At 37.6% G+C, this 144,179-nt stretch overlaps 4 protein-coding genes and 1 pseudogene across 10 annotated transcripts; all 5 read left to right on the top strand.

Annotated features, from left to right (window-relative positions):
- Positions 1 to 14,192: 14,192 nt before the first annotated feature.
- On the top strand, positions 14,193 to 18,471 carry LOC149827405 (protein NEN4-like). The gene is made up of 5 exons (XM_090018506.1): positions 14,193 to 14,484; positions 15,678 to 15,835; positions 17,141 to 17,187; positions 17,278 to 17,341; positions 18,274 to 18,471. Exons 1-5 carry the CDS (start codon positions 14,193 to 14,195, stop codon positions 18,469 to 18,471), a joined length of 759 nt encoding a protein of 252 aa, XP_089874632.1.
- A 3,879-nt stretch (positions 18,472 to 22,350) lies between these two features.
- LOC149827404 (putative wall-associated receptor kinase-like 16) lies at positions 22,351 to 25,219 on the top strand. Its single transcript, XM_090020308.1, has 3 exons — positions 22,351 to 23,228; positions 23,663 to 23,821; positions 23,907 to 25,219. Exons 1-3 carry the CDS (start codon positions 22,370 to 22,372, stop codon positions 25,076 to 25,078), a joined length of 2,190 nt encoding a protein of 729 aa, XP_089876434.1. The 5' UTR covers positions 22,351 to 22,369; the 3' UTR covers positions 25,079 to 25,219.
- A 9,121-nt stretch (positions 25,220 to 34,340) lies between these two features.
- LOC149827403 (uncharacterized) lies at positions 34,341 to 109,923 on the top strand. 7 transcript variants are annotated; one of them, XM_090019339.1, is made up of 10 exons: positions 34,341 to 34,631; positions 45,697 to 45,792; positions 85,910 to 85,994; positions 101,618 to 101,739; positions 101,884 to 101,908; positions 102,014 to 102,097; positions 102,200 to 102,229; positions 102,352 to 102,457; positions 102,576 to 102,640; positions 109,637 to 109,923. In XM_090019339.1, exons 1-9 carry the CDS (start codon positions 34,542 to 34,544, stop codon positions 102,637 to 102,639), a joined length of 702 nt encoding a protein of 233 aa, XP_089875465.1. In that variant the 5' UTR covers positions 34,341 to 34,541; the 3' UTR covers position 102,640; positions 109,637 to 109,923. The 7 variants fall into 7 exon arrangements, with proteins under 7 accessions (XP_089875465.1, XP_089875470.1, XP_089875467.1 ...); XM_090019344.1 differs by lacking the exon at positions 109,637 to 109,923 and adding an exon at positions 109,047 to 109,294; XM_090019341.1 differs by lacking the exon at positions 109,637 to 109,923 and adding an exon at positions 108,735 to 108,810.
- Positions 109,924 to 112,264: 2,341 nt separating this feature from the next.
- On the top strand, positions 112,265 to 114,889 carry LOC149827402 (uncharacterized). The gene is made up of 4 exons (XM_090018505.1): positions 112,265 to 112,395; positions 113,286 to 113,436; positions 113,608 to 114,487; positions 114,732 to 114,889. The coding sequence occupies exons 1-4, from the start codon at positions 112,265 to 112,267 to the stop codon at positions 114,887 to 114,889; spliced, it is 1,320 nt and encodes a 439-aa protein (XP_089874631.1).
- Positions 114,890 to 129,950: 15,061 nt separating this feature from the next.
- Positions 129,951 to 131,317, top strand: LOC149827401 (transcription factor MYB53-like; annotated as a pseudogene).
- The last annotated feature ends 12,862 nt before the right edge of the window (positions 131,318 to 144,179 follow it).

Raw genomic sequence — 144,179 nt, 5'->3', positions numbered from 1 at the left:
TGGTAATTCGTGGTCTCTTGCTCCTTCTAGGTTCAACCACTTCCTCAAACTCAATGAGTCTAGGATGGGAACAAGATGGTTTTACCCGCACATCTGCCATCATTTTCACATGTTCGGGAATGGAACCAGAAGTTGAAGGTATATCTAAAGAAGAAAGATTCTGAGGTACACCAACTTTTATGAGAAATACATCATCAAAGAATGTAGCTTCTCGAAGCTCAACAATAGAGTTTACATCTATGTCAGATATCTCAGACTTAATTACTAAGAACTTGTAGGCATAGTTGTTCTATACATAACCCCAAAAAACAGCATCTATGGTTTTAGGACCCAGCTTCTTCCTGTTGTGCTATGGGACAAGTACCTTTGCAAGGCACCCCCCACACTTTAAGGTATTTCAAGCTCGATTTTCTATTTCTCTAGAGTTCAAAAAAGGCTACTGTTGTAACACCCCAACTTTTTATAGTAAAAATTTTGGAGTAAATATTTTTTTTGAAATAGCAGAAGTGACAAGTCCAAGCGTCGGGCGAGTTACAGGTAAGCCAGAGAGGTACTGAAATCATTTCATTCATTTATTAAAGCATTTAGTACATCTCATAAATGGAAATACAAATCTAACTATTCAAAGTTTAAACATGAAACACTGAAAAACTGAGATCTCTTGACTACTTCCAAATACGACGCCATGATGCTCCAATTATGCGTTACCTAAAAAATTTTAATGCAGAAGGGTCAGACTCCCCTGTCTGCGTAAGAAGTATTATATTTATATGTTGTGCTCAGTGTCCTGTGTACAATTATGTGCAACATTTGCAGATATCATAATTGTAAAGTTCTAGGCAATATAACTTGCTAAGAAGGAAAAATTCCACTGAAATAGGCATGCTTTATACTTTGCTATGAAACAAGAAAAATACCAGGTGTGTGTTCATTCTTACACGCATTATATGATTTTAGCATTTATAAGATCCACTACAAGGATTACAACATAAAATACTCACAAACATCTACGAGAACAATGTAAACTTTTTATATTTATCTTTTTATTTCCCTATGGGTACGCACAGGCATTCGACATCGTATCCGACCCTCTCAAGGTAGACCATGGGTTCGGTAACATACATAGTTTGTCAGGTGTACCCAAAGCTCGAAGAATCCAGTAACATACACCTTCTTCCAGGTGTACCCAGAACCTCGAAACTTTATGATGTTGCATATATTTTTTTATTTTTGTTTATTTTTCTGTGCGAGCCATCACACCACTGGGATTTCCAAAATCCTAAACCCGACTCGGGTTCACATACTTGTATGCATTTTAAGATTTGGGTGCCATAAACACCATTAACATAGCATTTCTCGAAACATGGCTTGACTTGGAGCCCATAATTTCATATTTGTTTACGAGCTATGGCGTACACGTTTGTACCCATAAACTAAGCCCCATTTGCGGCAAGCTTTATTTATCTTATATATGCACATTTCTTTATTTATGTACACACAGATTGAAGTCACATGGACTTCATGCCACATCGAGCTGCCCTAAGCACGCTCGAGTCGTGGTCGTGTAGCCGCCACCTCAAGGTAATGCCAAACAACAAGGGATACTAATTGTTGCTTGTGCTCGAGGAGAAACCCATCCTCCACTTATGCGTGCAAGGCCCAACGAGCACTCGAATGGGGTTACCCACTCACTGTTGTTTATACATCAATAGTGCAGCACAACTGTCTAATCCAGCAGGTCATGACGGACCCCTATGGCTGACCTTCCATTATGAGCAATGGCCAGTGCCATTGCCACAACATTCCTGAACCCTAAGGCTAGAGAGAGACTAAACCCCTCGATCCAGCCAACTAGGTTTGCACGAAGGCAACCCCTGCTATTGTCTGACAAGAGGGAGCCTACTGGCCTCAACCGGTTCCCAGTAGATCCATGGAGTACTGCCCGGGACCACGGCTTTGAAGCTGCAGTCACACGACACCAGCAAGGCCTGTAGCCCACGCCAGACTCGTGGTGGCCCTGCTGGATCAACGAAATGCTGGTCTGGCCAACATACATCGAGCCATACTAGGTGCAGGTCCAGCGTGCTCAACACGCTTGCTAACGTTAGTGAAATTTCCAGCCCATCGATGGATTGCTGCCAGAAGTGGCAGGGTAGTCTAGCTAGGGGTCAGTGAGGCACCCACTTCCATTGACGTGGTTCAGCCCACTGAGTGTGTCATACTGAGTAAAACTCTTTTATATATATATATATATATATATATATATATATATATATATATATATATATATATATATATATATATATATATATTGGCCTAACAAGAATTACATGAGTATGTTCGGTCCATTTTCTAGACTCATACTTGGTTTAGATGACGCCCAAACGAACTAATACAACATTTAAATTGTATAAACAATGAAACTGAACCCATAATATTCTTGTGCTATATATAGAAAAATCATATTAAACGGAACAAGCCTCACGTCCAATATTATATGAATCTGATTTGGATGTGGTTTAGCATTGGCAAAGACTAAGTTAGATTAGAATCATGTTTAACAACTACCAGCTGATTACACCCGTCTATGTAGAGGCCTTGTGAAAATGGTTGGGGTCATTACTAAGTTTGATCCAGTATATACCATTGAATCGTTAATGAATTCATTGATCTTGACGCTACAATGAAACAATCACCTTATTGAACTAGGTCCAACCGATAGTGAGAATACATATTTCTATAACTACTTATTCGTTTTGATATGCATATACAAATCCGTGAATAAAATGGTATTACTTCTCATGAAATGACTGAATCCACTTAAAAGGAAGACTCCATCATGCCTACCTAGGTATGTTAAAATTTCAAGACCTCAACCAACGTAAAATGACTGCTTTCACAATACCCAATTTAATAATGGGTTTCCATTTTATTTATTTATTTTCAATCTGATAATGTCCAACATGGGTTGGACGTTTAGTGAAGAGAATACCCAGCGTCTTTGCTGGTGGAGCAGACCCTAGTTAGTGCATCCCCACTCATACCTACCTTACTATTATATTATGTTTATTTTTTGTTTTTTTTCCTTGAACTACTATGGTATAGGTAGGTACAGATGGTTTGTGTACTCAGCAAGCTCTCCACACATGATCCTGGAATCGTGGGTTAATGTTTCAAGTATCAATCAACTTACCTATGTACAGGTTTTAAAAGAAAAAAAATAAAACTGAAAAGAAGACAATGAGCATGACGTTACAGGACCATATTACAAAGAAATTTTGTTTCAGCTACAACATGGTTATGCAGGTAACGTATATGCATATTTTTATCAACCAACCGAACATTTAGAATGCATTGGGCTGATGCATTTGCATATAATATAACTAGATAATACTACAGCTATGTAAAAAGTATTTGTAAAACATAAACTATGTTGTCAAGTTCTCATTTTTAAGCAAGTTATGTAGGTCTGATATACCCAGCCGATGGTTTCAAATTCATGTATGATAAATAAACTAACTAACATGAGTTGTACATGGTCCTTCTCTCAGATTTTTTTAAGCATTCAATACATGTGTAATCTGGTAACCTCCATGAATTCGTCTAATACATTAATTGAGTAATAAGAAAGAATAAACCATTATTGACCATTCACAAGTAAACCACCATCAACGTCAACCATGCATGCCATGTAGTTGTCTTTGGAAATGGTTCATCTTCCTATATTTTTCCTTGTTTGTGCTAAAAAAAATATGACGCACATACTAGTACCACTAAGCATTGATCACGTACATATGAAAATAATGCCCCTTACATTTTTTTTGAAGCTTTTATCGGCGTTAATGGTGTCTCTTGTGTTTCTTCTTCTCACGTTGCAGCACACTTTGTCACGAAGAAGAGAACTTTCACCTTCCAACAATGGTGGTTGTGCACAAGAGAGAGAGAGATACACGGTTTCCCTTGAGCCCTTCATTTAACTCCTCTTAATTAGGGGAGTTATAAACTTTAAAACTTCAAAGCTCCATCCCCATCCCACGTTTTTGGTGGGTGCACCGATTTTCCAGAATTGCCCCCCTTCTCCTTTGGCAAGATTTTCTCTAACCTCCCATTTGATTGCTTTATGGGTACCCTTTTCCCTTTTTGGTGGGATTCCCCACCAATGTTGGTAAAGTGAGCTGAAAAGGCCTAAGAAGTGGGCTTGGCCAAGATCCCACGTTTTTACCATCTTCTTCTTTATTTTATTATTATTATTTTATTTTATTTTATTTACTAAAGTAAAAATTGTAACCTTTGTGTGTAAAAAGAAAAATTTGTGCACATGGGGTTTTGAATTAGGGTTTTCAACATAAGGGGTAACGAGCCCCACCAATTGTGCTACATTGCTTTTTGTTGCAAAGTGTGTGGATTAAATTGTATTTAACCCTATTCATCTTGTTCTGGATTTCATGAAAAAAAATTAATGTTTTTCAATTCTACATGGGCGAACCATGAGTTTTGAACTTGGGTTATGGCTCCACACAACTATGTGCCCTACCACTACACCACACCACTGCTTGTTGTTTATTTTTGCAAAGAAATTTTCTTTATGTCTTATTGAGACGTTTACCCCCGTTGGTAGATCTCACTCGTTACTACATGGATTTTTCTCTCGTTTGTTTCAACCTTGCACCCTCTCACCTTAAATGTGCTTCGGATCTCACGCTATTATCCTGAAACCATCGGGTTTTCCATTGGTCCCTGTGAACCAGGTTGAATCATCGGATCTTACTAAAGTCCGGATCCAAGTACCCTTTCTAGTATTCGTTACCGGGTTCGCTCTACTGGCCCGCAAGCCTCAAAATCGTATTGAATATTTCATAAACCATATTATTTCACATAAACACACATTTTTATTTCATTGAAAATTTCTTAAAATTCATGGGTTTTACAATTGTCCTTATGCTTCTGAGGAACTCTATTCGGAATATGGCAAGTCGTATTCAAAGCATCCCCCCACATATAGGTAGATAATCCAGAACTCCCAAGTAGAGCATTTATCATGTCAGTTAGGGTTTTATTCTTCTTTTCTACAATCTCATTAGATTGAGGAGAATATGGAGCAGTAAACTCATGAACTATGCCAATAGATTTGCAATATTCATCGAGTTTATTAGAGGTATATTTTCTCCCTCTATCAAACCTCAATCTTTTAAGTTTTATACAAGTTTGTGTTTCTGCTTTATTCTTAAAAATAATGAATTTATCAAAAGCTTCATCTTTTGATTTTAGCAAATACACATAACAATATTTAGTGCCATCATCTATAAAAGTGATAAAGTACTTTTTATGATTACTAGTTAACACTCCATTAAACTCACAGATATTTGTGTGCACCAGATCCAATATTTCAGAATCTCTAACAATCGTATGTAATAGTTTCATATATTGTTTTGCTTGCACACAAATTTCACATTTGTTTGTTTTATCTATGGAATGCTCAGAAATCATCTTCAAGTTCATCATGCATTTCACAGAATTGAAACTCACATGACCTAATCTATTATGCCACAAATCAGATGATTCTATGTTATATGCAACATTAGACAATGAATCAAAGGAAACATCATTCTCTAATTTATTACTGCAAACATATTCAACACGAAGTTAAAATAAACCATCATCTAAATACCCCTTGTCAATAAAGGTTCCAAAATGTAAGATAACAACTTTATTACATTTAAAGTTAAATTCATAACCCTCTCTAACAAGACATGAACCACTTAAAATGTTCCTTCTAACTACAGGCACATGGTGCACTCTGTGTAAAGATAGAACTCGTCCTGAAGGAAACTTCAGATCCACGCGTCCAATCCCTAACACCTTTGCAGCCATTGAATTGCTCATAGTCACGGATCTGCCTGCAGCAGCCTGGTATGAGACAAAGACAGACTTATCAGCACAAATGTGCACATTAGCCCCAATGTCAATCAGCCACTCAATTGGCTCATAAACGTGATAGATTTGTGGGTTAAGAAAGACATACCTAGTACTGGTCCCAAAGACCTCAGTCACCATATTGACTTAAGGCATTCTATCTGTGGTCCCATGAGCCTTGGACTTCTTGGAAGGACATTCGTTAGCCCAGTTCCCAACTTGTCCACAGTTCCAGCAAGGTTTGTTCTTTGCCTTTTTCTGGATTTTGGCCTTGGGTTTAAACTAATTTTTCATTGCAGGTTTTGGTTTTTGTCCATTACCCTTAAAAGATCTGGTCATCATGTTCACTTTAGGTTGTTCAGTTGGCATCATAACCTGTTTCTGGCTCTTATGCTCTTCTTCAATGGCTATGGCTACCATAAGATCATTCAGGGAGATTTTTCCTCTACGGTGCTTGAGAGACACACTAAAGTCTACCTAAGACTTAGGAAATTTCTCCATGATGGTCATTACTTGAAACTTCTTAGGAAGTTTCATATCAGCCTCAGCCAAACTGTGGAGCAACAGCAGAAACTCGTGTGCCTACTCAGTGACCAACTTGCCCTCTACCATCTGATATTTAAGAAACTTGGCAACCGAGTACTTCTCAAGACTTTGGTCTTCGGTATTGTACTTTTTGTCAAGTTGATCTCATAGAGCTTTAGCAGTGGTAGACGAGAAACAATATACATTAAACAACGTGTTGGACAGAGCCAACAGTATGCAACCACGGCATATACTGTTCTTCTATTTCCGCTCTACCGCAGCACTAACCGCAGCAGGATCAGGGTCAGTTTCAGAAACTTAAGGGCAATCGAGTTCCAGAACAGATAACAACTCTATCGTAGTGTACTAGATTTTCATGCATTGCTGCCAACGCTTGAAATTCTGACCAGCAAATTTCTCTGGCATACCGAGCATGTCCACTTTTGGTACAAAAGCAGAAGTCGACATGCTTAGAATCTTCTCTAAGACTGTTGGATCATATTTTAGATCACACAGTTTCACAATCAACATCATAACATAAATCAAGATATACAACAACATGAAAATCATGATTAACAGTCGATCGAAACAGGAACAAGGAGCAAGCATTTCGATTTCCGCATAATACCAAAATTCAGACAACAGCACATGAACAAATAGATGCAGAGAACACAATAAAAACAATGAAAACATGTTAATATTGTAAAACAGACTAAGGCATACGAAAGTACTTCCTTTAGAGAAGATTCGCCCCCACATACAGTACAAACAGGGTCTGGCGTCCTTCTTCCAGAATACAATAGCCTCGACGATCAGGATCGGTGCACTCTGACGGATCGTTCTTCGAAGACAACCTTTCTGAATCGTTGTTGCAGAAAGCCCCTTCAGGGAAAACGCAAAGAGAGAAAGAGCGAGAGTAGCAGGGAGAGAGAAAACGCAGAGCCTTTCTTCCTCAGAAAGGTACTTTGGTCTTGATTGGATATGGCCCTAAAGGGCCAATTACCCTAACCCGAACTCGGCTCGGCACGGTGGGCGGGCGGGTGCGTGCATGCGTGCGTGTGTGTGGTAGTTATCCCATCCTCTTGTTCTTAAGAACAAGTGTAAGAGTTTACATGTAGGTTATAAAGCCCACAACAAACTCAAACCTCTTCAATATGGGACTATTCCACATCATCAAGTCCAAACCTTTTTTTTCCAAAAAATGAAAACAGCCCATGTTTTCTTCATTTGAATTCTCTCACCTTTCCTTCCTGCATCCAACAGCGGGTTCAAATCTTGAGGGTTGTCAATTTTTTAAAAATAATAGATGGTTAGGACCAACCCTAATATGGCCCTCACCAGAATCCCAAATATAAAACCAGATTGAGTGTGACCCTTTCTTTTGATGTTTAATGAGGGAAAGCCCTAGTTCAGGTGACCTCAACATTAAATAGAGTTGGATTTGTTAGAGATATCAGAGCCAAGCTGGATCCAACCAATGTCTCGGATAACTCAGAATCCAGCTACAAGAGACTAGAAATAGTCTTTGGTAACTCGAGGGTTTACTGCAGCAAAATACCTACGAGTTGTTAGGGATCATGTTTGATAAAGTGATCCTAAATACCTAAGGGGGTGTTTGATTTGCAGAGAGGGAAGGACACGGGCACAGTCTCTTATCCTGTCCTGCATTCAGACATCCGTGGACAAAAATATTTTTTGTTTTTTTTCAAAGGTGTCCACATTGTCCTATCCTCCCTTGTTCCACAGACAAGGGTGGAACAACATGGTGTTCGTAGGACACACTGTCTCACTCATCTGCATGTCTCCCGTTTGTGTTGATGCACAAGACCCATACAGCGGGCATCCCTCGGAATCAAACGCCCCTTAAAGTTATGTTTGATGGTTTGTTTAGGATTGGTTGAAATGAACAAAAAGTATGAAATAGAACACAGGTTTTGTTTGTTTTGTAACAATTGTACCAAGTCCAACATTGGTTTTGTCTATTGTACGTGCGATCAACTTGGATAGTGAATAATGGGTCAGATTACTTTAATTTGGATCATATGACCAGATCCAGCCTACCATACGAGTGTGTTAACATGTTTATTATGAATTTTAACTTCGAATATAACTATTGGATTGAATCTAAAAACTAAAAAAATGTTTAAATTGTGGGCAATTTGAAAAAAATAAGAAATAACATTTTTTATATATAAATGCTTTAATCAGTGTCATATTAGATCTAATTATGAAAGTTTATCAAAAATTTATAGATTGTAACTCCCAATATAGATCTCAAATTGGATCCAAGTATGAAAAAATGTTTAAATTTTTGCTAATTTGAGAAAAAAAATAAGAATTCATATTTTTATATACAAATACAAAAACCATAAATAAATCATAAAACCCTAAAATGCAAGAAAATAAATCATAAATAAACCAAAAAACCCTTAACTACAAGAATAAATCATAAATAAAATAAATCATAAATAAACTATAAAATTAAATATAAAAAATCGTATTCAAAGATATTTGATTCAAAATCCTAATCAATGAAAATCAAAGAACAAAACCCTAATCAATAAAAATCAAAGAAAAATCCCAAAATCAATAAAAATCAAAGAAAAAAAACACTAATCAATGAAAAACAGAGAAAAAACCCTAATTATTTTGAAGATCTAACCTAATCAACAAAAAAAAGTCTTAATCAATGAAAATCAAAGAAAAAAGCCTTAATCAATAAAAATCAAAGTAAAACCCCCTAATCAATGAAAATCAAAGAAAAAGACCCTAACCAATAAAAATCAAAGAAAAAAAACACTAATCAATGAAAAACAGAGAAAAAACCCTAATTATTTTGAAGATCTAACCTAATCAACAAAAAAAAAAGTCTTAATCAATGAAAATCAAAGAAAAAAGCCTTAATCAATAAAAATCAAAGTAAAACCCCCTAATCAATGAAAATCAAAGAAAAAGACCCTAACCAATAAAAATCAAAGAAAAAACTCTAATTATATTGAAGATCTAACCAAATAAAAAAAAATCAAAGAAAAAAACCCTAATCCCTAATCAAGAAGTAGAAGAATAACGAAGGAGGAGAGACGGAGAGAGGGGAAGAAGAAGGCGAAGAAAGAAGAAAAGGGGTGAGAAAGAGAGAGAGAGAGAATTCACCACCGCCCTCCTGTTCGTCGGCCTGACCTCCACCCTACACCGGTTATCCCTCTGGCCGCTGCACAGGAGAGAGAGAGAGGGTAGCCTCCCTCCTCCCCGCCTTCTTTCTTCTTTCTTTTAATTTGTCTGTCGTCCCTGTTCTCTTCGTAACAGGGGGTGGAACAAAATTTTCAGGTTATAATGGACGCAGCGGTCAGTATTCCACGCATCCGGTGTTTGTTGCAATTTATGTTCTTTTTGTATTTTATCTTGCGCGATGCAAGGGATGCGCCATCAAACGTGCTCTAAGAGTACATTTGAAACCCTCAAATCTCAAGTCCGAGGACCTGAGCTGGTGTGGGGTTGGTCGATGTGGCGGAGGCACCATGCTAAGATCTGAACTATTTCAAATGGCTGATCTGAAATCAAGGATTTGAGATCCTTGAAAGAAAGAAAAAGGAGAAAAATATTGGAGGAACTCTCGAATCAACACAAGATCAACACATGAGTTCAAAATTCTTTTGCAAAATAAAACATGGACCAAATCAGCATGGCCTATGTGATACATATGCCCAAAGTGTAGGTAGTCAAGTGGGGTTAGGATGCTCGGCTCAGTTTATCATGCATGCTCACTTTGTTCCTTTTACTTTTTTGTAGGCTAAAATGCTGGATAAAAGACGTAAAACTCATAGTGTTCGTTGATGTAAATGTTGGTGCTCTCACTTGATGTGATCAGGCAATGAGATGCATTCAAGTTGGCCTCTTATGCTGCCAAAGCAAAGTGGCAGATAGGCCAAGCAAGTCTGCTGTTGTTTTGATGATGCTCTTAAACGAATCGGTTACTGTTCCTGAAAATCAAATGCACAACAGTGAAGCAGGCCACCAATCTTCAGTAAATTCTATTACAATAACTGTCTTGAGTGGCAGATAATCACAAGCTTGATGGTTTAAATTCTTGTGTAGTATGTGCAATTTCTTGCGCAGCATGTGCGATTTTCCGGTGTGGTTATTTATGTATCATTATGTGAAAGGGCCACTAGAATATGAGAACTGGAAATATGAGAAATAGAGTATGAACAAGGTATTTCCAATCCCAATAGATCCACTACAAGTTGGGGTCGAGCCATAACCAACCTGGTGGCACCCTCGGTGAAACCTTTTAGGCATATCAACGGGTCAGATGTAACCGATATCCAACCTGAATCCAAATTCAATTAGTTGAATCCGGTATCCAAATTTGGATCCTATTAATAATTGGATTCAGATTTGATATTGAGTTTTGTATTCAAACCTGAACCCAAATCCAAACCGACTAAAACCCTCATGAATCCAATTATGTGTAAATACCGGGGGGTTTGGTAGTCGGGCCTGGATTCAGTTTTTTATGATTTCATCAAACTCCAAATAAGATTAGGTGCAACTGGGTAATGCCTAGATCTGACCCGTTTACATCTCTAATTGACAAGCCCTGCTTTAATTGGGCACTCATGGCATGAGTAAAGGCAATGTCTATAATTAATCACATGATACGACACCAAGCCTAAAGGTCAACATGGACCAAATGAGCACGGCCTCTGCAATTCATTTGATATGGGCTCGGTCAGACAAACATATGCCCAAAGTGCAGGTATTCAAGAAAGTCAGGGTGTTTGGCTCAGTTTTATCATGCTGATTTTCTTCTTGCTTTTGTAGGCTAGAAAGCTGGGTAAAAGAAGAAAACTCACGGAGTTGGTGGATGTGAATGTTGGTAATGTTAAATTGTTGTGTCTTTGTAAAAAAATAATTATGCCTTTTTGTTTTGTTTAAAGCATTTTGGTCAATTTGTCTTGTGTAGAGATTTGAAAGGGTAAAATTGGTATTTATAAAATTATGTGTGTGTGTGTGGGGGGGGGGGGGGGGGGTAGCATGAGCATGTTAATTTATTTAATGTATATAAAAATGTTATCGTGCATGTGAAAGGTCCATATAAAAGTGCATAGGAATGTGAAAAGTCATAACTCATAAACATTAGTCAGTAATTAAAAATGATTTTTAATATTTGGAGCCAATGAGGCCAATTGCTTTGCTTGGATACGCCTCCATCACATCAATCTTGTATACAAGTTTCACAAGATTCAAGAAAAAAACAATCCCAGCACGGTCATAGGAATAACAGGCTGACCTTGATTTGGTATGGCTCGCGCTGGCTCAACCTGTCATTCTTACTATCGTCATACCGGCGGTGTAGAAGTCTGAGGTTAGGACGCAGAATGGTGACCTCATGAGAATCAAATATTGACGGACCGTCTATTGGGGCCCAAATCAACTAACCTAATTAAGCATTTCTGCTATGGTGGGGTCAAGGGGTAGGTAGCTTCTATATAGCATCACAATCAATCACTTGGAAGATGTCTAGTAGACTAATGTTCTATGGCTATTAGTCTACTAGACATCTTCTAAGTGATTGTGATGCTATATAGAAGCCACCTACCCCTTGACCCCACCATAGGAGAAATGCTTAATTTTCACACATCGGCTCTGGGTAGATTAATCTCTTATTGGGTACTTTGCCACACAGGTTTTAGATCCATTTTTTCCTTAAGTTTTTATCATATATTTATAATACATTGCAGGGAAAGTATGACTGATCTGAAATTATCAAGGATTTGAGATCCTTGAAAGAAAGAAAAAGAGAGAAAAATTGGAAAAACTCTCGAATCAACAAAAGATCAACACATAAGTTCAAAATTCTTTTGCAAAATATGATGAGTGCACATAAATTTTTTTGTTTCTAATTAATAAAATTATTCTTTTATATTTTGATATCTAAAAATTCACTTTTATTGAAATACTATTAAAAAGTTAAAAATATATTTAAAATATTAAAATACTAATTCATAATTATGTGAAAGGGCCACTAGAATGAGAACTGAAAATATGAGAACTAGATTATGAACTAGGTATTTTCGATACTTTTTTTTTTTACAAATCCAACCTTGTTGATGTGCTCAGCATGGTCATATTGCTAAGAATCAACTGTTGGATCTAGAGCTGCTAAATGAGCCGAGTGAGACGAGCTTGAAGTGTTCAAGCTTGGCTCATTCTTGTAGCGAGCCAAGCTGAATTGGAACTCGTAATGAGCCAGCTGGCTTGTTTAGAGAAAAAATATATTGTTTTAGAGCTGGAAGAAATGGGATTACAATGATATTGTTTGAGAGCTGAAAGTAATAAGATTTTTTCGAAACCTGTTTTTTGCAAACCAAAGAGATCAATAATATGATATAAAATATATCTAAAATATTATTTTTACTATATAACGAGCTCGTACTAGTCAAGCCGAGCCGAGTGCCTATTGTTCATGTTAAGGTTGCCGAGCTCATTTTATGAGTTTGAACAAGCTCTTTACGAGCCAAACTTGAGCCGAGCCACCAACAGCTTGACTTGTTTCCCAAGCCCTAGTTGGATCATGCGTTTTGACAAAAAAAAATATGACTTTTGAATGCTTGAATATTTACAAAAATTTAAGCCATCACTTTTCAAGCCTTTAAAATTTCTGTTTATGCACCACAGTCGGATGATTCAAGAGTTAGTTTCTTTAAAATTAAATATGTAGATCACATTGATACGGTCAAATTTAAGAGAAAAAAAATGAAAAACCCATAAAAATCTCGGTTCACATTCTAGTTCTTATATTTTCAGTTTTCATAATCTAGTAACCCTTATATGAAGCAATATCTACCTCCAATACAAGATAATTGTAACTTTGCATGCGGATTACCAAAAACTTGCTTGGCGTTGCTTGTATTGAATTAAAGTACAACGAAAGGAAAGAATGACACCTTCAGTTAATTTCCTCCTTCCTTTCTTACTTGGATGCCCACTCTTTTGCACCCTTCTTGGTTTCATCTATTTTTTTATTTCTGTTCTTCGAACAACAATAAAGTAACAAAAAAGTGGAGACATAACTGAAACTGCAGCCAAAAGTTAGAATCTCTAACATTTCATTGAAGAAAAGAGAGCCTTTCTTCATGTGCAGACTTTGTCAAAATCCATTTGGCTTCTAAATCAGGGACACATAAATATTCATCCCATAAAATATTTTATAATGATTGCCAGCAGCCGTGGTCCAAGTGGATCCAGACCCACATTATCAAATGGACCTGATTTGGGTATAGAAAAAGATGGATTCAGCATGTTCAAATCAAGATTCAGGTCTGAAACTAACCAAATTGAGCCAGATGAACGCTTTTCAATATAGAAAATTGAGCCAGACATGAACCTGCCCAGCATTTGCTTGACCTGGATCAGGATTTGGGTTGGATCCTACTTTGTGTATCCAAATTCCTTCTCCAAGGTCCTTCTAAAGGAAAAGCATGATGGGGGCCCACAACGCATTCTACAACGAAATGCTTTCCCAGCTATGAGGATTGCTTTCCCAGCTAGGAGGATTGCTTCAAGGTCCTTATTGGAAGGCAAGGGATTTCTTTTTCTTCATCACTTCCTTGAATTCAAACACAAACTTTGAATCAATCTCAAACTCCATCACCTTATTAAAGCAAGACCCAATTGCTATCTTTAACTCCATGCCTCCATAGAGACTTTGGTCATCTTCATTTTTCATGAAGAACACAAGCCAACAACAGAATATGGCTACTGGCAATATCCAGAGGGAGTGGAGCTCAGATCTTGTGTTCCTGGATGTGGAGACCACAGTGCCTGTGAAGAAGGAGAAGAGGTTCAGGATGCTGGAATTCGGTGCAATCGTGGTGTGCCCCAGAAAGCTGGTTGAGAAGAGGAGCTACTCCACGCTCATAAGGCCAGATGACCTCTCCATTGTGCCTGAGAACTCTAGCAGATCGGAGGGCATTACCCGAGACGCGGTGGCAGATGCACCTAAATTTGAAGAAGTTGTAGACACCATCTACCGCATATTACATGGTACCACCTGTCTCTTTATGTCAAGTTCCATCTTGAACCATGATATTTGTGACCACCTTTATGGGATGTCCCCGTCGCGTGGCTGTGTGATCGGGCCAAACATGTATAACGTGTTCGGCCCTTTTGAATGGACGGCCCATAATGTGCAATATTCACCTTGCACACTTTAGAGATGGATCAGTACACTCAAAAGTGCAATGTGATTGCACCTGATCCACCCTCTTTTGAATTTTTATTTTGGGGAGCAGAGGGAAGTGCGGACCATTCTTAATTCTTAATGGAGGAGCCATATAATGTGTTGGGCCCCAATCACTAAATCCGCTCACCTATTTAGAAAACGCACGTTAAAACAAATGCATGAGGGAACTACGTACGATACCAAATTTTAATTAGCTTATTTTATTTTTCTGAACCACCGTAACTTAAAGGTGGTACACACTTGATTTGCATATATATATAGTCTCCAAAAGCAAAATCTAACGTTTGGATAGTGTTTAACATGTTTTATTTATTATTTTCATGTGTTTATACAATTCTTAAACCACCCACATCTTCATGAATTGTACTGTGAGCCATTGATTTTTCAATGTCTCAGAAATTAAATCATGTGGTATATTGAACGTGATAAAACTTCATAATATAGTAAACAAACCATGTTAAACATGTCTATACGGTTAGATCGAATCTATGGTGGCTAGATTCGTACAAAAAATGTTTACCACCATAAGGTATATAGAACCACCACATATTTTCAATAGTAGAAACCATGGCATCGTAATCAGACCTCATCGACACATTCAGAATAGTTTGTTTGATAAGAATGATGTCTAGGATCATGCTTTTGGACGTAAAAATAAAAAAATTTAAATCATAAAATTGTAGGGGCCCCGAGTACTCTCTCTCTCTCTCTCTCTCTCTCTCTCTCTCTCTCTCTCTCTCTCTCTCTCTCTCTCTCTCTCTCTCCATAAGATTATATGTCTTGACACAGAAATACTGAATTCTGAAGGTGGTAGGTTAATAGCTTTCATTTGGATAATCAATTGCCCTAGTAGACTAATAGCCATGGATGAATGTCCACACGATTTTCACACATCGACTCTGGGTAGATTAATCTCTGATTGGGCACTTTGCCACACAGGTTTTAGTTCCATTTTTCCCTTAAGTTTTTACCATATACTTATAATACGTTGCAGGGAAGGTATGGGTTGGCCATAACATTTTAAGATTTGATTCTGCGCGAATTCGAGAGGCGTTCGCAGAAATCGGCCGTCCAGCGCCCAAGCCTTGTGGAATGATTGACTCTTTGGACATCTTGATGCACAAGTTTGGACCAAGAGCAGGGAATATGAAGGTAATTAAAAATATAATCTGGTTGTCATTAATGTGATCATTTAGACTTTCTTTGCATTTAATTACAATGGAAAAAGGGTTATCTCTATGAATGATAAACAATGAAGAATTTTTTGCCTTATATCGAACACCCCTTAAAATTTACTTTGGTAGAAAAGTACCAAATAAATTTGACTAGGTGAAATTGTTCTTGTAAAAAAAAAATCTGTAAGGAGATATATAAGTATGCATTAGGAAACCCTATGGCCTTAATTATTAGAAAAGACTTTCATAATAAAAGTATTCATTAGGAAAAATGACCCTTTTACGCATCTATTTTTTCTAGACAGTTTTGCTGTTATATTTAAAAGTCGCATACTTATTTGGGCGTCCATAGTTTTTTTCTTTCCTTTTTTTTATAGGCGAGCTGGGTTAAGCAGAACCCCACCAGTTACACAATTGAGTTTTTTTTATAGTATGTTGTAACTAGGGGTGTCAATGGGTTTGGTTTGGACCCAGGTGAAACCAGACTTGACCAGATTTTTCGGTATGGTATCGAGTCCAGACCTGAGTCTAATCGAGTCCACTATAAGAAAAACCATACCCAGACCCGATAAAAACTACATGAACCAAACCCAGGCCATACCCGGTAAAACCATATCTTTTATCATTTTTATATTGAAAATTTGCTGGTCTTAATTGGAACTTGGGTCGGATCTGGGTCTGGTATAGAATTTCAGAAACTATACCCAGATTAATGGGAGCTTCAGGTCTGGACCTGGGTCTTCTTATTTATCACCAAACCCGGACCCTATAGGGTTTGGTTCGGGTCCGGTCCGGTCCGGGTAAACCAGACCCGTTGACACCCCTAGTTGTACTTGTAACTTTAATGGTCCTTGATGCTACATTTGTCAATCACCAAATCACATGCAAATTCTCAGCTATATAAGAAACGTAATACTGCATTTCTTTTCTATGCAAGTTGGTTTGTTTCATTCATTATTTCTATTTTTTTTTGTTTATGACATAAAGTTTCTTGAAAGAATTTTGTTTATAAAATAATTAAGGCTCCAAAATTTTAGAGGGATAGCCTTACTATTTTAAAATTAAAAAATATTGATAGTAGCGTACGTTGTGTGCCTTGGATGGTAAAGAAATAAAAAAGGACTTGACTTTAGAAGTTGGGCTAAGCATGTTTGAAGTTAGAAGTTCAGGATTTGCAACTTGCAATGTAAGGTGAGGCTTTGTACTTTATTGATAACTAAGTCCATGCTTTAGCAACTTTTACAAAATTGGATCATGGAAAAAGCTCACTTTTCTTGAACAGATGGCTTCCTTGGCAGCATACTTTGGGCTTGGGAAGCAAAAACACCGGTAATGAATCTCTCTCTCTCTCTCTCTCTCTCTCTCTCTCTCTCTCTCTCTCTCTCTCTCTCTCTCTCTCATGGTGCAAGTTCTGTGCAGAAGTTTGGACGATGCAAGGATGAATCTGCAAGTCATCAGATGTTGTGCAACAATTCTATTCTTGGTAATTTTTATTTATATGTACTCTTCATGTTCTTGAAATTCATTTAAAATTAATTAGTTTGGTATGCCTAAGATAAAGCATGCTACTGAATTAGGACTCCTAATAGGTAGGGCAACCCGACTGATCAGCGTTTAGCCTGCCCAAATAACAAACGGTCAGGTTCGGGTTTGGGTTCGGGTTCAGCTTATGTCTGGTGGAAAAAAACAAAAGCACAGACCTCGCCCACATAATTTAGAGAGCACTTAGTATTTTAGATAAAATTATATGAGAAAACTGTCATGATGTCTGAGTTAGGTCAGATATCCAGCAAAAGTCATAGCTCAAACGTAACCCACATGTTATTTGGATTGGGTCTTGGTCAACATTTTTTATGCCCATACCTGGATATGCATGTCCAAGTCGGGCTGGATATATAGACGTACCTGACCAACTGGAGAGCAGATTCAGTACTCACACAAAAATACAAAAAAACACTGCAACAGAGAAAATCTCTGCGTACTGACTGCATCCCTAATGTGCTGTGACTTTCTGTATTTTGTGTGAGCCGAGTACTTTGTTAAGTGCTGGATCTGGTAGTGCGGCTTGTGAATGTCACCAAGTTGATGGGACTTCACAAGTTCGAAATCCACGGGTCGGGCGTCCCTTGCCGTAAGGTTGAATCTGGGTGTACTCTCTAAGAAAGACCTCAAGGGTTTTACCAACCGGAGGCCAGCCAATGTGCCGTCGGTGATTGGGTTGAGGGTTTTCCCTTGGATTATCCAGAAAAATAAAAAATAATCTACATGTATATACCATATAATGCGCAAGTGTACTGTATGAAACCTTTCCAACATTGACTAATATGGATGACAAAACTATCAAGCAATTTTGCGGAATTTATGTTGGAATGGATGGTCATAACAACTAAGAGAAATGCATCTTTCCTTTTACAGGAGTCCAGCCTTCCAAGCATACTCACTGCAAGAGACACCGGCTCTCCAAGTGCTTCAACAAGAAGTCGAATGAGAGAGAAGCAATCCACTGATGAAACAAACAAGAAGCCTACAACCCCTTTTGTTAGTAAAAACATTGGAAACAACAAAAGCTTTTCTTCCTTGCGCCAGGAATTTGTTTCATGCCCTTTCTTATGAAGGAGACCCTCTTTCATAGGAAAGAGAATCTCTTTTCTAAGAGGGATGAAACATGTGCATGAGAAATACGTGGTGGGGTCCACATAATATACTGCACAAAGGCAACTTTGCTGTCAATATTGGTTCACACCTCCCCCTATGGGAAAGCACTTTCCCTCCTCCTGAAAGTTCTTTTCAAGGAAAAGTAGCTTCCCTTGGGTGGTGGGGATGTAACTTTCATTTCCAATCATACATCATCCTTATTTACAAGTATCTCTACTTGCACTTTATGATATCTGATATATTTCAATTATGTAAAACTCGAACTGATAGATTTCAATTATGTAAAACTAGATTACACAGAGGGTGAGGCAGTCATTTGCGTGCCCGTTAAATGCTAGGCCAACTATAAGACATCTCCTCAGACATTCATTGGTGAGATGAGAAAAGTTGCAGAACTCCAAGATTTGAATTAATCAAGTTCTTCTATGATCTCATGCTGATGTTGGATCAAAACTTCAGAAAGGGCAACCTTGGTGATGATTGTCGGTTGGCTCCAAAATGTTCTCAAAGAGTTCAAATGTACAAAATTCCATGTAGACACAAGAATTAATACAATGAAATATCAAATGACTCCATGTTATGTGAGCGTGCTTGGTAGCTTGTGAAATGATTGTAATGATTCAGAAATTCAAGGAAAAACAAGCCGACTCCTACTCTCGCCGATCTCAAGATGCGGTGAAGCTCGAATCTACCTGTTCGAACATCTATGACAGCTTTGGATGTCCTTCATGAGATGAGCGTTATTGCCATGGTTCAACCAAAATTTTTGGTTTTTTTTTTCCACAGAGAAAGCTGTCATAGATCTTTTGGGTTAAGCTTGGACCCTATGTCACAATGATTCGTGGACTCGAGGACGCTGGATTCGAAAATTCAATTCTTTTGTTAAAAATGGGACAATCGGACACGGATTTTTTTTAATTTTTAAATCAATAAAAAAATATTTTTAAATATTTTAACATTAAAAAATATCTTTATTTGAAATAAAATTAAAATATAATGATATATTACTTTAAAATATTAAAATAATGTTGTACGCGTCGGTGTCCGTGCTTATATTATGTTCAAGCATGTCTGCTTGTGTCACCAGAGCGTCCATATGACATAGCTTAGGCCCTATTTGTAGATCAATTGGGTTATTACTTTTGCACAATTTCAAATCTCTCTCTCTCTCTTGACGAGAGGTGTGATACCGAACACGGATTCCGTCATTTGAAATAGGAAGCGGATCAGGTCATGCTGAACATGAGCGTTTTTTCTCGTGCTGACACGGCCGTCCGATTTGCATTTTAAAAAGCTCAAAAGTCAACAAAACCACGTGGCATTCATCCAAAATGCAAACAGACGGCCACGATGTTACCAATCATATTTCAAATGATGGGATCCGTGTTAGGTGATACCTCGTCATTTGCTCTCCTTAATTATGCTTTTCTACTTTATGTCCATAGAGCTTTAGTAAATTTTGGGTATTTCCCTCAAAATATATGTATATATACTTGGTTCGTAATATGGTGGTACGGAATCATTGGCCGATCTTCTCTGATCCAACGGCTATTTCTAGTCTTTTTTTAATGAGGGTGTCCAGCATCGACATCATTTTATGATCTCTCTCTGTTTGGCTCCGACTCCACCACCATTATTGGGGAAGCACTAGGGCTATTAAAAGAGTTGAACGATTCAAGCTTGCTTATTCTTGCTGTGATCCAAGCCAAGTTTGAGCTCATAATGAGCCCCAGTTACACAAGCTGAGTTCCAGTTGGTTTGTTTATAGAAAAAATGCATGGGTTTAGAGCTGAAAGAAATAGGAGTAAAAAAAATACATGTAAAATATATTTAAAATTTATTTTATTAATACGTAAGGAGCTTAAACAAGTCCAGTCAAGCTCAGTACCTATTGTTCATATTTAGCTTGTCGAGCCTATTTTACAAGTTGGAATGAGCTCTTTATGAACCGCCACGAGGAGCTCAACTTGGTTACCAGCCCTAAGTAGGACATATCCATCGTTTTTATGTGTTGGAAAAAATAGAACGTAGCATCTGATGCATGAAAGATATGAAACTTGGTCCAAAATTAAGGTGCAATTAGGATATAATTAGGTATATGATTTGAGTCCGAAATGCCGATTGTTGTTTTCTTTTTCTTTTCTTTTCTTTTCTTTTCTTTTTGGGTTTACAGGTAATGCATTAAGTATACTCATTTTATATGTGATGTGTTGGCCAAAAAACCCACCCTAACTTTTTTTTTTCAAACGCTACATATGTATATATATAGAGAGAGAAATAGGTATGTGCCAAATTGATATGTGCTGAATGGGTTTTTCTGCCTTTCCGTATTTTTTTCGAAGTTCCAACCTTATAAATGGGTTGGGCATGGTCGATTTACGGGGAATCTACACTTGGATCATGTGTTTTGATAAAAAAAAAATTTATTTGGAGCCTCAAAAATTTATAAAGATTTTGGACAGTTGATTTTTCCAACCTTATAAAAAACCACCCAAGAATAGAACACTTCAAGAGCTGATCCTTATAAAATCAATTTCATAGATCGCATCTGTACGGTCATAATTTAAAAATAAAACTAAAAACTCTTAAACTCATTTAGCACCTGTCCATTACTTTATATATATATATATATACATGGCCAGCCCTCATATATAAATTTTCTGGTTCCGCCGCTGATAAATCTGATGAAGTTGATTGGAATCTGGATCTAAAATTCATATCAGATTCAAGAAAAAGAGGATATATGGAAGCATCATTTTACATCTAAAAACAAAAATGTGTCGTGCAAATCTGGAATGTCAGACCATAAAAGTCCCAATACTATTCGAAAACACATTTTGGTTTTTACTTCAAAATTTATGTTTAAAAATAAAATATTGTATTTGGATTGGAGGTCCGACCAAATCTTATCCTCTTGCGCCTCTAGAAGCAATCTTGATGTCAGTCAACTTCCCACAGGGCTAATAGCAGGTAGGTGTAAGATTCAATTTTAGTGTGTTTGATTAGCCCCAAGATCCGAAAACAGATCCAATTGGAAAACAGGCCTAAATTTGCTTTGAGCTTATGCAAAACCAGAACTGGATATGGACAAAGCATAGTAGAGTGAGGCCCTATCCAACCCAGCTCTAAGCCTCCAGCCAGATAGGGTTTCACAAGAAACTGACCTGAACATAGATTTGGTATGCAGATTTTTATCTGAATCCAGAATCTGATGGATAATCTAACCTGCTTACTAGGGGTGTGAACAGGTAAGATCTGGTTCGGACCTAGGTGGGTCTGAAACTGGATCTGACTTTCAGGTGGGGGTACCAGGTCCTGACCAGGGTCTGATTGGGTCCACCAGGTAGGATCGAGTTGGAAGCTTCCTTTTGCATAAATAAAGTCCTAAGCCCCCACCTCGTGGTTGAAAGCTTACCCAGTAAACGGAGAGATCTCTTGGAAAGGGAATCTACCGTGTGCTGTGTTTGTGTTGTCATAGTGGGCCACTAAGAGACTGATCCATTCTTTGTGCATTTCCGCTGAAAGCCCCGACTTTCCGTAACATGCAAACGTGTCGTTAGTGGCAGCACAGCCCTAAGTCGTCCCTATGGTTCTCCTTCATGGACCCTAACAGTAACTCATCGTCCAGTCGCTATGGGCCATAGGAATGACTTTAAGGGAAGAGTTGATCCGTATTAACATCAAGTGGACCCCTGTAGAGGACCGTGTGGTTCTCAATGGACATAAAGCAAAAAAACGACTTAGTCAGAACCGTCCTATTCCCGTGTGGGGAAGCCTGTGTCCACTGCCCAGAACCAGGAGCCGATATAACTCGAATCCACGGTGAAACAATGGGCTCAACTGCGAAGCTTCTGCCATGCAGACCACCGATTCCTCATCCTCTCTCTTATTCCCCCTCCTCCTCTTCTTGCTTTTCCTTGTATCACCGGATCGCAGCACCGCCGCGGCCGGGCCATGCTCGATGAAATGTGGGGACCTTGCAATCCCATACCCCTTCGGAATCGAGGATGGCTGCTTCTTCCCGGGCTTCCAACTCACATGCAACAACACAGCGTTCACGTACATATTCAACACCACCTTCAAAGTGGTGAGCATAGACGTCCCACTGGGCCAGCTCCGAGTGAACTCTACCTCGACCAAAGTTTATGGGTGCGGCATCTCTCCCAAGTACTGGCGATTCAACTGGACCTATCTGCCCGAGAAGGGACCGTATACCTTCTCGTCTACTTCAAACAAGTTTGTGGCCATCGGCTGCAATACCAACGGATTGGTCTACGATAAGAAACTGGTCTCTGGGAATGGGTGCATGTCTATCTGCTCAAAGGGAATCAACATTACGAGTGGGTCGTGCTCTGGTGTTGGTTGCTGTGAAACCCGACTACCCAAGGGCAAGAGATCCTTGGGGGAGGCGATCGGTACTGCCTTTGATCGAACAACCGGCTTTCAAAACTGTAGTGGTGCCTTCATCGTCGAAGACGGAGGATACGTCTTCAATGAATCGGATGTTGAAGTCTTTCCGGATCTCAATGACAGAGCAATAGCGATGGTGTTGGATTGGGGAATGGGTGAGTCCGGTTGCGCCAATTATTCGAGCTATGCACCCTGTGGGGAGAACGCGCTCTGCGTGAACTCGGCGAATAGCACGGGGTATTTGTGCAGATGCCGTGATGGGTATTATGGGAATCCGTACGTCAATGGTTCTCGAGGATGCCAAGGTAAGGCTGTTTATTCTTTTAAGTAACCCTAGACCCCAATTTCCGAAGGAAGCAAAAGGGGCCATTTGAGGCCATCGGATCTAAACCATGCTCGATTCATCAAACAAATTTCTTCAATTCTACGTATTGGCTTTTTAGTTCCACGGACAGAACACGCTATTGTCTGTTGATTTGTAGTTCTGGGCCTATTGGTGTGTTGCTCGTTAGCTTCCTGCGCTCTGGGTAAGAACTCGAATTTTTTAAGGGTAAGAGCTCGAATTGTTTTTCATGGTTTCAGGGGAGTCCTGTTCTCGTTTGCAGGCAACCGTCTCTCTCTCTCTGCTAAGATCCAACTTTCCTTTCCTAATATTTGGAATTGATTATAGAAGTAGATGACCAATTAATTTAGTACAAGATCAACCCTTTGCTTCCACTAACTGTTACATGTGCTACAGATGTAGATGAGTGTTCAAAAGAAAATACATGCGCTCCCACTGCTCGTTGTCGGAATACAGCCCCAGGATATGTATGTTCTTGCCCTTTTGGAAGTACTGGAGATGGTAACAAAACTGGATCTGGTTGTAGCAAGACTACCGCACTCATAGGCGGTGTGGGTAGGTCTCATCCCTCTCCGATAATAGGATTTTCGTTCATGTAGTTTTGCATTAATAATTTCATTTCATTTATTGGTTGGCGCAGTTTCAACAGCGAGTGTCTTATTTCTATTTGCATGTGGTACATGGGTTTATTGGATGATGGAGAAGAGAAAGTTCATCAAGATGAAAGAAGAATATTTCAGAAAAAATGGAGGCCAATTGCTACGTGAAATGATGTTCTCTTCCCATAAAGAGCATGAATCTTCAACAATTTTCACGGAAGAGGAGCTCCAAAAAGCAACCAATAACTACCATGAAAGCAAGATCCTTGGCAGCGGTGGTTATGGTACAGTTTACGAAGGAGTTGTACGAGGCACCAGAGTTGCCATAAAAAAATCCAAAGCAATGGATCAAAGCCAGGTCTCCCAGTTCGTCAATGAGGTAGTCATCCTCACCCAAATTAATCATAGAAATGTGGTAAAACTCTTAGGCTGTTGTCTGGAAACAGAGGTGCCCCTGTTAGTCTATGAATTCATATCCAATGGTACACTTTACGAGCATATACATGGAGACAATCCAACAGCAAAACTTTCATGGCAAGACCGTTTTAGAATAGCCACAGAAACTTCCGAGGCATTAGCTTATCTCCACTCTGCTGCTTCCATACCCATATTCCACCGTGACGTCAAGTCTGCAAACATACTCTTGGATCAGACCTTGACGGCTAAAGTTTCGGATTTCGGTGCTTCCCGTCTGGTTCCCTTTGAAGAAGAACAGGTGGCCACTGTAATACAGGGAACCTTCGGTTATTTGGACCCTGAGTATCTCCAGACAAGTGAATTAACAGAAAAGAGTGATGTTTACAGCTTTGGTGTTGTCCTGGTCGAGCTTTTAACAGGGCAAAAGCCAGTTTCTTCTTTGAGGCCTAGAGAGAGTAGCAACTTGGCCGCTTATTTTCTCTCGTCAATGAAGAAAAACGAGCTTACTAGAACTTTAGATCCAGATGTCTGCATAGAAGGCAGTATGGAAGTGATACATGCAACTGCGGAGTTGGCAGGGAGATGTCTGCATCCGAAGGGACAGAAAAGACCCACCATGAAGGAAGTTGCTCAAGAGCTTGCTTTTATTCATGGGAGAAGCGCGCATGCTTGGATGGAAAAAAGGGAGGAGCATGAGCATTTGCTTGAAGATCAAACACATAACTCCAGCTACGGATTTGATGGCGTGGACAGTATGCCTGCAAACATCTCAGTTACCCGTAACTTTGCAAGATGATGCTAAACCTTTTTCTTTCCTTCTGCTTTGCCTTTATCTGTTAAGTTATTGTTTGAGGGTTTGTGGCTTTCGTTCTCCACTATAGTTATAGTAAAATGAATTAGCTATGCTTGTTCATTCAAAAAAAAATCGGTTGCTTTCGACAGTAATTGTTTTTACAGTTTTATGCTTCCACATGAAACGCATATTCCAGAATCTTAGACCGAAAAAATTAAAAAGAAAAGAAAGACAATCTGTGTTCAGATGTCGTGGTTGCCTGCCGATACTCAAAAGAAAAGGAAAACCATTAGACAATATAAATATAGAGTAACTTCCCAATCTCTACAACAACATGGGCTTCCGTGTGTGTATGTTCACGCATGCAACCGAGTGAACTGTTTTGACTACAGTCTACAGTGCTGCCTGGGCAGAATCTGTGACCGCTTCTGCTGAGCCTTATTTTGTGACGAGCTTGACTAGTTCTTGCCTTTATCAAATCCTTTTGGATTGACCAGATTGACTTGCCTATCTTTAAATTGGAGTATGTGAATCCCTCTCGAATTTTTGAAAAATAAAAACAAAAGGTTTTCACAAAAAATATAGTATTTAAGAAAATAAACACAAAACCTGATTCCTTATCGTGCCTTTCCTTATCTGTTGAGCATGAATCAACCGGAATAGAGACCTCCGACCTTTGTTTTTTGGGCGTTGGTGTTACGATTGTACGTACCTCAGGCACAATACTAAAAAAGACACCAAAACTCAAAAAAAAAAAAAACATAAAGACAAATAATATATGAACATTCAGACTATTAAAACTTGAAAAAATACATAAAACAAATAAAATATAGATTAAAATAATTGAATCTCACCTCAGGCTTAGGAGTCCTTTCTACTGATTGATGAGCATGAGAACACAAGCGGCACTTCGACTAGGCATAGGCTTAAAGTGAATGTGAGATTGGGGATATGACCTTAGGCTAGGTTAGGTAGGCTCGATAAGATAGGTCGGCTAGGCTAGGCCGTGTAGAGATTGAAATTTTGACAGCATAGAGTTACTTGGATTCCAGAATATGAAATAGGAAGAGGACCCCCCTATTTATAGTTTTTCAACATATCTTAATATGTTTCTTATGTATTCGGGATCCAAAAAAGCCAAAGGTGTTTGAATAAAGGGTCAAGATTAGGTTTAGAGGAGAGTATTTAGGATTAGGATTTAAAATTTAATAAATGTAATTAAGAGAGGAGGATTCCTCGTTTCAATCCAAAAAGGCAAAACAACACAGAAGGACGGGATGCATCTTCTAAAAAAAATGGTTAGAATCCAATAATGACAAATGTGTTAACAACAAATGTTTTTATCGTTAACCCATCTATTGATAAGAGATCATGGGGGTGACATCTGATTGCAATAATTTACGCAAGTGATGGTTGTTAACAATAATTTAATGTGTCATTAAGGGATGTTGATGTCACGACCTAAAAGATGACTAACAAAGATGACACTTGAAAGGGATTGATGCCAATTTCAAGTGTGATGATGATTATGATTCAATATATGCTAATGACAATTCTTAAAAAAGAAGTATAGTTAACACCAAAAAAAAATTTCACCATAATTTTTTATTTTGGCATAAGTTTGACTTGATTTTTTGCTTGTTAGAAAGTTGAGAACCTCTTCTTTAACTTTTCTTTAAGTCAAAACCTTAAAGCGGTAGTTTTGAATGTCAAAAATCATATTAAAGTTAGTTATGGTGAAGAATATGGAGGATCTTGACATTAAAAATATCTTAGTCGAAAATGGGGTATCTACAAGACTCCATTTAGGAATCCACCTTAATGAACTCAACAAAGGACTTGTGCTTATGTTTTGGAATTGGAATGGATATGGATATAGATTTGGATGTGGTCTCGATCCAAATTGAATTTGAAATAAATAATTAATTAATTAATTTATGAAAAATTAAAGTAAGTTAATCACATAGGAAACCAATAGGGTGGGACATCCCCCTAGGTGAGCCCATCCTACTTGGTGAATCTTTCATTTTTAATTAGAACTTTCACGAATTTAATTAATTAATTATAATTATTATGTAGGTAATTAATATAATTAAGAACTTATAAATTAAATAGGACTCTTTATAGGGTGGGACCATCCTAACTTTCTAAGTTATTTAAAACACTTAAATTAATTAGAGTCCTAATGGATAAAAACAAAAAAATATATAATAGATAGTTTTTTTTAGTCTAATGAAAGAGTCCACATGGGATTGAGATATCCCATATGAAAATTATGAAGCGGGAGACCCCCACATGTTGCCCCCATTGGGAACTAGCCCTCTCTCTCTAAAACTCTCTCTCTTCTCTAATTTTTCTTTCTTTTTCTCTCATTTTTCTTCTTCTTCCTCCCTAGACCACGCCCCTTAGGAGGTCTGGTGCATGTCTGGTTCAGCCAACATTGAAGTTGCACACATTGATATACAGTGTGCATTGAAGAAAAGAAATCCACTACGGTGCTATAATCACATTTCGATTTTTAGTATCATATTTTCTACCTTTTGAGGTAGATACACATACTCTAGCATGTACATATTTGGGATGCATGTACATGCTGTGGATGATTCACATATACTCAATAACACATATATATCAGTCGATCACATGGATATGGTTGATATTATTGGTTTCTTAATATAACCAGTTCTCTAAAAATGATTTTGGAAAAAATTGGTTTTGGAGAGATTTATGTATATTTTTATAGAATTGATTTCGTGTTTGATATTCTAAATCGATGATGGATGTGTATTCAACATGAGAAAGCCTTATTTAAATTGATATTTATGTTTTAAATAAAAAAATCTAAAAAAGAATGGAAGAACCCAAATAGTGAAAATGGTTTTTATGGATTCAAGGTTTCTTTTTTAGAAATTTGGGTGTTAAGGCTTGATTATTGTGGGTTTAGACAATATAGACTTGAGGCAATCGGTCTACTTGGGAGCGACAATGTTAAACTCATGAAATTTTGATATTTTTACAAGAAAAATGATGAATTTAAGGCTAAAATATTATTTAAAATTAAAATGAAAATTAAAGTGTGATTCAAACATTAATTAGGATTCATAATAAATTTCAAGCTAAGAATTTATTTTGAATCGGGTTTTTTATTTTTAATCAGATTTAATCTGGATTTAAGTTGAACTTAAATAGAATTTAATTTGAATTTCAATATTAGTCTAGATTCGAATTGAGTGTGTATTTGAATTTGGAGTCTCATTAAATTTCAATTTCAATTTCGATTTTTAGAGTTTATTGAATTTGAATTTTGATTTGGGAATTTGAATTCGGATCGCATTTGGATTTGAATTTAGATTTAATAAATATATCTCAAATAATTAGATTTGAGTTTGATTCGAATCTACATCAAGACCTAATTGAATATTAATTCAAGTTTGAAATATACAATAATTTGTTTTTTTGTTGAAATTGAATTTAGAATTTTAAATAGAATTTAGAGGTAATACCCACAATTCTTCAGAGTATTTTTAATGAATAAAATAATATTAATGTTGAATTTTATGAGAAAAAAGTGTAAAAATGCAAACAAGTCCAAGATGAATTATAAGAAATATCTTATAAAAAATTAGAGTTGATTCAAGTTGATCTTAGTGAAATTCACATTTAGAATCAAATTTATGAAAAAGGTAGAATTTAATAAAATAACTGATAAATTTTATTGAAATAAAGTCAAATAGGATTTTAGATGAATTTATGATAATTTGTTATGCATGTAATGTAAATTCAATGAAATTGAATTTAGTTTCATGAGTATGAAATCTAATTTACAAAAAAATAGCAAATACACTCACACGTCCAAGGGTCCCATCGACCCTAGTGAAAATCCTTTTTTTTCAAAATTTATTTTTGAGAAATTAGAAATTTGTGTTTAGAAAATAAATAACTAAACTAGACAAAATTTTGGTTTAGAAACATGTACATACATTTGAAAATCATTTGAAGTTAATTTAGAGTCACTTCATTTAATTCTAAATTCTAGTTTTAAGAGAATTAAAATCCAAATTATAAATTTAATTAATTAGAAAATAAATTAAGTGGAATAGAAATTTTGATTCAACTAAAATTAATAAACTTGTAGGAGTCCATAGGTGGGCCTTCTCATCCTGTGTGGCACTCCTTTTCAATTTTAAAAATATAAAATAAAAATAAAACTTTAAAATCAAAGAATTATAAAACTTACCAAAAATCAAGGCATGAAAAAATTAGTCTAAACTTATCTTTTTCAAGTAGAAGCCTCCCAAGGGGGGGGAGGCGTCCCATCCAAGAGATTTCTGGGATGGGGATGGCGGGAATAATAAGAAGAAGGAAGGTGGTCATGGGGAAAGAAAAGAAAGAAAGAAAAAAAAAAGATAAAAAACTAGTCAAACTTGCTTGCTTGAAAAAAAATAGGAATATGGAAAAGTTGGACCCATGGGGGTCGACCAGCCCATATTCTATGTATTATATACTACATAATATGTAATACACATATACATGTGGCATACCTACACCCTAAGCCAAACAAAATATAATACAAAAAAAAAGAATTTAAAATAAAAAAAGGGAAAGTAGAAAATTTTAGAGAAAAGGAAAGAATGCCTTAATTCAGATCAAGGACTCAAATTAACTCAGCTATTGAACTCACCCCAACTCCTATAAAAGCATGGGAGGGACTTATGCCCCCCCCCCCCCCCTATTTTGCCTTAATGGTATTTTGCTCTATCTTTTCCCTCTTGCTCCTTAGATTCCCCTCCTTTCTCCTTTCTATTCTCTATGCTTTCCTTGTGCTTTCCCCCTTGGCCCAACAAAGATAACATTCATGTGTGTAGTTGGAGTGTAAGGAGTATGTTAGTGTGATCACCATACGTAGTGGGTGGCTGGTTCGTGTACGAAGTTCGATTATGCAACCTAAGGATACGTTTTCGCGAAAGTGGTAGGGGTTCTATTCTCTACACGTAAATTGAAACTCGTAGACACATGTTATTCTGATTTTTAATAAGAACAAACCTTGTACCAAACCCCCCATGTGTGGGATTGGTGTTGAGTTTGTTAAAAAATTTAATAGAGAGGGTTTTTGAAAGAAAGCCACTCTCAAAAGTTATTTTCTTCAAAATCAGTTTTTGAATTTGATTCAAGCTATTGTTAAAGAAAGAATTTGTGAAAAAATCCAAATTTGATTTGATTAAGGAGGGTTGATGCTGATTTTTCCTAGAAGAAATCGGTTCCAACTCCTAATGTTTGAATTACTAAAATTTAAAAACAAAAAGAAGACAAGGCCACGCATGATATGGACTTTTTCAGAAATAAAAATTATAATTTTTTGAAATACATGCAATGTTTATTTGCTTCTTGCAAAATTTTAGTTAAAAAATATAGTTAATGTTCATGTTCATGTACTGTGGTTCTTAGGATGCTTTTCATTGTTTTTGTCATGGAAAAATATGCGTCATGGTGTGTCTTATTGTAAAAGTACCAAAATTATTTTTTCGGAAATAAGGTTTGAAGAGACGAATCGGTTTTCTGGCCTAACAATTGTAAAAATGGGATTGGTCCATGGTAGATAGTTTAGAAATTAATGTGATGTTGGTTTTGAGGTTTTATTTAATATGATCATGTGAAATTTTTTCGAAAACATGAATTTGGGTAGCCTGTTTTGGCCCACCCGAATGCATATTTTTCGTTTCTACGTATTTTCAGCCTGACATCTTATCGGTAAATTATTTGTATCTCCCTCATCCTGAAGAGTTTTTATAAATGGTTTATTGTGTTGGGAAGCTAACAAAATTTCACAGCTTTGGTAAAATTTTGAGCTTTGTTCTTGAATTGAGCACTGAACATTGATAGTCAAAACAAAAAAGTGTAGGTGTGCACTAAATCGATCGTATCTGCCTTATCCAGAGGAATTTTTATGAACGGTTTGTGGCATTGAAAAGTTGACAAAATTATTTGTCATCTATAAAAAAATTCAGTTTTGTCCGACAAAGAATTTTTTTTTGCAACCTATGTAACAATAAGACATAATTGAGTTTTTACGAGTTTTAAACTGGTCCAAGACCCAATTAACATATACTTGTGAATTATATGTATTTTGTGTGCGCTTTTGCGAATGAACTTTGTATAGTGTATGAATTGTTATAAATCAATTTTCTACAGGGAACTAAGTGCCAATTATGTGGCATGAATTGAATAATGTGCTAATGCACTAGCTTGCCTTCGTGGCCTCTCGCTAATGAACGGGGTGAAAGAGTCCTCCTTGCGAATTAAATGTGAATGTTAATGGACCATGAATGCTTTTTTTATATGACTGTCATATACATGACGGTGATGTGAATGATTAGATGTATTTAAATGTAAAGAAACTTAAGTTTGAAATAAAAGAACAACATGCACAATTATACCAAATTTTATGTTTCAAAATGTGCATCCATGAGCCCTGAAGAGGCTGAATCTCTTAAGTGGATTCCTATATGAGTGTTGTATGGAAAAGAAATTAACTTAATTGAGAACAAAAGGTTGCTCTTCCTAAGCCACGAAGATAGGAGAACCCTCCACATTAGACTGTAGTGTGAGGGTACAAAATCTCATGAGTAAAGTCCAATGCATCGGGATGGTAGTGTGGGAGCTTCTCTCACTCTTGGTGTCCCTCACTCAACACTGATGAATGGTGTCTGGCCAGACAAAAATCACCCTGTTTGAAAATACTGCTTGCGCCATGACCCTGACCCAAGACTACTGCCTATGTTTCTATCCACAAATATAAGAATTGTAATATTAATTGATTATGCATTTAGATAGGCATAGCATGCATCATCTAAGAAAGAAAACTTGATTAAAGATAATAAATTACTCATGCATATAATCGATTTCTACAATGATAAGTGCAAGCATATTTAATTATTCGTAGTTAAGTGCATGATTGATTAAAAGAGATTTTATGAATGTATGCTTGAATGATATATTAGAGATTTGTGCTTGTAATTCTGATGTATTTAATTTTATTTGAATAGGTGAATGATCAAAGTAATTTATGTCTACTTATTTTAATTTATGTGTTTTAAATAGCTCTACCCTACTGCGACTTAATTGTTTGACCCAATGGAATTAAATGTTTTCAAATCGCGAATGAGTTCATAAGCGACGGCAGGAGGTTGCGATGGGGACTGAGCCAAGCCTTTCCCAACCCTTCGACTATTTTGGATTGCAAGCATTTTATAATGCTCAAGACTCTGATTAATATTTAAATTTAAAAGAACTGTTATTATTGAATTTCAAATATAATGGATATTAGTTTAATTTATGAATGTTAATCTTTAAATTCAATGTATATGTAGGAAAAAATGTAATCGTGAAGTAATACATCCAATTTTTATCTCGTTTGAATTTCTACTGCAAATTTATGAAACCCTTTAAAAAAAAATTATATGATTTTCGAGATAAAAAATTTGGGATGTTACAGACAAAATGGGCTAAAAATGGATAAATTGGCAGATCATTATTGAACCAGTCAAGACTAGACACTACACTTCTTTTGACCAAGGAATAGTTCAACAAATGAATAAAAGTTTCAAGAGGAACCTTGAAAATGAGGTAAAGTTGGTCTAGTCTGAGCCAAGGATGTTAACCAGTCAGATTCGGTTAGCATGTAAGCAAAAACGGATCTAGATTAATTTGATTCGTAGATTTATATTTGGATAAATGAAGTCCTTACTTTGAAATAGGGGTGGGCAACGAGCCGAGCGACCCGATGGGCCAAGCTGATTCGGCCCGCCATGGGCTGGGTTTGGATCAAGGTTTTAGGCTCGAGCTTGTTAGCTATAGGGACGAAACCTGACCCGTTATATGCGTGGGCCGGGTTCGGGCTAGCTCGTAGGTTATTGAGCTGACCTGAGTTATTTATTAATTTTTAATAATAATAAAAAAATAGTAATTAACTACATAGCAACTTGGTAACTATTATTATTCACCTAATTAGTTGCATTAATTTTATAAAAACTAAAAAGATAATTAGTTTGGTACATGAAAACTTGTTAATTATTTATTATTTACCTAGTTAGTTGCACTAATTAATTAGGTTTGAGTCGGGCCTGCTCGACCCAGCTCGACCCTTATTACATTGGGGCATTGGGCCAATGTGCCAGGTCATGGGCTGTGCTTCAAACCCGAGCCCATTAAGAACCGGTTTAAAGCCCGACCCTGTTAATAAATGGGCGGGCCTAGCTCTAAATGGGCTTGGGCCGGGCGTGGCCGGACTGATGCCCACCAGTACTTTGAAACCACATATGTGACCTAACTGGATATGCAGTTAATGTATTTGAATTCGAACGCCATTTAAAGTAGATCCAAAATTGTATGCTTACTTGATCAGATCGGATTCAAATTTGGTAGGATATGTGGCCCAAATCCATAACATTGACACCCTTAGTCGGTCTAATTTCTGAGGTAGGGGTGGCAATTTCTGACACGACCCGCCAACCCGACCCGCCAACCCGCCTCTTAGGCGGGTTCGGGTTGGGCAGCTCATCTATTCTGAGGAGCATGATTGGGGAAACTTCCTTTCGTCTAAGGGCATTTCTGTCAACTCTGGTGATTTGTATGGAATCTCTCGGATTACATCCATTCCTGACCGTCTATCTAAAAGATGAGCTGCGGTTATTTGCAGTTACTTGCAGTTATTAACCTTCAGGAGGAGTCCTGGGCTGCCACGGCTCGGGTTTGGACTTGATGCTATGGATCCAACAAACTAATCAGGTCGGACTCACGAGACCTGATTATAACTCCATATCTGCACTTCAAAACCCGCATGGAACTGAATCCAACTCCATCCATGCCTGATGGATATTAAAAACAAAGTGTACGTGAACCACGCTTGCTTATCGGATCTGGTTGGGCATGATCTGAACCTTTCACAACTCACAATTGCTCAGTGTCAACGGGTTGGGTACTAACGCATCCTGATACGTGCCGAATCTGATAGGATTTTGTGTTTGGTACTAAATAAGGAGGTCCAATTAAGAATTGGGTTATGAAATTTCATACCAGACCCAGGTCCAACCTGAGTTCCATGTAAGATCCTTAATTTTAAATATAAAAACATAAAATATATTATTTTTATTGGAAACTCAATGCCCGATCTGGATCACCGAGATGGTGAAGGTCCGACCCGTTAACGGCGCTACCCGTTCCTCACCTTTTTTTTTGACCTTTTCGAAAATTCGAACTCTCTCTCTTGAAGCGAAAGAGAGATAGGGAGAGACGTCCCCAACCGCAACTCTCTTCAGACAAGACATAGAGGGAGAATCTCTTTCTCTCTCTGTTTCTTGTTCTCTGTTTGGCTGAAGTGCTCGGCTTTCTCTGTTCCACAGCACGAGAAAATAAAAGACCCTCCCAGCCCAAAGGAACCCAAGGGATTTCATGATCTTTTGGAGCGGAGATGGTGAATTGGGAACTCAAGAACTGCTGCAAGCAAGAGCAGAAGGCGTTCTTGATCACGATCTCCGTCTACATGGTCGTCATACTCGCCGTACGCCTCCTACATTTCCTTTCATTTCTTTCTCTCTCTCTCTCTCCTTCGCTTGAATTTGGTGGCCACATTTTGTTCTAATTGGTTGGTTCTGTAGTTCTCTGTGTTTAATTGAGTTTTATTTGAGCATTCTTTCGGTAGTCTTACTGGGTTGCTTAATTTTGGTTAGTTATAACCAGAAATTCGGAAAGATTTAGGGTTTTAGACAAGAATTTGTATGTTGTATGTGTTAAAGCCAGCAGTAACTCCCACGGTAATTCAGGCACGTTATCCTCTCAACAGACAGAGTCTAACGAGATGGACTCTATCTCTTTTCAAGTCTCATCACCAGCCTGCCAAATATCACGAATCATGCCATCGATGCCTTCCAAATGTAGCCTTCAATATCATCAATTCTTGATATTCTCAAAATGTCTTTAGAATCATCAATACCGCCAATATTTAGAGAACCAGTAAAGAGAGCAGAACAAGAGCAATCTGACAAGAAATAACTATACTTATATATATATATATAATATATATTATGAAGAGAGGATGACCAAGCACACAAACATAAAATATGTACAAAATATATAATAAGTCAATTTAACATTTTTAAAATTATTTAAAGTAAGAATTGATTTTGAAAAATCATTAACTTCAAACATGATAGTCATTGACAAACTTGACCATAGTAGAATAATATTAAGAGAGATGCAAACAATGCTAAAGTTATTTTATGAAAATCATACACATATCTATCTATCACAAAAAGGACATGATTATTAAAGAAAACTTACAAAAAGTTAAAATCACAAGACAATTTTACACAATGGAAGACATAAAAGACAAGAGTATTAAAGAAACATTAATTTTTCAAAATATAATACCAAGTGTCAAATACACACAATAGCTACTATGGGCATATGCAAATAAGAGATTTCACTAATGAAATGCTTAAAAAAACATATAATAAAATATGCAGAATTACAAAAACAAAGTGCAAAAGCAGATACAAGTCCAAGCATGGACAACACAAACAAAAGTGCATAAGTATAAGTCCACTATGGGACAATACAAAGAGCCAACAAAGAGTAACACAAGCAAAAAAGAATATATATTTGTTTATTGAATATATGCTTGAAAAAACAAAACCTTATGCAAATTATGCAAGACAATTAATCATGGAATAACTCATGCAACTAAAGCATATACATTGCAAAATGCATGAAAATATTTTAACCATTTCTCATAAAAGAACAAATGAGTTTAGAAAAATTACGAAGAAGTTTTAAAAATTTAATACATCATAATGAATGAATTTTGCAAATTAAAACACTAGTTTGACCATCATAGATAATCACCTCACTAGATCCTCAAAAAGCAAGTGTATCAGTGACTAGAACAAGAGCACAAACATAATGCCACTTAAGGGTCCAAGACACACACAAAGGTGTATATAAGCATCTCTTGTCTACATATAATGACACTCAAAACAAGTGTATTAGCAACTAGAACAAGCGCATAATCACAAAGCCAACAATGGGCTAAAATCACACACGAAGGTGTGAATATATCTCTTGTCTACATATAATAACACTAAAAAATCAAGTTTATCAGCGACGAGATCAAGAGTATAATCTCAACACCAATAATGGGTTGAAAACACACACGAAGGTGTGAACAAACATCTCTTGTCTACATATAATAACACTTAGATAAGAGGCATAAAAAGAAGAAGACAATCGAGGTAAGAAAGCTTGTAATTGGAAACAAACTAATGCTATCAATAAGAATAAATATTTTAACAATCTTTTAAAACTCCATTGTTTCATAACTACCATCACAAGATATCAAGCATCAAATGGCCATATAAGCAAAATAATATTAACATGCATTCATAAAAACCGAGGTCAATCACCTGCTAGTTAGGCACATACCTATACTGACAAGATGACATGAGGTGCACACACAACTCACCCCAATGACTAACTCGGATTTTCAACAACAATGATTCAGAGGCTAATCATCTATGATCAAGACTCAAGGAAAATGACAACATATCACTCATAAACTTGATGATCTAGATTGATAGGATGATATGAGGTGCACACATAATTCACCTCAACGGCTAACCCTGACCCAATAACAACAAGGCCAAAAACAAATGATGCATTATATAAAATTTAGTGATGGACAATCCAAATGCCATAAAAAGGCAATACATACAAAAATCAATTTCCAAATAGGTGAGTTCATAAAAGAAACCAATTTGAAATGACAAAGTTTCAAATTAAAAATCCAATAAAGAAGATAAAATCTTAGAATCAATGTAATGCAATCATATGCCCAACAATATGTCTCATGACAATTTTTACAATCTTTAATAAGCAAACAAGAATCATGCTTAATATAAGCAATTCTTAAAAAATAAATTCATAAATCCACCAATCAAGGAATAAGTGCACTAAGGCACATCACATACAAAGGATCCAATAATTCTCAAATAGAAGACAAGAACAATATATATGATCTAAAAAAGAAGCCTTTTAGATTTAAATCATAAGTCTACTATGAGACAACAATGACATCTAACATTAAGGAAATAACACAGAGATTCTTGAGGAACTATTTATAAACCCAAAAGCATACATAATTATCACTAATCATGAATACTCAAAGCAATATGATAATCTAATAATTTATAGCTACATGGGCTATACAAAAGCTATGAATTTTAATACTACATATTAAATATCACTCACAATGCATTAAATATAAACCTTCTAAGGGGCACGAGCACAAGAATCTACTAGGGGCAAAATACAATCCATAATGAGAAAACAAGTTAATATTATGACATACAAAATGCATTCAAGTATATGTGAACAAAGCATCCAATGCAAGTCATTTGTAATATAAATGACAAAGAGAAATGAACATAAGCCATATATAAAAATATCCAAGATCATTCTTAAGCATAATCAATCAAGGATGTTTTTCAAAGAATTAATTTAGCACAATAAGAGCAATATCTTAGAGTCAAAGCCACATAAAAATATGCGACATGAGCATGTCGATACGAGAGCATACAAAATATTCACGGTATTACCAAAGAATTAAAATTACGATGACTCAAGATATACATTGTACAAGAATTTAAATTTCTTAAGGAACACATTTTTAACATAAAATTCACATAATATACCTAATAATCATGCTTTGACACATGCTTAAGGACACCAATGATCATTATGATAAAACAAAATACATACAACAAAAAATTAGTATTTTGCAAACAACATGAAAAACATATAAGCATAGTATTTAAGATTTTAAAGAAAACCACATACTCTTGTAAAATATAATTCTCATGATGACATTTTTCAACAAATATACATATTCATTATCAAAACATATATTGCATGTAAACATGCTTACACAAAAACATATATCAAAAGTCAATAAATTTTCATAGGTTCTAATTTTAATTAACTTGAAACCATATTTATTTTGAACATATTAATAAATATCTGCTATATTTCAAATACATTTTGTTTTAATATATACCATAAATATTTAAAGTAGAGAATCCAAAGAAAATATATATCGGAATACGAGAGTCTCGATTCCAAGCCGTTAATCAATTCATATCTTTCTTTTGAAGCACAAACACAAACAAGATACCAAGACCAAGATACCTTGCTTTGATACCATGTCACAAAATGACACAGAACTCAAGACATTCCAAATCGTAATCCAAATGCCAAATCGAAATACATTTGAATATCAACAAGATACAAACTAATAGAAGTTTTGTGAATAAATGATTTAATTCATAATGAACAATAAAATACATAAAAAACTCACTATAAAATGCACTCAAGAACACTAAAAACTATCTAAAACTACCCATCACTCTCTCAAAACTCACTCATGCACACACCCACTTATTTATAAAGAAGAAGGTAGAGAAGAGAGAAAAGGGGAATACCTTTTCTAGCTGTTGGAGAGGGTCCAACGGCTACAAATCTAGCTGTTGGACCCTAACAACTAGAAACAGTCAACCGCAGTTGACTTAGTCAACCTCAGTTGACTTAGTCAACCTCAGTTGACTATAGTATATATATTATATATATACAACTATACGTATATATATATGTATATAAATATATGAGTATATATAATATATATAAATATATATTATATTGAACAATATATATATACATACATATTTATATACACATACGTATAGATACATACAAAAATAAATCCATCTTAACACGTGGTACCAACATCTCAACAATTACTTAGTCTCCCATGGCTTCGATGTTTCTCAATCAGATGCCTCATTGTTTATCTTCAAGCATCGAAGTCTTATTATCTAATCTTAGTTTATGTAGATGACATCATAATCACATGAAACTCTCCTGGGAAGATCAAACGACTTTTTCTTAGTTGGGTCTCACCTTCTCCATCAAAGATCTCGGGCGGCTAAGCTACTTTCTTGGTCTTGAGATCTTGTACTTGGACACAGGGATTCTACTCTCTCAGTGCTTATACATTCTCAACCTCCTTCAACGCGCCTGCATGGCTGAGGCCAAACCGGTCTCTACTGCAATGAGCTCCTATTCTAAGCTCTCCAAGGATGGCTCAAGTCAATTTCATGACCCCACGCTATACCGCAACATCATTAGTGGCTTACAATATTTCTCTCTCACTCGTCCGAATATTGTCTTTGCTATCAAGGCATGTCAATATATGTACCAACCTATTGATGCCCACTAGTTTGCCATTAAGAGGATCCTGCGTTACCTAAAAGAATCTTTGGACTATGGCCTTTTGCTTCGTCGTTCTCACTCCCTTCAACTAAGTGTCTATTCGGATGCTGATTGGGCCGACTGCCCTGATCTGATGACCGTAAATCCACTGGAGGTTTCGTTGTGTTCCTTTGGCCCCAATGTCGTCTCATGGTCCTCTCACAAGCAAAAGACAATTGCTCGCTCGAATACTGAGGCCGAGTATAAGTCTCTTGCGTGTGCTGCCTTCGAGCTGCTTTGATTAAAATCTCTACTTCATGAACTTGACTTTCTCTCATGTGATCCTCCTATTTTGTGGTGCGACAACATCATGGCTCTCTACCTGGCTGCTAATCCGGTCTTCCACGCCCACACTAAACATGTTAAGATTGATTTTCATTTTGTTCGCAATCATGTGTGCAAGGGTCATTCATTTCGTCTCATGATCAGCTGACCGACAGTCTCACCAAGCCTCTTCCCTTCACACAGTTTGTTGCTATTTGTGACAAGCTCAACGTGTGGGCTCCCACGCTGAGCTTGCAGGGGCGTGTTAAAGCCAGCAGTAACTCCCACGGTAATTCAGGCACGTTATCCTCTCAACAGACAGAGTCTAACGAGGTGGACTCTATCTCTTTTCAAGGCTCATCACCAGCTTGCCAAATATCGCAAATCATGCCATCGATGCCTTCCAAATGCAGCTCAAAGCAATCCTGAGAAAGATCACAATGGTTTCTTATCTCTTATCCAATTTTGTTGTAACAAATTTATTTACCTTTGTAAAGTTTCTCGTTTGCCATGTATTGTAAAATGGTAACCATATATAGTTACCAAAATCTATCGTTAAAAAATTTGTAACAAGCAACAATTACTGTTTTCTGGTAATATATAGAATATTCTCAATCTCACGGTGGACAAGTGAGAAGTCTGTGCGTCTCTTTCTCTTTTCAATATGTGTTCAAAAAAGTAGGATAAGTTGGGATTTTGCATTATGGAAAGCCAACAAAATTTCCCAGTTTATCCAACTTTTCTGTGCAAATGGGCACTTCACGAGCCCCTTGAACTTCTTCAATTGTTATTATTATTATCGTCTATGTGAGGAATATGGATGATATTTTGCGATATCTTTAAAGGTTGTCACATTCGCGAAACAAACATGAGATTTTGAAAATATCACGTTTTTATCCTGATACTAATACAATGAAAGGATCTTTTATTTGTATACAACAACAACAACAACTACGCCTTCATCCCAAAACAATTGGGGTCGGCCATATGAACCAAAAAAGAAAATCATTCTGGGTCTTCCACATGAATCCTTCTCCTCCAATCATTTCTATCCAATGCCATGTCCTCGGTGAGGTTCAAAGCATTCATATCCTTTCCTATCACCTCCATGCATGTCTTTCTAGGCCTACCCCGACCTCTTTTAACTAATATATTTTCCCATTTCTCCATCCTTCTAACTGGAGCATCATTAGGCCTTCGCCGAATATGTCCAAACCACCGTAAACGATTCTCTCTCATCTTATTTTCAATGGGTGCAACACCTACCTTATTACGTATCTCCTCGTTCAGAATCTTATCTTTTATTGTATTTCCACACATCCATCTCAGCATACGCATCTCAGCTACACTTATTTTTTGAATATGATATCTCTTGGCAGCCCAACATTCCGTACCATATAGTAAAGCGGGCCTAATAGTCGTCCTATAAAACTTTCCCTTCAACCACAATGACATTCTACGATCACACAACACTCCAGTTGCACTTTTCCATTTCATCCACCCAACCTTTATCCTATGATTTACATCTCCATCAATTTCTCCATACTTTTGAATGATAGATCCCAAATATTTGAAACAATCATCCACTAGTATTTCTTGCTCACCAAGCTTCACTACACTCCCATCACTACTTCGTTGCTTACTAAACTGACATTCCATGTATTCTGTCTTACTCTTACTCAACTTAAAACCTCTTGCTTCCAATGTTTGTCTCCATAATTCTAACTTAGCATTAACCCCAGCTCTAGACTCATCAATCAAAGCAATATCATCAGCAAACAACATACACCACGACATATTTTGTTGAATTGATCTCGTAAGCTCATCCATCACTATAGCAAATAGGAAAGGGCTTAAAGCAGATCCTTGATGTAACCCAACCGTTATAGGAAAATTGGTTGTCACCCCTCCACAAGTGCGGACATTGGTTACTACTCCTTCATACATATCTTTAATTATACTAATGTACTTGATAGAAACACCTTTCTTCATCATTGTCCACCAGAGAACGTCCCTAGGTACTCTATCGTATGCCTTCTCCAAATCAATAAAAACCATATGCAAATCTTTGTTCCTCTCTCTATTTCTCTCAATAAGTTGTCTTAAAAGATGTATAGCTTCCATAGTTGATCTTCCAGGCATAAAACCAAATTGATTCTCCGATATCATGACAACCTTCCTCAACCTAGACTCAATCACCCTCTCCCAAAGTTTCATAGTATGACTCATGAGTTTTATACCACGATAGTTTGTGCAATCTTGTATATCACCCTTATTCTTATATAGAGGCACCAAAGTACTCTTCCTCCACTCATTAGGCATCTTATTTGTCCTCCAAATCTTGTTAAAAAGATTTGTCAACCATTCTAAACCTTTCTCTCCCAAGCATTTTCAAGCCTCGATAGGTATACCATCTGGGCCAACCGCCCTTCTTGATTTCATTTTCTTCAAAGCCTCTGCAATTTCTTTCTTTTGAATCTTGCGCATGAAGTCATGATTCATCTCATGAAAAGGAATTGAGAAGTCTCCAAGATCCTGAGCATGACTTTCATTATATAGCTTATCAAAATAATCTTTCCATCTCTCCTTAATCTCCTCGTCTTTGACTAAAACCCTTTGCGTTTCATCTTTGATACATCTAACCATACCCAAATCCCTCGATTTCCTATCTCTCATCTTTGCAAGCCTATAAATATCCTTCTTGCCCTCTTTGGTATCCAACTTGTCATAAACCTCCTTATATACCTTATCCCTCGCGTTTCGAACTACTTTTTTAGCTTCCTTCTTTGCTATCATATACTTCTCCAAATTCTCATTTATCACGACTCTTACTTAGATTTCTATAAACTCTCTTTTAACCTTAATAGCTAATTTGACATCCTCGTTCCACCACGATGTATCCTTACCTAGCGGTGCACCGCCTTTAGACTCACCCAATATCTCCTTAGCCACCTTTCTCATGCCACCCGCTATCTTATTCCACATTGATTCTGATTCCTCCTCGAGACACCAATCAGCTTCCTTAACTACCTGCTCTACAAACATTCCTTGTTTAGCTCCTTTCAGTGCCCACCACTTAATTCTAGGATCTATCCTATGTCTATCCTTTTTGCAACATTGTCTAATTGTAAGATCTAAAATTAAGACTCTATGTTGTGTAACTCCACTTTCTCCCGGTATAACCTTACAATCGATGCAACAACCCCTATCTCTCTTTCTAAGTAGGAAAAAATCTATCTGACTCGTATTAACCCCACTTTTAAATGTTACTAGGTGAGACTCCCTCTTCCTAAACCAAGTGTTTGCTAAGATCATATCATAGGACAAACAAAAATCTAAAATCCTTTCTCCACTTTGGTTTCTTTCTCCTATACCATAGCCTCCATGGATACTCTCAAATCCATCCCTACTAATGCCTACATGTCCATTAAGGTCACCGCCGATGAAAAGCTTTTCTCCATAAGATATCCCTTGTACTACTCCATCTAAATCTTCCCAAAATTGATGCTTAATGGAATCATCTAAACCTACTTGAGGTGCATAAACACTAATAATATTAATAATATCCGTACCTAATACTAATTTAATAAGTAAAATCCTATCACCCTTCCTACGGACCTCAACTACATTATCTATAAACTTACGACTCATAACAATCCCTACTCTATTCCTGTATACCAAATCTTATATTCCCAAGGTTCTATCACTTTTGCTTTCTCACCTACCCATTTGGTCTCTTGTAGACATAAAATATCAATCTTTCTCCTACACATAACGTCTACTAACTCTACCAACTTACCAGTTAAAGACCCTATGCTTCAAGTGGCTAACCTAATTTTATGGTCTTGGACTAACTTCTTTATCCCCACCCATCCAACAAAGTGAGGGAACCCTTGCCTATTTGACACCACACCCTGGCGCCGGTGTGACGCGTCGTTTCTGGGCGACGACCTAGCAACCCTTGCCCATTGATCTTTTATTTGTATATTTCTTTAAAATTATATGTTTAGTCTGATGTTTTTCTCAAAAATGAGACATTACTAATTGATTGTGAGATTTTGGTTGCATAAGAACCTTGATATTCATGAAGCTGATTTCATTAACTTGTCAGTAAAACAACTTGGTATTGCATTAACATATTAATTCTCCACAGAATTCTGGCTAAGGATGCCCGTCTTACATGCATCGGGCATGAATAGATTTCTTGACTTCTTTACCTGCACCAGAATGCATCGTATAGGACTTAACAATTTGTGAACAACCAGAATGGCAGTGCCACTCAGATCAGAAGTTCTGAATAGCATTATGTTTTTATCCCCCCAGGTACCAACCAGAATGGCACTGCCACTCAGATCAGAAGTTCTGAATAGCATTATGTTTTTATCCCCCTAGGTACCAAACCAAGTGTTAGTTATCGATATTCTGTGACTTGTAGTTCTGCCATTGTATCTTGCTAGGCAACCAAGCTCAACTGAAAGCCTGGGATGGAATTAGTATTTAGACCATTAGGTTATGGGTCAGAACATTGGGTTCAACTTCCTACAATTACATTTACATAGCTCAATTACTGAACCCTATTTGGGGCCTCTCTGTGTTCGGGGTAGCAATGCACCACTGTTAGATTCTTTAAATCTACTTCGAAATTGTTGAGAAAACTTTGGTCGATCAATGGACATGTTGTTTCTGAGAATTTAAACAACTAGAGATTGTAGACATAGATATAGGTGTATGCACATGACGAAAAGCTAAGTGTGCAAAAGTGTTAGTACATTTTCTATTAGAAATGAATTTTAACATACGTTGAGAAAAGTATGGTCCTGGTTCTATGCAGTTGGAATCTTTTTGTCTGTTTACTTCTTTAGACAATACTTGGTGCAACTTGACATGTTAAAATGCTATGTTTTTAAATTTTGTAAAATTTGATGCTTAATTAGCAATGAGATATGGTATTGAAGGTAAACTATAAAAATTCAAATTTCATGTCACATAAACATCAAAACTGCCAAACAAAAATATCAGATCAATAATGTGCATATTTTTATCTTATTTGTACAGAAGATAATGTTTCCATGAAAACATCTTTCAATGCATTCGTGGTCACACAGAAACAGTCTACCCTATCATTTTTTAGTTTGTTGAGTTTTTCACTTTTGATTTTTAGATGTGCTCAAGCCATACAAATTTCTGTGGAGCACCACTATTCTTGCTTAAAACCATCTTATCTCACAACCCTCAAGATGTATGGTCTTTTGAAGACTTGTGGTACATGGAATCTTAGGTTCTGAATCAAACCCTAGCCCTATTATGCTATTGAGGAAGAAACTTTTCTCAGAATCTATCTATTTTAGATAAATAAGAGCTTTATAATTTTTCCCTCATTAAGTTTGGAACTGTCCTGCATGTAGTAACTCTCAAATATTTACATGGGTGCCATCTCAAGCGGAACTGTGTCACGGTCTGTCAGCCATTGATCAATGCGACATTGGCCATAATTCTTGCAATATTGTTGTTGATAGACAGGAGAAAGTTCATCCTCTATTTTAAAAGTGCCTTGGTGGCAAATATTGGCCTCCTCAAACAACGTCACTCTTCCACCTCTCCTCTTTCATGTTGAGAGTGCCAGAAGATGATGGCTTTGTTTCAGTAAAGGACTTGATAAAGACTCCTACTTTGGGTTGGTTGGCCAGCTTTGTCATCCCTTCTTTTACTAGCCTGTGTAAGTTGCTGACAAGAATGTTCCTACTGGGATAAATAGTGATGGTATTGGCTGACCATGCCGAAGATTTCCTTTTTTTGCAGGAATCAATCACTTATCAGCCACTGATAAATCAAAATAGGCACTTAGTAGGGATGAACAAAAATAATGCTATTCCCAACAAGGAATCATATAGTTTTTATCACATATGATTCTTACAACACAATAATCATGAATTCGACATAGAAAGAGTATGCTGTTATGTATTTACTATTTAGTATCGTGTGTGACTTTTTCTTTGTTGCAGCTTTGGAGGACTGTTCTGTTGACTCCTTTCAAGCTTATTACCGTGTTTCTTCATGAAGCAAGCCATGCAATTGCTTGTAAACTCACTTGTGGTGAGGTAAGATCCCTACTTTTCTTCAATTTCTTTAGTGCCATTTTTCTTATTGTGAGTCCAAATATTTACAACATATTGTTTTCTTTTGGATTAGCAAGCTGGGATTAAGCAGAACCATAGTCACAAATATCTCTGAGATATTGAAAATCTCACGATATATTCAAGAAACTTATAATTCCTGATTATATCGCGAGATTTTCAAAATCTCAGGACTTATCAATGTAATATCACGTATTTTCATACTTAGTCATTTTCAGTTTTTTCGAAATTTTGGCTAAGTCTGGGATAAAGATCGTTTGGGCTTCGATATTAGACCGATGATTTTGAGTTCGGGCTTGGCCCAGGTCTCACCAACTAGGTCTAAACGAGCCACTTAAAACATGAGAAAAAGTTTAATTTTCGACTTTTAAATTCAAGCGAAATTCAGGTTATTTTCGGGCGAAACTCGAAATTTGATATTCGTGTAATATGTCGTTGGATGTGTCTCGAAATGCCGAGCGCAACAATATGTTACTTTTTCGAATTCGAGTTTCAATTGGCCCGAAAATCACATTTTTTTGAAAAAGGAGCAGTTTGTCGGTTCGGATCCGGATTTGGATCGGACTGGATCCGATAGATATAATTCAAACTAATATGGATTTGGACTCTATCCAATACCCACATTAATCTGGATTTGGTCCAGTCCAAAATCTATTTGAATTTTTTGGAGATGGATTTGGATCTTGGATTCGGATCCAGATTCAAATCCATGCCCAACGTTTTTCTAGCTTTAAATTTAATAAAAAGCTTTAATTTGAAGTTAAATAAGGTTAAGAAGCCTCCTAAGTTAATTTGGCTATTTTTGAAAGCTTTTAGATAATTATTAATTAATTAATATTTAACAATTAATTAATTTTTATTAATTCCGAATTTTAAATAGGGTTGAGAAGGACTTCTAAATGGAGTCCTTGTACATGCCTAAAGAGACTTATGTTAGTTTTGGAAGACTTTTGAAAAATTTGGAAACTTTGAAAAAAAGTCAAAACATGAGTTGGAAAATTTTTGGAAAGAGAGAGAGGGAATCCTCCAAGGAGGAAACTCTCCTTCTCCAGCCCATCTAGAGAGGGCTGGAGAAGGGGGAGGGCATCACCTCCCTCTTGGCTTACTTAAACAAAAAAAGAAGGGGAAAGAGAAAGAAAGAAAGAGGGAAAAAGGAGAGGGGAAAAGAAAGAGAAGGAGAGGAAAAGAGAGGAAGAAAGAGGAGGAGCCTTCTTCTCCAGCCATCCAACACTTTTCATAATTTATTTTTCGTGTTCTCTTCGATTTACGAAAAGGTACGGGTCTTCTCTCTTGAATCGAGTGAGGTATAGAATGTAGGTGGGATTTCCATGCAATATTTTGATGGAAATCCATATAATATGAGGAAATATGGATGTCTACCCTTAAATACATGGATGAGGATTCATGGATCCTCTTCCATGGGTGTGTTGTTGGTCCTTTTCACTTTTTTTTTTTTAAATTTCTGTATATGTCTATGTTCATAATAAAACAGAACGTTATTTATGATACAAGCTGCTTATTGGATGATTTCTTTATTATACAATTCGATTCCCAGGAATAGTCTAAACGATGGGTCCTTGGAGGCATGTAAGCATGCTAAGTTCTAAATATATATAATTTGCACATCATTCTTGTTGGAATTTATATATTCACATGAATGGCTCATGTAAAATGTATTTCTGTTTAGGTATGTTTTCTCTTGGCAAGAGTAGATACACACACACACACACACACACACACACACACACACATATATATATATATATATATATATATATATATATATTTTTTTTTTTTTTCTGCAGAGGTAGGAGGCAGTGGGCTGTTCGGCAGCCTAGCCAAGCTAGGCTCGGTTGGGCAGGCCTGACAGCCGGCTAAGCCAGGCCAACACCCTAGCTTTCTTTCCGTATTCATATCCAGAATAGTATGATAGTCTGTGCATCTATATCTAATCCAAACAAGGACTTAGATTTGAGTGGTTCCTGCGATAGAAGTCTCATTGTTATGTTTCTGTTAATGTCTCACGACATGGTTGTTCTAGGATTTTGCCAGCAAATGCTTGTCAACCTGATGCTGTTTAGCTAATTTTCTTGTTAAAATTTTTCTTTCATATTTCAAACAAGGGGACTTTTGCATCTGAGATATGCTACAAAGATATGGGCGGCTGTAACAGTACAAACATTTATAGCCAATGGTTTGCATATGGCAGAAGACTGTACTTTATTGTATCTGTTCTGATTTTTAATCAGATATTGAGGAGATAAATACTAAAAAATAGTGTTGAAACGAAAGTGTTCATCAAGATAACAAGCCTTTAACCAATGGGGGTGGGGTGGGGGGGCTCCGACCATCTGGTAGGAGCAGTTTGTGCAAGTCACCATGTATGGGACGTTGATGGGTGGTTGAATAACTGCTTGACTGTTTGGGTTGCCTAAAAAAAAACTGCTGTTCGTAAAAGGGTGGGGCTCTAATTCCCTCAGTCCTGTTATGAAAAAAAAGAGAACAAGCTTTTAAACAAGTGAATGCAATAGACATTCTGAATGTACCAAAAACCTTTCAACATGCAATAACCATGAATCTGTTTAGGAAGGGCTCTGTAATGCCTTAATAGATCCAAGGAGCAATTATATTCTTCTCATTGTGTGCATAGGATATCAGATGGATCATTTTAGTATTTGAGTAGAACATACAGATAGGAATGTGAAGCATGTATGATATGGGAAAAGATATGCATTATTCACCTGCATCAAAACAAAGTAGTTTGACTTTTATAATGAGCTTTGCTTCCTAACTATCAAGAGTTGGTTACTTAGTTATGACTTAGATGTACTGACCCATATAATGATGTGAGTTGTACTAAATAAGGCACAAAAGTATAAGTGTATAACAAATTGCTTTGATTTTGTTATATTTACTCAAGCAGCAACTCCCCAATCTAATATTTTCCTGTCAACAGTTCTCTTTCCTCCGCTGACTTCCTCAACCCCTACTGAGTGTTAAAATATGGAACAAATGGTAGAGTAAGCCTATTTTATGACACATTAAAACATTAACTAAATATGGAATAACTGAAGATCTAAAACATTAGAAATGAACACTTAATGTGGAAAAGATAAAAGCAGCATGTGGCCGCAAGTGCTACAACACTAAATTTTCCTGTTCTATTGTATGCTGCTGCCACTCCTTGCTGAATGCCCACAGGCCCGGTTGGGCCTGTGTAATGGCTGCCAGGAAGTCGTCTGGGCTGGAGCAAAACCCCTGCCAGTCGGCTGGGTGCAGTTTATAAAAAATAAAAAAAATTGTTGCTGCTGGTCTGGCCAGACCTGGACAGCACCCAGACAGATGCTGATAGGCCCAGTTACCAGGCCTGTCGGGCCATATAAGTCTAGCCAAGTGGATTCGGCGGGATAAGTGGGTTCACAATATATATATATATATATATATATATATATATATATATATATATATATATATATATATATATATATATATATATATATATATGTGTGTGTGTGTGTGTGTGTGTGTGTGTGTGTGTGCTAAAAGAGTTTCAAAGTAGAGGCTGCTGTCATGACTTGAATTAATTAAGATACAGATCTGCCACATATTCAAATAGGTTAGTTCACGTTTATGGTTGTTATCCTGAAGTTTGGTTTGAGATCAGTTATGCATGTAAATTTTCAGACTTGCTCATGAGAGGAGCTATGAGGAGATCACATGACTACTTGACAGATTCTATGGACAGCGTGGCTCTTTCTTTTTATTTCCTTTTATTCACTCTGATGTTCTTATTTAATTGTCTTATGACTTTATCATTTCTTAATTAATAAAGTTGATTCAGTTTGGGTTTAGTTTGAAAGATGGAGTGTAAGATCCCTTGTGATGTGTCGAGTTTCCTAGTTGTGATGGAACTGTAAAGGCCCCGGGTCTCTGAGAAGATTTCCGTAATTGATTTAAAAAAAAATAAATTTTGCACTTTTTCTTGGGTATGAGTTGGGGTTGTTACAATCAATATCTTGCGATATCACGATGTGATAGTGATATTATCGTGATTATTATTTAAAATCAATGAACAAAAAAATATAAATGGGCAGTTTTGTACCTTTGTCTCTCCTTGAAATCCCTTCATTCCGTAATGAAATATAAAAAGGTGCCTACATGGACACCCATCTTGAATAACAATTTTATGTTTCCAATGCATAAAGAGACAAAAATGTTAAAAAAGTTAAGGAAAGCTGACTACGTGGCAATCAATGCAAATGCATCCTTTGTCCCTTCACAATGACAATTTGAAAAGGAGGGAGGCCTCTCTTAAGTATAGAAAAGATGGGTCTTTGTTTTCTCTCTTGATTGATATGGGACCATTCCCTCCTCTCATTTGAGAACTTGAATGATTTTACTTACTAAATTTTACCCAACCAACTTAATTATTAATTATATAATACTTACAAACTGAAAAGGTAGCAGACTTGCTATAACTTACACGGAACACACAAAAAACAAAACACAATATTTTTAACGTGGTTCGATCTTGAATACCAAGATCTACTTCCACGACTGGCTCTCTCTCTCTCTCTCATTGTCTCAGTATTACTTGGCGTGAGATGAGAGGACCAACGTTCCATTTATAATCATATGATAGTTACACGATTTGGAGGGGAACCCTCCTGATTTGGATATACATCAGAATTCACATGAGTCTGGATATCATTGGAAGGTTGAGGAGATTGGGACTCAGGTTGGATATACTTCTGGAGAATCCTCATCTTGACCACCATTGCCTTATCCAAAAACATGTGAAGAGGAGTCTCTATCGGTGGTTTCACAGGAGGCATATGCGAAAAAAGTACCTGAGGTCAGTATGCGAGAAAAGTACCCTAGTCTTTTCAAGTAGTCCTTGTATAAGAATTTTGAGGACGAAATTCTTTTTAGGGGGAAAGGATGTAATAACAGTTAATGTCGGCTGGGGTGACTGCCTGTAAACAACAAAAAAGGGAAAGGAGAGAGAGAGAGAGAGGAATCGTGCTTTCTAATTAGGTCTAATCTCTCTTAAATAAAGAGAGATTAGACTAAAAGGTCTTATTTACAATGATACCCCTAAGCACTTGAGTAGTTACTAAACACCCATATAAAACGATGACTGCTTCTCAACACTCCCCCTCAAGCTGGAGCATATACAACAATAATGCTCAGCTTGTCACAACATTTTGAAAAATTTGAACTAGCTAAGGGTTTTGTGAAGACATCAGCAATTTGGTCCTCTGAAGATATGTGCTTGGTACAAATGTACCCAGTCTAAACCAGGTCACGTACATAGTGACAATCCACCTCAATATGTTTTATCCGTTCATAAAATACTGGGTTATTAGCAATATAAGTAGCAATTCTATTGTCACATATCATCTCCATAGGTAATGAGACTTTCACTTGAAGATCAGTCAACACAGATTTAACCCACATCATCTCAGCAGCAGTTTGAGCCATAGCTCGATATTCTGACTCAACGCTTGACCTGGCAACAACAGTTTGTTTCTTACTTCTCCAAGTAACCAGATTCCCTCCAACAAACACACAGAATCCAGTTGTGGATTTTCTGTCAACAACCGACCCTGCATAATCCGCATCTGAATAGGCAGTAACATCTAAAGACAAGTTTTGTTTAAACCATAGTCCTTTACCAGGGGAGAACTTTAGATATTTGAGAATCATCATTGCAGCATCCCAGTGAGTCTTTGTAGGTTTGTCTATAAATTGACTTATCTTGCTCACGGCTAAAGATATGTCAGGTCTGGTCATAGTCACATATAATAGCTTTCCAACCAAGGAGCGATAACGGCTACAAAGCACATACTCAGTTTTTTCATCAAACAGGTGAGACTTAGGATCTATAGGAATCCTTGCAGGTTTGGCACCTAACATCCCTGTCTCCTTCAACAGGTCCAAGACATATTTCCGTTGTGACAAAACTAGTCCGTCTTTACCCCTTGCAACCTCTATGCCTAAGAAATATCTGAGTGGTCCCAGATCCTTAGTCACAAAGTGTTTCTGAAGATGGGACTTTGTGTCAGAAATGCCTTTTTCACAGCTTCCTGTGACTACAATGTCATCAACATATACTATCATGACCACAATCCCTGTGTAGGTCTTTTTAATAAAAAGAGAGTGATTTAAAGCAGAGCGAACAAACCCAAATACTGACATGACCTCAGCCAACTTAGAGAACCACGCATGGGGACTTTGTTTGAGACCATAGATAGCCTTATTTAACTTGCACACCTTCTGACACTCCCTCGGAACTTCGAACCCCAGAGGTTGCTGCATGTAAACTGTCTCCTCCAAGTCTCTATACAAAAAGGCATTTTTCACATCAAGCTAACATAGAGACCAACCATAATGCACTGCGATTGATAGAACCAAACGAATAGTCCCAAGACGAGCAATAGGAGAGAAAGTTTCAAAGAAGTCCACCCCATAAGTTTGAGTGTAGCCTTTCACAACTAGACGAGCTTTAAATCATTCAATCGATCCATCTGAGTTATACTTAATAGTATAGACCCATTTATAACCAACAATTTCAGCCTCAGGTGGAGGATCAACTAAGTCCCATGTTCTCCGAGTGAGAAGTGCATCCATTTCATCCTGCATGGCCGTTGTCCATGTGGGGTCCAGAAGAGCGTGATGATGATTGAGAGGAACTGAGGTAGCAGATAATGCTAATACGAAATTCTTCATATTTTCACCAAGTCTCGCATAAAAAACAAACTTAGAAATAGGATGAAGTGTACATTGCGTTTTTCCTTTCCGAAGAGCAATAGGTAAATCACCATCAACAAGAGAATCGTCAGTAGGGTCAGGAACACTCACTTCTCGAGAAGCTGGTGGCTCAGGCATAGAGTTGGGTGGAGCTCGATGTGTATACACCACAGGAGGATTTTTGTAACGAGATGGAGTCGGACTCGGAACACGAGGCTCAAGACTAACAGACTCTAATGGAAAAGAAGGAACCATAAGAGGAAATGAATCGCCTTGACTAGTATGTATTCTGGGAGTACTGGAAAAATATGGGATAGACTCAAAAAAGGAAACATCTGCACCGACATACTCTTTCTGGGATCATAACAACGGTATCCTTTTTGGTGCTTAGGATACCCAACAAAAACACATTTTATAGATTGGGATGACAGTTTATCTCTGTTGGGACCAAGTTTATGAACAAAGCACACACAACCAAACACCTTTGGTGAAATAGGAAACAGAGGAGCTTCAGGTCTAAGAATTTGAATGGGAATACGATCCCCCACAGAGGATGAAGGCATACGGTTTATGAGGTATCCCACAGTTAGAACCGCATCTCCCCAGTAAGACGCAGACATATTAGATTGAATCATAAGGCAACGAGCAACATTTATAATATGTCTATGCCTTCGCTCCGAGGTAGAGGTTGGATTCCAAGGTTTTTGTAAAATTGTAATAATTTAGAAGATTTGAATTCAAGAGCATTGTCAGTGCGAACAACTTTGACACAAGAATTAAATTGAGTTTTTATTTCAATAATCAAGGATCTAAGAATAATGGGGGCTTCAGCCCTATCTTTTAACAAGAATATCTAAGATAATCTAGAAAAATCATCTACAATGACTAAATAATAACGACACTTAGACCGACTAGGAATTCTACTTGGACCCCAAACATCAACATGAAGAAGATCAAACAAATTTTGACTTGAAGGACTCTGACTGGACGGAAATGAACTCCTATGATGCTTCCCAAGCTGACATGCTTCACACATCAGAGTAGTGGATGGCGAGATGTGAGGAATAACTCTACGCAATTTAAGCAACGGAAGTTGACCAAGACGATGATGCCAAAGCAGCGGACTAGAAGATGACTCAACTGCGGAATGAACAGAGCCAACTGGTTGGTGTAGATAATAGACTCCACCTTCCTCATAGCCTCCACCAATCGTCTTCCCCGTCAGCAAGTCCTGAAAAGTACAACAGACAGGATCAAATATTACTCAACAATTCAATTCCTTTGCAACACGACTAACCGATAACAAATTTTGAGGGAATGAAGGAGCATGAAGAACATTTGATAACTGAAGAGTAGGGGAGATAGAGATATTGCCCTGGCCAACAGTGGGAGAGGAACTCCCATCGGCAAGAACAACCTTTTTATGATTAACAACACTATTCAACTTTGAAAAATCACATTCATTTCCACATAGATGGCTAGATGCCCCGGAATCAATAATCCACCTACTACCTTGGCAAGATAATTCATCACCTGCAGAGCATGCACTATCAGCCATGGGGGAACAGGACGAAATATGCGCCAACAAATCATCGTACTCAGCACGAGTGAGTGTAACCGAATCACTAGGAGGAACAGTGGGAGACTCAGGTTTGGCCCCTTGTGCTGTAGGAACAACTTTAGCTGAAGATGCGGGAGGACGTCCATTGTCAGAACATCTATCTTCCAAATACCCAAATCTTTTGCAGTAGGTACACTGGAGCTTGCCTCGTCCTCCCGGGCCTCGATCACGTCCACGACCTCGTGAATTAGGAAGAAAACCTCGGCCATAGGAAACAGACAGAGCAGAGGTTGGTGATTCCGATTGAGATGAAGGAAGGGACATGGCAAGCCTGCTCAGTCGATTATATGCCTCAGCAAGAGTGGGAACATTTGAGCCTGTCAACATCTGGACTTTGGCAACTGAGAATTCAGTTGACAAGCCAGTTAGGAACCACACGACCATGGTATGCTCCTGATGTAGTTTTTGTTTGTCACAACATAATGGTCGATGAGCATTTAGTCTCTCAAAAGCTGCCTTTACAGAGGCATAATACTCGGCTAGAGTCTGTTCTCCTTGCTGCAATTTATAGATCTCCTGTTCTACTTGAAGGATACAACTAACATTAGTTTCTAGAGAATAAGTATCTTGCAAATTATCCCACATTTGTTTTGCAGAGGTGTAATAAATAAGCCCGTCGTCTATGTGAGGTTGCACACTATTCATAATCCAAAACATGACAATATCATTGTCCTCTTTCCATGTAGCATACTTTCCAGTTTTGTCCGTAGGCTCATTTTCCAACAAAATATGTTTTCGTCGATGTCCTGAAATAGACATCATGAACATACGTGACCATCTAGCATAGTTAGTCTAATCCAACTTTACAGATGATCTGTAAAACACAGCTACCAACTTATTAAAAAACTCAAGTCTGTTGTGTGCACTAAATACAAGTTTGAGAAGTCGACACTACCAGATTTTAATTAACTGATAAAATCTGATATATGAAAAGACGTAATACATTGTTCAGATGTGAAGCTACCGTGCACACCAACTATCAACCAAAAACAAATTATTCTGCCAGATTTTAAACACCCTGATAAAATCTGAAGTATTCACCTTGAAAGGTGCAACCAGATGCATACCACAACAACCAAAAATTTATTCGACAACCTGCATACCACGACTGCATCTTCGGGCATTTTCGGCATCTACGCAACCATAAAAAACCATACCTGCTGCTACGCACCATTGACACAGTTAGAGTCAAACTGCTGCTGCGTGCACATTCTGAAAATATCTAAAAAAGGAGATAAAGTGTGCGATAAGCACAACACCACCAATGTGCATAAATGCACAAGAACACTTGGAACAAATGTACACGAAGGTACAATAAAGAAACTCAAATGCACAAAGGCATACAAAATATAAAGAATTTTATTGAGAGGAATGGAGAACAAAAGCTCCAAGAAGTGCATTTTACAAAGGGGGAACTCCCCTATTTATAAGCAAGCAAGAAGCCTTGGAGGGGCTCCACTAGCTGTTGGAGCCCCTCCAACGGTTAGAATTCTAACCGTTGGAGAGGCCCAACAGCTAGTGTTGGGCCCCCTCCAAGTTGACTTGAGTCAACAAAAAAGAAAGAATAAAAATGAAAAGAAAAAAGAAAAAAAGAAAAAGTAAAAGTAAAAATATTACAGCATATTCATAATTATGAATATGCGCAAAAGAAGGGAAATGACTATAATACCCTTATGGGTTTTATAAGAAGAGAGAGAAACATATATATATATTTACATATGTATATAAAGATAGATACATATACATATACATATATACATCATGTATATATGTATATGTATCTCTCTTTATATATATATATGTAAATATATACAAAAGAGAGATACAATTTAACACCCTCCCTCAAACTTAGGGCATAATGACCGAAAGTTTGCTAAGGAAAAAGTTGAATCTTGAAAAGCAAAGCGCCTTGGTGAAGAAATCTGCCAACTGATATTCTGAAGTCACATAAGGAAGGTTGATGACTTTTTGTAGATATGCCTCTCTGACATAATGACAGTCCATCTCAATATGCTTTGTCCGCTCATGAAAAGTCGGATTCTTAGAAATATAGATTGCACTCTTATTATCACAACACATCTTTGTGGGTTCTTGAATTGGAATTCCCATGTCTTGCAGCAACTGATGAATCCAAACAATCTCCATAGTTGTAGAAGCCATGTCTCGATATTCTGTTTCGGTGGACGATAGAGACACCTTCTGTTGTTTCTTACATCTCCATGAGATCAGGGATTCACCTAAAAAAATGCAAAAGCCTATAGTGAAGTGACGATTATTTGGGTCACCTCCCCAATCAGAGTCAGTATATGCAATTAAATTTAATTCAGAAGATGAGAAAAGGAAAACTCCCTTGTTTAAAGTTCCTTTTATGTATCAGACAACTCGGAGAACGACACTCATATGAACGGATGTAGGAGCATGCTGAAATTGGCTTGCAGTATGCACGGCATGAGAGATGTCCGGCCTTGTGATGCTAAGATACATTAGAGATCCCACAAGTTGCCGGTAGGGGGTAGGATCCTCCAAAGGTTTTCCATCATCGATCTTCATTTTTGATCCCACAATTTCAGGGGTCTCACAGATTTTATCATCAGTAATACCTGATCTGTCAAGAATCTCACAAGCAAGTTTAGTTTGAGACAAAAAATAGCCTCTATGAGAGTAGGCTACCTCTATCCCAAGAAAGTAGGTCAGATACCCCAAATCTGACATTTCAAACCTTTCTTTTAAAGTGGTTTTAATGTTTCTGATGCCCTTTATGTCACTACCTGTTATCAACATATCATCAACATACAACAGTAAAATCACAATTCCTGCATTAGACTTTTTGACGAACAGAGCAGTGTCAGTGTAGCATGAGGTAAAACCATCTTGAACCATCACATCATTAAATCGATCATACCAAGCCTTAGGGGCTTGTTTTAAACTATAAAGCGTTTTTTGCAAACGAAGGACTTTCCCCTTTGATACGTCCATACCAGGAGGAACATCTATGTAGACCTCTTCATTAAGGTCTCCATTTAGAAAGGCATTTTTAACATCCATTTGGTAAATGTTCCATTTTTTAATAAATGCAATGGTGATCAAACATCTTACAGTAACCATTCGTGCAACGGGGGCAAAGGTTTCTTCGTAATCGATGTTGTATTCTTGACTATATCCTTTTGCGACAAGGCAGACTTTATATCTTTCGAGAGTGCCATCACTCTTGGTTTTGACTTTAAACACCCATCTGCATCCTATTGTTTTCTTTCCTTTTGGAAGACATTGAAAAACCCAAGTTTTGGCTTTGTTGAGGGCTCTAAGCTCGTTGTCCATGGCATCCCTCCACTCTATCATTTCCTTAGCTTCCTTAAAATTTCTAGGTTCTTGATATGAAGGAGTGGCACTAAGACATGCCCTATGCTTTGGAGAAAAAGACTCATAGGATATAAATCTAGAAGGATTTTTCCTAGATCTTTCAGTTCTTCGAGAGTGGTTGGAAGATTCACTAAGGTCACTATATTTCTCTATTGCACTTCTAAAAGTGCTTTTATCTCTATGTGTATAGGTAATTGGTTCATTTATTATTTCTTCTTCATTATGAATGGTTTGATGAATACTTTCACTTATATCCTCATTCACATTCAATTCATCATCGCTAAAAAAATCTTCATTTCTAGATAATAGTTCAAATAAAAAAGAGTAATCGGCATTATCTTCATGAGTTTTGTGTTCTTCAAAACCACTCATGTTTTCTAAAAAGGTTACATTTCTTGAAACATATAGTTTATCATTTTTAATATCATAACACCTAAAACCTTTTTGTGTTTCCGAATATCCCAAAAACGCACAAGGAATAGCTTTGGGAGATAATTTATCATTCTTATCGGTGAGAACAAAACATTTGCAAAAAAAAATTCTTAACCTATTGTAATCAGGTTCTTTTTTATACAAGATTTCATATGGAGATATTTGATTCAAGTTTTTGGATGGAAGTCGGTTTATGAGATAAACCGATGCAAGAGCCGCTTCGGCCCAAAATCTTTTTGGAATTTTTTGAGAAATGAACAAAGTTCTTGTAGTTTCAATTATATGTCTATGTTTTCGTTCGGCCAACCCATTTTGTTGAGGAGTTTTGGGGCAAGACCTTTGATGAACAATCCCATTATTTTCAATATAACTTTTGAAATCATTTGAGAGATATTCTCCCCCGAAATCGGTTCTAAGAATTTGTAATTTACTATTGAATTGATTTTGTATTATCATGTGAAAAACCTTAAAAGTAGAGAAAACCTCATGTTTATGTTTGAGAAAGTATATCCAACTATACCTTGAGAAATCATCAACATAAATAACATAATACGAGAAACCTCCCTTAGACACAACGGGTGCCGGTCCCCAAACATCCGAATGCACAATTTCAAAAGGCTTAGTTGAAAACATAGTTCTTTGTCCAAACGGTAAGCTTCTCATTTTACCAAGAATACAATCATTACAATTGAAATTGTCTTTACATAAAGTTTTAGCAAAATGTAAATAAGAAAGCTTGACAATATTTGGATGCCCAAGGCGTTTATGCCAAACATTTATATCTTTATGTTGGGCAATATTACAAAAAGAGGGTTTTGGAATTTGAAGAAATTCCATAAGATAAAGATCTCCCTTCCTAGAGCCTTCCCCAATCAACTTCCCGGACCGACGATCCTATATCCAACATTTATTTGATGAGAATTTGATATCACACCCATGATCCGATAGTTGAGAGACGAAAAACAAATTTAAATTTAGTTTTGATATAAATCTAACTTTAGGAATAGAAAAACCTTGTCTTTCAAAATCGCCAATTCCTTTTATTTCAAGAGAAGCCCCATCCGCGGTAGAGACAAAAGAGGGTGACAAATTTTTTGAGTATTTAGAAAGTGCAAAAACATTTGGAGTCATATAAAAGGATGCACCCGAGTCTAAGAGCCAAAGAAACTTACCAGGAGGAGAGAAGGTGGTCATGGCGGCTCCGGAAACGGATCCCTTGAGGAGTGGTTGAAGAGCTTCCATGATTTGATTGACAGTCAAAGTAGCATGGTTGGAAGTTGATGGACCTTCCTCCTTGGTCGATTGGAAAGTAGTAGACATAGCCACCATCTTCTTCCATTTAGGGCATACCGGTTTAATGTGACCCGGTTCTTTGCAAAAGTGGCATATGATCTTACTATAATCTCTTCTTCCATAATGCCCACCATTTTCTCTTCCTCCTTGATTTTTGTTAAGACGAGGGAGTTTATAGGTTTTAACATTATTCCCCGGTCTTGAGACGGCATAAGCACCCTCATCCTCATCTTTAGAGGGAACGACCAACACACTTAGATTGGTTTTATTCATTCCCAATCTAGTTTCTTCTCCACTTAATTTGGTAAGCACATCTTCCAATGAAGGAGAAGAGAAAGAAGACAAGAGGGAGGATCTAGTTTGTTCAAACTCGGGTCTAAGCCCCATTTAAAAAGTTAAAGAAATGATCATCTTCTAATTGTTTGACCCTCAATTCAATAGCCTCACCACTCCATTTAGGTTCTTGGAGAGCAAGCTCATCTCAAATAGTGGATAACTCGGCAAAATACTCTCTAACGGACATTTCTCCTTGTTGAAGGGTTAAAGCCTTCTTTTGGAGATAGTATTTATGGGACAAATCTCTTGAAGTATACATTCTTTCAAGATATTCCCATACTTGATATGCCTTTTTGAACTTTAGAATGTTGGCATTAATTTTGGTCTCAACCGAAGAGAAGAACCATGAGAGTATTTTGTAATTTTTCATTTCCCACTCTTCATGCTTCTTATTGTAATCTTCAAAAGCCTTTTCTCTTTCTTCTCCCTCAGGAACCTTGATCTCCCCTCTCTCAAAGATAGTAAATTTAGGTTCGGGTTCGGGAATAGTTCCTTGAACATATCCCCAAAGACCCTTTCCTTTTATATGGGCCTCCATATTCCCGGCCCATACATGATAATTCGTTCCATTTAATTTGAAGCCAAGAGAGAAGTGTGAATCCTTTTTGCCCATTAGAGAGGATACAAAGAGAAATAAATGCGTAACACAATGCGAAATGAGTTCCTTCTTGATGTAGAAAGCTTCTAAAATATAGAATGAAGGACCGAGTCTTCACTCCAACCACCACAACTTAATGACACACTTTACGAGGTACTCCAACGAAGAGAGAAAAATGCACAATCTTCTTTTCCTTTGAGCCTAGCTCTGATACCATGTGAAAATATCTCAAAAAGGAGATAAAGTGTGCGATAAACACAACACCACCAATGTGCATAAATGCACAAGAACACTTAGAACAAATGTACACGAAGGTACAATAAAGAAACTCAAATGCACAAAGGCATACAAAATATAAAGAATTTTATTGAGAGGAATGAAGAACAAAAGCTCCAAGAAGTGCATTTTACAAAGGGGAAACTCCCCTATTTATAAGCAAGTAAGAAGCCTTGGAGGGGCTCCACTAGCTGTTGGAGCGCCTCTAACGGTTAGAATTCTAACCGTTGGAGAGGCCCAACAACTAGTGTTGGGCCCCCTCCAAGTTGACTTGAGTCAACAAAAAAGAAAGAATAAAAATGAAAAGAAAAAAGAAAAAAAGAAAAAGTAAAAGTAAAAATATTACAGCAAATTCATAATTATGAATATGCGCAAAAGAAGGAAAATGACTATAATACCCTTACGGGTTTTACAAGAAGAGAGAGAAACATATATATATTTACATATATATATATATATATATATATATATATATATATATAAAGATAGATACATATACATATATACATCATGTATATATGTATATGTATCTCTCTTTATATATATATATATATGTAAATATATACAAAAGAGAGATACAATTTAACACACATACCTTCTCCATCTACTACAACTTCAGCCGTATTGAGTACTGGCTGCATCACCATCAATTGACCCCTTTTTTTTAGACCTCGACAGTGGTCATGAGGCTGCTGAGAAACCCAAACCTGTCTTCCACACAGCGGCCTAGTCATGCCAGAAGCAACGATGACTGCTTCTCAACAGCGATACTGCAGAGGCGTTTGCGTCACCTGCGCACGAAGGAAACCCCAACGATACTGCAAAGGCGTCTTTAGGCAGTGTCGTCTCGCAACAACGTCGTCGTCGTCGATGTTAGGCACCCAGGGTGGGTGGCTCTGATACCATGTTAACATCGGCTGGGGTGACTGCCTGTAAACAAAAAAAAGGGAAAGGAGAGAGAGAGAGAGAGAGAGAGAGAATCATGCTTTCTAATTAGGTCTAATATCTCTTAAATAAAGAGAGATTAGATTAAAAGGTCTTATTTACAATGATACCCCTAAGCACTTGAGTAGTTACTAAACTACCCATATAAAACGCTGAATGTTTCTCAACAATAACCATGAAATTTTATCGATTAAATAAACTTGAAATTTATGTCCTTAAGCTGGTACAAGGATTGGGACTCAGGTTGGATATACTTCGCCGACCGTAATTGTTTTGGGACGAAGGCGTAGTTGTTGTAAGGTTGTACAAGGATATTTTTTATTTTATTTGTTATTCGTATTTGGATCTCGAATATCCTGTTTGGATTTTCAATGTTGGATCCCTAAGATCCTGTTTGGATTTTTGATGTCGGAACCTTACTATATTGATCGGATCTTCGATATTGAATCCAAATGAATATTTAAGTATAGATTTTTATTTTTGTTGATCGGAAGTGTATGGGTACAATTAAAATTTTCCTTGGATCCAAAGTAAGTTGCTTGGAATCCATGATAGTGTATTTGGATCCATGATGATTTGTTTGGATCCATGATTGCAAATCATGGTGAAAAGAAAACTTCGGATCTTTAGATCTGTATTTTTTTCCCAAGAGTTTTATGAACACAACAAATCTTGGATCTATATTAATTTAGTGGAAATCCATGATGATGAATTTGGATCCAAAAGTAATTTAGTTGGGTTTATACTAAAATAAATATTAATACCTTAAAAATTTAAAAGAAGATCCAGATCCGCGGATGGATCCGGATCGGCCCAAGAGTGGACCCAACTATATGTGGGTCGCGGGTCACGGGTTCGGTTGAACCAAACCCGCAACCGTTGGTGCGTTAAAAGGGAAGCACAAAAAAAAGTTTTAAGAGGGGCGTTTTTAGGGGAGAACATGAAACCCTAAAAGAAGGGTTCACACACTTATCAATATGGAGAGAGGGGCTGCGTGTTTTCACGCAGCCGCTGGAGAGAGATGGGGTAACCGACCCCCTCTACCCCACGATCCCCTCTACACTCCCTCTCCCTCGCATCTCTTAAATTCCCCCCCCCCCCCCCCACTCTCTCTCTTCCTCTCACTCGTTATCTCCTTTCTTCTCTCCCTCTCCCTTCAGCGTTCTCTCATTTTCTCTCTTGCACGACCTAGCTAAAGGGCACATGACTTCCCGAAGAGTACCGCAGCAGCAGGGATTCACGATTTCAGGTAGGGTTTTACTATGATTTTGTGTGTGTATTGTGTTTCAAAGTCTGCACTGTGTTGTATCCCACCTCAAATCAAGATGTTTTGAAATTTTGAGGGGTTTTCATATGGATACAACGATGGTGCTTTCGTGTAAAGCTAATTGGTAATACCCTTTGGTATGAATAGCTTAATGGATTACGTGTTGTTTAGTTAGTGTATTGCTAACCTCTGAAAGTATTAGTTTAGCTACAGTATTATGTGACATTAATAGGTGGATTGTGTTTGATGACTTTCGATTTTTCTTTTTAGGTTATGAAAATCTTGCTTTGATCAACCCTGTCAAGGGATATCAAACATTGAACTGTTACTGTTTATTCCCTGCTAAAAATCATGATTCATATGTTTTTGAGAATGTGTTATGATTGGAAATCAAAATGCCTAGTAAGTTCGTCAATTGATTTATAATCGATGATATATGCACTTAATCATAACTGTGTGGCAGCATAGTCTGTCTGGCTGAGACGGAAAGACAAATTTGTTTTTTTTTTCTTGAAAAACTGTCCAGTCGGTGTCACCCAGAAAATGGTTGACATGTGAATACCCACATCATAAGTGTATCCTGCTGATTTGATATGCAGTTTTTATGCATATGAATGCCAACAACATAGTCGTATTCTGCAGTTTTGATAGGTATTTTTGTTTGTCTGCATGTGAATGCCAACAATATGAGTGTATTATGCATAGAGATTAGTATCGTTATTTTCTTGCAGCTTAAGTATATTCTGATTTATTTTCCCGTTAAAATATTGTGGATCTTGATATTTGAATGCTCAAGTTATGCCATGTTCGGAGTATGATTCCATGGTCACACTACCACATGTTCTGCAATGTTAATACTCAAATCATAGATCATAGTGTATACAAAGAAATTTTGGGTTTGCACATGTCAGGGTATAAACATCTACAGGATATACATAGGTTAATTTAATGTTAATAAGTATATGTTGATAACTCTATTTGTTATTATATATACATAGCTGAGTTCTGAATATTTAGTGGCACATGTTAGCATGCTTGTATTCTCTGCATTTTTCTACTTAGACTCGATATGCAATTGGTTCTGAAATATTGACCGTGCCTGCGATGTTTTTACCTGTTAAGCTGCATATTTTTGATGCTTACATGCCTATTAAGCTGTATATATTCTGAAATTTTATTGAACCACCTAACATAGCTTAAATTCTGTTTATATTTTGAAAGTGAATCGATAATGTTAGGAATTCTGTCATAAAGGTATTGAAAATGAATTTAGTGGTGGTTAATTTCTATAACCGGAAAATCTGGATTTTTAATTGAACTACCATGTTAACTAATATAAGATAATTATTCATTAGTTATCGACTTTTACCATGTGGCAAGTTATGATTTTCATTTAAGAATATAGACTGGAAATTTTGCACTTAGAATCGGTTTAGGGGTATGGCCATAAGGGGTAAAAACAAAGGTACAGATGGTCTGGGCATTTACGTGAGTATGAAAGGGATCATAACTAAATTCTTGCTATTGACATACCTTGTAATAACCTTATTTTTTTTTTCAATAATTATTTGATTTTTTTTTTATATATGATGCGTAATTTGTTTGAATTAGGCCTAGGATCCAAGTTTCGGATCCAAGACCCATAAAGGGGTCTATATATAAAAAAAATTAATATCATATATATTTATATGTATATTAGAAAAAAAATATTTAAAATAAAAATACTAATCTAACTCAAGGATCCACAGTTGGATCCATTTGGACCCAACTTGTGGGTCCACATCACTTGACTGAGGCGCGGACCCAACTCGGGGTTGGCTTCCGGGTCTCGGGTCCGGACCCGGGCCGCGCCCCGTAAAAAAAATAAAAATAAAATAAAAGGGGGGTTCAGTTGCTACAGGGCTGAACCCGATACGGGAAGGAAAGGGGGAAAGCGTTAGGGTTTTTGAACCCTAATGTTGTGCGAGCGTTGGGATGAGTGCGAGGTCGCCGGAGGGAAAGGGGGGAAAGCCTATCCCCTCCTTCCTTTTCGGGGGTCACCCTTCTTCAAATAGGGGTCCCGAACCCCTTCTCTTCCACTTTCTCATTCTCCCTCTCTCGCTGTCTCTCTAGTTCTCTATCTCTCTTTCTCGTTCTCCCTTTTGAGATGTGCTCGGCAGCAGAGCAATCGACGCCGGTGGAACCACCCACTCGCAGCAACCGCCTCCCAAGCGCCGGTTCTGAGGTACGGGTTCATCTTTTGTTGTGAATGAGAATAAAGGCATGTATTTGTATTCCATGCGATGATTTGGTAAAAAAATACATGGGGAAAGGAGAGATTTACCCTAATAAGAGTTTGATTATCAATTTTTTTTTGGAATTTATTCATGGGAAAATGTATATTTACATAATCGTGATTGTGGATCCCCAAAACTGAACAGATTTGCTATGTTTAGGACATGCGCAAATCTGATCCAAGTTTAATACATGTATATTCTTCGTAATGGGGTGCGAGAATGGGTAGTTCTTTTTTACCTTTGCAATTTAATTGTTGTGTGTACTCGTTCTTCAAAAGTCCCTTTTGTGTTCTTTAATTAATTTCTTTGGCCGGTAGCAAGATCGGCAAATCCTGTATTGGGGTTATTATTTGGTTTTGAAATGTCAAACCAACTTCACAATCATCATGTTGTGGATGTGTTGCATAAGATTCATCATTTATCTGTTGCTCTGTGTTGGTTTTATGTGTAAGAGCACTTACAAACTTGTCAAAAAGGCCATAATTTTCCTGCAATCTTCTGTTCTGACATCCATGCTGGAATCCATGAAAACATCTCTGACCATGCTCATGGCATAGTTGCCTTGCTCTATATTTACACCTGCTTCCGACAAATATGTTTCAGGTGTGGAGTGGTTCTGCTAAGAGCAAAATTTTGAATTGTAAGAATAATATAACTAACCAGTAAAGCTGATTATTGTACAAGTTTTTAATCTTTCTATTTTTATTTTTTTGTGATCTTAATTATAATGGAAGAGACAGTTAGAGGAAAACATGTATTATCAGTTGGGGATATTATATTTACAGCGTATACCAGATGAGGTGATATAAGAGTGGAACGCCCCTTGATAAGAAAATTGTCCCTTAAATTTTTAATCCATACTGAAATGTTGTTTGACACACTAAATGCATTAAAAGACCAAACCAAGTTACTCTGCTGTTCAATTTTACGTGCATTGGGTTTCAGATGGTAATTTTGGGTTGAGTTCCTTTCTGGATTAAGATGTGGAAAACCAAAATGAGATCTGGCCTGTTTGGCTACTCAGGAATGGGCTTTGCTGAATCTGGGTAAAACAACAGAGTTGGATTTTTGGAACATATGCAATCTATTGTCATCTCTACGTGGTACTAACATGCTCCTCTTAGTGTCACATCAAGGGTGCTAACATTATGTTTAGGGTCTAATATTTGACTGAACCATACCCGTTTACTCAGTTTTTTGGTACATGGTAACAGTAATCCATTTTAAAACATTTGTTTTTCAATAAACCATCTGAAAAAAAAGAAATTATATTTTTCTGGGAATTTTGGCAACAAACTCAAGCTTTGTGGTTTCTTGGATGCTGGCCTGTCTGCCCTACAGGTTAATAAAAAAAGATGCATTATATATATATATATATATATATATATATATATAGGTTAGTCCATAAATGCACAGGTTACATTGATTTCTATACATATATACACTCGTGGTTAAGTGTTTAATTGATTGTTTAGCTGCATACATGATCATCGTTTATGCATTCTGTCATGCCTATTTACAATGTGATCATCAAAATGCATGTCATGTAAAGTTGTTAGGCATGCATCAATGTAATCCAGTGTTTTAAAACTCGCTGAGTCAACTCGTTGACTCGGCTCGGCTCGCCCCTCCAGCGAGTCAACCCGGCAAGGCAAACTCGGTTTGCCAAAACTCGGGCTTGACTCGGCCTGACTCGGCTTGACTCGGCCTGACTCGGCCTGACTCGGGCGAGTTTTGGGATGTTTGAAATTTGTTTTTTGAGTTTCAAATTACAGTTTCGAAATATATAAGTACATATATTTTAACAAGGGTTACCCCCAGATTTTGTATAAAAAAGAAAACAAAAATCATTTAAAGATAAAAAAGCATTTAAATCCATAGAATAAAATCGCCATGTTGTTCGAACTACTGTTCACACTGTGTTATCAACTTATTCTAGCAAAATATTTTAAAGAAATGATTCTCACTATATATGGAGGGTCAACTGTGCCTATGGGAAGGCACATTTAGGTTTCATCATCCATTTGTTATGTGAACAAGCATTGTACATATTCAAATATTAGTAGTCTTTTTATATTTGTGCCATTAATATATTTCCTGCATAGTTTTATACATGAGAAAATTGCTTATTTATGTTGATATTGGGCATTCTGTAAACTTTCAATATGCACATATATCCCTATTTTACATTTATGGATTTGTTAGAGAGGGAATTAAAACTTTTAAAACAAGCTAGCATATATGATTGGCCATTTTAGGAACCTTAGGTAGTAGCAGACTGAACTCATGGTGACCAAATCCTCTAATTCAAGTCATGAATTAGTCAAAGTGCTTGTATAGATATCAAATTCAATTATTCAAGCAAACCTCTATAGCTCTTTGCAGTTGTTTTTATATTCTTACAGACATTTGGAGACTATGTTTACTCAAAAACATGGTTTCAGACAAAGTATATATTGTTTTTCTTTTAAAATCAAAAGTTAACAAAACCCGGTCCGAGTCACCGAGTTGACCTGCCGAGTCACGAGTCAATAAAGAACGAGTCGAGTTTCGAGTCACGGGTTTTAAAACCTTGATGTAATCAACATAACAAAAATGTTATGAGTGCTACGATGATTTAGCTAAACATGTAATCGTCCTTAGTTGCCGTCGTATAAGCTGTTTCCAATGCTTAAACTGAATATTATACGCTGAGTTGAAAAGTGTTAACACATGGTGGTTTACTTATACATGAGCATACATGGAATTGATGTGGAATTACCTATAAGTGACTCCATGATGTGTTCACAAGTTTGCTTAAAATGAATTGTAAGTGAAAGCATGCAGATGACATGAATCTAGGTATTAAATAAGATTATGCGTTGGACATGAACTTTTGTCCTGAATGAGAACATGCAATAGACTTGAACATGTGCATTACATAAAAATGTGCACGTACCACTATCATATGAACTGAATATAAACATGTTTCTAAATATTCTTGTTTTCCTGCGCATAGTGAAAATTTGCATACATAAATGTGCACATAGGAAGCATGTAATTTATTTCATACATGGCATGTTATGTTTTTTGCATATGGTGCATCGATGATCTAAATGAATCATTGTGGGCTGGGTGGGCCTCGAGCATTGGTTTGCTCCTTTATTTATTTTAAATGCATCGCAAAAATCACATTAATAGCTTGCATTATATTGCACTGTTCTATGTATTTCCACGGGCGGGAGTCCCGTGATGGCTCTCGCAGGGTAGATGCGAGTTGTTGCCTTTGTTTGAATGCTGAATTTATAAATTAAAGAAATGAGATAATAATAAATTAATAAAAATAAAAGAACAGTGTATTGTATTTTTTTCTAAGATGTCTCGTCGGGAGTATGGGACTCTTGGACTTGCGGTTTTTGGGGAAACCGAAAGGATACAAAAACTCCGTGTGCATTGTTGTTGCCCCTGAACCCGATATTGAGGTTCTTTCTCCTGACCACGGTTTTAGGGAGAGTCCACCACTTTGCCTGAGGGTGGTGTGTTAGACACAACTGTTGTTTTGGTATACCAAGAAAATTGACACTTATGAATGGGTGATCCCTAGTGTCCCCCACATTAGATGGGTGCTCTAATGTTCCGAAGGCTATTTCGGTCGAGGGCTAAGTTTGAAACCCAGTAACAAAATACAAATTGTGTGCTAAGCTACCCTGAGAACCTAACTTACCTTGGAGATTTTATCCGTTTGGTGTATTCACGGGCAACCGTAATTAAAAAGAGAAACTTAGATTGTATGCATTTAATAGGGCATGCATATGAAAATGAAAGCTTTAACGAAAGATAATAAAGTGTTCATGCATTGCACATAAATCATGCATATTCCTGCTATGCATTAGAAAATGCATATTTTACCTGTTCTCTTAATTGTTACGTGTTGGTGGATGCTTAATGTTTAGTTTATAATGCATGTTAAATGACTTGCTTACTTAAATTGTGATCCCTGTTATTGATTAATATTCCTTCATGCTTAATAGATGCTCCATGTTGTATGAATGCTTGATTGAATTATGTAATTATCATAATTACATTCCTCTGAATTATTGCATGAATTCTTATTTGTATTCTTTATGCTCATTTATTTCATTAGAGGGATTCGTACGCAGAATTCTTCAGATTTTTGACACTTTCTATTTGTGGTTTTTCGCAACCGCAGAAGACCAGTGAAGCGACTAGCTCCTGAGAGAGCTACGGGTGTCACGTTTTGCTAGACAGTTCACAGAGGGACAGCGTAACTCAGTCTTTTTTATTTTTCTACGGGTGTCACGTTTTGGTTGTCTATGCACTTTGAATTTCATTTATGCAATTGTTTCAAGACTTATCACTTATTTTTCAATAAAGGTTTGGTTTGGTATGGATGATAATTGTAAGATCCCTTGTGGTTGGTTAGGTTATCCAATGGTGAGTGAAACTGTAAAGGCCCCGGTCTCTAAGAATGTTTCCGCAATGGTTTAAAAAAATTTGTATTTTCAAGGGGTATGAGTTGGGGTCGTTACATACCCAGTTGGTGGTTCTTGCACCTTGCTGCATTACACACACAACCACTCAGTTCATGTCACACTCTTGTTGCACCCGTGGTGTTGTATGAATACTACTCATATAAAGTGTTAGGCCAGGGATTGGGTGATGCTAACATGTTGCCCGATGAAATTACTATTAGCATGAAACTTTATAATTACTCTTTCGTGATTTAATTGGAAGAGTTACTTGAATTTATCAAATAAAGAACTCATGTCCGACCTGCGGGTAGGATGTTGCTTGCACCTAAGATGCCAAGCAAGGGTTTCGGGAGTCCAGATTGGGGGCCCTGAGCTTATACAATTAATATCCAAGAAAATTCCAAGCTAATATTCCTGCCTGACTGGTTTAAAGGTATCAGGGCACTCATGCTTGACGGTTTAAAGGTATCAGAGCACTCTGGGTGGGTCTGCACAATTAAATGGATAAAGATATGGTTAACATACCTATTTAAGGTATGAATGGTTGGGGATCTAGTGCTCCAGTGGTATGATTCAAATTTTGGAGGAACTCCAGTGTCTTTTAGCTACTGGGTTTAGATAAGGGAAAACCCTAACAAAACGGGTAATACAAATTAATAAGATATCTACTCACTCAGATTCGGGCCTACCTTAGAGAGGGTAGGTGGTACACAACTCCGTTGACATGTGCTTCTTGATTTGAGCGACAATGGCTCATTGGTCCTCCGTTCTCGGAGTTAGGAGATCAGCTTACCAAATTTTTCTTAGGTGGTAGCTCCACGTTCTTCTGCAAAAGATAGGGATGCATCCTATTGTTTGGGCCTTTGCGAAGTTCTCTCGGTTATTCAACAACTCCTTTGGGACCGGACTACCAAACTTAGCCCTCGACCTAATCATCTTTGTAACATTAGACCTCCATATCTAATGTCTGGACACTAAGGATCTCCACATCCAATAGTGTCACTTTCTTGGTATACCAAAACAACAACTATGTCTAACACACCACCCCCAGGTCAAGTGACAAACTCTCCATAAAACCGTGGCCAGAAGAAAGAACCTTAATATCGGTTTTAGGAGTAATCATTAGTGCACACAGAGTTTTTGTATCTTCATGATCTCCCAAAACCGAATCTGTAAGATGCCCATTCTTTTGATGGGAGATCTCAGATCATATATTACACTGTTTTTATTCATTATCTTTTTATTAAAAGCCAATTATTAAGTTTTGCAATTCAACATGCAAAAGCAAAGGGAAAGGCAAAAGCTCACATCTACCTGTGCGAGAGCCATCACGTGACTCCCACCCGTGAAAATACATAGAACAGTATAAACATAATGCAATAAAAATAAATGTGATTTTTGCGATGCATTTAAAAGTAAGTAAAGAAGGAGCACCCAGTGCTCGAGACTCTCCAAGTCTACAATGACTCACTTGGATCATCGATGCACCATATGCAAAACCATGAATAACATACCACAATGCATGAATTTTGAATGCTTCACAATACACATTTATGTAGGCTAATTAAAGGTGCGCACAAAACGATGATAAGCATGTGCATGTGCATGAGTTCACACTTCACATTCATTGAGTGTTTTCATTCGATTCGCACATTAATGTCAAATGCATGATTTCATTGCATGTACATATTCATTGCGTGCTTTCACTCAATATCCAAATTCATGTCAATGCATATTTCCTTTGAATATACGTGCTCATATAAATGCATATTCCCATCGAGTGTGCATCATCATGCCAATTGCATGATCTAAATAAATCAATCCTTATGCTCATTTAATTCTGCATATACATAGCAACATGCATGTCCAAATCAAATGCACATTCTGTTTAAGTTCTGCATCAACATACTGTTAAATACACTGTCTCACTTTTTTTCACTGAATGAACATCAATGCATACCCAACACCAACACCTGAACACACATTTTTCTTTTTTTAATAGAAGTTTGCACCCAGCTGACCCAGTCGGCTGGGGTTCCAAACACGCCCAGCTGACCTTAGTCAGCGGGTCGGGTTTGGTAAACCCTGGGCCGGGCCTGGCAGGGGACTGCCAGGCCCAGTCTTGCCCAAGAGCTGGACTGGGCTAGGCAGATCCCTGCCAAGCCGGGCTTGCCGAGTCAGCCCATACACAGGTTCTTTTTTTTTTCAAAGAAACTGCCCAGCCGAGCAAGCTCGGCTGGGTTTAGCAACGTCGTCAGCCGGCCAGGCCAGCTGAACCTAGTTCAGCCAGGCCAGTCAGGCCGGCCAGCACAAGAAGTTGGCCTGGTCGGTTGGCTGGCCGAGCAGAGATCGACTGGTCTGCCGACCAGACCACTAATCGAACCCTGCTGTAAAACAGATTCTCTGTTTTATTTCTTTTTTTCTCAAGCTATGCGTGAACTGTACATAGTTACTTGAATACATATTAAAAGGAAAACATGCTATAAACGTAATCACTTTGACATATGCCTGCAAAACGAATTAAAACTTATACAATTTCAGAAATATCATATGGACAATAAACTTTCTTGAAGACACTAGATACTGCCTATATATTTAATGTTTTCAATAGGCACACCATTGCACACACGTTTTATGCAAAATACATGCACACTACGTGATTTCACGACATATTCCCATACATATAAACCACCCATATCAAAATCCATCAATGGGAATCAACACCCATCAAAGCGGTTTCTAAAAGAACCATTCCTACGTCGAATAAAATTGTCATAACATGTACAGATTTTTTTTTCCATGAAAAAGATGAAAGAACAATTGGAAAATCAACCATGGAGGAAGATCCATAGATCATCCTCCATGCATTTTTGAGAAATTCGCCATACAAACATTTTTTCCCATAGATTTCATCCAAGATAAAGCATAAAACTAAACCGGCATTCGATTTCTCACTTATATTCAAAAGAGGAGACCCTGTACCTTTGTAAAAAATGAAAAAGAATAAGAAACAATGGTGAAAAAATGGTTGGGATGGCTGGAGAAGAAGACCCTTCTTCTTCCTCTCCTTCCCTTTCTCTCTCTCTCTCTCTCCCTCCTCTTTCCCTTTTTCTTTCTCTTTTCCCTTTCTTTTTTTTTTCTTTATATAATGAGTGGGAGAGGGGGTGACCTCCCCCCTTCTCCACCCCTTTTCTAAAAGGGCTGGAGAAGAGAGTTTCCAATTTATGAAACTCTTCTTTCCAACTTTTTTTTTAAACTCTTTAAAGGTTGACTTCTTCCACATTTGGTATTGTTGTTGTTGTTTTGAATTTTTAAAACTCTCTTAAGTAAGAATAATGACTCTTTTAATAAGTCCTACTCATCCCTAAGATAAAAATTCAGAATTAATATTAATTAATTAATTAATTATTAAATATTAATTATATAAAATTATCTAAAAACTTCCAAAAATATCCAAATTAACCCAGAAGGCTCCCTAACCTTATTAAACCCCAAATTAAAGATTTATATTCAATTTAAAGCTGAAAAATCATGGGGCTTGGATTTGGATCCGAATCCGGATCCAAAAATCTAAACCCAAAACGAAAATGGATCAAGATATGGACTAAATCCAGATTTAAGTAGGTCTTAAATAAGACCCAAATCCATAATAAATCGGATCATATGCCTTGGATCCCATCCGATCCAGTTCGACAACTGCTCAATTTTCAAAAAAATGTGATTTTCAGGCCAGCCGAAACTCAAATTTAGGAAAGTAAAATATCGTTGCGCTCAGAATTTTGAGACGCATCCAATGACATATTACATGAATATCAAATTCCGAATTTCACCCAAAAATAACTTGATTTTCGCTCGAATTTCGCTTGAATTTAAAGGTCGAAATTTAAAACTCTTTATCTCGCTTCGATTGGCTCGTTACGACCTTGTCGATGGAACCTGGGCCAAGCCCATACTCAAAGACATCAATCTAAAAATGGAGCCTCAAACGATTTTTCTCCCGGACTTGTAAAAATTTTCGACAAAAAATATAAAATGACTAAGTACCAAAATAAGCGATATTACACAAATATTCCCAACTATGCTGATGTTGCCTAGTATCCTGGAAAGGCCAAACAGGGCAACAGTCTGATTTAATTAAAACCGAATCAGATTTGCTGCTGACGTCAAGATTGGTCAGGCATCCAGGAATAGAAGTAACGTCAAGAATATGGTAAAGAATTTAGATCAGGCAAAGGTCATAACAGAAGACTCAGATCTGATAATCAAAACAGATCTGACGTTAATGCAAGGTCTGATGCAGCGTGGACATATTTCAATCTGTTTCACGTGTGCTCATCTGATAATGAAAATATATCTGACGATAATGTTAGATCTGGTGCACCGCGGACATATTTCAATTTGTTTCACGTGTGCTTAGGTGTTGTAAAGAATTGACGTTCAGATCTGGAGGAGAAGAACGACTTCCAGAAATAAAAATCTGCCCCCTTTTTTTGAGTTTTGAGTCTGAAAAAAAAGAAACGTCAAAAAGGGAGAAGGGAGAGAGATTTGAAATCAGAGATATAAAAGAGTATTGATTATTTTGTAGATCAAGGAGAGGAGATTAAATATTTTGAAAGCAACAGAAACTAGGTTTTAAACAAGAATCCAAAAGGCTTGATTTGAAATCAGAGATCAGGACATAGAAGAAAACATAAAGAGGAATGGAGAAGAATCGACGTTGAGAGATAGGAAAGAATCACAGTGATATGTTAAAGCGTTGGATCTCGCAGGACACACCTTCTGGAACCAGTTTCGTGCACATCAGGCGATGATCAAAATCGAACCCGCTCTGATACCATGTAAGAATTCGTCCATCATCGTTCGGTTGATGCAGAAGGAGAAGATTGTGAGAGAGAGGGGCGGCTGCAATAGATGGTACGATCCCTCTTGCTGGGATCGTGCCCTATATGTCATATATATATATTATAAACTGGATTGGGTCTGGATATTACACAATATTATATCAGTTCCAGACCCAATATAAAGAATACAAAGGAGTTAGGATTAATACATAGATTTCGGGTCCAGATCCAAACCCGTCAACAAACAAAATAAATAAACATGGGTAAAACAACCCAGTCTCAATAGTGTTATGACTGTAAAGACCCCAAATCTCTGAGAATGTTTTCGCAATTGTTAAAAACATACACTTTTTAACGGGTATGAGTTGGGGTCGTTATATGATCTAATTCCAAAGTTTGGCGATTCTGATGTTGATCGTCGTGAAGATCAGGATATCATAAATGATATGGCAAGTGAAGAAGAATCTCATGATAATGCGCCGAGTAAAGAACAATCTCAAAATCGGGATTGTATTCAATATTCCAGGCGTAATAGTTTTGAACATCCATGTGCCCTAGAAAAATATACCAATAACGAAAACCATGTAGAAATTCAAACTAGAAGGTCATTTAGAGTATCTAATCCCCTTGGAAAATTTGTGTCTTATGAGTCATTTTCACCTAAGTACCAAACTTACATTGCATTGATACATTCCTATATATAACCCTCAAACTATACTGAAGCAAAAAAACATTTTGAGTGGGTAGAAGTCATTAGGGTAGAATTGGATGCCTTAGAAAAGGCGAATACTTGGACTGTTAAAGATATTCTCCTAAGAAAAAAACTCATAGATTGCTGATGGGTATATACGATAAAAACCAAGAGTGATAAAACTCTTGAAAGATATAAAGCTATGCTAGTTGCCAAGAGATACTCTCAAGGGTATGAAATAAATTATGAGGAATCCTTTGCTCCAGTTGCTAGGATGACCATAGTTAGAACTGTAGTAGCCCTTGCCTCTGTGAAGAATTGGCCTATATATCAAATGGATGTTGAGAATGCATTTTTAAATAAAAATTTGGTTGAAGAAGTGTATATGGAGGTGGCGCCTGATATAATTATTCTTAAAGGAAAAACTCTTCGGTTAGATAAGGCTCTGTATGGTCTTAAACAAGCTCCAAAGACTTGATATGACATGTTTAGTCAGATTATACTTTATATTTATTTTCATTCTTATCTAACTGCCACAACTTTGTTTGTTAAGACTTCTGATGCAGGTATTATTCATATTTTTCTCTACGTGGACGACATGATCATCACTGAAAGTGATAAAGAGGGAGTTGAACATATTAAAAGGTTTCTTAAAACACATTTTGAATTGACTGATTTGGGATTTTTAAAATATTCTCTTGGTATAAAAGTTGCTTATTCTTCTAGAGGGTATTTGTTGACTCAATGTAAATCTGCTTTAGATATTGTTGCTAGGTTTAGTATCTCAAATGATAAGAAGGTTGACACTCCTAAAGTTGTCAATGTCAAAATGAAGATTGTTGATGAAGAACCACTCGAAAATCCAACACCTTACAGATAACTTATCGGGGCACTATCATATATCTCAATTACGAGGCTTGACATTGCGCATGCAGTTCACACAACGAGCCGGTTTCAGCATGCACCCACCACTGTTTATATTGGAGCAATTTTGCGTATTATTAGATATATCAAAACTTTTATTTTTTGAGGACTTTTCTTGTCTACTTCTTTCTCTTTAGATTTAATTGCTTATATTGATGCTAACTGGGGAGGTGATCTAAATAATCGATACTCAACCCCTGGTTTTTCTATGTTTTTAGGTAACTCGTTGATTTTATGAAGGTGCAAGAAGCAGTAAAAAATTTCCCTCTCGTCAACTAAAGCAGAATACCGAGCCATAACTACTACCACTATGGATGTGGTCTGGCTAAAAAGGTTGCTGGTAGATATGAGAGTTTAGCCTAAAGGAGCATCACGAATGTGTTGTGACAACATAAGTTCTATCTACATCGCCAACAACCGGACCTTCCACGAACGAACCAAACAAATTGAGATGGTTGTCACTATGCACGAGAGGAGTATCTACATGACACTATTGATCTTCCCTATATTACTTCAAAATATCAGTTGACGAATTTCTTCACCAAGCCACTAGCTGTTCCTAGATTCCACTTTTTCTTAGATAAACTTTTGGTTATCCAACCGTAAGTTTGAGGGGGAGTGTTATACATAGTATAAATACATATGTACGTATATGTATTTATATGAATATGTGTGTAACTAGGTTAGGACAGTTAGGTTAGTTTTTATTTTTTGGTCTTCTTTGAATTAATCCACACTTGTTGACTAGTCAACAAGAGAGTCGTTGGGAGGCCCAATGACTATATTTAGAGCCGTTGGACCCTCCCAATGACTCTCTTGGAGCCTCTCATGGTTGTGTATATATAGGGGTTGAAACCCCTCTCAAATGTAATGCTTCTTGCATAGTCTTGTTCAATAAAATATTACTTTTATCCCTGTGTTTGCCCTTTTAGTAGGTGTTTATGTGTGAGCCCATTTTGTGGCTTGTGAATGTTCTTTTGGTGTTTTGGTGGAACTCTTTGAGTGTCCACTTTGTTATTTTGGTGAATATCTTTTGAAGGACCTTGTTTCCTTTCAATCTAAAGTCCAACGTGACTAGCCTTCCTAATGACGTTGTGTTGATCTTTAAAACAAAAAAGTTATAATTTTACTTTTAATATATAATATTTTTATTACATATTTATTTATCATGTATTATAATATACTAGGATTTTCCAGAGAAAAACAAGCTTTCATAAAATCTCCCGAGATATTCACTCACTGAGAATTTCCTGAGAACAATATTTGTGACTATGGGCAGAACCCTACCAGTTCAACCAAAAGAAAGAAGTAATGTCACATCTCATGAATATGGGGAAACCATTCAGGGTTATCTTTCCATAATCTGGTACGTTGTTGATATGTATTAAAAAAATTTATTTTGATGATATATATATTATTAGTCTTTATGCACCTCAAGTAGGTTTAGATGATTCCATTAAGCATCAATTTTGGGAAGATTTAGATGGAGTAGTACAAGGGATATCTTATGGAGAAAAGCTTTTCATCGGCGGTGACCTTAATGGACATATAGGCATTAGTAGGGATGGATTTGAGAGTATCCATGGAGGCTATGGTATAGGAGAAAGAAATGAAAGTGGAGAAAGGATTTTAGATTTTGGTTTGTCCTATGATATGATCTTAGAAAACACTTGGTTTAGGAAGAGGGAGTATCACCTAGTAACATTTAAAAGTGGGGTTAATACGAGTCAGATAGATTTTTTCCTACTTAGAAAGAGAGATAGGGGTTGTTGCATCGATTGTAAGGTTATACCAGGAGAAAGTGTAAAGCCCCTGAAAAAAAAAAATCGCGTCCGACTCGTGTCAGACACGTGCCCGGCACGTGTCGGACACGAGTCAGGGTCTGACCCCTGTGTCGGGCCCGGATCCGGGCTGGACCCGAGCTCAACCCGGACCCGGGTTCTCGAACTCTCGAGAACCTGCGTCTTTTAAAAAGACGCAGGCGTCTCGGGCGAGGGGCAAACCCCCTCGCCCCTTCTCTCTCTTCTGCGCCGCCCCCATCACGCTCCCGCCGGCGATCGGAGATGCCGGTGAGCGTTTCCGACCGGCGATCCTCCCTGCGGCCTCCCGATGATAGGAGCACTCCCCTCTCAGTCCGGCAGCCTCCCCGACGATCGATGATCCTCGCTGCCGGCCTCCTGACGATGCGAGCATCTCCGTCCGGCCGCCTCCCCTCTGAGTTTCGGCAGCCACCCCGACGACCTGCGTTCCTCCCTGTAGTCGCCGAGCGCCGGCGATTCGCCCCTCGTCTCCCCTCTGGGTGGTCTTCGGCAGCTGGCAGCGTCGGCCGCCCCTTCGCTGTCTCCCCTTGAGCCTCGGCAGCGCCCCCCCTCCGTTAGGTGACCTCGGTCGACAACAGCCGCCGACGTTCGTCGCCACCCTCCTGTCTGCTGTCGACTGCGCCGACCACTGACGACCTCGTTCCCCGACGACCTCTCAGCTCCGACGACCACCTTTTCTCTCGGCTCCCCTTCGTGGGAGGCTGACGCTGTTGACCTCGACGCTGGAGTTGTCGGTCGCTCCTCCCCCGGTCGCTACGGTCTTCGGAGGTATAACCCTCCCCTCTTTTCTCCTGTGTGTTGGGTGGATCGACAGGGGGGCTGAGCCCCCTGTCACCACCGCTTGTTGGCAGGGGGCTAAACCCCCCTGCCACCCTTTGTTGTTGGTCGACAGGGGGCTGAGCCCCCTGTCGTTGGCTCTTCTTGGCAGGGGGTTCCGCCCCCTGTCACTCTCTTTGCTGTGGGACGACAGGGGGGGGGCTGAGCCCCCTGTCGCCTCTTGTTTTGGCAGGGGGTTACCCCCCCTGCCTTTTTGTTCTTGGTCGACAGGGGGGCTGAGCCCCCTGTCGCCTCTTGTCGGCAGGGGGTTACCCCCCCTGCCTTTTTGCGTAGGGCAGCAGGGGGACTGAGCCCCCCTGCTCTTTTGGTGATTCTCGGTAGGGGGAAGGGTCCTCCTGCCTTGGTGTTGCCTCTCGGCAGGGGGCTTTGCCCCTGTCTTCTTTTTGTTTGCCGACAGGGGGCGAGGCCCCCCTGCCTTCTGCTGTTTTCCCTGCAGGGGGTGGAGCCCCCCTGCACCCTTTGTCCCCCTGTCCTTGTGCCTGCCTGCAGGGGATGGAGTTCCCCCTGTATTTGTGGCCCAGCAGGGGGCGGAGCCCCCCTGTTCTCTTGTTCCTTCTCGGCAGGGGGTTTTGTCCCCCCGCCTCCTGCATTTTTGCCGGCAGGGGGCGAAGCCCCCTGCTTTCCTGTTTTCGAGCAGGGGCTTGCCCCCTGCATTTCGTTGTTCTCCGGCAAGGGGCTTTGCCCCCTTGCTTTGTTCTTGCTGTCGGCAGGGGGCTGCGCCCCTGTCTCGTGTTCTGACAGGGGGGTGTTCCCCCTTGCCTTGTTGTGGCAGGTGTGGTAGGGAGCTTCTGCTCCCTCCCCTGCCTTTCCTTGTGCTAGCAGACAGGGAGCTCCTGCTCCCTGCCTCTGCTGCTGTTGCCAAGCAGGGCTGAGGCCCCTGCCTTTGGCACCCTTGTCTGCTGGATGCAGAGCTCCTGCCTCTGCCTTCTGCAGGCAGGAGACCTTGCTGTGTTTGCTTCTCTTTTCTTATAAGGCATATACTAATGTTCTAAGATCTCCAGGTTGAACGGTGGATCCAGCTCGCCCTCTGTGGCTCAAGCTCTTCTTTGCCTACGCTGCATGCGTACGAGGACCCGCAACCCCTTAAGGTAGGGGATTCTTGCGTGAAAGGACAATGAACTGATAAATGCTAAAATAAGAAAGATAACTAAAAGAGGATGATATATGTATACGTATAATATATATACGTATGTCTTTACCTTTAAGGACGCGGTTTCGCGATCCTTGTCCTCTTTACTTTCTTGCACTTTCCTTTCTGTCGCCGCCGCGCTATATTTGCCTAGGCTTTTCATTCCTGTCTTTACATTTCATGTCTCTTAACTCAAGGACGCAGTTTCGCGATCCTTGTCCTCCCTACTTTCTCGCACTTTACTTTCCTGCTGCCCCGCGCTTTGCGCCTTGGCATTTACTTGCTTATGCTTCCTTGTTCTCCAGGATGCCTGGTCCTCCTTTACGTTCTTGCACTTTACTTCTTGTATTTACTTGTTGCCCCGCGCTTTATGCGCCATGGCTTTGCTTCTGCTTTACTCTTCGTATTTTATTTTCCTGTGCTGCCGTGCTTGCTCTTGCACTTACCTTTTGTATGTATTCGTCCTTACTTTGTTGCTACGCTTCGTGCATATGCCTTGTTCGTGCATGTATCCTATCTTTGTCGCATGCTCCTTTTCCTACTTGCGCTTATTGATATATCAAGGTGCAACCCCATGCCTCGTGAGTCGTCCTTTACACTCGCGTGGTCAGTATAGGATCTCTTACCTCACGAGTTGCTTACGTGTTTGCCTGCTTGTGCGTTACGATGATCGAGGTATGATCTCATACCTCGTGTGGAGCTTTAGCGTTCTACCCTCGCGGTACGGTTTCGCCCACTGAGTCTTGTCCCTCGTTTTGCCTTTGTATTAGTATGTGCATGCGTTTGCCTCTTGTCAGCTTGCACTCCCTGCGTGCAACTTCGAATGTATAGTGTATATCGTTTCACTTGGCTTACAAGCCACGACACGCGCTTATGCACCTAAATAATAATCATGCGCCTTCACAGGCAAGATGCTCGATTGGGTTGAAAGACCAGAGCATGAGAATGGGACGGCGGTTAAGAAACCCTCCGTCGTGCTCATTCGGAACGGTTCATCAAGAGAGAGGATGGATGGTACAAAACTCCGATGGACATTCATATATGGCAATCTCGGGCAAAGATCCGACCTTCCCCAGTCATCGGAGGTTAGGGGAAATCCTTTGGGCCACTTCTGCAGAAGTACGGATGCGCATCCATTGGGCCTTTGTTTGCCTTTGGGGATTTACTCTCTTGGTCACAGACCGTCCCCTTAAGAAGCGGACTCAGTCAGTCATTCGGGGTATAATAAAATACATAGCATAATGGACCCCCGAATCGATCTCGGTTGTTTCTACGTTTTGCCTTGTGCGTACCCACAACGGCCTGCTCAGTAATGAGACAAGATATAACTTATGCACATGATCTTGAGATATGCATATTGTGACGTGCATTGCTTGCTTGCTTGTTAGCTCGGTAGTTAGGTATGCTACTCGTTGAGCTAGGTACGCCTGTCGAGGCGTTACCTTTGTTGGTTAAACTGCTTACGCAGTTCTGTGCTTGGTGATAACTAGCTTCTCATACTAGTTGATTGCTTATCCTGTGTAGCTTACAAATTGCTTGTGATGCAATAGCTTGTGCCTCACGATTAATGTAGCTGCTGGCCGATAGGCTGAACCATATAATGGTACTTGTATTTATTTCGAATGTTGTTATGAATACCTGTCTTTTGCAATTGCTTTTGCTTGGCTGGTGGATAGAGTTAGTTACTCTTCACCTATTATATTTGTGAGATTGCTATAGTGGTCTGTTCAAGCACTCTGATCCTTCCTGCTCTTTTACGTAGCTGTCTGCTTTACTAGAGCTTTGCTTACTCCACAACACATTTGGTTAGATCTGCTAGTCTTGCTTGTTTTTGGTTGGGCTAGCGTTTATCTTACTTATTGCAGCTTCTGCTCTTTCTTGTCCTTTGCACCCCTACTAGTCTGTTGTGTGACTGACCCATTTTCATGGGCAGGTGGTGAACAGGTTGAGACAGCTTGCGATGGCATGATGACGCGATGCACTCAAGGCAATGCCCTTTCCTGACGTTGCGCTCCTGGGGATACTTTTGATAGATGCGGTATATGGTTTCTTTGAAAGCATCTCTTTTGATTATAACTCTGCATTTCTAAAACTGTATTACCAAAATGTGGTTCTTCTTTTCATTTCAATAAAATATATATTTAAACTGCAAATCGGTTTGTAAGGGGGAATCTGCTTTTGGTTGTAATGTGCCCAAGGTCTAGGGATTTGTTGTTTTGAACCTGATCTTCCGTTGAACTTCTGTTTTAAACTCTGATAAATGATTGATTTCAAAGCTTTCAACCTTTTTCATAAAAGGTTTCAAGTCCACGATTTTGGAGCGTTACAGAAAGTGTAGCTACACAATATAGAGTCTTAATTTTAGATCTTAGAATTAGACAATGCCGCAAAAGGGTTAGACATAGGATAGATCATAGAATTAAGTGGTGGGCACTGAAAAGAGCTAAACAAGGAATGTTTGTAGAGCAGGTAGTTAAGGAAGCTGATTGGTGTCTCGAGGAGGATTCAGAATCAATGTGGAATAAGATAGCGGGTGGCATGAGAAAGGTGGCTAAGGAGGTATTGGGTGAGTCTAAAGGCGGTGCACCACTAGGTAAGGATACATCATGGTGGAACGAGGATGTCAAATTAGCTATTAAGGTTAAAAGAGAGTGTTATAGAAATCTAAGAGTCGTGATAATGAGAATTTGGAGAAGTATATGATAGCAAAAAAGGAAGCTAAAAAAGTAATTCGAAACGCGAGAGCTAAGGTATATAAGGAGGTTTATGACAAGTTGGATACCAAAGAAGGTGAGAAGGATATTTATAGGCTTGCAAAGATGAGAGATAGGAAATCGAGGGATTTGGGTATGGTTAGATGTATCAAAGATGAAACACAAAGGGTTTTAGTCAAAGATGGGGAGATTAAAGAGAGATGGAAAGATTATTTTGATAAGCTATTTAATGAAAGTCATGCTCAAGATCTTGGAGACTTCTCCATTCCTTTTCATGAGATAAATCGTGACTTCATGCGCAAGATTCAAAAGAAAGAAATTGCAGAGGCTTTGAAGAAAATGAAATCAAGAAGGACAGTTGGCCCAGATGGTATACCTATCGAGGCTTGAAAATGCTTGGGAGAGAAAGGTTTAGAATGGTTGACAAATCTTTTTAACAAGATTTGGCGGACAAATAAGATGCCTAATGAGTGGAGGAAGAGTACTTTGGTGCCTCTATATAAGAATAAAGGTGATATACAAGATTGCACAAACTATCGTGGTATAAAACTCATGAGTCATACTATGAAACTTTGGGAGAGGGTGATTGAGTCTAGGTTGAGGAAGGTTGTCATGATATCAGAGAATCAATTTGGTTTTATGCCTGGAAGATCAACTATGAAAGCTATACATCTTCTTAGACAACTTATTGAAAGATATAGAGAGAGGAACAAAGATTTGCATATGGTTTTTATTGATTTGGAGAAGGCATACGATAGAGTACCTAGGGACGTTCTCTGGTGGACAATGATGAAGAAAGGTGTTTCTCTCAAGTACATTAGTATAATTAAAGATATGTATGAAGGAGTAGTAACCAATGTCCACACTTGTGGAGGGGTGACAACCAATTTTCCTATAACGGTTGGGTTACATCAAGGATCTGCTTTAAGCCCTTTCCTATTTGCGATAGTGATGGATGAACTTACGAGATCAATTCAAGAAAATGTACTGTGGTGTATGTTGTTTGCTGATGATATTGTTTTGATTGATGAGTCTAGAGCTGGGGTTAATGCTAAGTTAGAATTATGGAGACAAACATTGGAAGCTAGAGGTTTTAAGTTGAGTAAGAGTAAGACTGAATATATGGAATGTCGGTTTAGTAAGCAACAAAGTAATGATGGGAGTGTAGTGAAGCTTGGTGAGCAAGAAATACCGGTGAATGATTATTTCAAATATTTGGGATCCATCATTCAAAAGTATGGAGAAATTGATGGAGATGTAAATCATAGGATAAAGGTTGGGTGGATGAAATAGAAAAGTGTAACTGGAGTGCTGTGCGATCGTAGAATGCCATTGCGGTTGAAGGGAAAGTTTTATAGGACGACTATTAGACCCGCTTTACTATATGGTACGAAATGTTGGGCTGCCAAGAGACATCATATTCAAAAAATGAGTGTAGCTGAGATGCGGATGCTTAGATGGATGTGTGGAAATACAATAAAAGATAAAATTCGGAACGAGGAGATACGTAAGAAGGTAGGCGTTGCACCCATTGAAAATAAGATGAGAGAGAATCGTTTACGGTGGTTTGGACATATTCGGCGAAGGCCTAATGATGCTCCAGTCAGAAGGATGGAGAAATGGGAAAATATATTAGTTAAAAGAGGTCGGGGTAGGCCTAGGAAGACTTGGATGGAGATGATAGGAAAGGATATGAATGCTTTGAACCTCACCGAGGACATGGCATTGGATAGAAATGATTGGAGGAAAAGGATTCATGTGGAAGACCCAAAATGAATTTCTTTGTTGGTTCATATCGCCGACCCCAATTGTTTTGGGATGAAGGCGTAGTTGTTGTTGTTGTTTGTTGTTGATGATATATATAACATACCTTTTTTGTTTTTCTATTTTAAAGCCATCAAGTTATCAAAACTTCAAACTAGATTCAAATTTTCATTTCAAGTAATTAATCAAATCTTTTCTTTCTTTATATAGACTTCTAGATAGAAATCCTTTACTTGGACTCCCATCACTCCTAACTGTATTGTTCTTTTAAATTTGAGTTGGGATCACACTGTAGGTAGAACTGTATTTGGGGTTTAAGCTATTAGTTAATCAATCAATCTACTGCAGCAAGCAGGGAAACAAAAGGAAATTTTTTCTGATCGCATATGGTGATTTATCATGAGGAGCTCTGGCCATCCTTTTCTCCTCGGTCCAAATGTTTTGACTGCAAGAAGGTCAATAGTCTATTGATGTATTGAATCATGACAGTTTCTCCTGTCGTATATTGAATCACGCTAGTGTGTCCTGTTATACTGTTAAGTTCCATGGTTTCAGTCATCAGAAGCTAGATCTAAGCCTTCACATCATTTCTGCATGGATAGTTGCCATTTAGGTAGGTTTTTATATATAACTCATTTGTAAGAATAGTTTTTTAACAGAGTAAGAAATCAGTGGCACACATTATACGAAAATAACATAATGAAAAATGTCCTAAACTATTGTACTAGAATCATAAAGTGTAGTAAATAGGTGATGCTGAACAAATTATAAGGGGGTAACTTTTGCCTTCAGTATTTTGAGCAATCCATACTGGTGAATACATGCAACTTTTTTATGACAATTCAATGCCAAATTAGGCCATACATCCATATCTCTACTGTGTATTTGAAGCTGTGATTGTTTTGTAAATGGCCAGATGAAATTCAACTATTGAGCTGTTAACCATATGTACAGTGCGTGTACAGGGTATGACATGGGTACAAAGAGTACGACATGAAAATTTCTAAAAAGATGGTGCATGTATGTATATATGTATACAACATGAAAAATTATAAAAAGAAGGGTACGTGGACACACACACACATGTATATATATATATTATATTTATTTATTTATGTATATACCCATAAAAATGCACAATTTAGTATAGTTTACAAGATGCTCTAATACGAAACTCTAAGTCAATTATGGATTAAAAGCCTAAAGCATGTAAAAATATATAGTTAACTAACAAATAGTAATCAACAAAAATATGTAGATAATAGTAGATAATGTTGATGTCAAGCATGGGCCACATATTGATCAGATCATATGATGCATAAAGTGGAAACCTAAATAATTTGCAGGAGTGCCAGGTACCAATACATGTATGACATAGGTATGAAACTGGTACAAGAGCTAGGTTGAACTAACCATGTTATATAGGCTAGAAAATTTAGAGCTTGGTTGAAGTAACCATGTTATATAGGCTAGAAAATTTATTCATAAGTATATGTTGATTTCATTTGAATAAGATTTTGCCTGTTGAATCTTAATCAGGCTGAATTTAGTGTCACCTGCATCCAGTGCAAAATTAGCTGAATTCTGATATGTTCGATGTTAAGTTCATGATGCAATGGTTTTATTGGCTAAATCAGAAATCCTTAATTGGGTCAGATTTGGTATAGCTTCTGTGACATTTAGCTTTTAATCTTTTATTTTTTTTATTTAGTTGTAACAAATGCTTCTACAGGTGGTGGGTATGAAGGTCCTTGCTAATGAAGGTGGTGTAACAGAAACACGTGGTGGGGTATACTGGATAATCTTGCCAGCTGGATGTAATTCCCTTTTATTATTTGTATATTCCTTGAACTATTTTTTTCTTGCTAGATAATATTTGTGAAATGCATTATGAAGCTTATTTAAAGCTTTAACTACATACACACACACACTGATAATTCAACATCCTTCAGCTATATATATATATTGTTAAGTTGTTCATATCAGTATATATATACTTATATATATGTACATATAAATAAATATATATACACATATATATGTAAATCAGTTAAATATGTAAACTAGTATGAACTGAGATTGTCATATGTTTTTTTTATTTTTTTCTAAAATTTCACCATACGGATGCAATCTAGATGCATGGTTTTATAGAAAAAGACTCTTGGATCATCTGATTACGATGTATAAGAAGGATCTTTTAAGACTTGAAAATCAACGACTCAGAATTTTCGTAAATATGCAAGCATAAAAGAACACATTTCTTGATTACGATAATCCAATAGTTGATTCCAAGCAAATGAACCACGTTGAGTGCATCTACAGGGTTAGATTTGCAAAAAAAACTATGAAAATCTCGGTTCTTATCAGTTTACATATTTTGCTAGTTTACATATTCGAGTTTTCCTATATATATTTTATTGATTGTAATAGGTAATACCCATTAGGGGTATTTTGGTCTTTTCACTGTCATATAATAGGATGTGCCTAATGGGAACAAAAGTCTTTTCATATTCTTATTTTTGTTTTTTTTCTGTTTGTATTTTATTTTTTGTTTGAGGGCATTATTGGAAAATGCCCAAAGAATTGTGATCTCCCCAACGACTTTGTTTCTAACGGTTGGGGTGATCCTAATGGCTCTATGAGCCTTGTAAATGCCTATGTAAAGTGGCTTTTGTCCCCTCTTGTATTGTGCTTAGCTTAAGCATTTTATGCTAATCCTATATTTTTTTATGTTGTTTCTTGCCCTTTAGTTTCAATATGCTTGTGTTCTTGTATTGACCCATAAGTAGTCTTTGATTGTGTACACTCTTGTGTGTTTGTAAGCCCATAAGAGGCATCTACTTGTGCCTTTTGTATTTCATTACATGGTATGATAGCCTTGGTGCTCTTGGATTGTAACTTGTACTTGAAGATCACGTGGTGGACCATGAGATTGGGGGAGCGTTGATTAATTGCTTTGAAAAGCGTTCTATCAACCTTCTTCAACTCTTTCTTGCCATTTCCATCTTCTTTTCTCCTCTCTTCTTTTCTCTTTGCTTCCATGACCGACAAGGAAATTGTAACTGTTGTTCCCATCAAATTTGATGGGAACAACTACAACATGTGGGCCACCGCAATAAAAAGAATTCTAGTGGGAAAGGAGTTGTGACATTTTGTTGATGGTTCTACTCCAAAACCTCAACCTATTCTTACCAAGGTTGTGAGAGAAAATGGTGAATCTAAAGAAGAAACCCTTTAAGGGAATGATAAAGAAAAGGCTCTCTTAGACTATAAAAAAACTTATAAGGCATGGGAAGTAGGCTATGCTAAGGTGTTCTCTCTCTTCATGGGGAGCATGTGTGATGAACCATGTGAAAATTTTTTAGAGTTTGAAAGAGTGGATGAGGCGTGGACCTTCATCAAACAAACATATACCCAAAGGGAGGCCGCCCACAAATGGGAGCTATGGGATAAAATCCATAATTGTAAACAAGGTGAAAAAAGTGTTAGAGAGTACTATGTAACTCTCAAAAGACTTTGGGACCAAATGGCAAAGTTTGAGCCCATTTGGGACACACCCAATGATGCTAAACTAAGGAGGAATCAAATCCTTGAAGAATAATTTTCTCAATTTATGAAGGGCCTTAAACCCGAGTTTGAACAAGTGAGGTTCATGATCACTCATCGTAAGAAATATGAGCTTCCACTTATACGTGAATTATTGGCCAAAATATGTATGAAAGAGACAAGATTGAAGCCATGTTCGAACCCAAGGAATCCAAAGACAATGTGTTGGCCATCTCAAGACCCAGAGCTAACACTAACACTTATAAGTCTCCTCATTTCACGAAATCTAATTTCGGGAGACAACGTAGTGATAAGGGAGGAAAATCATTATTTGTCATAATTGTGGAGAACCGGGGGACATTAAGCTTTATTGCCCCAAATTCAAAGGAAAGGATGAGCGAAGAGCGGTGAGTGTAGATGCATCACATGATAACCAATGGAGATTCCAAATCCATTGGAACCATGTCATTATCCCAACTAGTGGAGGCCCTACAACCGCTTCTCAAGGGATCATCTTCTTCTATCTAGGCAGCCGCGATCTCCTCCAGGTAAGATTTCTTGGCTTTTGGATTTCAGTGCATCTTTCTATATGACTCCCAATAATTCATTGCACTTCGAATGTATAAGTAATTTAAGTAAATCTAATGTTTTTATTGCCGATGGTTCTTCTCTTGACATAAAAGGGGTTGGTGATTTTAAAAACTCTTCAACTTTTTCTATACCTAAAATTAGATTTGTTCCAAAACTCAATTTAAATCTTCTTTATGTTTCTCAAATTGCCGATCATGGTTGTAGAATTTCCTTTTCATCGGATAAATATTTGGTGCAGGATCTCTAGTCCGGGATGCAAATTATGGAAGGCCGTAGAGATGGAGATCTCTACTACATGAGTCAATTGATTATCCCTAAAAACACTTTTTGTTAGAATGTACAAGATTTGGATATTGTTTTGTGGCATCAAGGTCTAGGTCATCCTTACATATCTAAATTATCCAATGTACCTCATTTGAGAAAATTTTGTAATGAAAAACTAGATTACACTGATTGAATTCTTGGAAAAATGAAGGCCATTCCCTTTCATGAAAGAACCTTTTTTGCTGTTAAACCACTTGAATTAATACATTCAGATGTATGAGTGCAACACTTCAAAATCCAGGACTTGTAACTTTTTATGAAAAGTTTGAAAGCTTTGTAATCATTCGTTTATCAGAGTTTTTAAATAGTAATTCAATATAAAATGATGTTTGAAATAGCAAGTTAATGGACCTTGGGCGCATTACAGCGCAAACTTTCCTTCACAAACAAATTTGAAACTCCGTACCTTTAAGAAATCAATAGATTATGAAAATGCAATTTTTAATAGTTTAAGACTTGTATAAAGAAGAGATTTTCAAGAAAACCTTTATGCAAATTTACTGAAATGTCCTCAGGAGCGAAATATCAGAGAAAACGTCTCATCTTGATATCATCACGTTATCGTGCCATCGCAGTCCGAAACATCACCTGCCCATAAAATGAGTCAGTTTCACGAAAAACTGGTAGGTGCACAAGTGAGACAATGTGGAACTGAAATAAGCAATAATCAATGTGCAATATTCTGTAAGAAGCATGATTTTACTTAAGCAAGTAAGTCACCTCTAGCATGAGCAATAAATTATACAAATGAACAAGTATTTCTTAACATGAACAATTGAGTATGTAAACAAATAAAGAGTTTCAATATGAGCAATTAATTATAAAATCAAGTGAGCTATCAACTATTACAAGGTATACACGATTTCACGGCAAGTAATTAAATTAATAATAAGGTGCAAGCAGTTCGTAAATCCCAAGCTATAAACAATTGCACAACAAGCAGTTCTATAAATCACAAGGTGTAAATAGTTCGTGGATTACGAGCTGAAAGCAATTGTACAAATAGTTCTACTAATCATACGATGTAAGTAGTTTATAAGTTGCATGCGGTGAGCAATCACGCGACAATAGTTATATTGATCACAAGATGTAAGCAGCTTATAAGACAAACACTTACATTAGTTATAAGGTGTAAACAGTTTGTAGATTACGAGATGTAAGCATTTGCACAATAAGCAATTTATTTAATCACGAGATATAAATAGCTTATAAGACAAGCAGTTACATTAGTCCTAGTGGTAGACAATTCTTAGATTACAAGCTGTAAGCAAGATATTTATTGTTTCGATATTAGCTGGCCTTACAGGTACGCACAAGGCATGATACGTAGAAACAACTGAGACTAATCCAGGGGTTTATTATGCCATGTATTTTAGATACCCCAGGTAGCTAGCTGAGTCCACTCCTAAAGGGACGGTCAGTGACCAAGAGAGTAAATCTCCAAAGGCATAAGTGACCCATGGATGCATCCAACTTCTACAGAAGTGCCTAAAGCTATTTTTTGTAGCCCATTTTCCCTGACTCTAATGACTGGGAAAGTCGAGTCTTTTGCCCGAAATAGCCATTAATGACCTGTCCATCAGAGTTTTTGTACCATCCATCATCTCTCTTGATGAAGTCAGCTGGTCGAATGGGTACGTCAGGTGTTACTTAACTGAAGAGTCATTCTATATGCTCTGGTCTTTCGACCCACTCGAACATCTTGCCTGAAGGCGAAACCATCACCATTAGGTGATTTATACGCGCTATTGCACGTTCGAGGCAACCACACACCTCTTATCCTACTCACCGCAGTATGCAACATACTTGTTCAAAAGTATAACCACGATGAGAGGGGTCAACTTATTGTGAGGGTGAAAACATCACCATTATATAGTCTCAAACACGTGCCATTGCACGTTCGAGGTAAACATAGACCTCTCATCCTACTCATCGTAGTACGCAACGTACCTGTTCAAAAGTATAATTACGATGAAAGGGGTATGGATTTCTCAAAGGAAATCCCCACCACATTGCTTTGCAAAAGTATATCGTGTAATCATTCAAGTTTAAACTTGACATGCCCTGGTCCTTTTAGACCGTCACGAGCCTCTTGCCTGTTAGGTGATCATCAACATTACATGATTACAATAATGTGCCAAAACATATTTTGAGGTTACCACAGACCTCTCATCCTACTCTTCGTAGTCCAAACATAACGTACATGTCTAAAAGTACGACTACGAAGAGAGGGACATGGATTTCTCAAAAGAAATTCAATAGCAAAAACTCGCAAAGGAAGTGACAAGATGACCAAACAAAGTATCGCAACAGAAGTAATGTAGCAACGATCTAGTGATGGTGCAGGTTCCTCAGTAGAACCCTCACCCTACCCATGCACACAGGGTTATTTGAGTTGCATCGATTACACGAACTGAAGTTGTAAAACACTTCTCGTCAAATGATTGAGGTCTTTATTTAACAATTACCCGAACTGACATTTCTCATAAAGTGCATACATCGAGCCAGTTTCAACATTCTCATATAACTGTTCACATGAGTGCTGTTATGTAGATTATTAGATATTTACAAACTTCTATTTCCAAAGGACTTGCTATCTTCTTCCTCCCCACTTGAGTTAATTGCTTATACTAACTCTGACTAGGGTGGACACCCCAATGATATACACTCAACTACGAGTTTTTGTGTGTTTATAGGTGATTCGGTAGTGTAATGCCCAATTTTTTTTTGGGATTTTAACAAGAATTATTCAGATAATTTCTAAATAATTAATTGGTGATTAATGTTCGATAATATTTTGGTATTTAATTCAAGCGATTTGATCGTTGATTTTATGGAAATTGATGAAATTATGAGGTTTTGGAAGTATCTAGGTCCGGATCCTAGTAGAGATCCAGGTGGATCAAATCACGATCATTTTTAGGATCAAATCACGATCCAAACTGATCAAACCATAGTTGGGAAATTTTTTGGGGAAAATACATGATTATCGAGAGATATAATAGGTATTATTATCTGGGATTTTATCTAGATTGAACCCGGTCCAGATTAAAGCCATAACAAAATTTGGACCCTAGTAGGACCCAAACCAATTTGGATCAGGTTTAAAGGCATTTGATTGAAGTTTTGACCCATATTGTGGTTTAGCAGGAATGATATGTGGATCAAATTCATTGAGATAAACCCGCTCCTGAATGTCGGAGCGTATTGAGTTATGAATTGGAGTATGGACCATTTGGATTTGAAACAATATTCGGATCGGATCCATTGGGGTGGACCCAATCCAGAGATGCAAGATGATTTGGGTTTTAAATTTGGGAATTTTGGTTGAGTTGGATTTGAATCTAAATCCAAATCTAAACCACCATAAAAAGGTTTAAATTAAGTATGGATTTGAGTTGGATCCAAATTGGACCCAACCCAATCTCAACCGAACCCTACACATGGTCTATATTGGTGGATTGGGTTGGATCCAGATGGACCCAACCCAATCCAACCAAAACCAATACGTTTTAAATGCATTTGAGTGTTTTGGATTGGGATTGGATCCACTGGGATCCAACCCAAACCCAAACCCAGACCCAAACTGATCACATCTCTGCCAAAACATGCACTCCTGACATGCATTATGAGATGCATTTAACCCTCCCTCAATTTACGATTTTACCCCCACTCTCTCTTATTAAAATCCCCACCCCATATGGTTCTATTAAAAACCATGCTCTTATCCTTGCGTGCAACTCCCACCATTTGCCTGCTCGAGCCATTCCTCGTCGGAGCACCACTAGGGCAGCCATCTGCTACAGTTTTTCCTCCCATCTCGGTTCCTTCAGCATACCAGGACCTCCTCAGCCGCCCACCCCTATTGTGCATTTCCACCGGCCAACAGAGGCCATTGGCAGCACAATCAGTGCCTCTGTCCCTTGGGTGTTTTTCCATTGCAAGAAACACCCAGCCCCTGCCGACTGGCCTGGTTTGTCCACCGTGAGCCACCCGCCATGAAGCCCACACTACGCTTCCCTTTGCTGTGTCACCGCCCTCGTCCCTATTCAGGCGTCACCATCGCTCTCTCGCTGATTGATGTTGCCGAAGACAATAACCTCCACTCCCCTTTTTTTTGGTTGCCGAAGATGGTGAGAACCACCATCTGTCAGCACCACCATCGGCGCCCCGAATGACGCCACCTTCTTGTCGAATTGGGAGCCAACCAGACGGGGCAGAGGGCTGCCACCCTGCTCCTTTGCCTGTCCTCTGTCTGACTGTCTCTTCCTTTCCGGATGGTCGAAGGACCACCGTGTGGGGTCGACACCTCCCCTTTTTTGTTGTGCGGTGAAACAGACAAAAGAAAGAGAAAGAAGAAAAGGAAAAGGGAAGAAAGAAATAAAAGAATAAAAGAAAGAAGCGAGCGTCCCGAGAACCGCCGTCGCAGCCTATTCCAGTGGGCCCCACTATCACGGCCACCGTATTGTTACTCAGGGTTCGTGTGCATCGAGATCTGTATCACTCTAAGCACGTGCTTACCCGTGAACCACCACCATTGGATTGAGTGGGCCTAGTTGCCTCGAGAATCATGCCCCACTATTTTGAAAAGCGAACATTGCCTCAGGATCCGTGCACCATCTCGAGATCTGTGCATTATCTCAAGAACCACACCATCTTCGTTTTACGTGCATGTTGCTCCACCGGATCCATCACCACTTTTTGTCATGACTTTCTCTTTTATCTCTATCATTGCGGACCCGAATTAGGGTGCAACCTGGCATGCGTTTCCATACTCTTGACACATAGTACGAGGTAGAGATCTCTTTCACTAACTCTGGTATTTGTGTGATTTTAATGCATGTCTGTTAGTGTAAGTTTATGCTAATTAAAATGTGTGCTTTCGTATTTAAGTTACGATGAACATGTATATATATATATATGTATGTTGGAAATGCGTATTGCCTAAACAAAAGTCTTATGGTTTGTTAAATACGTATATTGCATGCGTATGGTTATTCTTACTGTAGAAATTGTCTGATTATATATGTATGACATGAAATGCTTAGGAAATACATATATTGAGGTTTATATTGAATTACATGTCTTGTTGGTTCATGCTTCGAGGTTCAAGGTTATGAATATATGAATCGTAAACGCGATATTTCATGTGGCCATGATGTAATATAAAATGCATGTGATAATTATCTTTTATGTGATATTAAAATGCCATATGATGTGATTGATGCATATGATGTATGTTGGAGCTATGGGTCACTGAACCCTGTTGAATATTGGATTATATGAATACCATGTGATGTGATATATGATGCTTCTTTATGATTAAAATGCCATATGATGTGAAATTATGAATACATATGATATTTGTGTAAGCTCAGGATTGAGCTGTGATTTATGGAACCCTGTTGGTTATGCTAAATGCATGATTTTATGAATGACACATGAAATGAAATATGTGATAGATCTGTTGAGATCTATTGAATGTTCGAGCCCAGGTAGTTCATGACCTTGTGTATGGTCATCTGAATTGACAAGTGGATGTGTATGGAGCCCCAGAATGGTAGCCAATAATCTTGTGATTTATATTGCCATATTACTGTAATTTATGTTGTGATGCATGTTGAATATTGACAAGCTTGTGCCTGAATTGGTGGTCATCGAGTTTATGTGAGAGTATGCGGGTCTAAGACTAGGTAAATCCGTTCAGGATGAGTCTCTATGAGGATGGTCATGTCCAAGACCAATAAATCTGGTCAGGACGTTTCTGTGAGGGTGTACTAACCCAATGCCAGGTAGTCCGACGAGGACGAACCAGCGAAGATGTATGTTTCCGAGACCAGGTAATCCGATGTAAAACTTGTTTCCAAAACGCAGTAAATCTCTAAAAGATTGTACCATTTAAATATATTGTTTGTGATGGAATGTAATGATCGAATGAGCTAGTTGATAGCCAGTTGTGAATCTATGGATTTAGTTGTATTCCAATTGTTGTAGCATTATTGAATGTTGATTTCGGATCAACTGTATTGCACGGTATGATTAGAATGAATTGTGGAGATATTAGGTGAATGACACATCACGCCTACAAACGAGTATGTTGCATAAAGGGACTTTTGTCTCCCTTTGTATTGTACTTAGCTTAAGCATTTTATGCTCAATAAATCCTATATTTTTTATGTTGTTTATTGCCCTTTAGTGGCATTGTGCTTGTGTTTTTGTATTGACCCATAAGTGGTCTTTGATTGTGTACACTCTTGTAGGGATGCACAACGAGTCGAGCTAGCTCAGGCTCGACCCGTTTAAGCTCGGCTCAAACTTGTTCGAAAAATAAACGAGTCGAGCTTGAATACAAGTCCATGCTTGGTGTGGATAAACGAGCCGAGCTTGATCAGGTCATTGAGCTCGATTAAGCTCGAAAGCTCAATAAGGCTCGCATAATAGTATATATATATAAATATAATATTTGCAAAATAAAACCTGAAAATCGTCTCCATAGTGGGTAGGGCGGTAATCTCTATCTCAAGGGGTGCTGAGTTCAAATTTCACGCCCTCTAACTTTTTCTCTCTTCAATAATCTAGCAGGTTTTTAGTATATGTAAGTTTTCTGTGTCATAATAATCACAAGACAAAGTCTGGCATAATGGTGGGTCATTTGTGCACCATTTGGAGAGATTGGAGATCGAATCCCACCTTTTTGGAATAACGGTCAAGCTTGGCTCGGAATCGAGCCGAGTCTGGACAATGCTGTTCAAGCTTGGCTCCGAGCTTGAACACATGCATTTTGAAGCGAGCTGAGTTCTAACATCCCAGGCTCGGCTCAAACTCGGCTCGTGTGCATGCCTACACCCTTGAGTGTTTGTAAGCCCATAAGAGGCATCTACTTGTGCCTTTTGTATTTCATTACATATATATAGCTGAAGGATGTTAAATTATCAGTTGGCAAACAAGAAATGGATTTGTCAATGATGCCGATGGCCAAAACTTAAAAATATCAGAGTTTAGAACGAGATTAATCAGTTATCATACCCTGTTTAAGTCAGTAATTGCTCTCAAACATTCATTTGTGGATAAATTTCACAATGTTTATAATAAACAAGACTTCTGAAACTTGAAAGTTTATCTTCTGGAGTTTTATGGAGGACTTTCAGGACTGCATGTATTAAAGGATGACTTCTGAGGCTTAACACTCTACAAAGAATGGATAGTGGGGTTTTGGGGGTCTACAAGCATGAGAGAGAGAGAGAGAGAGAGAGAGAGAGAGAGAGAGAGAGTTTTTGGAAAAACAGAAAGAGAGAGAGAGAGAGAGAGAGGAAGAAAAACTGTGTTTAAGCATTAGGCCCTAATCCCTTCTTAAAGGAATTAGTTAATAATAAGTTACAAAAGTACTCCATCTATTTTCCACTAATTACGTACTGCTACCCAAACTGAAAATATATTTCCTTTTTCCTTTTTAACACTCCCCTTCAAGCTAGAGCATGTATATCTATCATGCTCAGCTTGTCACAACATGACAAGTATAGATTTGTCCTGTCTATACTAGATCTCTTATGTAGTGACAATCAACTTCAATGTGTTTCATCCTCTCGTGAAACACTGGATTATTTACAATATAGGTGGTTGCTCTGTTATCACATCTCATCACCATTGGCATTGAGGTTTGTACATGTAGATCTCTGAGAACTGATCTAACCCATATCATTTCGGCTGCAGTTTGAGCCATGGCTCTATATTCTGACTCAACACTCGATCGGGCTACTACGGTCTGTTTTTTTACTTCTCCAGCTTATTAAATTTTTGCCTATAAACACACAAAACCCCGTAGTGGACTTTCTATCACTAATGTCTCCTGCATAGTGAGCATCCGAATAGGCAACTATATCAAGAGATGAGCTTGATTTGTATAGTAGTCCTTTACCTGGAGACGACTTCAAGTACCTGAGAATCATCATTGCTGCTTGCCAATGTACTTGGGTTGGTTTATCCATGAACTGACTAATCTTGCTCACAACTAGGGAAATATCTGGTCTTGTCACAGTAACATACAAGAGTTTACCAACCAGAGACCTGAAACTTCTACTATCAACATGTTCTGCTTCTTCAAACATGTGAAGTTTAGGATCCATTGGAATGTTGGCAGGTTTGGCTCCTAACATTCTTGTTTTCCGTAACAAATCAAGTACATACTTCCTCTGCGATAGGGCTAATCCTTCACAGTTTCGAGACACCTCTATACCCAAGAAGTATCTAAGAGGACCAAGATCTTTGATAATGAACTGCTTCTGTAGATGAGCTTTGGTATCTGAGATATCCTTGTTATTGTTTCCTGTGAGTATAATATCATCTACGTACACAACCATAACCACAACCCCCGTGGGAGTTTTCTTAACAAACAATGAGTGGTCTGATGCCGACCTGTTAAAACCAAATGCAGACACACTCTCAAACAACTTCTGAAACCACGCACGTGGACTTTGCTTTATACCATATATCACTTTCTTTAACTTGCACACCTGGTAACACTCCCCCTGAACCTCGAAACCCGGAGGTTGCTGCATATACACAGTCTCAGACAAATCATCATACAAAAAAACGTTCTTCACATCCAATTGGCATAAGCTCCATCCATTATGAACAACCACTGATATGACCAGCCGAATAGTGCCAAGGCGTGTCACATGAGAAAAGGTTTCAAAGAAGTCTACCCCATACGTCTGTGTATACCCTTTTGCCACCAATCTGGCTTTGTACCGTTCAATTGTGCCATCCAAATTGTACTTAATGGTGTAGACCCACTTACACCCAACAATATCTACATCAACAGGTGGAGTAACCAAATGGGATGTAAGGTGCATTGCCTTTTACCTTTCTTGATAGCGATTGAGAAATTATCATCCACAATAGAAGCTTCAGTCGTGGCTGAAGGACTTACTTCTGAGGAAGAAGATAGTGTAGGTTCTGATTCCAGAGGAGATCTACGAGCATATACCAGAGGGGGATCATGATACCGTGATTGAGTGTGAGAGGTAGGAAAGCTTGTAGGAATTGACTCCAAAGGAAGAAGGGGTATAGGTAATGGCATAGCATCACCTTGATCACATAGTAATCTGGATGCAATACTTGAAAAAAAAGGAATGGACTCAAAGAAAGATACATCTACACTGACATACTCTCTACGAGCGACGGGATCATAACACCGGTACTCTTTTTTATTTCTTGGATAACCCACAAAAATACACTTTATGGATTGAGCCGATAGTTTGTCTCGATGAGGCCCTAGTTTATAAACAAAAACACACACCCAAACACCTTGGGAGAGATCGAGAAAAGAGGTGCATTGGGATATAGGATTTTCACAGGAATTTGTTCTCCCAATGAGGATGACGATATGCGATTGATAAGGTAGCAAGTTTTAAGAATGGCATCTCCCCAATATGAAGGAGGCATACATGATTGTAGCATGAGAGTGCGAGCAACATCTAGAAGGTGTTGTCTATGCTTTCTTTAAGCTACCCCATTTTGTTGGGAGGTATGGGCACAAGTCGTTTGAGGTCGAATGCCATGATTCTTATAAAATCAGTGCGAATGATCTTGACAAGAGAATCAAACTGAGTGTTTATTTCAATAATGAGAGACATAATAATAGAAGGAACTTCCGATCTGTCTTTTATTAAAAATACCCATGATAATCTGGAAAATCATCGATAATGACTAAATAATGACTCTGGGACCTACTGGGAACTCTACTAGGTCCCCACACATCAACGTGAAGAAGCTCAAATAATCTTTGACTAGATGGACTCTGACTTGAAGGAAATGAACTCTTGTGGTGTTTACCCAGCTGACAGGCTTCACACTGGAATGAGGCAGAAGGTGAAATTTGAGGAAGAATTCTACGAAGTTTTGGCAACGACACATGGCCAAGACGAAAGTGCCATTAATAAGAACTGGTGGATGACTCAGACACTGTATGCGCGACTCCCAGTGGTTGATGAAGATAGTAGACACCTCCTTCTTCATAACCTCCACCAATCCTCTTCCCCGTCAGCAAATCCTGAAACATACAACATAAAAGATAAAAAATCACTCTACAATTGTCCTCTTTTGCAATACGACTAACTGACAATAAATTTTGAGGAAAGGAAGGAGCATGAAGCACATCTGTCAGTTGAAGTGACGGAGAGATGAAAACATTTCCTTGTCCCACAATGGGAGATGAGCTCCCATCGGCAAGGACAACCTTGTGATGATCATACATGGGGTCTAGCCTAGAAAAAATTTGTGATGACCCACATAGGTGTCTAGAGGCACCTGAATCAATAATCCATCTACTACCTTGGTGATTCAATCCTTCACCTGCTGAGTAAGCAACATCAGCAATGGGAGTAACTGCGTTCGAACTAGGACGGTGAGACATCAATTCTTCATAATCTGCACGACTAAGAGTGACCAAGTCATTGGAGGAGCTAGTGGGAATCTCTGTGTCAAGCTTTGCAATTTGAGCCTTGGACACATTTGATGTCTGAGAAGCAAAGGGGGTCTACCATTTTTATCCCAACACCTGTCCTCAAGATGTCCCAATTTACCACAATAGGTACATTAAAATCTACCTCTACCTCCTGTACCTCTGCCTCGACCTCTGCCACGCGAATTTAGGAAATTTCCTCTTTCCCGACCAGGGGTGACTATAAGCGCCGATGTTTATGAATTAGAATGAGTTTGCAGAAGAGTGATAGCCAATCTACTCAGGTGGTTGTAGGCTTCGGCAAGAGTTGGGACTTCCGATCCTGTCAGTATCTGAACCTTGGCAACCAAAAATTCAGATGATAGTCCTGTCAGGAATCTTGCAACCATGGTTTGCTCCTTATGGGACTTCTGCGTAGTACAACATAGGGGCCTGTGTGCATTCAGTCTTTCAAATGCAGATTTGACAGAGGCATAATATTGGGCCAGCGTCTGATCTCCTTGTTGCAGTTGATAAATCTCCTGCTCGACTTGTAAGATACGACTTACATTGGTCTTGTGAGAGTACGTATCTCAAAAATTGTCCCACATCTCTTTAGCAGTGGTGTAGTAAATAAGTCCATCAGCGATATGAGGCAATACACTTTTCATTATCCACGACATAACGATGTTGTTATCTTCATCCCATGTGCTGTATTTCCCAGATTTATCGGGTGGTTTCGGTTCTAAAAGAACATGTTTTTTTCGATGACCAGAAACATACATCATAAAAGTCCGGGACCACCTCGCATAGTTAGAGTCATCTAGCTTTACAAAGGACCCATATGAAAAAGGATTTGCAAAAGCTTTATATTCTCCAGTCAGTTCCTCTTTCTTATCACCATCTTTAGACATCTTGACTTAGTCTCAAACAACCACCAGACCTGACCTAGATCTGATCAGTCCAGATCTGATCTGCGACACAAAAAAAATAGGAAATCACGTCCGATCTGACTTAGAGACTCGTCAGATCTGATATTGGCCAGGCCCCCACCACAATAAATCCACAACCAGATCTGACGTCAGATCTGATTTCAGATCAACGTCTGACAAAAAAAAAACAAACAGATCTGATTCCACGACTTCTCTACATCAGATCTCCACTCGATCTGGTCTTCTCCACGATCATCACGACTGCATCAAGATAGAGGCTGCAGAACTGCTCCATCAATTACCACTTCAGCCATAATCAGACCTGGCTGCATCACCTGTCGACCTGTTACATTCAGACCTCGACACAGATCTGAAACCCAGATCTGTCTTCCACACGCTGGTTCAGTCACAGGCACAGCAGACGAAACAACGACCCCAACGGCGACAACGACACCAGAAGCACCAACCCTTGCGCAGACTCAACAACAGTCCTGCAACAATGGCTTTCACAGCAGTTGCGTCAACGTCATAGTTGCAACAACGACTGTCACAACAACGTCGACCCCTGCACACAGAGGCGACTGCGGTGGCGACTGCAGAGACGTCTTCGCGCAATGACGTCTTGAGGAGGCGGTTTGAGTAGCGTCGTCGTCGGCGAAGTTAGTCACCCAGGATGGGTGGCTCTGATACCATGTTGAAGTCGGCTAGGGTTTTTGGAAAAACAGAGAGAGAGAGAGAGAGAGAGAGAGAGAGAGAGAGAGAGAGAGAGAGAGAGAGAGAGAGAGAGAGAGAGAGAGAGAGAGAGATCATGTTTAAGCATTAGGCCCTAATCCCTTCTTAAAGGAATTAGTTAATAATAAGTTACAAAAGTATTCCATCTATTTTCCACTAATTATGTACTGCTACCCAAACTGAAAATATATTTCCTTTTTCCTTTTTAACACCAAAATCAAGATGAATGGCATACACAAATTCAGGGACAGCCAAAATCTTCTAGAGAGTCACGTTGGATGTTCATTGCAGCTGGAAACTTGAGAAGCATGTTCTCTATTTCACTGGCAGTTACTCTTTCTTGATCTAGAAACCCTATTTCTTCCCAAAATCAAGGGCAAAAAGGGATTTTAGCATCTAATGTTTAGCAATTAAAAATAAAACGGATATTTGTACACTTGGGATATGTTTCTGACTTTCAAGTGGACTCAGTCAGATGTGGTCCAAATCATGTCTACAGCATATTGCCAAGGTCCCATGCTGGATGCGTTTTTGTGTTATGCCACTGGGGACACTTCTAGAGGTAGATGTGTCCCTGGCACAGATTATTTCTGATTGCAACCTCTTACCAATGCCTTACCATGGTCCAGATATAGCAGTCTGTCTAGTTCTAATGATCATGTACTAGAGTCTCTAAGCATGTTATAGCTTGTGCCTTCCAATTTGTGTGACTTTCGACTGTGATCCAATCATGCAAACTATTGTCTGTTAGATTTCTTGGAAACATAGACCGTTTGTTTAAAGCATACGACTTTCACATAGTAATATTTTCATCACCCATTCGTTTATTTATTTAATTGATTTGCACTTGCATCTAATGGATTTTTGGTTGCAGATCTTGGTTCATCTTTTTGGGGAATGATTCTCATATTATCATCCACAAATCTTCTCACTGCAAGAATTGCTGCTGGATGTTTTGCTGTCGCTTTGCTTATTGTACTCTTTGTGGCTAAAAACGTAAGCATTTTGAAGGATTCAAATTCATTTCTGTTATTATATGGCACCATGAGCATTGAGATGTGATTCAGCATACTTCATTGTTGTCTTACTCGGGGTTATCTTTGTGCATATGTTCCTCTTGGTTGATTACTGAACAATAAGTGGTTGCTTCGAGGACTTTGTATCGGTATGATCTTTCCTTGTAATCTAGATCTATTTTCTTTCTTACGTGTTTCATATTACTGTTTTACTATTGAACATCTGTTGGATATCATTTCCATTTTTTATTCAGGTTTTATTATTTTCCTGGCGATAGTTTGGGTTTTGCAAGAAAAGACTACAGTCCATGCACTTCGCTATGTCATTTTGTTCATAGGTATGGATCTAACTAACAACTTTTTTCTCTAGAGACCTGCTTTACTACTCTATTTATCATCGTGGTTTCAGAAATGTTGACATTCTCTTTCACAAAACACAGGTGTCATGAACAGCTTGTTTTCAGTTTATGGTATGCTACTTTTTCATTTTTTATTTTTGACTGGGAAGCAAAGAAGGTTAATGATGGATCATTGTATACAAACAATTGGGATATCAAGTGTATGCTATTTATTTCTGCCTGTTACTATGCAGATATCTATGATGATTTAATATCTCGAAGAGTAAACTCAAGTGATGCTGAAAAGTTTGCTGAACTTTGCCCGTGTCCTTGCAATGGAGTTGCATGGGGAGTCATTTGGTGAGATGTTCTGGAAGCAGTGCATGTTATATTCTGCAAGTCTAATCTAGATTTTAAGGACTCTACTGAACTTTCTTAATTCGTTACTGGTCTTAATGAAAAATGTTTTCACTTGTAGGGGATTAATATCTTTTGCATTTCTTTGTGGTTCTATGTATCTTGGACTTGTCATCTTGTCCTGAGGTATGTTGGTTTTTTTGTCTTTTTTTTTCAGCTCTTAGTTCCTTTTCATTCCTGTTACTTTTTTCTGCATTCACCCTTGGTCTCTTTTAAGATAATGAATAATATCAAGAGATTTTGGTCAATAAAAACCCACGGTTCTAGTTAAGAGCATGAATTTTGTATATAAAAGAAGTGAACTATGGTTAAGATCAATATGCTAAATCAGGGATTTCTGATGGCAAGAAAGTGGATATGCTGGAAGTTGCCAATGCAAAATAAAGGCTGGGAGATGGAACTCTTCTCGAAGATCCAACGCCATATTGACATCATATGGGATCTCTAATTTACTTGTCCTTTACAAGGCTTATGCCGTTCATTCAACAAGTTAGTTTCAATATGAACCAACAACAGTGCATATGAGCACAAACTTAAGGATTATCAAATCTATCAAAAATACTATAACTAAAAGGCTTTTCCTATCCTCCTCTTCTTCTTTGAAATTAATTGCTTATACAAATGCAAATTGTGGAGGAAGTCCCAATGATAGAGTATCAACTCCTGACTTTTGCGTGTTTTTAGGGGATTCTAATTTCTTGGAGGTGTACGAAGTAACTGAAGGTTTTGTGTTCAATGAAAGTTGAATATCATGCCATGATAACAACTATGGAGATCATTTGGTTGTGAAGCCTTCTTAAAGATATGGGTGTCATCATTTTCAATCCTTCAAAGATGTGTTGCGATAACAAGAGTGACATTTACTTTGTTAGCAATCACACCTTCCATGAATGAACAAAGCATATAGAGATGAACTTCCACTATTTCAGAGAAGAATATTTGAGAGGGGCAATTGAGTTGCTTTATGTGTCTTCTGAGTGTCAACTGGTAGATTTTTTCACCAAGGCCTTATGATGAAATAAGCAAAATAATACAAGAGAGTGCCTCTTATGGACTTAGAAGAACACAATAGTAAAGAACATAAAAACCACTTATGGGTCAATACAAGATCACATGCACATAGGCCACTTAGGGGACAAAAAAAGTAAAAAATATAGGATTTATTGAGAATAAAATGCTTGAGAAAGCATTAAAATACAAGAGGGGGTAACAACCCCTATATATACACACTAGAAGGCTCAAAGAGCCGTTGGTGAGATCCCAACAACTCTTTGGGCTTTATACTATAATGCCCACAACCTAAAATTGAATTACAATAAACAAAAAAAAAATATTTAAAAGGATTGTTGTGCCCCTACTGGGCACATCCTATTACATTACAGTAAAAAGACTAAAATACCCCTGATGGGCATTACATATTACAGCATTATGAATATATATATATATATATATATGCATATGTACGTTCATACATACTTATATATAAATATATATATATATACATACTTTAACACTCCCCCTCAAACTTACGATGTAAGCACCAAAAATTTGTCAAGTAAGAAGTGAAATCAAGGAGAAGGAAGCACTTTTGTGAAGAAATCAGCTAGTTGAAATTTCGATGCTACATATGGCAGAATAAGTCTTCTTAAGATATTCTTCACGAAGATAGTGACAATCCATCTCGATATGCTTAGTGCATTCATTAAATGTATGATTGTCGTCGATGTAGATGGTGCTTTTATTGTCATAGCATAACCTTGAGGGTGACTGTATATCACGCTCATGTCTTCTAGTAATTTTTTCGACCAAACGATTTTAGATGTTGTGGTGGCCATGGCGTGATACTCAACTTCGGTTGACGATAACGATATCTTCTGCTGCCTTTTGCATTTTCAGGACGCTAATAAATCATTTATAAACACATAAAAACCCGTAGTTGAGCGTCTATCATTCGGATTTTCTCTCCAGTCAGAGTCAGTATATGCAATTAATTCAAGTGGGGAGGAGGAAGACAAAACAATTCTTTTAGAAACTGAATTTTATAAATATCTAATAATGCAAATAATAACACTCATGTGCAGAGTTATAGGGGAATGCTGAAACTGGCTTGTTGTATGCACTGCATGAGAAATGTCAGGCCAGGTGATTGTTAAAGAGGTAAGGGCCTCAATTATCTGTCGATAAGGAGTAGGGTTTTTCAAGGGTGTCCCATCATCAATTTTCATCTTTGTATTGATAACTTCAAGAGTATCCACCATCTTTTCATCTGTGATATCAGACCTGTTAATAATCTCAGTGGTAAACTTGGATTGAGTTAGAAAATAACCATGAGCAAAATATGCTACCTTAATCCCTAAAAAATATCTAAAAAACCCTAGATCTGTCATTTCAAAACTTTGTTTTAAAACCTTTTTGATATGACTAACTCCTTGTTTATCTCCTCCAGCATATCATCAACGTAAAGAAGAAGAATTACAACATCTGCATCAAAGTGCTTAACAAACATTGCAGTATCAGTATAACAAGACTTAAAACCAAGTTTAACCATAACAAAGCTAAATCTATCATACCAGACCTTAGGAGCCTGGTTCAAACCATAAAAAGCTTTACGTAAATGAAGAACCTTTCCTGCTGGAATTTCATATCCTGGTGAGAGAATCTATGTATACTTCTAATTTACCATTTAAAAAGACATTTTTGACATCTATCTGATAGATGTAACAATTCCTAATGGTTGCTATAACTATGAGAGTTCTGACAAAGGTCATCCTAGCTACTGATGCAAAGGTTTCATCGTAGTCTATATCATATTCTTGAGAATAACCTTTGACAACTAACCTAGTCTTATATCGTTCAAGGGAGCCATCACTCTTGGTTTTAACCTTATATACCCACCTACAACCTATAGACTTTTTCCCTTTAGGTAAGTCTGCTATTTGCCATGTGTTAAATTTTTCTAAAGCGTCAACTTCTATGTTTATGGCTTCTATCCATTCAGGACGGGTTTTGACTTCTTTATAAGAATTGGGTTCGAAGTAAAAAAATATTTTTGGCTAGACATGTTCTATATTGAGGGAAAAAAGACTCATAAGATACAAATCTATTTGGGAGTCTAGATTCTCTAGTGGATCTCCTAAGGGTACTAGATATGTGTGACTCAAGGCTAGAATATTTGTCTAAGGCATTGGGTTGACTATCATTGCTCCTTTCTGCTATATTGAAGGATGAAATAGTTACCTCTATCTATATCTGGGATAACATTACCAGGAGTATTTAGTTGAGGTTCTTCATTCGAGCTGTCATTCCTTAAAGAATCTTCTTTATCTTTGGGAAGCAATTCAAACAAGAAAGAATAATTGCTAGCTTTCTTAGGCACACTTTGATAAAAAAAACATTGTTTTTCCAAAAAAGTCACATTTCTAGAGATATATAGCTTATCATTATGAAGACCATAACATCTAAATCCTTTTTGGGTTTTTCCGTATCCGAGAAAAACATAAGGAATTGCAAAGGAGATAATTTGCCATTTTTGTTAGTAAGAACCTATGTTACATGGGTATGAGTATTGGTACGGGTACGGAGGGTACAATACGACAAGTTAAAAAAATGTGGGTATGGGGACACAACTATATATATATATATATATATATATATATATATATATATATATATATATATATATATATATATATATATATATATATAATGTGTGTGTGTGTGTGGAGGGGGGGTAACATTATTTAAATGTAAAAAAAACAAGGGGTAAAATGATTTTTTTTTTAAATAGGGGGGTGTTTGAAATTGTTTCCTTTTATTTTAAGGGAAGATGCTACTTTGTAACCCCATTCCCATTCCCCTCGTCGCTCTCTCTCTCTGCGAAGAAGAATGATGACCCCCATACCCACTTCCTCTCTTTGTCTCTATGCGAAGAAGAACGAGGAGGAGGACCCCCATACCCACAGCCTCTCTCTCTCTACATATGAAGGAGAACATGCAAGAAAAGAAGACGAAGAAGCAAGGAGGTAGGTACCAACAGCTAGTTGGTGTGGCCCTCTTCCTCATCCCTTCTATATATATGGAATCTCTCCCATATATTTGTATGATTCTCTTGAGCATTTTAAAGTGAATAAAATATTATTTTTTATATTGGTTGTTTTCTTTTTGTGCTATTGTGAGTGTGCCCTTGTATTTGCTCATTAGTGATTTGTGTTTTGCCTTAGTGGCCTTGTACCTATGCACTTTCTTGTATGCTCTTAGTAGCATTGTTATTGTATCTTTGTTTGGCATTTTATTACAGACTGTACATAGAGTCACTCTAAGGGTGGTAATATGGTCTTTATGTACTTCAGAACAATAAGCGATAAAAAAAAGAGTTAGAGGTTTTAGGTACGATCAACCTTTTTCTGCTGATTCCTTTCCTGTCTTCTTTCATCCTTCTCACTTGTTTTGTTCCTTTTTTCCTTCTCTCTCTCTCTCTCTCTTAATTTCTTTCAATATTTAATTTAAATTTTTATCCCTAAGATTCCAAAAGAACATACTTAAATATATTAGAAACAGTCCCTTTCCTTTTCCATTTTTTTCGATTTTTATTCGACTACCAACTTAGAGGATATCCATCTGCAAGGATCAAACATGAGCCACTCAGCTGACGTGGTGCAACTTTGCCATCCAGCCATCAGATTTGATCTCCACTAGTGTGGCTTCTAGGAAGCTAACTCTTTTTTGTGCTTTAGAAAGAAGATGGATCTTGAAGGACAAGCCCCTAGTCATGTCTCCAGCTTGGTGATGAAAGGTGCTTCCAATAAATTATCAGCAAGGTTTGGTTCATGATCTAAATCCATAGAGCCTTCCCTAGATAGGTGACCGGAAATTGAAAAATGAATGTCTGGAACTAATATTCTTGAGTTGCAGGAACACGGATAGAGCCCGTGCTTCTGAAGTGTAGTTCAGAACAGATTTTATTCAGGTCAAGTTTGTGTAGCAGTTTATGCTACTAATTCAAAGTTTTGGTGGTCTGTCAGCTCTCAGAATATTTTTCAGATCTTGAACTAATTAATTTTGGTCCGACCCCAATTGTTTTGGGATGAAGGCGTAGTTGTTGTTGTTGTTGTTGTTGAACTAATTAATTTTGGTATAGCAAACGTGTTTCAGGCCTTTCAGCATTTGGTACAAAATATACATTTTCATTCAAGGCTTTTGGTCTCTCAGGTCTCTCAGTACATTGTAGATCCTGAACACATTAAATTTAGATAAAGCAAGATGCATTTCAGATTGCATTATATATATATATATATATATATATATAGTGGTAGCTGTGCAACCCTTAGGTGCGCAACTACCTACGGGATCACGCTGGTCGTCTATCGCAGGGCTTGATGGATGGCCAGCGCAAAAAATGTAAAAAAAATGCTAAAACGTGCTTTTTGCGCATTTTGTTTTTGACTGCCACTAAAGGTCTCAGCAGAAAATGGGACCTTTAGCTGCGGTCAAAAACCTCCGCTAAAGGGACAAAAAGCGCAAAAAACGTGTTTTGTCCCTTTTCGCATTTTTTTGTGGCCGTCCGTCATGTTCTGTGATGGACGGTCTGGGTGATCCGGTAGGTCGCTGCACACCTAAGGGTTGCACATCTACTACTCACTATATATATATATATATATATATATATATATATATATATATATATATATATATATATATATATATATATATATATATGATTGACCTATGTATTTCATCTATCAAAAACTAAGGAGAAGGGCACAATGAAATGAATGTGTGAATGTGTCTAGTACTCCTGTTGGAACAATCAGCCGTTATGAGTAGCTAGAATTTACTTATAAAATGTAGCTATTCCAACAATTGGCAAGAAACTCTCGCCCATTTGTTACATCTTCCGAATGAAATTAATTTGTTTTCACGTCATGCGAGTTTGAGAATTACTAGCATAGCCAACTGAAATTTGCATGGATAATACATAAAATTTTTTGTGCTGACTCTGTTGCATGCAGTTATTATTTTTCAGAGGAAATTAATTTGCTTTCCATGTCATATAGGTTCAAGAAGTGCCGTCTAGATTCTTTGCTGCCTGATAGAATTACATTTCTAATTAATCCCTATTTATTAGCAGTTCTAATAGAATCAATGGCCATGGTTGTAGCTAATATTTACTTGTAAACTATTCAAAGAAAATGCAAGAGAGATTGATTATTTCACCCCTTAGGTTGTGATTGTGCAGTGATGATCAAAAGCCAACATCCTTTTAATTTTCTGATATACTTTCTGTATCAAAGAAGTCTTAAAAGCAACAATTCAGATCTTAAAGATGAACCAGTTGTTTCTTTTGAATCTTATCTGAAGATTAGATGCTTATATTTTAAACAACCATCATGATCAAGTTTCTTATCCTTTTTTTAAGGTTCTTCAAGTCTTTTATAGTCTGTCCATTTCATTTCCACTAAAATATTTCCAATCACCTAATGACTGGTGTACGGACCTAAGGAAGATCTTTGCTAATGCTGAATTTGCTTGAAAGGCATACTTGGAAATTGGGAAGATGGTGTTATTTACGGGTAAACCGGTGGGATCTTCATTCTGGCCCAGGCGGGTCTGGTCCTGGATTCGAGTTTGAGGTGCTGGTATTGGGTCTGGGCCCGGTTCTGATTGGACCAGCCACAGTAAAATCACAACAAACCAGATAGCAAAATAATTTTTTTTATGGTTTTTACTATTAAAAATTTGTGGACTTGAACGAAAATTTGGTCATACCTGCAGCTATAAATTTCATAAAACAAGCCCAGCTCTATAAGCTAATGTCTGATCCAAATAGTTAATTAGGCTTCTTTCTTTATTTCCAAACCCACATCTTGCTGGATCGGATACAGATTGGAATTGGGTCATACCCGATTTGTTGACACCCCTACTTGGGGAAGGAACAACCCGTTTGACTCGTTGTCATCAATTTCAACAGTGTACAAGAGCTAGAATTAACTAGAAAACACCTTTTGCTTTTGACCTCACTAAGATCAATGACTTCTGATTTGCTAGCAATGATGTCATTGGGAAAGAAAACAACCAGAAAAGCTTTCCGTGATAAGAACTCTTCTTCTCCTTTGATTTTTGCAGACTGCAGTAAAAATTGTGGTTGATCCTGCAAAGGTTGAAGCATTGAGCACAGTGAATCGATTTTGTAAGCGTTTGTATCCACTTGCACTACTAAGATGAACAGTTTCATGTTTCACAAAAGAATAGTCACAAATACTGGTGACATTTAGAATTTATCATGAAGAAATCATGATAAATTAAGAAATGAGAATAAATATTTCATAGATATAGAAAAATATATCATTAGTTTTTTATTTCTCACGATTTAATTGATATTTTTTATCTGAGCAGAATAAAATCACTAATAATTGTATTTAACATGAAGGACATTACCTTCCAATGCTTCATAGTTCTTATTAAGAGAACCAAACAATTTTAAGCAGTTCTTAATCATGGTCACAAATACCGGTCTCGGCTATATCTCGACAAGGCAATTTCTCTTGATAATATAGGTTAAGAAAAACTTGGAAGAACTCGACTTTTGTAATTTTTCAAATGTCCTCCATTTTTTTACCTAAGCAAATAATCTCCGTTAAACTTATTTGTGGGAATGGTGTTAACCCCTCGGTTATGATAGTGCTACCTAACTATCTAGCTATATCATTCAACAAAAAATAAGCAATTAATTGATTAAATTGGTCATGTGCAGCAAACTAATCTTATAACAATTTGATGTACCTACCATAGTGAAAAATATCGCAAGATTTTCATAAATCTCATGATAATATTGCAAGAAAATGCCTGAAAGTTTAAAACGGTAATTTCTCGTGAGATTTTCAAAATATCGTGAGATTTATGAAAAAAACACAAATACCATGATTTAAACATGATATTTATGTTTTAAATGGCTATTTATCATGAAAAAAACATGTACTTTTATTTTTAAATATTTTTTATTAATATTTTCTTATAAACATGAGATTTATATTTTTTAATTGCTGAGATTTTGCCAAAAAATCGAGATTTATGATTTTTTTTTTATTTCTCACGAGTTTTTGAAAAACGAGATTTTGCCAAAACAAAAAACGTTTGTCACTATGGTACTTACCACCGCAGGGTTTGCGCGTGTTGTCAGCAGAGTGGTTGTAATGGTGCTGAGGATGAAGGTGTATGATCAAACCCCCGCTGGCACATGGGTGTGTCTGTCTTAGAGGTGGGCCACACAAGACAGGGTGATCGTGGAGCCCCCAACTGGGGTTATACTCTCTTCGGCAAGGGTTCCTTGTAAAAAAAAGCTAATTTGATGTACCACATTCATATGATTGGCTAATCAAACCTAGTACAGGTTATCAAACTCCACACAAACCAAATCAGTTTGCCAATGAGACCTTAATACCCATTCATGTGGGCTCCACCTCTATCCTTGACCGAATGATAGATCTCATGTGAACCTATTGGCTAAGACCAAAATATTCCAAGAGCTAGAATCTTAGTCATTCAAGATAGTGAACTCACCACCATCATCACATTAAGATTTGAATTTGTGCAGTTGTGGCAATAATTTTTATGTTTAATGTTAGGAAAAGATGGCTCCTCCACACGCTCAGCAAAAACTAAACCTTTGGAAAATGTTTAATTAGCATAATTCTCTTTAATCTAAAATCAGGTGAAATGTGATGGAGGGTGATCAGATGCAGCAGCACAGTAAAAGTATGCAATCACATTTCACCTGGTCCTCCCTCGGAAAGGGTGGTTTTACCCATCTGATCTGTCATCTAGATTGGCTGGAGTCCAAATGTCGTTAGTCCAAGTCACATTTGCATGTGACATCAGGCACATCTTGCCAACTAAGCAACTACCAAGCTCCAACATTTCCATCACCACCACCACCATTGTTTCCTCTCTCTGCATGAATGGAACTCTTCAGCGGTGCCAAGGCGGTCCGCCTGCAAAGCTGCACCAACAGGCTCCTCTCCGCCGACGGCGACACTCGCACCGTCTGCCTGTCGAGCAATCCGGACGCGAAGAGATCCGTGTGGGAGGTGGTCTACTGCGTCTTGCCGGACAAGAGCAGGCCTCTCCTGAGGCTGAAGAGCCGGATGGGCACCTCCGTCTGCGCATCTGAGACGCCGTTGATCCTCGGCAGGGTGGTGCAGTGCCGGTAGGTGCCGCCAGACGACGGCTCGTCTGCGGATTGGGAGCCGGTCAGGGATGGGTTCCAGGTCAAGCTCATGAACAGAGGGAGCGGCGGGTTCCTGCGCGCCCACGGAGGGCCGCCGCTGTGGAGGAACATGGTCACCCACGACCTCCTGAGCGGCGGCCTCGCCGTGCAAGACTGCTTCCCGTGGGAAGTGGAAGCGGCCGAACCGGAATCGCCTTCGACTCTGTTCAGCGTCTTCATGTCTCTCACTTCAACTTTGGACGACGATGAATGCGGATCTAGTGATTGTGAAGACGGCAAGTTGTGCAAATCTCTCCTCTTCTTTTGGTGTTTGTGCGCGCGCCCACGCACATGTACATGCACACTCTAACTCTTATTGGTACTGTCGAGGGTAACATAATAGATAAAGTGTGCCCAGTGTAATTAAGGCTGTATTGTATTGTAGATTTGTAGTGTATCGCATTTGGAATACGCTTTAGCATTTTTTGGATGCCATTGACGTTAGGGCGCAGATCATAAATCACCAAAGTTTTTTGTGTTTTGGCACCATGGCCGTCGATTCAATAGATCAACGGCTGCCAGCGTCGCTGCTGATGGTGACGCCTTGTGGGCCATCGGTGCGTGCGGGCGTACGCTTGCTTGCTTGCACAATCAGCGGTGGTGATGAAGGGAAGGAATGGTAATTGGTAACAATATTGCTGAAACAGAGAAGTCCTGTGATTTGGGGTATCACCTGAGCCGTTCTTTTGACGTCGCATTGGGAATAGGATCAAGTGACCGGGGCAATTATCGGAGTTGGGTCTCACCCATCCACTCTGTCATCCCCCTATCCTCATATCCTTTTAAAATCTTATGATACAAGTTGTTTTGAACAAATCTGACCCTATAAATGGATTCAGAATGGTGGATTTAGTAAGATTCGTCGTAAATTTTCAACAAAAAGTATGATTTTTTTAGTCAAAATTTTGTGTTTTGTCAAACGTTGATTTTTTAATCAGAAAAAACATTCTGCAGACAAGTGGGATTTCGGTGATTTACACGTCGATCTTCACTAAATGAATGATATAGATCACATCTGTAGAGTCTGATTTGCAATCACCCTTTTAGTCAAATTTTTGTGTTTTGTCAACCGTTGATTTTTTTAATCAGCAAAAACAATCTTGCAGACAAGTTGGATTTAGGTGATTTACGTGTTTATCTTCAGTAAATGAATGATATGGATCACATCTGTAGAGTCTGATTTGCAATCACCCTTTTATATATATATATATATATATATATATATATATATATATATATATATATATATATATATATATATATATATATATATATATATATATATAGAGAGAGAGAGAGAGAGAGAGAGAGAGAGAGAGAGAGAGAGAACTGTTATCGGAAGTATCTCATATCATGAGATAATCTTGCTTTGGATATTCCAGCTATAGCAAGATTATCACTGGATAATCTTTATCTTCACCCACGTATGACGCGCATTTCCCCTTTTGTTTATCCCCTTTTTTTGTTAAGTGGTGTTACCGGTTGTTATCGTTGCCTTTATCCCCTCAGTTTGAGAGGCCTTTTATATAAGCTTGTAATGGCTGCAACGCATGATCAAGAAATAATAAAAGGAATTCCTGTTCTCCTCGTGGAACCACGTAATCTTGGTGTCTTCTTCAGTTCTTGTTTTCATCATGGTATCAAAGCAATCTCTATCCAGGTGAGCTGTGGGTTGTTCATGGGTGATCGAGACCAACCAGAGGGCGATTCGCCAGTCACAGGATCGTTTCCTACCATGACAGAACCAAGTGTGAAGATGTTAATTCAAGAACAGAACCCCACATTGAAGATTACTACAATTTCGTTGAATGACTCTAACTATCTGAGTTAGGCCAAGTCTGCAAGCCTTTTTCTTAGTGGAAAATCTAAACTTGGCTATGTCACATGGAAGATCAAGCAACCAGAAAGTTCTGATCCTAAATTTGACGAATGGGAGTCTACAAACCATCTAGTGATGTCCGGGTTGTTAAACTCTATGGATTCAACCATCACAGAAGGATACATGTTTCTTAATACAGCTCAAGAGATATGGGACTCCCTGCGTGAAGTTTATGGAGAACAGAATAATCTAGCCCGAGTGTACTTCATCCAACAAGAAATCATCAATGCCAAAAGAGGTAAGAAGCCATTACATGTGCATATCAATGCGTTAATGAGTCTTTGGGATGAACTTACTATGTATCATCCCACTACGGCTGACGCTAATATCATGAGACAAAGGCTGAAAGAAGACAAGGTTTTCACGCTTCTGGCTAGCCTTGGAGATGACTATGAAAACATCCGAAGTCAGGTACTTCTTACTGCTCCTTTACCCGCATTCAATGTCGTTTGCTCTATTATCCAAAAGGAGGAAAGCAGACGCCGGGTTATGCGTACTGAACCCAAACCTGACAATCATAATCAAGAGGTTATTTTTTCTGTTGAAGTCAAGGGAGTCGATAAAGGTGCTGATCACTCGGCTATGATTACCGAAAAAAAATCTGTTGAAGATTGGCATAGAACTCGTCAGAGGAGTCGATGTACCTATTGCAAAAAATTGAGGCATATGGGGGACAAATGTTGGGATCTCTACGGTAAACCAAACCGTGACAAGGGTCCCAAACCTGATGCTGCCAATGTAGTTAGCATGGATGATCTGGCTAAACTCTTCCAACAGATCAGCAAATCTCATCTTGCTACCAACAAATCAACCACCAGAGATACTCATACAGGTAATCATCTTGCCTTATTGTCCAGTAGAAGTGATAAAAGTTGGATCATTGATACAGGGGCCACAGACCATATGATAGGAAAATTAAAACTTCTTTCCAATGTGCATTATGATTTAAAAAAAACCAGTTTTTATAGTCGATGGGACATCTATTCCTGTCAAAGGTGAGGGAACTACATCCTTCTTCCAAAACGGTAAATCGACTGCTCTATATGTGCCAAAATTTCCCTTGAGTCTAATGTCAGTTAGTCGTATCACAAAGGATTATGAGTGCCTTGCTATTTTTTCATCTAAGGATGTAGTTTTTCAGGATATGAAGACGAAGAAGACGATTGGTAAAGGGGTTGAATGGGATGGTCTTTATGTATTGGACACAGCTATGCACAGACTGATAGCTCGATAAAGCAAGGAAGAAGCCAACAACTTATGGCACACTCGTTTAGGACACCCGTCTAATTTGGTTTTGATGAACTTATTTTCTGATTTACTTCCTCTTTCTCATGCTTGCGATGCTTGTGAATTTGCAAAATCATCTAAACTTCCCTTCAAAGTTTCCAATACCAGAAGTAATGATGTGTTTGATCTTGTGCACACGGATGTGTGGGGGCCAGCATCAAGTGTGTCCCACGAAGGATACAAGTACTATGTTACTTTCATAGATGATAAGTCGAGAGTCACGTGGATGTATTTTTCGAAGCAAAAAAATGAAGTCTAAAAAATATTTCAAGTTTTTTACAAAATGGTTTGTAGGCAATATGGGCACAAAATCAAGATGCTTAGATTCGACAATGGGGGAGAGTATGTGAACGAGTCTATGAGAACCTTCATGAATGAACAGGGCATCGTCTCCCAAAACTCATGTTCTAACTCTCCTCAACAAAATAGTGTTGTTGAGCGAAAAAACCGACACCTTCTTAATGTGGCTCGTGCTCTCATGTTTCACATGCACGTTCCATCCATTTTTTAGGTTGAAGCCATAAGTGTTGCTTGCTATATTATAAATAGACTACCTAGTAGAACCCTTCAAGATGCTATTTCCCTTAAGACCCTTCTCAACAAAGATATCTCTTTGTCTCACATGCATGTTTTTGGGTGTAAGGCCTTTGTTCACGTTCAAGAGGGACATAGGAGTAAATTTGAAAAGAGAGCCATTAAATGTTTTTTTTTGGGATATTCCAATATAAAAAAGGGTTACAAGTGTTTTGAGCCTAAGAAGCGCAAGATGTTTATCTCTCGAGATGTGAAGTTCTTTGAAATTGAACCTTTTTTTAATTCTCCCATTAACATGAGCCAGGGGGAGACTGATCATCCGCTCACTCTTCCCTGTCTGTCATGGTGTGATGACATTTCTTCTTCTCAAAAACTTGTGCCTCAAATCTTAAGTGACTCATCTGAAGCCAAATCCCCTTTAGATCAAACCGAGATCAATGAAGCATCCATGTTGGAAGAACGTGACCAGGATGTCAGGCATTTTGCAAGGATCACCCGACCTCCCACCCGTCTTCAAGACTATTATACCTACTTGGCCACTAATACTACTGCCCATTCCATTCAAACTTGTTTTGATCTTGACCGTCTAAACCCCTCCTATTTGTCCTTCTTGGCCAAAACCTATCAACATCATGAACCAACTACCTATGAGGAGGCTCAACTTGACCCGAGGTGGAGAAAAGTTATGAACGAAGAGTTAGAGGCTCTAAACAAAAACAATACTTGGGAACTTGCAAAGCTCCTAGAGGGGGAGAAAGCAGTAGGATGCCGGTGGGTCTACAAGATTAAATATCATAGTGATGGAACCATTGAGAGATTCAAAGCTTAGCTCGTTGCCAAGGGGTATACTCAGGTTGAAGGAATAAACTATTCTGAAACATTTGCTCCCGTTACTAAAATGAGTTCCATAAGAACATTGTTGTCTGTGGCAGCAAATAAGAACTGAAAATTATTCCAGCTAGATGTCAAAAATGCTTTTCTACACGGAGACTTAGAGGAAACCATTTACATGAATCTACCTCCATGATACGAGCAAAAGGAAGGAATGGTGTACATGCTTAAAAAGGCTATTTATGGATTAAAACAATCCCCAAGAGCATGGTTTTCCAAATTAAGTGAGGCTCTCCAGGAACTGAATTTCAAGAAATGCACGTCCGACTATTCGATGTTTGTTGCAAAAAGAAAGTCTGGTATAACTATACTGATAGTTTAAGTTGATGATATTATACTTACAGGAGACAACATTCCGTTTATGCAGGAGGTTAAAAACTTTCTCCATCGCAGGTTTGAGATCAAAGACCTTGGAAAGCTATGATATTTTCTGGGAATAGAGGTTGCCCACTCTAAAGAAGGCATCTTCTTATGTCAAAGAAAATATGCTTTAGATCTCCTAAAAGAAACCAGATTTCTTGGATCCAAACCAGTCGATACTCCCATGGATCCCTCTCACAAGCTGCACACAGATGAAGGAGAAGCTCTGAATGAGATTTCTGTTTTCCAACGACTGATTGGAAGACTCAGCTATCTTACTGTTACTCGCCCAAACATCTGTTATGCAGTTAATGTCATCAGTCAGTTTATGCATCGCCCAAGCTCCATTCACTTTGACGCTGCCCATAAAATCCTAAAATATATAAAGAGTGCTCCTGGAAAATGAATCCTTTTGGAAAGAAATAGTCACTCCAGAATTTTGGGATGTGCAAACGCTAATTGGGCAGGAGACCCAAACGACAGAAAGTCTACATCAGGATATTGTGTGTTTGTTAGAGGAAACCTGGTCACTTGGAAAAGCAAAAAACAAACCGTTATAGCAAGATCAAGTGTAGAAGTTGAATACAAAACTATAGCTTTATGCACATGTGAGTTGGTTTGGATGAAAAATTTCCTTAAGTACATCGGCATTGAAAGTGATGATCCTATGGAACTTCTGTGCGACAATCAAGCTGCTATATATATTGGTGCTAATCCCGTGTTTCACGAAAGAACGAAGCATATAGAAGTTGATTGTCACTTTGTTCGTGAGAAGGTTCAACAAAAGGAGATTGTTACCACTCATGTGAGTAGCGAAGATCAAGTTGTCGATATTTTCACCAAGGCATTGGCTCGTGAAAAGCATCAAACAAATATAAGCAAGTTGGGTCTCATGGATATTAGTAGACCAACTTGAGGGGGAGTGTTATCAGAAGTATCTCATATCATGCGATAATCTTGCTTTGGATATTCTAGCTATAGCAAGATTATCGCTGAATACTCTTTATCTTCATCACCCACGTATGGCATGTATTTCTCCTTTTGTTTATCCCCTTTTTTTGTTAAGTGGTTACGGGCTGTTATCATTGCCTTTATCCCCTCAGTCTGAGAGGCCTTTTATATAAGATTGTAATGGCTGCAACTCATGATCAAGAAATATTAAAAAGAAGTCCTGTTCTCCTCATGGATGTAGGTCGTCTGGGACCGAACCACATAATCTTGGTGTTTTCTTCAGTTCTTGTTTTCATCAAGAACCAACCGATGAAAAGATCCAAAATCTATAACCAATGGCAATGATGATCTGATGGCTCCCTTTTGCAGTTATTGAGGGTTTCAATGATTATATACTAAGCAATTGATATTGGTAATTTATTTAATGAACAATATGTTTTACATGAATTGAGATTAGGTGCCGCAACACACTGGAAGTGTTTTACATTATAATTTTTTTGATTTTTAAACTTCTGTTTTTAATATTGCTAAAAATTAACGGCTCACAATGCACCAAATCGATGTTGATTGTTGATTTTGGATCATTCTTGGTTGAACAGTGTGTGTGGGCACGCATGCATGTACACACACATGTGCAAGCAGGTCAATGAACAAAATAGTTTCCAAATCATGTCTATTTGTTTGGAGAAGTGCTTTATCAAGAAAATATTTTTCATTAGATGCTTAAAATGTGTTACTAACATATTCTCCTTTTTAGCAGAAGAGCATTTCTCCAAGTAGGAGTTCAACAATGGATTCAGAGTTAAGTGTTATTGTTTTCAGTTAGAGTAAAAACCTTTTACCATCATATAATATCGTGCAATATTGCTTTTAAAAATCATGTCACCTTTCAAATGCATGCATTATTTTTTGTATGTAGGGACAAAAGAATCCATCTTCACAGTAATTCACCTTGTATTCTGCAGTCGCTTGATTCAATGATAAGTTCGATGAAAGAATCTAATGAGAGGGCTATATTCTATGTTGTCATTGAGGATGAAAGTGATAAAAAAGATAACATGCAATGGTCATCCATTGCATTCCAAGGAAATGATTTACAGATCTTGAGAGAGAAGTTGGTGTAGGGACTTTTATGCACGGATGTAGAATTGCAGTGGGGGTGAAGATGTTGCTGTTATGCTCGAAATCACCAGGGAGTCCACACTCTCAACCTTTTTACAAGTTTGAATGCCTTTAGTAACGGTAACTGTTACTTTTTGTGAATGCTTGTATAATTCTTTGTATGATATCGTATCTATAAAATACCCTTTTCACTGCATTTATAGTTGTGAAGAGTTCAAGTTTTGGGGACACATTTATGGAAGAAATTTCTTCGTCCCCCCAAGAGACACATCTCTTGCATTTGAGTATTGTGACTATTGAAATGACTTCCAATAGTCACCTTATGGCCACATGGCTTTACATCTCCCACTTGGCTATAAGGGATTTCCTGTGTTGATATGCTTGTTCTCAACTGAAACCTTGCATACACACTTTTTGAGTGATCTTTACTCACTTATCACTTAGACATATCTGAGTTCCATCTGACTCACATGTCCAATAAAAACATCCAAAGTGACTGCCTTGGTTAGTAGATCTGCTACCATGTCATTTGAATGAATATAGTTCATTGCTATTTTATTTTTTATAAGCATATCATGAATATATTGATATTTAACTTTAATATGCTTACTTTTAGAGCTATTAACTCCTATTTGTATTAGTCTTATATCAGCTTTATTGTGACAATAAAGTTGAACTGAATCTTTTGAAATGTCCAATTTTAACTCATTTAGGAAACGATTTATCCACACACCAAATGTGGTTGCCATGTTACAAGCAATATACCCAGCTTCCTTGGCATGTTGTGCCAAACACCCTTGTTTCTTGCATGACCATGCAATTGCCCCACCTCCTAACATAAATACATAACCAGAGGTAAACTTTACTTCATCTCTATCACCAGCAAAGTCAACATCTGAGTATCCTATAAGTTTTAAATTATTTGACTGATAGCATTGTTTAAGTTCCTTAGTTTCCTTTAGATATCAAAAAATTATCTTCACTGCTTTCTAGTGAGAGAGCCCAAGATTACTTTGATATCTACTCATTAGACTTATAGTAAAACTCAAATCAGGTTTAGTGCAAAGCATTGCATACATAAGGCTTCCAATTGCCTGAGCAAAGAAAATATTCAACTTTTCTTGTCCATCTTTTGAACAGTCATTTTTACTTAGCTTTTGGATTTTTACTACAAGGGTACCTTTTGCCTTGATACTTTTCATTCTAAACTTTTTTAGAATGTGGTCAAGATATTTTTCTTGATTTAGACATAGGAATCTTGATTTTCTATCTCTCTTTATCTTAATTCCAAGGATATATGAAGCTTCACTCATATCCTTCATTTCAAATCGAGAACTTAACCATCATTTAGTCATATATGTCATATCTATGTCATTTTCTGTAATTAATATATCATCAATACAGAGGGATAACACAATAAACTTACTCTCACTATTCTTGTCATATACACAGTGGTCCAAACTATTTGCCTCATAACCCAATTTGGTTATAGCTTTATTAAAAGTCAAATACTACTGTCTTGGTGACTGCTTAAGTCCATAGAAGGATTTATTTAACTTGTATACCTTATGTTCTTGACCCCTAATTTTAAAACCTTCTGGTTGCTGCATGAAAATAATTTTATTTAATTCACCATTTAAGAATGTCGTTTTCACATCCATTTGATATAGCTCAAGATCAAAATAAGCTACCAATGCTAAAATAATACGAATAGATGCCACTTTGGCTACATGAGAGTACATTTCTTTATAATCAATCCCTTCTTGTTGAGAATAACTTTTTGCTATTAATCTTGCCTTGAATCTATCAATAGATTCATTTGCCTTATTTTTTCTTGAGAATCCACTTACTACCAATTGCCCTATATCTACTAGGCAAAGTATCTAGTTCTCAAACTTCATTCTTTTGTATGGAGTCTAACTCATCTTTCATTGCTTCCTTCTATAGTTCAGACTCATTAGAAGCAACTGAATCTTCAAAACTCAAGTTGTCAAGAGTTTTATCCAAATTCATGGAATAACATAATTCCTCACTCGTGAATATATAATAATCATTCAAATAGGATATACGAGTTCTTGTTATTTTATGTTCAATTACTGGTTGTGAATTTTGCTTATTATTTACAACTGAATCGTTATGCTCTAACTCGTGATTTGGTACCCTAGGATCATTTATGATATAAAAAAAGACACCATCATCTTCAAGATTAAAATTACTTTATTGAATTTTCAGGAATTCTACCTCTTTACTCTCTATAAATCTCTTTTTAGGATTATATAGTCAATATCCCTTTGATCCTTTTGGGTATCTCATGAAGATGCTTTTGATAATTTTGCTATCTAACTTGTCTCTCATTTGACTAAGAATCAACACAGGAGCATGTGACTCCCAATTTCGTAAATGACTCTAGTCTGGCTTTCTACCAGTCCATAATTCATGGGGTGTAAGCTTTACAACCTTATAAAAAACCTTATTTAGGATATACATGGCAGTACAAATTGCTTCTCTCTAGAATTTCTTTTAAAGATTTGCATGTGCCAATATGGACCTTATCATATTCATTAAAGTTTTATTCCTTCATTTTGCTACACCATTCTGTTGTGGTGTATAAGGCATAATTGTATGAGGAGTTATATTATCATCAATACAGAAGGTCTTAAACTCATTATAGTTATATTCACCTCCTCTATAAGATATAATAACTTGGACTTTTCTTCCTAATAATCCTTCAACTTCATGTTTATATGCTTTAAACTTTTTTAGAATTTCAGATTTCTTAGAGATTAGGTATATGTAGCCATACCTTGAGTAGTCATCTATAAACGTGATGAAATATGATTTTTTTTCATGTGTTTCTACTGTTAAAACTCCATAAATATCTGTGTGTATCGAAACTAGTAAGTCACATGACCTACTTTTCTTAGAAAAATGTTTTTAGTCATTGTACTTGATATCCATGGTTCTCATTTTTAAAATTCTATATTTTTAAGAGAAGGTAATAATCTCATGCGAATTATTCTTTTTATTTTATTGACATTTACATGCCCTAACCTTAAATGCCATAAATATGCATCGACATTAAATGCACAATCAATATAACCAGAAATATTCATTGTATTATTTATAGAAAGAATTACATTAAGACAAAAGAGACCATAGTCAGCATCATAGCTATCCTTAAGCTTCACTTTTTCATCTTTTCTAATAGTGACCTGATCACCCCATAAGCAAATTTTAAAGCCCTTTTTAGCAAAATCTCTCATTGCTAAAAGATTCCTTCTCATGGAAGGTACATAAAGTATATTTGTTAGTAGGAGACTGGTCTCTTTTACCTGAAGCCTGTAGGTCCCTATCCCGACCACATCACTATATGTATTATTTTCCATATACACCTTATGATTTCCAAGCTTCAATTCCTTCATCACCATAATTCCTTCATCACCACAGGTCCTTCCTTTGTCTTAGACACATATCGCGTTGCCCCTGAGTTAATCCACAACCCTATGAAATCACTATCTACGATCAATGATTCAGACATAGTGCATACTAATTCTCACTCTCCATTTACTTGCTTTCCTGGATTCTCTTTATTTGTTCTATTTGGGCAATTATTCTTGAAATGCCTAACTTTTCTACAAGAGAAACATGTTCTCCTAATTGCAGTCTTAGAGTTTTTGGTTTGCACTGGACACTTCTTGTTGAATTTATTCTTCTTAAATTTCTTGAAGAATGTGCCTTTAAGCTTGAACTGGTGAGAGGTTGTCGAAAACGATTCTTGAGTATTCATAACTTCTTTTTTCTTGTCTTTTGATATGTTCTCTTACTCAAGGGCTAATTGCAGAGGGAGCTCAGTTAGACTAAGGCTTTTCTGATTTAATCTCATATCAATTGACATTATCTTCCAAGTTGAAGGAAGGTTGTTTAGTATGGTGGAGATTTACATGCACTCGGGAATATCATTTTCAGCTATGCGTAAGTTCTTAGCCATTACCAACATTTGATTCACATGATTGACCACGTTGTCTGACTCTTTTATCCTGCATGAGTTGTATTACTTTAGAAGATGATGAATGTGAGTTTCTGAAGTCATATCATACTTCTTCCATCATTCTCTTTGCAGTGTCAAAGTCTTCAAACACTTGAATGAGGTCATCTTGCATAAATGTTAGAAGAGTTGCTCGAGCAAGTTGATCATCTTTGATAAACTTATTATGAGCTTTCTTCTCTTCTTCACTCGATTTATCAATTAGTGAAGATTTTACATTGTTTAATACGTATAAGGTCATGTCATATGTTAATAGATATTTCATCTTCCTTCTCTACAATAAAAAATGTGTGCCATTGAGTTTTTTGATTTTGAATAACTCAGCCATGACTATTCGATTTGGCATATTCTTAATTATTAACAAATATTAGAATTAATAAAGCTTATTCTAACTAATATTTGTAAATATAACTAGTTTTGATCCTTCTAAACTAGTTTATCATACAATATGGTCTTTAAGTATGCAAGAAATTTTAAAAAATTACTAAATTTAAGCACTATTTGACAAAAATAAGTAGCAGGTAGTTTTTAGAAACTCAGAATCACTCTTCTAAAATTTCAGAAAGTAATATGAGAGGTTTTGTGTAAACAAAAATCACAAAAACCTATTTCTGCAACTTTCTGAGTTAAACAAAAAGTTCTGACTCTCTTTCTGTAATATTAAAAAAATTCAGAGGTCAGTCAATAAACCAAGACACTTTCTAAAATTTTTAAGTTTATAAAAAAAGATAAACCACTTTTCTGCAATCTCTAGAAAGACAGAAGCATTTTTAAGCAAAAATGAAAACACAAACCTCAAATTTTTTTTTAGTTAAACAGAAATATTCAACGCTTTTTCTATAATTTCAGAAAAGATCAGCAACCTTTTCATAATTATTCAGCAAACTATATATATATATATATATATATATATATATATATATATATATATAATTTTCTAAATTTAACAGAAAAGAAACGAACCACTTTTCTGTAATTTTAGAAAAGTCGGCATACTGTTTTCTATTTTTTAGAAAAAATAACTATTTTTATGAATTTGCAGGAAATTTCAGGTTTAAACTATTTTTTTTCCAGTTTTTGTTTTTCTTTTTCCTTTTTTTTTTCAATGGCTTTAGCCGATGCCTCTGCAGTCGTTTTTCGTTCGGTAACGCCTCTCAATAGAGAGAGAGAGGAAAGAGGGCACTGAACTCTCTTCATCTTCTCTTTTTTTTTTTCTTTTTTCGGCCCTGCGACCACCGAAAAATTGGGTGGTCCGGCGCACAGAGAGAGAGGGTCAGAACGACTGGGCCACCACCAGTGTCTGATCACCATTAGTGGTGGTTTTCCTTTTCTCTACCCTAAAAAATAAAAAACCCGAAGAGGGCTGAACCCTCTTTCTATTTTTTTACGCAAATTCAGAACACTTAGTTCATCGATTTGTCTAAATCAAAAAAATAAAAAACTGACCTCTTGTTTTGATTTTTCTTTGTGCGCCTTTTTCTGGCAATGAGTCGCTGCCGTCACCAGCGTTTGATTTCTGCATCAAGACATCCGCACACACAGACCGCTTTTGACATCGTCAGGGATCTATCGAACTTGCTCTAATACCAATGTAGGGACCTTTATGCACGAACAACATTTCAACCCTTTTACAAGTTTGAATGCCTTTAGTAACTGTAATTGTTACTTTCTGTGAATGCTTGTATAATTCTTTGTATGATTCATCATATATGTACCATACCCTTTTCACTGCATTTATAGTTGTAAAGAGTTCAAGTTTTTGGGACACACCCTTGAAGAAATCCCTTCATCTCCCAAGAGATACGTCACTTTCATTTGAGTATTGTGACAGTTGGAATGACCCCCAAGAGTCACTTTATGGCCACATGGCCTTACAGGAGGAGGCATCATGTCTTCGCAATCTCGTTGTTTGTGAAAAATATTTGTTTGGTAGGAAAGTTTATCCTTTGCATTTGCTACTACCCCGTGGGAATCTGCCTATTAGGGTTGTTTTAATCAAAACATCACCAAAATGGTAGGCTCCTGATGCTTATCTGGAGATGGACTGTTTTGATTCAGAGAAGTGGGAAAACCTTACACAACAAAGAATGAAGACTTAATGGAAGGGGACAAAACGAAAGTTGGATATAGCAATGTTTTCTTCAATGAATTAGATGTATCCTCAGAGTTTCCTGCCTAATGAGTTCTTGTCAAATGGTTAACATGAAAAATTGTCAATTCTCTTCGGTTCTCTCAGGATTTCTGGAGTCTCCTGGAACAAACAAGGGCTTTAAGTCAAAGTCCATGATATTCTTTTGCCCAAGTCAGAAAAAGTGTGCTCATATTTAAGTTAGAAGTTTTTGTCCTTTTCAAAGATGACCATCTCTTAGATGAATGTATATTATGATCATGAAACATCAAACTAGCATTTCCATTAATAAAAAAAGATAACTATCCATTTTGTTTCTTAGCATGTGAACATCATAAGATTAAAAAAAAAAAAAAAAGAAACCAAGATTTTTTTTTTCTTGATCAGCTGCAAAACAATAAACCTATTCCAACAGCTCAAACTTGAATTATGGGGATTGCTGAAATACATGTTTCGAACTGTGGTCTAAATTGTCAGATGACAAACCATGGTTATCCCCCTAATCAGGAAGGAGAGCTCACGTGAGAAAAATAAATCATGTTGGCGACTTGATAAAGTTAAAAGAGAAGTTCCCATAAGGGGTTTGGCGTAGTGGGATGGGGTCTAGACTGTTAGACGGGCAGTCTATGTTCAAATTCCATGGGCATCACCTCAATGCGGAAGCTGAAGCTTGGCGATTATGTTTTAGGCTGACATGGATATATATAGATACTGCAGTACGGCAGGCTAAACCAGCGCGGCTAGGTCTCTGCACCTGAGACGGTTTCTCCAAGTAAAATTCAAAAAGAAAGTGCTATATTTAATTACTTTAAAATATATAAAGTCAAATATATAGCTTTTCCTGCAACGAGGACTATGGGTTCCCTTGGAAGTGTAACATATAGGGCCTATGCAAATGGATAACAACATATTCCCTCACGGTCTTCCTTCAAATTATGGGCCTCACAAGTGTTACGGCAAGGAACCTTTTAGGCTGTTTGCTATTCATCTATTTGCTTGCTTTAGTCCCTTTGTCCACTTTGCTTGCCTTCAAAGCTAACCAATTATAAGTTTCATATTTTATTTCAGATTTAAAACATTATTGTAAATGTAAAAGTTAACAGTAAAGAAATGAACACTACGAGCAATGAAATGGAAGATTTGCTGGGTGCAATATGGAATGTGTAATGTGGATGCTTACACATCACATCAATGCAATTATGTATTGCAAAAGAAATGACGTTAGGAAACAAACGGAAAGTTGAAAACAAATATTTCACTTTGAGGAATGAAATGTGTCGCAGAAGCCTCCATTCACAAAGAATTCATTCAAACTCATAACCACGAAAACAAGAACAATGGATGTTAGGTTTGGCTCAACTCATTTAGACTTATGAAACTTGGCTCAAGAACAATATCAAATTTTATGCTAGTTATAGTAAGATGAGTGGCATCATTCTAATTGAAATGGCTAAAATATCCTTAAAAAGTATGACATTTTTCAAAATTCATAATCGCCTTTTAGGGTAAATCAACTACTGTTTTGGAGGAAAGTAAAAAAATTAAACTTTCAGTTCCCAAGACATAAATGTGTTTCAGGAAGCCATAGCTTTCAATAGTCTTTTGGTTAATTCAAATGATTGAGAGCTGCAAATGTTAATATAAAAACTCCAAAGCTTTTATCGACAAAATGGGCATGGTGCTAAATGAAACATGCTATTGGATTTTCAGTGTTTTTTTTTTCAAATTCTGACCCCATAGATGTGTTATAGATTGTTGATCTTTAAAACCTTATAAAAACCTATCCATGCATCGGAATCAAATGCACCAAGAAGTGATTCCTATAAAAACAAGAATATAAATCACTCTATATAGTTAGAATTTCAAAAAAACACTGAAAATCCATTAGCATGTTTCATTTAGCACCAATCATCAAGCTGCAGGTTTCAACATGGTTTCCCACTTTGATGCAAATTAGAAAGTAGTATCTATTGGTTGTATAGTTTTCTACAATAGTCTATCATGGGCAAATAAGGCAAATTTCATGATTGCATACAACATGATGAATAGTGATTAAAACAGGTGCTAAAGTCTGGATTGCTTGAACCTCTCATCTATATGAGAACATACATTGTGGATTCCTAGTGGGAAACATACTTCTGTCATAAGGAGGGCCAACTCAAATCCATCTAATTTTCAGGACTAAATTGTTCAACATGCTCTCATGTACATGAATTTTGAGCTCACATGCTCCTTATCTCTGAGAAGAAACTAATCTACACCTTATTAGTTAATACTTTAGACATGCATTGCGTTTTGCTTAGAGCGAGCCTATGATCTTGGCAATCAGAATTTTTTTTGTCTGAAGATTAAATCAATCTAAATGCAGGTAGGCAGTGGGAACCATATACTATCAGAGAGCATAGGTTGCAAAGGCTCTTCCAGAGACTGTGAGAAGCATGCCTATGTAATTATAACCCTTTATTGTTTGTGTAGCATTAACGGATCTATTTTGATCTAAAGCTACACAAGGCTCAAGTTGGCCTTTAAAATTTAAATAATAGGCCATAACTGCATTCAGAGTTCAAGATAGGACCAGTCAATTCCATGTGGATTCTTTTTTCTGTTCTCTGGTCCGATGTTTGTTACGAGGTGGTCGAAACAGAATTTATCACACTCAGCCTTCTCACATCTTTCTCTTTCATAGTCACCTTTCATACTAAAGGCTTGTGCTTAGTCGTTGAAAATGAACTAGCTAGATAGGTCTTTTATCCACTTGCTCTGAGGAAAGGAAAGGCGGCTTGTAAGGAGCCATCTGATGAGGATGGTTCCAACTTCTTACCTATAGGCAAAAAATGTTTTTCCAAAGAATAGACGAAGAAAATGGAAGAAAGAAGGATGAGATGAAAAGAAAAGTTCCACAAACTCTATTACTCATGTACCTGTAAACATTCCTATCTTCTAAAGAGTTTTGAATTCTTAAGAAAGTTGCACATAAGTATCTCTATCTTCAAGTTGCCTTTATTGTCTATTTCTATTTTGAAAGGGTCTAAGAGTGAGAAAAAGAAAGGGTTAGAGGTGTCTGATTTTCAAATAGCATTTTGTTTGAAACTGATTATGGGAATAAGGGAGAGCACCAAAATTAGAAATTTTCAATACTTGAGCATTGCAAAATGAGATTGAAAAGGAAACCATGTTGCTCATCTCCCATTTTGTCCACAGAGACATTTATGGTTTCCAGATAAAACTAGGAAAACCATGATAGATTCATTTCATTAAAAAGAAAATCATAATTCTATTAAGTGAAACCAGCATGACTGAAGCAACAAGGTGAAATGGTCAACTTGAGAACTTCAAGTGAATCTTTTTTGGATAGGCAAGCTGGGTTTAGGCAAAATCTTGCCAGTTCATCAATTGAGAATAAAATTTATTTTTATGTCAGACTCCTTAGAAACTAATCTGGATGTATGCCCTTCCAAATACAAGATCTAAAAAATGTTAACTAGGTAAGTTAACTTTCTAGCTTCATAGTTACAGCTTTTATCAACCAAATATACATTTAATCTATGGAACCGAAACATCATCACATTTGGTGAGATGCCTCTTCATGCCCCTCCAATGCAATAATTCCACATACAAACCGGAGGGATTAATAGTTCGTAGACAGAACTGGTAGTAGTAGAGTTAAAGTAGATTCAGACATTTTTTTTCTTTGGTTGTTTTAGTCGAAGCAATTTGACCTTTGTTAACATGTAATGAGAAAATGAACGTGAATCTCTCTAACTATTGGTTCTCTTCCCATACTATTTAAATGGGTAGACAAAAAAAAACCTATAATCTTATCATTTTAACTCATCGGGATGAGCCTTATTTTATAGTTGTTTTCCCATTTAATCTCTTAGCTAGGCTGGGTGCGAGATGACTATTAGATGGTAGCCTACCCTGAAATCCCCTACTTCCTTTACTAAATATGGAAGAATATGTATCTCTTAGAAAGCTGCAATTGATTGATCCTTTGCCTTGGAACTTAAATCAAGAGATTCAGGAGACCAGCCAGCCTATGAATCAACTACTTAGGAAACTTTATCTTCCCAGCACAAATATGATGAATTATTCCCAACAATTATCAAGCAATCTCATGGGTTCCCTTCTAGATGACTTAAGCGTGACATGCGAAAACGATCAAATTCATCTTAGGCCATCAACTCCCCCCAAAAGCATATCTTTGTGACCTATGAATTTGATAAAGTTGAGTGTAGCATATATTTGTGTGTGCGCGCGCGCGCGCGCGCGCGAGAGAGAGAGAGAGAGAGAGAGAGAGAGAGAGAGAGAGAAGGCACATGCATGGTGAATTTTGTGGCACAATGCCAGATGAATATTGTGAGAAATTACAACATGCAAGATGATGCTGGTGAAGCATCACATCATGCCACGCGTACTATCATGTTGTCTCCGTTTGCTGTCTACCCACAAGCTTGGTTGGCTCTTATCCCTTTGACCCAACATTTACAGAGCCCAAACGGTACATTTCCTTCCAAAGAAATGAGCCACTGAAACATCAGAATCCTGTCTCTCTCAGATTACCAGTTTTTACTGTTTGTGTGGGCCACTGAATGAATGAAATGGATCACAAAATCAGCATTTGTTGACAAAAAATAAAAATAAAGGGGAAATTACTAAAGATTCAATGATGCAAAATGGAAAAACAACCCCTTAAAACCTGACTTCACTGCCCTGCCTCAGAAAGGGTCTTGCTATTTCAGACTCAGCTTTGCCTTCACACCTTCATTAGGCATCCTTAGGCAGCAAGCACCCTCGTTGAATTCAAAGGGTGCCCACTTCTTCTGATAGGTCTAGCTTTGTGTTTTTGCTGTTGCCCACAAGCTGATATGCTCTGATCAAGAACTCCACTTTACCTCCGCTTGCTTTTCTTGTGTTAGGCAATTTCAGGAAGGTTTTAATTCTGGTGAGAATCCTGCAACTGGGAAGGAAGGGAATATGGGCCACCATTCTTGCTGCAGTAAAGAGAAGGTTAGGAGAGGGCTCTGGTCGCCTGAAGAAGATGAGAAGCTTATTAATTACATCACCAACTATGGCCATGGTTGCTGGAGTTCTGTACCAAATCAAGCAGGTGAAAGACTTGCACTCTAGAACAATCTCTCTCAAGACTTGCACTCTAGAACCATCTCTCTCTCTCTCTCTCTCTCTGACCTATAGATCTTTCAATGGTTCTGCAGTTTATTTCACTTTCTTTACTTAATACTCTCTCTCTCTCTCTCTCTGTGAAACCTATAGATCTTTAATTCAATAGCTCTCCCAGATTAGCTTATTTTCTTTGTTTAACACTTGCTTTCTTGTGTGGACATGTGACAGGCCTTCAAAGATGTGGCAAGAGTTGCAGGTTAAGATGGATTAATTACCTCAGGCCTGATCTGAAAAGAGGAAACTTCTCTCCCCAAGAAGAGTTTCTTATCATTCAGCTCCATGCAACACTTGGAAATAGGTTGCTCTTCATATGGTTTACAAACTTCATCTAATCTTTCTATTTTATTATCTTTTTTTTTTGACAGAGGATATTTTATTATCATTATCTTCATATTGTGGTTGTCTTTGGCATGTTTCAGTTACTAGTACGTTCAAGAATCAGATCACTTGTCATTTTTTTATCCCACAGATGGGCTCAGATAGCAAGGCATCTGCCTGGAAGAACAGACAACGAGGTGAAGAACTTCTGGAACTCTTGCATAAAGAAGAAGCTGGTCACTGGTGGTACAGGTTCAACACAAAATGATGAATCAATTTCTAATGAGATTCCATCCATGAATATGAACTCCTTGAGTCCCATCATTCCTTTTCAAGATCAGATTTCTGTTCCTGGAACACATTTCTCACCACCATCCCTGAATCAAGTTCTTGTTGGTCATAAAGTTTTGAAGGGAAATGGGACCAACCATACTGCAGAATGGGCAGTTGCACCATCAGAATGCTCTTCCCATTATCAAAATCACCTGCCAAACATCTATAATATTGGTGGATTTCCATCATACTACCTTCAAGACAACAATTCAGAGATCATTGGTGCTTCTTTTGACCAGTCATGCTGTTCATCTGATTCCATCTTGATGCCAAATCCATGCAACATGGATGAATATGGCACACCAACTAAAAATGAAGGTATTGATCATGACATATCCAATGCTTCATATTTCACATCCACCTCATACCATGATGCCCATGAACCAAATGTGGCCATGGATGGCATGCTATGCCTTGATGACCCCATCATGACTTCATCACCGTCTTCTCTATCTAAAAATCTTCACGTGAGTGTCAGCTTCCCTTCAAACTGAGAACTTGGATACTAATGGATGTTGTTATTTTCATAGACTGCTATCTATTTTCAGCTTAAGGTTGGCTTTTATTAAAAGCGATATCTGATGAAAGAAGAGTATTTCATCATGGTACATATTGGGAGGGAGAATTAATTGGCCATGAAGGTGAACTGCATTGAATGTTACTCAAAGTTGAAATTGTAGCAGTTTCACGTGGGAATGATTGTAATCATGGTCATGAGCTACAGTATGCTGCCGATTACAATCGTAGGATTAATGGTGAAAGAGGTGCATAAAGCTGCTGAATCAAACTCATTTAAAGTGGACACTTATGCTTAATGATGACGAGGATTGTGTATAAATAAAGAAAAGAGGGGTTCTCAGATGTAAAAGCAGTGCCATTGTGGAAGCTTTTGGCTTACACATAAATGGAGAACTTTTACTTGATTGTCAAGGGTCTGAATGTGCAGCAATATTCATTCATTTTATAAAAGCTTTGCCCATACTGCATTTTTTCTTACAGTTAGGTATTCCATGGCCTAGTATACATCCCACCGTGTAAAATGGTCAACTTCCCTACCTACTATATAGTCATTGAGATGTATAGAATAATTAAGCGACCTTTTTCTCTATTGTGCTTTGTTCATCTGCAAATGTCATGTTTCAAATACTTATGATTTTTTTAGACGCAATGTATTTGGTGCGGATAAGTTCTCCAAAAGCCCATTTGTATCTGTTACTGTTTTCTCTATGGCAGTCTAATATAAGTGAGAATGTCGGACTAACGTATACTTAAGTCTCTAAGATGGTCTTTGGACATGCCCACTTATCCAGATAAACAAGATAAAATGGGATTTATTTGTCTTTTCTCTCCCCAAAAATGATAAAAGTGGGATTTCTATTATTGAGCAAGATGGAGTTTCCCCGCTTATCAAGTTTATCATAATAGATGGGTGCATCCAAACACCCCATAAGGGTCAAAAGAAACACATAAACTTAACTTAATATAAAATATGTTCTCAGCCAAGCCAAATAAAAAGACCAGAATTGTACTTTGCGTTGATCAAGGTGCAGGAGATGTGAGCAAACGATCAAGTCTTGATAATCTCTCTTATGGTTTGGAGGAAAAAGTATACTGCACCAAATGATCAAGTCCTGGTGATCCTTGTGTATAGAGATGAGCACCGCACAAGTGCGGGATTAATGAGACGGACCATTTTCCTAAGGCTGCCCCCCTCAACACAATTTGGTGTGCATTGCTTATTCACCTAGCAAAAGGTCGGAAAGTTTTGAAAAAAAAAGCTTTAAAAGGGAGGATTGTTTACATTGACCATGGCCCAAAAGAATCATAAAAAGGTACGTTTAGGTTTTGCAAAACACAAGAATCATAACTTAAAATAAGCAATTCTTTGGAAATGAATGTTTTATTTTTGAAATTAAGGAGATGGGTAATAAATTAAAACTTAGACCTTTCAAGCAGGAGTCGAAAGTTTTTTTTTTTTTTGAGGGAGAAGATACATTTCACTAATTGAAAAAGTTCAGTCACGTACAAGACAGGTCATTGAGAGATTGGTCTGTAGAGCTTCAAACAGAGGAATACAAATTTTAAAAATCGGCCTAAGCCATTGGCAATTCTTAAATCCCCATTTCCTGCCTGCCATGTAATAAACATCCTAGAGAATGTGATGCAGAATAGTGAAGGGCCAACTTTGGGATTCTTTTAATATACGTGAGTTCCGTTTTTTCCAAATGGCCCACCAGGCAGTGCATAGCCAACATTTCCAAATGAATTTCCAACTACTGCTTCCGAAATACCTTTAGTAGGAGTTGAAAGTTAATGCTTCTCTCTCTCTCTCTCAAACATATCGATTTTTTTTTTGAGAAACTTTTTTTATTGAAACAATTTGTGGGATTTCTTAAGTTTTGGGTCTTATGATGGTCATTAAAGACAACCAAAGCATACTTAATTATATCAAGGGCAATAAGATGATCTTGAGTTACAAACAAAAAACTAGTAAACCATATTATAAATTTGGAGAACTCATTGCCACAATGACAACAATGTAAAACCCAGTAAATTGTATGTTTGTATCCTTTATTTTTATTACTCCATGAAACAAGTTAAGGAGGTGAAGTTGATAGCTAGCCAGTGTACTGTTGGGGATGGTTAAGAGTTTTTTTTTTTTTTTGAGGAAAGGTAAACTTGGTTTTATTTAAAGCATGACAGAGAAAAAAAAGCTTAGGGCGACGAGAAATCGACCCCTAGCTGTACAAGTAGATCGGAACAAACAGTAAAGATGGGGTCGCAGCCAACCCAAATCTGTCCCCGGCCATTTCAGGGCAACCATGTGGAATACATCAGACAAGATATGAACGAGTACGGAGGAGGCAGGCCTAGCTCGATCCTCAAAGGTCCTCGCGTTGCGCTCCCTCCAGACCACCCACCAAGCAGAGAATAACCAGCATCTCCAAGCAAAATACCACCTGCTGCCCCTAGGCGATAGATAAAGCTGAGAAGTAGGTCCCTGGCAAAAGATTCTAGGTGAACTGAAATGCAAAACTGCTGCCAAGTAGTAGAGAGCAGAAACTGAAAAAATTTGCAGAACTAGAGCAAGTGTGTGGTTGATTCTGCATCGACACCACATAGGCAGCATACACTGGGCAAGTAGCTAGAAACCCTTCCGTGAAAGGTTCTCGTGAATCAAAACTCCATTGCTGATCACTAGCCATGCGAAGAGCTTCGATCTAGAAGAAGGCCCTTGCTGCCACACGCTCTCAACTGGAAGTGGGTATTGATTTGAATGTCCACACATTCTCTTGTTCAAAGGAAAATGCCTACACATTCTTAGGTGTCAATGGTAATATTCATCCTATAATTTTAATGAATAGCGAAAATGTATAATAGCTTTCTAGATTAAAAGATAATTTTGGAGCTTTCAAAGAGACAAGATTATTTTGTTACGCTAAAAAATACTGTTGCTTGGCATAAAAAAATAAGTGCTTGTACAAAGGAGTCGAATGAAGCGAGTGCACCAGCTAAAGTCACACTATCTTAGACCCGATAAGCCAAAAATTATTGAAAGAAAATAAAAAGTTTCAAAAGTATTTTTTTTTTTTAGTTATATCCAAGAGGCACTCAGAATTACAGCCATTTTGACAAGATTTATCAAAATATCACACTGCAACCTGATACAGAATATAAATGTTCGAATGTGTATTAAACTAACTTACAACAAATAATTTCCTTCAATGTATATACTATGTGACAAGGTCAATAAAACTCTTGGGCATCTTAACGAACGGAACAAGCTCATTGTGCGTCGTTCGATTTAAACCATTCAATGCCGTCCATCCGAAATATGAACCGTCATCGAAAAAAGAGTGGGACCCATCTAAGTGATGGCCATTCCATTCTCACAGGTTTTGGATGCCGTTCATCTTGAGATCAACGGCATCAAGAGCACACTCTTACTTTATCCCATCTTGGCAGTGAGGTGCGGCGGCGCACTCAAAGTGTGTGCAATGTGATTTGCACCTGATCCGCCTTCGCCAGCCACACGCCTCAAGTGTGCTATGACGACTAACAAGTTTAACCGAGCCGAGCTGATCATCCCCTGTTTGTGCTCAGCTTGGTAATGCTTCACGAGTTACTCGTTGCCGGGCTCGCCGAAGAGGTGAGCCGAGCTACAAGCTGCTTGTCTCGTTTCCTCGTCCTCGCTATCGTTCCCGCACTCCCCACCTGCTTCCCTCAACGCCTCCCTCCCAACCATCTCACCCCACCTGATGGCGTTGAGAAATCCAGAATGCCCAATATGCCTCACTCGGCGCTCCCACCCAAATCCCCTCTTCGTTGCCAAGCTGAAGGAGCGACAGCGTTGCCAACTCCACAAGCTACTCTCTGCCCTAACTAGATGGAGGTCACAATCCAGAAGGGTTTCAAGGAAGAGACTCAAATGAACCAAAAAACCCTCAAAAACTATGTTGTTCGTCCATGACAGATTCATCGCTTGTTGGTGGCGTACGTTGTGTCGTTTGCTGTTCTTCTCAAGCTTTGGGCGCGATTGCTAGTGCTACGCTCTTACCCTTATTGCTAAGGTATGCTCTTGTACCATTTGGTTACAATTGGTTGGTTTTCTGAGTTTTTGGATTCACCCATGTATCCTGATATCTTGGCTAAGTTGTGGTCTTGCATTGTGGGGTCAATATGCAAGTTGCAAGCTTATACGGGTTTTCAGGATAAGTGGCAGCTCCCAAACTCCTGCTAATTTCTTGCTTGGTTATTATGTGGGTAGCCTTTGAAATGCTTAAATTTTTTATTCTTGGATGCTTTCTAGATCAGCTGGAAAGAGAAACACTCAATTCCCATTTTTTCATTTCTTATGTACTTTAATCAGTTTTAGTGGTAATCACGTGGTTTTCTTGAATTGGTAAGAGTGTTTTTTTTTTCTTTTCCTTTTTGTTCTCATTTTATTTTCATGTTTTTCTTTGCCACCTTGAACAATTAAATGGTTTCCAAATATATGCTGCGGAAGATTGGAAGTTTGCATTTGTGAATCCAAAGAATGTCTTATGAAATTGTCATGGTTGTCAGACCCATAGTTACTGGCAGTTTATAAAAATATCGGAAGCTCACCTTACCTTTGCTGATGTTAGAGATGCACTTTTTTTATTGTTTTTATACTATTTTAATTATAAAACCTACATATGATGGGCATTTATGTGCAAAATCACATGTTTTACCTTTTCTTTTTCCCTCCTTTTATGGTATTTCACTTTCCTTATTGCTTCTTACTCGATTCCTGTAAACTAGCACCTACCTGCTGAAGTAGGTTGGGAAATAGAATCACACATACCAGGGTTTGGGTAAGTCGTAAGAATTAGAAAAGAAAGAAGCACGATTCTTGTGCTTGTGGTCGAGATGGGATTTAATCCATTGTTCTTTTTTTTCTTCCTTTGCTTTGGGTTGGGAAGTGTTTATAGGATCCATTCTATCTCAAATAACTTTCCTCTTTTGAAGAAGCAAGAGATTAATATCTAAGCAAAGAATAAATGATGTTTGTAGATTTGATGTCTTGAAAACATTAACGTATTAAGAAACAGAAAAACAAATTTCATAGATTTCTCATTCCTAGTTGATGCACTGAACTAGGAGTGAACAATTTATTAGATGATGAGGATTGGTTTGTGTTTCCTAATAGGTGATGATTTTTTATGCTTTTAACAGTAATATAAACAATAAAATTAGTCTGACTTCATCATACTTGTAAACGGACATCACAATGTACTATACTACTGCACTGTTGGAAATTATGACTTCATCACTTGTAAGCACCATGGCCGAGCAATATAATGGCAGCATATTGCACTCAAAGGTGTAGATTCAGACTTTCAATTTGAATGTGATAATAATGAAAAAGTAACAGCTAATATAAAGTGAAAATTGGAAGAGAAATATGGAGATTATAGAATTTATTTAGATGGCAATTGCAAAAGGATTATATTGAACTGTATATTTAAAGCCGCATTATATTGTTAATAATGAATAGGCCCATTACTGTGCAAGTCTTCTGTTGTTGGCGTTTTAGGCAAGTCATAGTATCCTTGGAATTTGAGTTTGAAAACACTCAGTTAAGATAGTATGATTAAACCAATCAGTCTGACATGTTTGAGCATACGTTATTGATTTAGCTAGCAATGCTATTTGGAAACGATGCATCTCTAACCTTTTTCTTTTCTTAACAATACCTTTTTCTCACTATGAATGTTAAAGGAGTTTCATGAATTCTAAAATTGTTGACTGTCATCCTTGTTTTCCTGTACTGATTTGACATGAGATGATCGGCTGAGATTTTCTCTGAGACTTGTGATTATTATCTTAGATGCATTACTTGTTATAGTTTCAGGTAAATGATAAAATGACACGTGTCTATCTAAGCTAAATGAATAACTGCGGATCCTAAGTGCCAATACGATTCCTAGGTGGATTCATGTCCTAAACTGGTGTCTGCATTTAACTTTATGGGTATGATGAAGCCATTTGCTTATGTGGGATATCTGCTGTGTTATGATTTATATGCAAACATATCATGGCTCATGCTGAATGCTCTGAATGGAATGTAATTTCAGTTTGTACTTGTACGAAACAGAGCGTTATTGCAACTTTTAAATTCTTTCAAGACAAGCTTCTTATCTGAAAGTTCCTCATTGATTTCTCTTTTCTTTTTCTGCATCCTTGAAGGAGGAAGAAGGAACCTATTTTTTCCTGTTCTGATGAATCCTGTTTCTCAGTTGCAGAGGATTCGCATTTTAAGCCAGTTGGAGCTGTTCTCATGATCTGTTCCCCTACTGGCAACAAGTCAGCAGTCATTTTTAATGTTTTTTTTTCTTCTTTTTATCTTTATGTTAGCAGTCCTTTCTAATGGGCGATAGATGACATCCTGAATTATTTAGTGGGTTGATACCATGGTTCACATTTTCCAGGCCTGTTGCTGCTTTCTTGGTGTTATCTGAAGTAGAATATGCCAACTTTGTTACTTTTAGCCTGTTGTATCCTATGCCAAGTGTTGGTTTCTTGCTTGTGTTTTTTAGTTTTTCTAACTGTGTTAGCTAGTATAAAGTTGTGCAGCATTTTCTCCACAACTGGAAAGTCTAATTTATTTACATTTTCAAGTGTTGGGTCCCTATGCATCAGCATTTTATTTAGCAATTTGTCTTTCAAGGGTCATCCATCTTCTGTAGTCATATAGATCTTGCACCATGTAAGTTATTTGAAATTTTTTGTCTTTATCAAGATGTTCACCTTTTAATATCTTGATGTTTCCGCTATCTTCTGTTTATAGTTTTCTTTTTTGGGCATTTGAGAAACATGGTTCATGCATTTTCTATTTTGATTCATTTGCAAATATTTAACAGGTGACACTCATCTTAGCTGCAAAAGACTTTTCAACTTCTTTGGGTCTTTGAAAGGAAACATTTTTCTCCATGAACATGGATGACGATCAAGTCCAGCAGTATGTCAGTAATATTTTTTTTGTTGTCGTAATGGAACAATATTTGATATTTGTTTAGTAAGAATATGTTATTGGGAAAACTGAATGTATGGTTGCTCCAAATTATTTGTTGTAATATTCTCTAGTTCTCCCAAATTGGTCATGCAGTAGCTGTGGTACGACTATTCTTTAGAATAATTAGATATGAATTCCTTTTGAGAAGCTAAAATTTATACTGTCATTAGTCCCTTTGATTATAGCTTGTTAAGAATATAACATACAATTTGCATCACTAATATCTCAACTGCATATTTCTGTTTATTTAGCTAGTGTGCACGTAATACCTTTTTGATATTTTTTATCAATGGTTATGTACATACGCCCCTGTGTGTGTGTGTGTGTCTGTTTGCCTGCCTAGTTAATGTCCTTAATGTTTAGTGGATGTTAACAAGTTCACCATACCCCTACCAGTTCTTAGAATGCCATGTGATTCCAAAACTTTACTGTCACCACCAAGGGTGATTAAATAAATCTGTAAAAGATTTTAGTTGTTAGTCTGCCAGTGTGGAGTCTTTTATAATTTACTGGAAGTCCCTTGGGGTGACAATTAATATAAAGAGCCATCATGGTATTTCATGTAATCTGTTAGAGGGAAAAAAAGTGGTTAACTTGTTTGCTGAATGTCATGCACAACATCTGTCTATCTATATATGTAGTGCCCACTATCATCTCTGCATTATCTTGGTAAAGCAATAATGTTGTGGGAAAAAGTATGACAGACACCTTAAATTTATGAAAATTAATACATTTATAAATTACAAAAATCTATAAATTTATGGCATTCGTTCTTATTTCTTTATTTCCCTTTTCTTTCTTCCTTTTTATTCCTTCCATTCTTCCTTCCTATAGAAAGTTTTGGTTCCTTTAAAAACCTGTCTAACCATCAAATCCCCTAACTTAGTGCACGTTTTACACTGAAGAAAAGAAATATCCCAATCACATCTGTGTCGCCAGTTTCACGAAGCATTAAAAAAAGAAAAGAAAATTATTTAAAAAAGAGAGAGAATGGTGAGGCAGGGTTTTCTTTCATTGGTATCTTAAGTTGTCAGCTGTTTATAACCATTTATCATTAACTTTCAAACCAGACAAAAAGCTGATGTTCATCAAGATTATAGCTTCTAAACTATAAGCCAGCCAAAGAGTAAGTAATGGAAAAGATTCTCCTATATCAGTATGTTCAGTTGCCAGCTATGTACTGGAGAAAGTGAAACACTTTTTCATGTGCCAACACCATTTATCAGAAAAACAGCAAACTAACCTAAGGCTGGCATTCAGCAAACTACATGGCTTCTAAATCTTAGCCTACTGAACAGCCACTGGCACCTTAATCCTCTATTACTAGACCTGTTTTTTTCCTAAATATACTTATTTTCCAAACATAAATCCTTTTAACACTACCTTCCCTTCTAAAAGCTTAAGTCTTTCACTATGCAAACACTTGATGCTATAAATAGGATAGTGCAAGAGCATGGAATCCTGGAAGGGCACAGAATGTGCAGTCAGCTGTGCCATGGAAAAAAACATAAATTGGACTGACCTGCATTTATTACGAATTTATCTGATAGAACCACAAGATTTACAAATTTAAAGACCAAGTGGCAATAGCCAATAATGACACAATACCTAATGTTTCTGCATGTGCCAGGGATGTAAATTGTAATCCTTCAGTTAGTTTGATTGACGTGAAAAAGTCATTCTTCAATCTCTCTCTGAGTTACGCCACTATATTTTTCTGCTTATAAGATGTTATATATATGTATTCTTTGGTACAGATGTGGGTACAGTATCAATGAGTTGAAATGTAACTCATAGCTCGTCTTTTTAATATAATCCTACAGATGTGATACACATGGCCTGTTTTGTGAGGTCGGCTTGCGAATCACTGGCGTTTAAGCTTTTCTAGTGATTCAACAATCGACGGCCATAAATGCAACAAAATTTCACAACTTAAAAAATATTTTTTGTTGTAAATACATGATCTAACTGTTGATCCCTAACAAATGAACCATATTCAACACATCCACAGGGTCAGATTGAGTCAAAACAACTTGCTCTTAACAATTGTCAACTCATTGATACTATATGCACATTCACATCAGATTTTTCCTATATATATAAACACTTGCTACCATCATTAATATTGTCTATCTAGCGTAAAACCATAGGTGTGAGCTTTATCTTTCTGAACCCATAGATTCTTTAGTGTGGCTCCTTTATTAGAAAATGCACTTTGGATTTAATCATTTCGATGTATGAACCTGAACTTTTTCAATTATGAAATTTTGATTCATAGCGAGCTACTAACTTTTTAAGCTCTTAAAAACCTATCTATGCATCACACTTATGATACAGGCATGTTATATAGGGCTTTATCCAAAAAAAACGAAAGGATTTAAAAAAACTGGTGGGGGCTTGTATATGGTATGATACTATGATAGCGGCCAAAATTTACCTATCAAACTTACGATCTAGAGCATGTTTCCTACTAAATAAACTATCTAGAACATATATGTAATGCTTGATCCACAAAAGGAAAATGTTAAAAACCTGCTAGGGTCTTGTAATTTTGTGAATTTGACTTTTGAAATTAAACCTGGACTATTTGATTGAAGTTAATTCAGTGACCCAAATGATGTCAGAAATGCTCCATATAAAGTTGGTTGCATATTCTTCCTCCACGCACACAAATATACATATGTAAGGTGTACATATATATTCTTGCTATCAAAAGAAAGCTCATCTATGTAACTTTTGAGGAGCAGAATTTAGGAGCTTGAGTGTCCTTTTTTGTTTTTTTCGTGAAGTTTTCTTAAATAATTTATTAATGTCATTGATTTTAGGAAAACTGGAATTATGAATTTTTAAGTGTTACAGATATGTTGAGCTGTTATTTTGAGTGCATAGATTTATGTGGGATAGCATTTGTTTTTATTTACTGTTCATTCCCAGAGGCCTCTGACGAGAGGTGAGATGGATCAAACTCAAATGGTACCTAATATTAAATATGTCAATTTCAAAAGACAGTTCTGGCTTCTGGGAAAGAATGAAAGGGTTAATATTTGCTACCCTCGTGGGTAAGGAACCCCCTAGTAAAACTGTAATATTTTAAAATTTTTAATGTCTTTTGCATGTCTGTCCCTTCAGATATGATCTACATGTTTGGGTTAGTAGAAATCAGTGTTTGGGTTATATTATTCCAACGTGTACATAAGATTTTACGGGGGTTAAAAATCAATGGCTTATAATATACCAAATTTTTAACCCTCATAAAATTGTTTTTTTATGTCGAAAACTACAATCCAAGAGTTGATTCCTATTATCTTGACCATGTTGAACACATCCATGGCATCTGATTTGGTAAAAAAAACCTCTCTATGTGTTCCAACTAAGGGGTTCCTTACCTACGAGGGTAGCAAATGCTATCCCAATATAGATTTTGTCTTCTTTGTTCTTTGGTTTAAGCATTGGACAGCGCTTCATTCGAGCATTTCTTAAAAGAAAAAAATAAAGTTTTATTTAAGCATTCTCTTCATGGTAACTATTGAAGGCATTTTGTGTGGCAAATAATGTGCAATTCTGTAGGACGATGAAGCGATGAGAGGAAAGGCCATGTTTTATGAAGTCTCTCCAGTCTCTCTAATCTGTGTAGAAGGGGCTGCCCATGGTATATGATGCTAGACTCAGCATGGGGGAAGGGAGCAACAATGATCTTGTCCTGGCTAAAGACTGTCTGTGTGTGTGTGCGCGCGTGTGTCCACAAAGCCTTGATGTAATGGCTTGTGGATAGAGCATCAGTGGGTCTCTATATGAAGTTGAAGGGATGTCAATGGTTTGGTTTGGGTCTGATATTCAACTGAATCCTAATGTGTTTAGCTGGATTTGGTAGAATATGAATCATCTGAATGATGATTCGATTTACATCCAAACATGAATCTGAATTTGATGGATTTTTTAATCTGATACATATCCAATTAGCTATCCAAATTCAGTCACTTCCCCATCGGATCAATCATGATACTCGTGGTGATCAACTTTATGAAAATCCGATTGGATCTTAAAGCTTTTCTCCATCCAACCTCAGATCTGATTAGGTGGGATTCAGTAATACCCACATCCAAACCGAATCCCATCACTTACATCACCAGGTCCTTTGGGATTTTCTTTTGCATCAGATTGGTGTCAAATGTCAACAGTCCTACTTTTGTGTTTTATCTTTCTTTCATTTTGTAAGACATTTTGGAACAGTAGAATGTTTAGTCAAACATCCTTTCTTTTCATAGGATTAGCTTTCTCATTTATGACTTGGCCCCTCTTGTATGGCTGTGTATCATTGATCATTTTCATTAATTAATATTTTTATTGGAGTATTTTAAGGATTTCAAGACTTTGTATGCATTGGTTTCTTTTGAACTGCCATTTTCTCCTTTCATTGGTGGAATATAATAAATGGAAGGGTCAAATATGATGATGAGACTTGAGTCACTTCATCTTAGCCAAAGGCTCAAGAGGTTTGACTCCAACTGGGGCTCTATCCCCTATCTTCACTAATAAAAAAAATAAAAGGAATAGAAAGAAAAGGAAGAAGGAAATTAAGGGACGTGAGCTAAGGAAAGATCAAAAGATGACTGAATATTAAAGCTTTATATTGGCAGTCATTTGTCCTAACTAGGGGTGTCAACGGGTTGGGTTTACCTGGACCCCACCGGGACCAAACCCTATAGGGTCTGGGTATGGTGACAAATAAGAAGACCCGATTAAGACTTGGGTCCGGACCCGAAGGTTCGATTAATACATGAATCCGGGTATGGTTTGTGAAATTTTATACCAGACTCAGGCCCGACCCAAGTTTCAATTAAGACCTGAATTTTTCAATGTAAAAATGATAAAAAAATATTATTTTATCGGGTATGGTCCAGGTCTTGTTCATGTAATTCTTATCGGGTTTGGGTATGGTTTCTCTTATAATGGAGCCGATTAGACCCAAGTCTGAACCCGATACCATACTAAAAAATCGGGTCCAGGTCTGGTTCCACCTGGGTCCGAATCAAACCCGACCCATGACACCCCAGTCCTAAGGCAGGAAGCTGCTGGCATATTCAGTCATTGGATGTAGTATGATTATATGTTTAAATTAACATGTGTGCTTGAACCTTTGTGTGGCGCTGCTGGCTCATTACCATCTGGTGGTGCCTCTGGAAGGAAAGGAACGCAAGAACATTCAAAGACAGTTATTCAATACTGCAAGTATTCATTATTGCCAAGTGCTTTCCGACGTTATTTTAATGGTGGATTGCAAATGGAGATTTCAGTCCCTTGATTGGTTAGCTCCACTTTTCAAATGTAATAGGCTGTGGTTGGACTCCTTAATGATCGATCTCTCTTCGACCATATATGTGAATTCTTTAATAGATGAATGAAATGTTTTCTCTTTCCCTAAAACAAAAAACATGTGTGCTTGAATATCCAAGGATGAAATTATATATTTAGAATAATTATCACCATAGCATACTTTTCGTAAGGTTTCCATTTCAGTGTTGAATCCCAAGTTACAACCTTCCTAATCATCACGTACATTATTTCTACATATTCAATGGTCAATATTTTCAGCTTTAATGGCAAACCATTTTTTTAAAAAAATTTCCCTTGTTTGCATCTTGACAGACAAGTAATGGCTTGTCAGCAGAGATATATCTAATAATACTTTGTGTGTCTTTACTGTCAACAACTGCTAAATAAGACGACTTTTAAACCATAATGTGGATTATAAACTTTTAATTTTTTATGTATGCATCTTCTACTACTCTTATAAGATGCTATTTATCATTGATTGGTTCTTGAAGCTAAGT

This window comes from Nuphar pumila, chromosome 10, assembly GCF_984573655.1.
Source record: "Nuphar pumila chromosome 10, dmNupPumi1.hap1.1, whole genome shotgun sequence".
Classification (NCBI taxonomy): Eukaryota; Viridiplantae; Streptophyta; class Magnoliopsida; order Nymphaeales; family Nymphaeaceae; genus Nuphar; species Nuphar pumila.
The sequence above is the reverse complement of the archived record's forward strand: the minus strand, read 5'-3'. Positions and strand labels throughout refer to the sequence as shown.

What these genes read in the sequence shown, in the direction of transcription:
- LOC149827405 (XM_090018506.1), top strand. Translation starts at nt 14,193, where the DNA reads ATGGCTACTGGCAATATCCAGAGGGAGTGGAGCTCAGATCTTGTGTTC. An exon ending in CTTGGGAAGCAAAAACACCG is followed by an intron (nt 17,188 to 17,277) that starts GTAATGAATCTC and finishes AGTTCTGTGCAG; the next exon opens with AAGTTTGGACGATGCAAGGA. An exon ending in GTGCAACAATTCTATTCTTG is followed by an intron (nt 17,342 to 18,273) that starts GTAATTTTTATT and finishes TTCCTTTTACAG; the next exon opens with GAGTCCAGCCTTCCAAGCAT.
- LOC149827404 (XM_090020308.1), top strand. Translation starts at nt 22,370, where the DNA reads ATGCAGACCACCGATTCCTCATCCTCTCTCTTATTCCCCCTCCTCCTC. An exon ending in TGGTTCTCGAGGATGCCAAG is followed by an intron (nt 23,229 to 23,662) that starts GTAAGGCTGTTT and finishes CATGTGCTACAG; the next exon opens with ATGTAGATGAGTGTTCAAAA. An exon ending in CGCACTCATAGGCGGTGTGG is followed by an intron (nt 23,822 to 23,906) that starts GTAGGTCTCATC and finishes TGGTTGGCGCAG; the next exon opens with TTTCAACAGCGAGTGTCTTA.
- LOC149827403 (XM_090019339.1), top strand. Translation starts at nt 34,542, where the DNA reads ATGGTGAATTGGGAACTCAAGAACTGCTGCAAGCAAGAGCAGAAGGCG. An exon ending in CTATGTCATTTTGTTCATAG is followed by an intron (nt 102,098 to 102,199) that starts GTATGGATCTAA and finishes CACAAAACACAG; the next exon opens with GTGTCATGAACAGCTTGTTT. An exon ending in GTTGCATGGGGAGTCATTTG is followed by an intron (nt 102,458 to 102,575) that starts GTGAGATGTTCT and finishes TTTCACTTGTAG; the next exon opens with GGGATTAATATCTTTTGCAT.
- LOC149827402 (XM_090018505.1), top strand. Translation starts at nt 112,265, where the DNA reads ATGGCCGTCGATTCAATAGATCAACGGCTGCCAGCGTCGCTGCTGATG. An exon ending in GGTGATGAAGGGAAGGAATG is followed by an intron (nt 112,396 to 113,285) that starts GTAATTGGTAAC and finishes TTATCCCCTCAG; the next exon opens with TTTGAGAGGCCTTTTATATA. An exon ending in TCAAAGCAATCTCTATCCAG is followed by an intron (nt 113,437 to 113,607) that starts GTGAGCTGTGGG and finishes TATCTGAGTTAG; the next exon opens with GCCAAGTCTGCAAGCCTTTT.